At 47.2% G+C, this 122,376-nt stretch overlaps 2 protein-coding genes across 9 annotated transcripts in view; one reads left to right on the top strand and one right to left on the bottom strand.

Moving 5' to 3' along the window:
• Positions 1-11,610: 11,610 nt before the first annotated feature.
• On the bottom strand, positions 11,611-80,163 carry LOC144695696 (uncharacterized). Its single transcript, XM_078566653.1, has 6 exons — positions 80,001-80,163; positions 30,981-31,352; positions 25,996-26,214; positions 22,474-22,639; positions 20,228-20,832; positions 11,611-11,860 (listed from the first exon to the last, which is right to left on the bottom strand). Exons 2-6 carry the CDS (start codon positions 31,323-31,325, stop codon positions 11,627-11,629), a joined length of 1,569 nt encoding a protein of 522 aa, XP_078422779.1. The 5' UTR covers positions 31,326-31,352; positions 80,001-80,163; the 3' UTR covers positions 11,611-11,626.
• A 33,070-nt stretch (positions 80,164-113,233) lies between these two features.
• Positions 113,234-122,376, top strand: part of LOC144695695 (pre-B-cell leukemia transcription factor 2-like) — an 84,653-nt gene continuing 75,510 nt past the window's right edge. For 3 of the 8 annotated variants that reach the window (XM_078566650.1, XM_078566648.1, XM_078566646.1), the window contains exons 1-2: positions 113,588-113,977; positions 114,200-114,273. In XM_078566650.1, the coding sequence (XP_078422776.1) occupies positions 113,751-113,977; positions 114,200-114,273 (301 nt within the window). In that variant the 5' untranslated portion in view covers positions 113,588-113,750. Of the gene's footprint in view, positions 113,978-114,199; positions 114,274-122,376 lie in introns of all 8 variants that reach the window. The other 5 variants (XM_078566645.1, XM_078566647.1, XM_078566651.1 and 2 more) reach the window with 5 other exon arrangements.

Genomic DNA, 122,376 nt, shown 5'->3' with positions numbered 1-122,376 from the left:
GTTACCTAGTCACTTGTCGCACCAGATCTGAGTGTTGTCTAAGTGTTGATGTAGACTGGAATGTTTTTTTCACTATTGGAGGAGTTGTGAGTGGAGCTGAGGGAAGGCCATTGCTAAAACCGCTGAGGATGGTGGGGTCTTGGATGCTATCCTGCAGCAATATCCTCAATCTGCGATACCTAACCTCCAACCACTTTCTTTTGTGCCAGTTATGAGTCTGACTAGAGGAGGATTTTCTCCCCCTTTGACCAACAGTTTTGCTGAGGTTTGTTGGTGCCATGCGTGGTCCATTGTTCACTTGATGTTGAGGCCAACTCTGCTCACCTCTTCTTTGACATTCAATTCATGTGCCCATATCTTGGTGAAGGCTATGACACTGTTGTGGTTGGGCTTGACGGTTCAGAAGGAACCTGAACTGTGCGTCGGTGAACAGGTTACCTTTGACCACAAGTAATTTGATGATACCATGGATGACTGCTTCTATCGCTTTACTGAAGATTGGGAGGAGGCCGATACAATGGTAATTGGGCAGGTTAGTGTGCAGTTTCTTTGGAAGAAACAGTATGATCCGCTAAGTAGCAACACTGCTACACATGCTGTTAAAACATAGATTCCTTTATTCTGACCCCACACCTCTCAGACATCCTCTGCTGGTATATGTGTATGGTAGCCACAAGTGGACAAAATGCAGAATATAACTTTCACTACATCCCTCCCCTTATTAGCAAGTGAGAAATATGGTGTGTTTCTGCAGCTGGTTAAAGCATAAACAATAAACTTAAGCATAACTTGAACATTCAACTTCACCAGTAACATTATTCTATATCCTAACTTTTGTATTACTTCAATAATGCACTCAGTCATATACAATGAGCTGAAAGACTTGATCACCAACTGAAAATAGTTTACTTGTAACATAATCACTTAAGTATGGTGGACGGCTCTCCCCAGTAGGGTATCATCTGACATCAGGTGTAACCTCATTTCACTCATATTCTTCATCTGAGATATCGATGTCGAAATCAGATTCAATGCTTACGAATGGAGTTTTCACTGCTTTGAAGAATGGCACATTTCGTGTGATGATTTGCGAACCGCACTTCATGATGATCATTGATCCTTTTGTGTTGGTCACAACAACCGGTTGGGTTTCATAGGCTATCCAACATCACCATCACGTTTCACAAGCAATTTATCTGAAGCTGTAAACTTCATATATTTACTCTCATTCGGTCCTCCTGTTCTCGATTGCATTTGCTTGCATGTTGTTCATTAGTTCTGTGGCTCAGGAAGATTTTTTTTTCATTCATGAGATGTGGGCATTGCCCATCCCTAATTGCCTTTGTTCAGCGTGCATTTGAGTCAATGACAAGTAGGCCAGAGCAGGCAAGGACGGCAGATTTCCTTCCCTGAAGGGCATTAGGGAATCAGATGGGTTTTTATGACATTATGCAATGGTCTTGTGGTCATCATTAGATTCCAGATTTTTATTGAATTCAAATTTCATCATCTGTGGTGGAATTTGAACCCAGGTCCCCAGTGTATTACCCTGTGTCCCTGGAATACTAGTCCAGTGACAATACTGCTATGTCACCGCCTGTATATATATATATATGTGTGTTTGTGTGTGTGTATGTGTGTGTGCATGTGTAGCTGGGGGTTTTACGGTGAGAAGTTGCTCTGTAATTGTGAAGAAATACAATCCTGCTTCCACGATGTGCTCTCAGCAGTAGCTCTACGTTATCGCCATATACAAGATATGCATAAATCTCTCGATTGCTCCATGAGCTCTTGGCTAACCGAGTGTAATTTTTCGATGAGTGGAGCCCAGGTAGTTCTGAACTCATTGCTGTTGAATTGGGGTCCATTATCACTTTTCACCATGCGAGGAACTCCAAACAAGGTGAAAACCTGGTCAGGCTTTGGGATGGCTGCTTTAGTGGAATCTGACTGACCGATTTCCACAACTGGGAATCTGCTGTAGTCATCAGAGACAACAAGCAGCTGTTCACCATTGGGTAAATCTGCAAAATCAATACTAACTTCAATCCATGGTCCTGGAGGTGGTTCAGGCATCTTGATAGTATCACAAAAAATTTGACGTTGTGGCTGCTTGACATGGCAAACACTGATTTTGAGAAATGCGGTCAATTCCTGGGAACCATACCTTTTCCCTAAGGAGTTGTTTATTTTTGACAATTCCCTGGTGCCCTTCATGTGCAATATTCACAACACATTCCCTCAATGACTGTGGAATGACAATGCAATTGTTGTGTTATATGCATTGGTGGTAACAGTGAGCTTATTTTGAACATCGTGAAGACCTTGTAGAGTGTGAGCGATTTCATTTGTAGATGCTGTCTCGATCACGTGTTTCCAGTTTTGTGATTCCATAACAGCATACATAGTTGTAACGCCTCATCTTATTTTGCTGCAGCTTTGATGTCAGCTAATTTTAATAATGTTGGCACCACAGTTAGGCTTCCATTAAGATGTTGTTTGGCAACCTTTTCCTCATGACATTATTTTTATTTATTTGTTCATGGGATGTGGGCGTTGCTGGCTAGGCTAGCATTTGTTGCCCATCCCTAATTGCCCTTGAGAAGGTGGTGGTGAGTTGCCTTCCTGAACTGCTGCAGTCCTTGTGGTGTTAGGGAGGGATTTTGACCCAGCGACAGTGAAGGAACGGCGATAAATTTCCAAGCCAGGATGGTGTGTGTCTGGGAGGGGAACGTGCAGGTACTGGTGTTCCCATGTGTCTGCTGCCCCATCCCTCTAGGTGGTAGAGGTCGTAAGTTTGGAAGGGGCTGTTGAAGGAGCCTTGGTGAGTTGCTGCAGTGCACCTTGTAGATGGTACACACTGCTGCTACTATGTGTCAGTGGTGGAGGGAATGAATGTTTGTGGATAGGGTGCCAATCAAGTGGGTTGCTTTATCCTGGGTGGTACCAAGCTTCTTGAGTGTTTTTGGAGCTGCACTCATCCAGGCAAGTGGAGATATTCCATCACATTCCTGACTTTTGCCTTGTAGGTTCTGAACAGGCTTTGGGGAGGTAGGAGGTGAGTAACATGCAGCAGAATTCCCAGCCTCTGACCTGCTCTCATAGCTACAGTATTTATATGTCTAGTCCAGTTCAATTTCTGGTCAATGGTAATCCCCAGGATGTTGATAGTGAGGGATTCAGCAAGGGTAATACTATGGAATGTCAAGGGGAGATGGTTAAATTCTCTCTTGGTGGAGATAGACATTACCTTACACTTGTGTGGTGCAAATGTTACTTGCCACTGATCAGCCCAAGCCTGAATGTTATCCAGGTCTTGCCGCATATGGACACGTACTCTTTCAGTATGTGAGGAGTTGTGAATGGTGCTGAACATTGCACCATTAGTAGGACTGACTATCGGGTTAAGCTTGCCTGGCTGATACTTAACATGTAGTTTGAGTATCCAACACTCTATTTGAATAGGTGGTTTGTGGGTTGTTGAGTAAGCTTATTTGTGGTCTATGATCAGTTATTACTTCAAACTCGCTTCCATCCAAGCAGAGATGAAAGTGTAAGAGAGTGCTTCTTTCTCTGTTTGCAAGAAATGTTGCTCTCCAGACATTGGCAATCAGCTTGCCATCACAACAGTCGATGGGTTCCCTGCCTTGTCTTTCTTCATGAGAGCATCACCTGAGCTCCCTGGGCTTACATCCACAACTGCATGGGTGGTTTCCTCAGGGTCAAAATGTGCAACCTGCTAGCAACCATGTTTGATCCGGTGCAGCCTGTTTGTGTGATTTAGTTCATTCCCCCTTAGTGGTCCCTTTTGTCAGATCACATAGTGGGGGCAGTATTTTTTTTTTTATTCTTCTCATGGAATGTGCATTGAGGTCAAGTTTAGCGAAATGTTTAGCACCATTCACTTTCTCTACGATGCAATTGACTGTCGGTGTCAAGTTGTATGGCATGGCTTGGCGACCGACCAGACATCAACGCAGATTCTAATCTGGTTCTCGCTGTTGGGTTTCTCGATGATTTGTCGGGGTGAGACCCAAGAGGTAGGCTTATCCCCAATTTTCTCAATAATGTCAATGTCGAGTAGACACTGAAGATCCTTCTCTCCCTGCTTTCCAACGTGGACTCATATTCATCACTGTGGATGTGTGACTGGAGGCACATTAGGATCGACCTGCAACTTGCAAGTAACAGCCCTCAGTTTGCTGATACCAGTGAAACAATCAGATACAATTCAAGGATGTTGTTTCTATGCATAGGAATCGTGTATGCAACTGTAATTATGTGCAAATCGGTTGCTACATGGAAACTGGTAAGTGTGTCACATCCTCCAGATATAACATGGAGTGCAGCATTCGTTCCAGTGTCTTTGAATGAGGTTGGAGTTCCAAAAGACCCGAGAACTGTCAAGTGGTTCATCACTGTTGTAAGGGAAAATTTTTGTATTCCCCAGTTTGCAGTGAATGGGACAGTCCTGAAGCTTATTGAACGTTTTGCCTCTCATGACACTGACAAATGGTCCCAAATCTATAGGAGGTCTTCGTCCGAGCAGCCAAAGGCCACTGTCACACGTGGCCAGTTGCTGCATCCAAAAAGAGAGCAGAAAAGGATATTCAGAGTCGCTGGCCTCTACAGTGGCTGCACTCTCTCACCTTTTCACTGTGGTAGACATACTGGGAACCTTCTGCTGGTATTGATTTTAGTAGCTGAGTTTGGGACAAATGCAAGCAAAGTGGTTGAGCTTTCTCACAGACTGTTTACAGTAGCAGGACACTCTGTCCAGTGTGGGTAAGCACCGCCTCAGTTGAAACATTCTTCGGGTAAATCGGAACTCTATTTGCGACACTACTGTTGCTGCTTTACGGGTGGTTTCCTGGCATTTGAGTGAGGGACAGCGTTCACAGGAATTGAACTTGGACTGTGAACATTATTGTTGGAACCCTCAACTTCAGTAGCTCTGGACTCTGAAAGTGGTAGTGATCTTGCTAATTCCAGCAGCTCTTGACATTTTTCTGTCTTCCTCAAGTGCTTTTAGGAGGAGTTGGCTAGAGAGACAATCTCCAATTATTCATGTTTTAATTTCCCTTTTGACATATTCAACATCATCAAAGTCACAATTGGTTACTAGTTGCCTCAATTGTATGCAATATTGATCAATTGTCTCATTTGTTTCTTGCTTAGTACGTCAGAAGACAATTGTTTTGTATATTGTATTTTTCTTGGGTGTGAAATAGGTTGTTAGAGCACATTTTTGCTGACTCATAGAGTCATAGAGGTCTACAGCACTGAAAAAGGCCCTTCGGCCCATCAAGTCTGCGCCAGTTGAACAAGTTGGAGATTTAACTATTCTAATTCCATTTTCCAGCACTAGGCCCATAGCCTTGTATGCCATGGCATCGCAAGTGCACATCCAAATACTTCTTAAATGTTATGAGGGTTTCTGCCTCTACCACCCTTTCAGGCAGTGATTTCCAGATTCCCACCACCCTCTGGGTGAAAAAATTCTTCCTCACATCCACTCTTATCCTCCTGCCCCCTACCTTAAATCTATGCCAAAACAAAAATAAAAATACCTGGAAAAACTCAGCAGGTCTGGCAGCATCTGTGGAGAGGAACACAGTTAACGTTTCGAGTCCGAATGACCTTCCGAAACGTTAACTATGTTCCTCTCCGCGGATGCTGCCAGAGCTGCTGAGTTTTTCCAGGTATTTTTGTTTTTGTTTTGGATTTCCAGCATCTGCAGTTTTTTGCTTTTATCTTAAATCTATGCCCCCTGGTTTTTAAGAAAATAACTTCCTGTCTACCCTTTCTATGCCCCTCATAATTTTATACACCTCAATCATGTCCTTTCTCAATCTCCTCTGCTGCAGGAAAAATAACCCCAGTCTATCCAATCTCTCCTCATAACTAAAACTCCCCAGCCCAGGCAACATCCTGGTAAATCCTTTGCACTCACTCTAGTGCAATCACATCCTTCCTATAATGTGGTGACCAGAATTGCACGCAACACTCTAGCTCATAGTCGTTTTCATCTTGCGCAGGCCTAAGTGACTCAAAAATATCTTCCAATTCTCACCTCCACAGTAGAGAGGTAAGGCTTTTTTTCCTTTTGTTACCTGGGATTGCAAAACCTGCCATCGGACCTTTGAAATGCCGCAGCCACTTTTGCCAATATGGGAATACAGAAGATGGCTCTGAACGCACATTAAAAGGTGGTAGATTGAACATAGACAATGCCATCTTGATCAGCAGTCCAGTGACAATACATGATCAAGGATGTGGGATCACGTTCCTTCCAAGGAAAATCTTCTCTGTAATGAGGCAGTATCAATTTTCCTTTTTTGTTGATTGGATGATTATTTTTGTGAGATCAATATGTGCATATACACTGTGGCCTTCCTCGTGCTAACCCCAGACTGGAGTGCCTCAATGTGTGGCGAAAATCAGCCTCAATGTGTTGCCTAAATCTCCAACGTAAAATACTGCCCGCAGAAGATAGACAAAATGCCTTCCAAAAGTTGCGTACCTGAAAGCAATGTTTCCTATTTTTCACCCTCTTTGTCACCATTGTGAAGTTCTCAGGGTGAAACAGTCAGATTCAATAAGTATTCAGGATCAGAACTGCACATGCTGGTAAAACATGGGGCAGCATTTTATGTTCCCCCGCATGCAGGTTTGTAGGAAACTCTGCCATCCTAAAAATCCTGGTCATGGATTCCTTTATTCTCCTTCTAGACTTCCTCTGCTGGTGCATGGGCAGAGTGACCTTGAGCAGACAAAATGCACAATGCAAAATTTATTCCAGGTTTCTCATTTAATTTCATGGACTCTTAGTCTCCCCCTCATGGAGATATCTGTACACTGACAGGAGTCTCTCAGTCCCTCTCCCTCAGAGTAATAACTGTACATTGACTGGGGTCTCAGTCCCTCTCCCTCAGGGAGATATCTGTACACTGACTGGTGTCTCTCAGTCTCTCTCCCTCGGGGAGATATCTGTACATTGAGTGGAGCCTCTCAGTCCCTCTCACTCAGGGAGATATCTATACTGACTAGGATCTCTCAGTTCATCTCATGTGGAGAAATCTGTACACCAACTGGTGTCTCTCAGTCTCTTTCAGAGAGATATATACACTGACTGGGGTCTCTCAGTCTCTCTCCCTCTGGGAGATATCTGTACACTGACTGGGGTCCCTCAGTTCCTCTCTCTAGGAGATGTCTACACTGATTGGGGTCTCTCAATCCCTCTCTCAAGGAGATATCTACACTGACTGGGTTCTCTCAGTCTCTCTATCTCTTAGGGAAATATCTGTACACTGACTGGGGTCTCTTATTTCCCCTCTCCCCAGGGAGATATCTGTACACTGACTGGGGTCTCTCAGTCTCTTCTCCCCCAGGAAGATATCTGTACACTGGCTGCTGGGGTCTCACAGTCCCCGCTCTCAGTGTTCACACAGCAGGATGTCAAAGATCCCAAGGCACGATTTGGATATCCGAGGGGCCTGGCCAATATTCCACTCTTAGCCAACACCACCAAAAGCAGATTGGTCGCACTTGTCATTGTTGCTTTTGCCATGTTTGCAGTGCAGAATGGCTGCCACACCTGTGTCCCTTAAAAGTAATTCAATTTGCAACATGCTTCAAGAGGTTTCAGTAGGCAAGGTAAGTCAATGTTTTTTTTTTCTGTTGGAATTTATTTATAGGCAGTTAAGGATACTTTTCACATCTTCACGAAACCAAAGCGCTGCTCTGGGGTTAGAGAACACTGTACTTAAGGCAGTTCCACACATTCACTAAAATCCAGCAAAGTAACCAGGCATGTTTCCTCATAGAGATTAAAAAGTTCGCAGTTCAAAGAAGAAGAAACTTGCATTTATTTCACACCGTCAACTCCTCAGGACATCCCCAAAACATTTTTTAAAACATTCGTTCTCAGGGCATCGCTGGGAAGGCCAGTGTTTATTGCCCATCCCCTTGTTGCCCCCCGCCAACTGCACCCCCATGAAGGTGTTGGAGGACTGACCTTCTCGAACCATGTCAGTTTTAATCGAACTGTGTGGCTCGCTAGGCCAGGTCACAGGGCATTTCACAGCATCATAGAATGATACAGCGCAGGAGGAGGCCAGTCAGCCCATTGCCCCTCTGCCAAATCATTGGCGGAGGTACGCAATTAGTGCCACTCGCCAGCTCTTACCCATTGCCCCGCAAATTTTATACTTTTCATGTATTCATCCTATTCCCTTTTGAAAGTTATTACTGACTCTGCTTCCACTGCCCTTTCAGGCAGCACCTTTCTAAGATACGCATGGCAAGGTGGGTGCCCAGGCACAGGCTGCGGGCCTCGTTTAAGTGCTTTCAGCCGTAACACCAGCTTTGTCTGTTTCCACAGTTGATAATCGCAATGCATGAGCCTGAGATGGCCCTTGTGTTAATCTGAAAGACAGCACCTCCAACTGTGCAGCACTCCCTCAATGCTGGCTGTGGACTTGGTGCAGAAACAGATTGTTTCCACGTGTTGCCTGGTTCTTTTGCCAGTTACCTGATTAGCAGCCCCTTCTACCACGGAAACGATTTCTCCTTATTTATTCCATCCAAACCTTCAAGGTTTATGAACACCCCGGTCAAACCTCCCCTTAACTTTCTCTGCTGTCAGGGGAACAGTGACAACGGTGCAACAAAAACAGAAAATGCTGGAAAAACTCAGCGAGTCTGGCAGCGTCTGTGGAAAGAGAAACAGAGTTAATGTTTCCAGTCCGTGTGATCATACGGACTTGAAACGTTAAGTCTGTTTCTCTCTCCAAAGATGCTGCTAGATCTGCTGAGTTTTTCCAGCATTTTCTGTTTTTGTTTCAGATTTTCAGCATCCGCAGCATTTTGCTTTTATCTTAGTGACGAGTTACAAATGACGAGTCACTTGGAAAATCGGACTGCTCCTCATAATCTTCGCTTTTCCTGATCTTGCAGCCAGTGAGTGACTTTCTGAAATGTGGCCAGTGTTGTTTTACAGGCAGACCTGGTCACGTTTGCTGAGGGAAGACTGATGATCAGGACATCAGGAGATCTCCCCTGCTCTTTTACATCCCGCTTCACAGGCAGCTCAGACCCATCTGTCCTTCTAGTTCGTACTGGCTGCTTTGTCCCTGTGTGCACTTGGATGTTTGGGAAGGGTTGTTCTTAGTGTTGTTGTCTCAAAGTCCTAAATCAGTTCCCTGTCAACAGATCGAAGAACGTGCAAATTCATGGCAACAAGATCTTAAACTCACAGCTATGGCCCACTCAGTCAGACAGCCCTGTGTTCAGGTCCGCACCAGAGACTTGAACACAAGATCCAGGCTGACATACCCAGTGAGTACTGAGGGAGTGTTGCTCTGTTGGAGCTGCTGTCTTTCAAATAATACCACAAACTGAGGTCCTGTCTGTCCTCTCAAATGGATGTAAAAGATTCCACAGCAGGAGAACAGAGGAGTTGCCCCTGGTGTCCTGGTCAATCTTTATCCCTCCATCAACATCACTAAAATCATATTCTCTTGTCAGCTACATTAAAAACTACACTTCAAAAAAAGTACTTCAGTGGCTGTGAAGCTATCTGGGATGATACGAGAGGTGCTGGATATAAAACAAATTCAAGTCGGTCTGTTGATCTAGATTTCCCAAATCTGGGAGTGCAGGTCAGGAAGTCCCAGACCTGCACCACCCCTGATTTTCCATCCATTAGTTTTAAGGTACAGTGAATTAAGGGGTATCAGCTGGTTATACATGCCCCAGGGACTACATGGTAAGTTCCCAGGTGGTACACAGGGAGAAAAAAGACTTTTACAAGAGCAGGTCAGAGGTTGGGAATCCTGCAGCGAGTAACCCACCTCCTGACTCCCCAAAGCCTGTCCACCATCTACAAGGCACAAGTCAGGAGTGTGATGGAATACTCTCCACTTGCCTGGATGAGTGCAGCTCCCACAAAACTCAAAAAGTTTGACATCATCCAGGACAAAGCAGCCCACTTGATTGACACCCCTTCCACAAACATTCACTCCCTCCACCACCGATGAACAGTGGCAGCAGTGTGTAGCATCCACAAGATGCACTGCAGGATCTCACCAAGGCTCCTTGCACAGCACCTTCCAAACCCGCAACCTCTACCACCTAGAAGGACAAGGGCAGCAGATAGGTGGGAACTCCGCCACCTGGAAGTTCCCCTCCAAGTTACACACCACCCTGTCTTGGAAATATGTCGCTGTTCCTTCACTGTCGCTGGGTCAAAATTTTGGAAGTCCCTCCCTTAACAGCACTTTGGGTACGACATGAGATGGGCTCCAACAATTCGAGGAGGCAGCTCAACACCTCCATCTCATGGGCAATTTGGAATGGGCATGGAATGCTGGCCTTGTTAGCGACAATCCCATCACAAGAACGTGTGATGAACAACAACTATTTGACCCACTCTTGGTGAAGGTCTCAACTGGACAGTAGCTGAGTCATAACATTTCATATCAGTGGCCTGGATGGAGGTGGAGGGTAAGGTGGAGAGGGAGAGATTCGCCAGTGGGGGGAGGGGTGGCCCACTCCAGTGAACACTGGCTCACCAGCATCCCTTGCCCCCCACCAAGCCCCCACTCCACTGTCCCCAAAGAAGGCTGTTGTATGATGGACAGGATTGAGCTGAATCACAGCTTAAATCCCCTGACGATATTTGACAACAACAACAACAACAACTTGCATTTACATGGCGCTTGTAAGGTAGGAAAACATACCCAAGGCGCTTCACGGGAGCATTATCAGGCAAAAAGATATTGGGATCACACCCAAGACAGCGACAGTCGGCGCAGGTGGTCAAAAGCTTGGTCCAAGAGGTAGGTTTTAAGCAGCACCTTAAGTGGGTGGGGGGGGGGGGACTCGGTAACTCCAGAACCATCAGAATAGCAGGAGGGAGGGTGGGGTGGGGGGGGTGCAAACCAGGAGCAGCAGTGGTGAATTGAGGTGGGGCGGGGCAGGGAGGAAGGTGCCAAACGCCTCTGACTTTAACGAGGGTGTTAAATCAGGAGGAGCGGAGCCATTTCCCTGCCGCAGGGTGGCCCAGCTCCGAGCAGTCACAATTTTAAAACAAAAACAGAATTACCTGGAAAAACTCAGCAGGTCTGGCAGCATCGGTGGAGAAGAAAACAGTTGACGTTTAGAGTCCTCATGACCCTTCGGCAGAACTGAAGTATAGTTAGGAGAGAGGTGAAATATAAGCTGGTCTAAGGTGGGGGGCGGGGTGAGGGGGAGAGAGAAGTTGAGGGTGGGGTGATTATGGGGATAAGCAAGCAGTGATAGGAGCAGATAATCAAAAGATGTCACAGACAAAAGGATGTGACAAAAGTCACAATTTTAATGCCATCTAGATGCGGGTCAGGGGGAGGTTAGAGTTTGTTCCTTTGGCTGTTCTCAGGTTATCCAGCTTCTGCGCTGCAATATCTTTGACCGTAACGCCCAGCTTAGTTTCCACGTTGCCAACCTCGCTGATGAATGTGGAGATATATATATATAATGGGCATAATTTTTTTTGTGTGTGGTGTCGCCTGGTTGGTTTCCTTTCTCCCGCGGTTTTTATTCATTCATTTATTTCTATGTTGAATTCTCTTTTGCTGCCTCCTCTTTAGCTAGGGTTGGCGCGGCGTTGGGACATGCCCTTCAGCAGGGGAGAGAAGATGGAGCCCCGGCGCTCCTCCTGAAGCCGATTGGGCACCCGCTTCGGTGCCAGGCCCGGCGGCAGGGGCGCCCGCTGCTCGTCCATCCGCTGCTCTTGCAGACGCTGCAGCAGGTCGAAGAAGGCCTGGGAGCTGTAGGCGGGAGGGTGGCTGCGCTGATCCTCAATCCGAGCAGTGGCTGACTGCAGGAGGCAGAGAGAGGGAGCAGAGAGAGAACAAAATGGGTTACTTCATTGCCAGCTGCCCCCTCACATCCCAGAATAAATTCCCCGCCCTTCAGCCCCGCTCCCGGTGTCAGCCCTGGCTCCGCGGCCGCTGCTCGCACCTCTGAAGCCCCGAACCGGTGGGGGGGGGCGTGGGTTCGAATCCCCAATCCAAACCACTATGAGCCTCCTCCCCTGAAGACCTTAACCTCCCCGCCGAGGCGTGTCTCCCCGGCCCTTAGGCTCCTTCAACCCCTCAAAACTCGCTCTTCTCACACAAACCTTGCCGGTGAGCTATTCGACTAAGTGGGGCATCGCAGTCCAGCCCAGTTCCCGGGAGCGGAGGGGGGGAGGGGGTCTTCCGATTCAAAAGGGAACGGGATGTAAACTCGAAGAGGTTAAATTTGCAGCTCTGCGGTAAAACAGTAGGGGAATGGTTCAAACTGTGCGGCTCTTTCAAAGGGCCAGCACAGGGATGATGGGCCTCCTTCTGTGCCATATGTTTTTATGGGGCGTTCCGAAATTCCTGCTGCGAATAGCGCCAACATCCACACCTCCGACCCCCCCAACCCCCATCCATCCGCCACCAGGATTAGAGACTGTGGGTAGTCATTCCTAGTGGCAAAGCATTGCACAGTCCATTAACAGTGTGTGTGTAGAAATTCCCTCCTAACCTCTATCCTTACCCTGTTAGCGACAAGTTTATAGTGATGCCTCCCCGAGATGGGCCTGCCTCCCCAGAAGAAACAGTCTTTCCCTTTCGGCTTTGGCGGGATGGATAACAGATGATCTGGCCCTTGCTGTTTGTGGGAGTTTGGTGTATACAAATTTCCCACAGTGCCTTGGCAAAGAAGTACTTAGCGCTTCAGGTCGGTGAGCTTTCATCAGAACTGGGAAAAGTTAGGGATGCGATAGGATTTGAGCAAGGGGTGGGTGGGACAAGGACAAAAAGGGAGGTCTGTGATAGGGAGGAAGACCCTAAGATTGAAAGACAGAAGAGTTAGTCTTCCAGGGCCAAAGGGGATGGTGCTGGGGCAAAGAAAGGAACAAAAGATGCGCTGAGCGCAGGTGAGCTGCTGACTGAGAGAAGAAAAAATGAAGAGGCAAAGGAAAGGAAACAAAGTGGAGCAGAGATTACGGTCCGCAATTGTTGAACTCAAAGTTGAGTCCGGGAGGTTGTCAAGTGCCTAACTGAAAGATGAGTTGCTATTCCTCAGGCTTACAGAGGTGGTGGTATAGTGTTGTCACGGGACTGGTATCCCAGGGACCTGGTTTCAAATCCCACCATGGCAAATGGTGAAATTTGAATCCAATAAAAATCTGGAATTAAAAGTCTGTCGAAAACCATTGTCGATTGTCGCAAAAAAACTGGTTCAAAATGCCCCTTGGGGAAGGAAATCTGCTGTCCTTATCTAAACTGGCCTGGTTGACTCTTAAAAAGTGCCCTCCCTGAACAAGGGTAATTAGGGATGGGCAATAAATGCTGGCTTAGCCAGCGATGGCCACATCCCTTGAATGAAAAATTAAACAAAAGACTGGAACAGTGCAGCAGACCGAGGATAGAGATCTCAGCATGAGACCAAGGTGGAGAGTTAAAATGACAGGTCACCGGGAGCTTGGGATCATGCGTGCAGACTGGGCGGAGGTGTCCTGCAAAGCGGTCACCCTATCTGCGTTTGGTCTCCCAATGTAGAGGAGACCGCATTGTGAGCAGCCAATGCGCCATGCTAGATTGAAAGAAGTGCATATAAGTTACTGTTCCGTCTGGAAGGAGTGTTTGGTGCCTTGGACAGTGAGGGGAGAGGAGGCAAAAGGGCGGTGTTGCATCTCCTGCGTTTGCGTGGAAGGGGACGAGATGTTGGGGGCAATTGAGGAGTGGACCAGGGTGTCACAGAGGGAATGGTCCCCATGGAATATGGAAAGGGAGGGGAAGATATGTTTGGTGACGGCCTCATGCTGGAGGTGCTGCCATGACCTCCTGAGCGTTTCCAGTGCTTTCTGTTTTTATTTCAGGGTTCCAGCATCCGCTTTTCAAAAAGGTGCTTGATTGGCTGTAAAGTGCACTGGGACATCCTGAGATTCTAATAGATGTTGTATAAAAACAAGTTCTTTCTTTTACCTAAACTCATTGTAATTAAAAAAAAAACTCCATTTTACCTGGTCTGGCAGACCTACATTTGTGTGAAACGTCTCTCGATACAGATTCCAACACATTTGCAATGGGCAGATAAAGCCCTCTGTTAAATGGCTGGCAGATGAATGTCAGACAAACACGTCGAGCATCCGACACTAATATTGGCGCTGGCGATTTCACACTGACAGAGTGATCAGTCGCCATGGGACTGGCCCCGCTCACCCACTCCTACCCCTTCCCCCACTTGTGCCCCAAATACTCCAGCAACATTTCTGTCAATGAATTTAAATGGATGGGGTCATGGGACGTGCTTTTCTAAAGGCCGGGGGTGGGTGGGGGGGGTGCGTGGGGAGTGCGATAGGCATTTTGCTTCCCCTGAATTTCCTGTGCCTGTGCAACCGTATAGCCACAGACGCAGGGAGGGGGAGGAAAATCGGCCTCTTCAACCTGCAGGACCCACCTCCCTCTGCTGGGAACATGTATGAAGTGCAGGTCACAAGCACAGTCTCCACCACAAAAACTATCCACTTTGCAGTGCCATTCCCGAAACAGTCACTTACACCGTGTTACCCACGCCTGTTGTCCTGGGTGTGTTCAAACAGGCGGTCCAACGGGCAGCCTGCACCTCAGTAGGGTTACACCTATCAGGAATGGCTGAACAGCCTCTTTTCTCTAGAGTGGGGGAAGTCGCGGTGGGGGTGACCTGAGAGAGGCAATTAGGAGTTTCAGAGGGTAGATGTGGAAAAGATGTTTCCACTTGTGAGGGGCTGGGTGGGGGGCGTGGGGGAGACCAAAGTCTAGGGGACATAAGTATAAGATAGTCATCAATAAATCCATTAGGGAATCCTGAAGCAACATCTTTGTCCAGAGAGCAGCGAGAATGTGGAACTCGCTACACCATGGAGTGGTTGACGTGAGTTGCATCGATGCAGTTCAGGGGGACCTAGATAAGTACATGAGGGAGAAGGAAATAGAAAGGCATGTTAATGAGGTTAGGTGAAGAAGGGCAGGGGAAGGCTCATGTGGAGACCAATGTAGACCAGTTGAGCCGTGCTGTACATTCTACATAATTCTCTTGTAAGCTGTGGTTATCCATTAGTCTTATCCTGAATATCTAATATTGAAGGTGTTTGAAGTAACTGCGAGGACAGTGTTTGATAATCTCATGAGCAGCTGTAAAGCCTCAGCTGCCAGAATAAAACACTTTCACCTACTGAGAGGTGACATCCAAAAAGCTCTTCCAATTTCGCCACTTCCTACTTTATATAATTTGATGCTGCAGTTTATCTGTTGACACCAGTTTGCAGCAACACTGCTTCAGTTCCTCATTCATCCACCAATAGCTTACTCATGTCCTTTAGGGAAGGAGAGCTGCCCAGTCTGGCTTATAAGTGACTCCAGACCCACAGTAATGTGGTTGACTGTTAACTGGTCTCCAAAATGGCCCAGCAAACCACCCCAGTTGATTGCAGGAAGGTGGTCCACCACCACCTTCTCGAGGGCAATAGGGATGGGCAGTAAGTGCTGGCCCAGCCAGTGACACCCGCATCCTGGGAATGAATTAAAAAAAAAATAAATGGACTTAGGCAGATTCATTACACCATCCAAAATATGTTATGGACAAATTTACGTTAGCACCAACTCCGTAAGTAATGGGACAAAAGGGAAATACTGCAGGTGCTGGAAATATGAAATAGAAACTGGGTCTATACTCGATGGAGTTTAGAAGGATGAGGGGGGATCTGATTGAAACTTACAGAATACTGAAAGGCCTGGATAGAGTGGACGTGGGGAAGATGATTCCATTAGTAGGAGAGACTAGGACCCGAGGGCACAGCCTCAGAGTAAAGGGAAGACCTTTTAGAACAAAGATGAGGAGAAACTTCTTTAGCCAGAGAGTGGCGAATCTATGGAATTCATTGCCACAGAAGGCTGTGGAGGCCAGGTCATTGAGTGTATTTAAGACCGAGATAGATAGGTTCTTGATATGTAAGGGGATCAAAGGTTACGGGGAGAAGGCGGGAGAATGGGGTTGAGAAACTTATCAGCCATGATTGAATGGCGGAGCAGACTCGATGGGCCGAATGGCCTAATTTCTGCTCCTATGTTTTATGATCTAGAAGCAGAAAATGTGGAAACGCTCAGCAAGTCGGATTTAAGGGCAGGATTTAATGCAGGTAGCGGCGAGGGCACTTAATTAGAGTCAGGGGTGCAGGTGGGAACCTCGCCACCATTCTGCCTGCACCCTGACTGGAAGAAGGCCCAGAAAAGGCTTCCCACCACCGCTGCCAATTAAGGCCCTGAAGTGAGCAATTATTTCAGGGCCGTATCCCGCTGGTGCTGGTATTAATTCATTCAGTGGTGGGCGGGGTGGGCCTGCCATGCAGGGAGCAAAACAAACAAACCCCGTTTGTTTGCGGGCTCCCGGGGGAGTCGGGGTTGAGGGACCCTTGTTCATAGGCACTTGGAAGACCGAGATCCAATGAGAGACACCCCTTTAGTCTTGCTGCATAACCCCCACCCCGCACCCCACTCCTAACCCCCACCCCGTGACCCCCCCCCCACCCCAACTCATGCCGTCACTCGCCTGTGGCCTGGGTCCATCCATGCTCCTAGGCCTCGGATGAGTGTTGTACCAGCAACAGCCACCGCGTCCCCGGAGTAAGATCCTTAAGATGGGGGTCTCACTTCCCTCTAAAGTCCAGACCCTGTAATAGGTATCCATGGCACAAAACAACTTTGGACACAATTTCCACTTTATGTGGAAAACATTTATCGGCCCACTAAGCAATAGTAAGTACTCACAACACCAATTGCTTAGTAACACCCGAGTGTCAGAGCTCATTCCCACGTGGTCAGTCTGCTGAACAGATTCCTCTGCACGCCTTCCCGTGACTGACCACGTCACGCTTCCCTGGCTGCAGCAACACTGTCCTTGTGGCTGTGGCTTTTATGCCCCTTTCCAACCCTGGTCCCTTGACATATAAGCTAATACCTCAAATCGAGTCATCCGATTGGGTTTCAGTGCCTTATCAATCCCACCATGCCTTTGCAAGACACCTGCATGTGGCCATTTCCTGCACTTAGCAGGGGATGTCTCCAGTAATCTGTACCTTGATAAGGCAGGAAGAAAGCCATTTACACAGGGAGGCCATTGTCTATAAGGGTTGTTGTGGGCAGAGTGTCTGAGTGCAATTAGTCTGGGCCACCACCTAATGACATGTCCTGATGTATTTGTGTGTGTGTGTCTGTGTGCGTTGTGTGTGTGTATCTGTGTGTCTGTGTGTGTGTTGTGTTTGTGTGTATGCGTGTATGTGTCTCTGTGTGTGTATGTGTTGTGTGTGTCTGTGTGTATCTGTGTGTGTGTGTGTTGTGTGCTTGTCTGTGTGTGTCTCTGTATGTGTTGCGTGTATGTGTGTGTGTTGCATGTGTGTGTCTGTGTGTATGTGTGTGTTGTGTGTGTGTATGTGCCTGTGAGTGTTGCATGAGTGTGTGTGTCTGTGTGTGCATGTCTGTGTGTGTGTACTTGTTTGTGTCTGTGTGTGTGTGTGTGTGTCTCTGAGTCTGTGTGTGTGTGTGTCTGTTTGTGTGTGTGTGTATGTCCCTGTTCAAGTAAACTGTCTTTATCTTTAAAAAGTTCAATGTGAGCCCCAGTGATGATGTCTTTGGTTAGCATTCTACTCCCTTCGTACTGATGTCCTCCATGTTCCTGCCACCCAGTGAACTCCACACGCTGCTCCACACCACAACTGGGTTACATTTTACTTAAAAGTGCCTTTGAACAAGGGATCACCCCCTCCCAGGGAGCCTGCAAGCAAACGCACCAGCGAGGAGGACATCAGGATGAAGGGAGGAGGATTTTGACCGAAAACACTATTGCTGGGGCTCGTACTGGACTTCTTAAAAATAAGGATAGTTTAACTGAACAGGGAAACATGAACACAGACAAATATACACAGACACACACATACATCAGGACATGTCACTGGGTGGTTGCCCAGGCTAATGGCACTCAGACACTCTGTCCACAACAACCCTCATAGACAATGGCCTCTCTGTGTAAATGGCTTTCTTCCTGCGGCCAGGGAAGCGTGACTTGGCTGGTCACGGGAAGTCGTGCGGAAGAATCCGTTCAGCAGACTGACCACCTGGGAATGAGCTCTGGCACTCAGGTCTCAGTAAGCAACTGGTGTTGTAAGTATATACTATTGCTTAGCGGGTCAATAAAGGTTTTCCACGTAAAGTGGAAATTGTATCCAAAGTTGTCTTGTGTCATTGATATTTGTTACGGGGTCTGGACCTCAGAGGGAAGCGATTCTCCCTGTTTAAGAGTCTCACACTGATGGTGCTGTCATTCAATAGAGCTGCCAGCCTCTGATTGGCTGACAGCTCTGGTGGGTGGGGCTTCTGCCCAGGGCCCTTGATTCCAGGAAAGGCCTGTTCCTGGACTGTCAAGTTCCTGAATGGCACAAGATGTTGTGGGCCTTCCCGAAAAAAGATGTCGCGGGGCCGAGACCCCCATCGCCTCCATTAAATACCCCCCTAAATGTCAAAAGTTTTCATGTTACAAAAGGCAAAGAAAATGAAAATAGTTGTCGTAAGAAACAAAAGATTTGTCTAGAGTGAGCGTGAATGGCAGAATAATGAAAGCTATGTCCGAAAAGAATAACATGACAAAGAAGATTAAGACCAGCACATGCAAAAAGCAGCAATAAACCTTTAATTTCTTTATGCCCGCCATTACCACTCCTTTGCCTTTTGTAACATGGAATCTTTTGTCATTCCACCTATCCTGACCTCTACCCTATAACAGACCTTTCCCTCTCTATGTCCTCCTCGTTTCCCCTTTCACTGCACAAAGCCTATTACATTTTTACTTTCCTTCCGTTCCATAGAGAAGTCCCTGACCTGAAACGTTAACACTGTTTCTTTCTCCACAGACACTGCCAGACCTGCTGAGTATTTCCAGCATTTTCTGTTTTTATCCCTGTGAGCAAGAGGGGCCTGTTTCTGTGCTGTAATTGCTATGTAACTGTGGATACTATTAATGGGGTTCTGCAAATCAATCAATTGAACTTAGTTTATGTTCTACATGAGCCTCCATCTAACCCAATCAACATACCCCTCGACTCCTTTCTCCCTCATAAACTTGACTATCTTCCCCTTACCTGCTTCTTTGTTTTTATTCTTTCATGGGATGTGGGTGTCGCTGGCTGGGTCAACATTTATTGCCCATCCCTAACTGCCCTTGAGAAGGTGGTGGTGGTGAGCCACCTTCTTGAACCGCTGCAGCCCACATGTTCCAGGTACATCCACAGTGCTGTTAGGAAGGGAGTTCCAGGATTTTGGCGGTGCTGTTGAGGGAGCCTTGGTGAATTGCTGCAGTGCATCTTGTAGATGGCACACACTGTGGCTACTGTGCACCCGTGATGCAGGGAGTGAATGTTCAAGGTGATAGATGGGGTGCCGATCAAGTGGGCTGCTTTATTCTGCATGTTGTCGACCATCTTTAGTGTTAATGGAGCTGCATCATCCAGGCAAGTGGAGAGTATGCCATCACACTCCTGACTTGTGCCTTGTAGATGGTGGACAGGCTTTAGGGAGCCAGGAGGTGAGTTACCCTCCATAGAATTCCTAGCCTTTGACCTGCTCTTGTAGCCACAGTATTTATATAGTTAGTCCAGTACGGTTTCTGGTCAATGGTGGGCGATTGAGCGATGGTTAATGTAATTGAATGACAAGGGGAATTGGTTAGATTCCCTCTTGCCTGGCGTTTGTGTGGCATGAATGTTACTTGCCACTTATCAGCCGAAACCTCATCTACTCCCTGTGGTGGTGAGTTCCATGTTCTAGTCACTCTCTGGATAAAGAAATTTCGCCTGAGTTCTTCATAGGATTTATAAGTGATTATCTTTTATTTATGTCTCCTGGTTCTGGACCCACCAGCAAGGGAAAACATCTTCTCTACATATACCCTATTGAACCCTTTCATAATCTTGAAGACCTCTATCTGATCACCCCTAAGTCTTCTCTTTTCTAGAGAAAAGAGCTCCAGTCTACGGAATCCAGGTGTGACTAACCAAGTACCTTCCCAATGAATGTACACCTACAAATCATTGGACAAAGGGAACAATGGGAAAATGTTCCTTTTATGGGCTGCCTATTCCCTCCTTCCACTCAGATAAAGAGTTTACCCTTTCATTTCCCTGTACCTGATGTATCAAGATGGTGTTGTAGAGGTCATCATCTGGCTCCTTCTTCGCTGCTGGATTCGTCTCTTCCTTTGCTGCAGCCTCCCCTTTCTCTGCTGGAAGCTCCTCCCTCTCTGCTGGAACCTCATCCCCTTCTGCTGGGAGCTTCTCTCTCTCTGCTGGAATTTCCACTCCCTCTGCTGGATTCCCCTCTCCCTCTGCGGGAATCTTCTCGCTTTCCACTGGGAGCTCTTCTTTCTCTGCTGGATTGTCTTCCCGCTCTGCTGGAATCTGATTTCCCTCTGCTGGGAACTCCTCCCTCTCTACTGGATCCTGCTCATCCTCTGCTGGAATCTCCTCTTCCCTTGGAATCTCGGCTTCCTCGGCTGCAGACTTGTTTCCCTCTGTTGGAGTGGTTGCTGGAGATTCCCCTCGCTGCGTTGGAGATACTGTCCTTCCTACTGGAGCCAGGTACTCAACAGTTCCCTCAGGAAAAGGTGAGCTGAGTTCAACTGTGGGGGAGTCTTCAAAGTCCGCCCGCTGATCGTCAAGGCGACGGCTCTGGGAGTAGGCAATTAGGTTGAAGAATTCTTCCGTTTGCAGTGAAGACATAGAGGGAAAGAAAGCTGCAAAAAAGGTGAAAAATCAGCAGAGGGGAATGAAAATATTTCAGTTCAACTTCATCTCTCCAGCTTTCATTATTTTTACCTCCATTTGTACGAATACACACACACACACACACACACTCACACACCCATCCCTGTAAACATATAAGCACTTGTACACATTCACATCCATGTAAATCTACACATGTACATCCATACACATACACACCCATGTACACATGCACATCCATATACACATACACATCGATGTACAAATCCACACCCGTGTACACACACACATCGATGTACATCTGCACATCCATGTAAACCCACACATTCATGTACACATGTACATCCATACACACATGCACAGATCCATGTACACTACCACATTATTGCACACATCTACATCCATGTACATATATGTATCCATATATGCATTCATTTGCAAAAACACGTCAATGCACACAACCATATGCAAAAAATGATATTAATGTATATTCCCATAGAAATCCTGGCACAATATGTGTTACCAACAAAGTAAAATGCCTGCACCTTTGTCCTATAGGGTAAATTATTATTCAACAGTGTTTTTTCGGCTCAGGTACACCATGGGTTAGACACAGAGTAAATAAAGCTCCCCCTACACTGTCCCCATCCAATACTCCCAGGGCAGGTACAGCACGGGGTTAGATACAGAGTAAAGCTCCCTCTACACTGTCCCATCAAACACTCCTAAAGCAGGTACAGCACAGGTTAGGCAGGGAGTAAAGCTCCCTCTACACTATACACATCAAACACTCTCAGGACAGGCACAGCATGGGGTTAGATACAGAGTAAAGCTCCGTCTACACTGCCCAATCAAACACTCCCAGGGCAGGTACAGCACGGGGTTAGATACAGAGTAAAGCTCCCTCTACATTGTCCCATCAAACACTCCAAGGGCAGGTAGCACGGGATTAGATACAGAGTAAAGCTCCCTCTACACTGTCCCCATCAAACACTCCCAGGACAGGTACAGCACGGGGTTAGATACAGAGTAAAGCTCCCTCTACACTGTCCCATCAAACACTCCCAGGACAGGTGCAGCACGGGGTTAGATACAGAGGAAAGCTCCCTCTACACTGTCCCATCAAACACTCCCAGGACAGGTACAGCACGGGTTAGATACAGAGTAAAGCTCCCTCTACACTGTCCCATTAAACACTCCCAGGGCAGGTAGCACGGGATTAGATACAGAGTAAAGCTCCCTCTACACTGTCCCATCAAACACTCCCAGGACAGGTGCAGCATGGGGTTAGATACAGAGGAAAGCTTCCTCTACACTGTCCCATCAAACACTCCCAGGACAGGTGTAGCACGGGGTTAGATACAGAGTAAAGCTCCCTCTACACTGTCCCATCAAACACTCCCAGGACAGGTACAGCACGGGTTAGATACAGAGTAAAGCTCCCTGTGAAGACTGAGATATTGGACACCTAGCTGGATGGGGTCCTGGGAGATGGCCTGGACTAAACATGGAGAGATGGGAAAATTACAATGGGAAAAGAGCACTAGCGCATTCTGCGAGACCCATATAAGGACTGAAAACAATCATTGATAATTGATGTTGTAGCAGTAAATAAGTGATAGAATTGTGGAGGCATAGTTTAAATCCCTCACTTCTTTCTTTTTCCACAGGTGATGAGGGCATTGATCTACATGCTCGACGGTCTTTGATCTTCTTACGGAAGGAGCACCGTTGGTCATTGAGACGTCTGCTCTGGATCTCCCACACCAGATCAAAGAATACCTCACGGTCACAGAAGTCGGGGGTCAAGCTTTCAATCTGCAGAGTGAGAGAGACAGCATGACATTAAGTGACATCCCAGTCAGCCAATCCCAACCAAGTCCTGGTAGAAGGCGGCTCCAAAAATGGCCAATGAAGTAGCTTTTTGTCCACTTCTACCATGATTCTTTGGTCGGGGAGAAAGGAACAGAGGATATGTTGATGAGCTGAGATGAGGAAGGGGAAGAAGGGAACTCGCGTGGAGAATAAACACCAGCACAGACCTTTTGGGCTGAATCGCCTGCTTCTCCACTGCACAATTTTACTTATTTGATCCATCCATTGAGGATTGAGCTAGGATTGCCCCGATTTCATCCAGAGCCCTTTCGGACAATAGAGAGAGGAGAAAACCCATTCAAAAAAGGGTGCTACTGCCAATCCTAGCGCCCCCTGATTATCCAGAAGCATACAGGGTAAAATAAAGCAGAAACAGAAAGCTTATGACAGTCACAAAAGACTTAATACTGTAGAAAACCGAGAGGAGTATAGAAAGTACAGGGGTGAATGGAAAGTAGGAAAGCCAAGAGGATACGAAAAAATATTGGCAGGTAAAATCAAAGAAAACCCAAAGTTGTCTTTCCAGTGCATTAAGAGCAAGAGAATGACTAAGGAAAAGGTAAGGCCTATCAGAGATGTACATGGTAACTTGTGGGAGGATGCAGCCGATATGGGCAGGGCTCTCAATGAGTTCTTTGTCTCTGTCTTCACTAAGGAGAGGGATGATGCAGACATTCTAGTTAAAGAGGAGGAGTGTGAAATATTGGATACAATAATCATAGGGACAGAGGAAGTACTGGAAGGACTGGTATCTTTGAAGATGGATAAATCACCAGGGCCAGATGGATTGTATCCCAGGCTGTTAAAGGAAGCCAGGTAGGAAATAGCAGATGCTCTGAGGATGATTTTCCAATCCTCACTAGATACAGGCAAGATCCCAGAGGATTGGAGGTCTGTGAACGTTGTACCATTATTTAACAAGTTTGTGAGGGATCGGCAAGAAAATGATAGGCCGGTCAGACAGACTTCAGTTGTGGGCAAATTATTGGAATCAATTCTGAGAGACAGGATAAAGTGTCACTTAGAAAGGCATTGATTGATCAGGGATAGCCAGCATGGTTTTGTGAGGGGAAGATCATGCCTTACTAACTTAATTGACTTTTTTGAGGATGTAACATGAATGATTGAGGATAGTGCAATGTATATTGTCTACATGGATTTTAGTAAGTCATTTGACAAGATCCTACATGGTAGACTTGTCAAAAAAGTGAGATCCATTGAGATACAGGGGAATGTGGCGAGTTGGATCCAAAATTGGCTCAGTGACAGGAAACAAAGGGTAATGGTCGATGGATGTTTTTACGAATGGAAAATGGTTTCCACTGGTGTTCCACAGGGACAGTGTTGGGGCCCTTGCTGTTTGTTGTATATATTAATGATTCAGACTTAAATGTGGGAGGCATGATTGGGAAATTTGCAGATGACACAAAAATTGGCCGTGTAGTTGATAGTGAAGAGGATAGCTGTCAACTCCAGAATGACATCAATGGTTTGGTTGAGTGGGCGGAGAAATGGCAAATGGAATTCAAACTGGAAAAGTGTGAGATAATGCATTTGGGGAGAGCAAACAAAGCAAGGGAATACTCAATAAACGGGAGGATATTGAGAGGGGCTGAGGAAGTGAGAGACCTTGGAGTGCATGTCCACAGGTCCTTGAAGGTGGCAGGACAGGTGGATAAGGTGGTAAAGAAAACATATGGAATGAATACAAAAATTGAATACAAAAACAGGGATGTAATGATGGAACTGTATTAAAATGCTGGTTAGGCCACAGCTAGAATTTTGTGTAGAGTTCTGGTCACCACATGACAGGAAGCTCTGGAGAGAGTACAGAGAAGATTTACAAGAATGTTACCAGGGCTTGAAAGTTGCAGCTATGAGGAAAGATTGGATAGGCTGGGGTTGTTTTCCTTAGAACAGAGGAGGCTGAGGGGTGACCTGACTGAGTTGTACAAGATTATGAGGGGCCTAAATACATGCAGGAATTATACAGTAAATGGCAGAACCCTTAAGTGCATTGACGGGCAGAGGGATCTGGGTGTACAGGTCCACAGGTCACTGAAAGTGGCAACGCAGGTGGATAAGGTAGTCAGGAAGGCATATGGCATGCTTGCCTTCACTGGCAGGGGTATTGAGTATAAAAGCTGGGAAGTCATGCTGCAGCTGTATAGAACCTTGGTTAGGCCACACTTGGAATATTGCGTGCAATTCTGGTCGCCACATTACCAGAAGGATATGGAGGCATTGGAGAGGGTGCAGAGGAGGTTTACCAGGATGCTGCCTGGTCTGGAGGTTATTAGCTATGAGGAGAGGTTGGAGAAACTTGGATTGTTCTCACTAGAGCGACAGAGATTGAGGGGCGACTTGATAGAAGTTTACAAAATTATGAGTGGCATGGACAGAGTAGATAGTCAGAAGCTTTTTCCCAGGGTGGAAGAGTCAATTACTAGGGGACATAGATTTAAGGTGAGAGGAGAAAACTTTAGAGGAGATGTGCGGGGCAAGTTTTTTACGCAGAGGGTAGTGAGTGTCTGGAATTCGCTGCCAGAAGAGGTGGTGGAAGCAGGTACGATAGTGATGTTTAAGAGGTAGCTTGACAAATACGTGAATAGGATGGGAATAGAGGGATATGGACCCCGGAAGTGCAAAATGTTTTAGTTGACAGGCAATATGATCGGCGCAGGCTTGGAGGGCCGAAGGGCCTGTTCCTGTGCTGTACTTTTATTTGTTCTTTGTTCTAAATTGGGTGGATAGAAAAGACTTCTTCTCCTAGCAATTACCAGGGGGCATAGATTTAAGGTGATTGGCGGAAGGATTAGAGGGGACATTAGGTAAACCTTTTTCACCCAGAGGGTGGTGGGTATCTGGAATTCACTGCCTAAGTTGGTGATTGAGGCTGAAACGCTCAACTCATTTAAAAATGTACCTGGATCTGCATCTGAAGTGCTGTAACCTACAAGGCTACGGACCAGGTGCTGGAAAGTGGGATTAAAATGAGCGGCTAGTTTCTTTTTTTCTCTCTTTTGGCTGGCGCAGGCACAATGGACTGAATGGCCTCTTTCTGCGCTGTAACATTTCTATAGTTCTACAATCGTTCACCCGGTCTCACAGTATTGTAACTTAACTAGCAGAGACGACAGGTACGTTCGCTAACTCACTGTGTGTGCCCCCTTGGCTATCTTTAATACACAGTAACAATGTAAACGCAGGGTTCCCATTAATCACACCGGCAGGCTATATGACTTTATCCAGAGCAACAGGATGATCCCAGCCTCATTTCCGAATTATTTGGCGCTCACCGTATTGTTTACGTCGCTGGTATCCAGGGGCAGCAGGTCAAGGTTAAGTTGCCTTACAGCTTCAGTGTTGCAGTCACCGTGTGGCATGGCGCCACTCTCCTCCTCACTCCTGTCGGTGGGACAACTGGGGTAACCCACCTCGGCGTGAGTGTCTGTAGAAGCTGACTGATCGGTCACCTCATTGTCTTCCTGGGCACCGCCATCTTCACTCTCTCTGGCCTGCGATAAGAAAGACTCAGCATTTATACCAGCGCCTCTTACAACCTCAGGGCATCTCTAAATGATTCGTGGTCCCAATCGCCATCCAAATGCTGCTTGACTCATGGGCAATGATTTGGCAGCCCGTTGGCAAGTCACGAGATGAACGGCCAATCAGAACCTTCTAATTTGGGTGCTCACCCCTTCCCCTCTGAGTCAGAAGGTCACGGCTTCAAGCCCCATTCCAGGGCGTGAGCACATGATCAGTTCTGGGGTTGGTTGAGGGATGAATGTTCGGCAACTCAGCAGATGAACTTCTTCACGTCCCATCATTGAATCAGTTACACTGAGCTGAGTGGCCAGATTGATCCTCACTCGGAAGGTTCACTCTTCAGACAGGGCCTTTCTCTCAGAGTGTTTCTCATCATTTCTCATTCCCAAAGCGGGGTTTGAACACCTGATCCTGTGATTCAGCATGTTACCCATTCAGCCACCTCTGACTCTCGCTACCAAGAAGCAGTTTAAAGAACAGACTCTTAAATGGTCAGGGTGACACGCAGTGACTGCTTCTCCCCCTTGCTGGAAAGTTCCTGCACAGGTTGGTCATTCCTTCAGTGTTCAGCCTAAGGAGGGTTTTGTTCACATTGCACAAGGTGTTGGCAGGATTCTCAAATGCTGGGAGGCAGTACAGGCAAACTGCAATCCTGCTCTCACCTAGTGTTCACACAGAAACACTGTCCACACCCGCTGTCCACACACAGGCACTGTCTACACACAGACACTGTCCACACACAGGCACTGTCCACACGCAGGCACTGTCCACACGCAGACACTGTCCACACACAGACACTGCCCAAACAAAGACACTGTCCACACCCAATGTTCACACACAGACACTGCCCAGTGTCCACACACAAACACTGTCCACACCCAATGTCCACACAGTCACTGTCCACACCCAGTGTCCACACACAGACACTGCCCAGTGTCCACACACAGACACTGCCCACACTCAGTGTCCATACATAGACACTGTCCACACCCAGTGTCCACACACAGACACTGCCCAGTGTCCACACACAGACACTGCCCACACTCAGTGTCCATACACAGACACTGTCCACATCCAGTGTCCACACACAGACACTGCCCAGTGTCCACACAGTCGCTTCCCAATGTCGACACACCGACACTGCCCAGTGTCCAGACACAGTCACTGCCCAGTGTCCATTCACAGTCACTGCCCAGTGTCCACAATACAGTCACTGCCCAGTGCGCGCACACAGTCACTGCCCAGTGTCCACACACAGTCACTGCCCAGTGTCCATACACAGTCATTGCCCAGTGCGCGCACACAGGCACTGCCCAGTGTCCACACACAGACACTGCCCAGTGTCCACACACAGACACTGCCCAGTGCACACACACAGTCACTGCCCAGTGTCCATACACAGACACTGCCCAGTGCACACACACAGGCACTGCCCAGTGTCCATACACAGACACTGACCAGTGCACACACACAGGCACTGCCCAGTGTCCATACACAGACACTGCCCAGTGCACACACACAGTCACTGCCCAGTGCACACACACAGTCACTGCCCAGTGTCCATACACAGACATTGCCCAGTGCTCGCACACAGACATTGTCCACACCCAGTTTACAAACAGTTGCTGCCCAGTGTCCATACACAGACACTGTGCACACCCAGTGCCCAAACACGGTCACTCCCCAGTGTCCCCACACACACTGTCCACACCCAGTCACTGTCCAGCGTCCATACACAGTCACTGCCCAGCGTCCACACACAGACACTGTCCACACCCAGTGTCCACACACAGACACTGCCCAGCATACACACACAGACACTGTCCACACCCATGTCCACTCACAGTCACTGCCCAGCATCCATACACACACACACCCAGTGTCCACACACAGACACTTCCCAGCATCCACACACAGACACTGCCCAGCATCCACACACAGACATTGCCCAGCATCCATACACACACAGACACTGTCCACACCCAGTGTACACACACAGACACTGCCCATCATCCATATACACACAGACACTGTCCACACCCAGTGTACACACACAGTCACTGCCCAGTGTCCATACACACACACTGTCCACACCCAGTGTACACACACAGACACTGCCCAGCATCCACACACAGACACTGGCCAATATTTACACACAGACACTGTCCACACCCAATGTACAACAGTGTCCATACACAGACACTGTCCACACAGTCACTGCCCAGTGTCCACAAACGGTCACTGCCCGGTGTACAGACGCTGCCCAGTGCCTGTGCACAGATACTGCCTAGTGCCCACACACACTGTCCATACAGAGACGCTACCCAGTGTCCATACAGTCACCGCCCAGCATCCATACACAGACACTGGGCAGTGACTGTGTGTGTACAGACACTGCCCAGTGTCCAAACCCAGGCACTGTCAACACCCAGTCACTGCCCAGTGTCCATTCCCAGATACTGCCCAAGAGGATATATTGAACAAGAAGGTCTGCTCATTTCTCCTATCCATTTGCCAACTCTGCTCACGTCTATATCCCTCACTGTTTAAAATCTAGATTTTTGACCAAGCTTTAGTTCGCCTTGTGTGGTTTTGCTTCAAAGGTTACCTGATAATTGCTGAGATATCCAAGTCATGTGTCCATATATATTATATGCGTGTGCGCACACAGAGTTGGGACATGGATTATTCTCACATGATTCAGGTTCTTGTTTTCTTTGCACTTAGATTTTTTTTTCCCTGGGTGTCACTGGCAAGGCCAGCAATTGTTTCCTGTCCCTAATTGCCCTTGAGAAGATGGTGGTGAGCCACCTTCTTTACCACTGCAGTCTATATTATGTAGCTACACTGACAGTCGTGGTTTGATACAATTGAGTGGCTATCTAGACCATTTCAGAGGGCAGTTAAGAGTCAATCACATTACTGTGGGTCTGGAGTCACATGTGGGACAGACTGGGTAAGGATGGCAGATTTTATTCCTTAAAGGGCATTAGTGAACCTGAAAGGTTTTTACAACAATTGATGATAGTTTCATGGTCACTGTTACTGAGATAATCTTTCAATTCCAGATTTTTTAATTAATTAAATTTAAATTCACCAGCTATCCTGGTGGGATTTGAACCCTTGTCCCCAGCACATTAGGCTAGTTTATTAACCCAACAACATTGCCACTACACTACCATTCCCTCATGGATTTGTGCTGAAATGGTTAAAATTACTCATTGCCAGGATGCTTTCAAGTTTAATGTGCCCAGGTACAATGTGGTTGACATTTTAGCAGGATTATATGATTCATGCCTGTTGAGTTCATCGTGTTGCTACATCGTGAAACAAGATAGCCAAGGCAATCTCAAGATGATGGAACTGGCAATGCGGCTGAGATGATTAGCTACCTGCTGAATAGTAAACAGATTGACCATCTGGACGTTTCATTCACAATAACACTTGACATGCCATAATGAATCAGCAAGGACAGTATGCATGACTAGAAGGCTATAAAAAAATCTTGAGCTTTCCTTCACTAATTGTAGAGAGGGTCAGGATTGAAAGGATTAATGAAGGTTAGATCTCTACCTCAGGGGTAAATGGGGTATTATTGCTTATTTCTCTGTATGGTACTGCTTAGAAATACTGCATGAATTAAAAACAACAACAATTTGCATTTATCTTGATCTTTTAAAATAATAAAATATCCCAAGGTATTTCGTAGGAAAATTATCAAACAAAATGTGACATGATAAGGAGATATTAGGGCAGATGCCAAAAGCTTGGCCAAAGATTAATGTTTTAGGGAGCATTGTAAGGTAGGAAAAAGAGGCAGAGAGTTTTACTAAGGGAATTCCAGAGCTTAGGACCTAGACCACTGAAAACATGGCTGCCAATTGTGCAGTGATTAAAATTGAGATGCTCAAGAGGCCGGAATTAGGGAAGTGCAGATATCTCGGAGGGTTGTTGAGCTGGGGGAGATTACAGTGATAGAGAGGGTGAGGCCAACATCAACTAACCCAGTGCAAACTCAGATACAAACTCAGTCCACCATCTTCTCAAGAGCAGCCAGGAACGGACAAGGGGATGAGGTATTGTATCTGACTTCTTCAGGCCCGGGTCTCTGCTTACGGCCCCTTCATGGTGGCAACATGGGAACACCATCACCTCCCAGCTCCTTCACCGTCGCTGGGTCAAAATCCTAGAACGCCCAACCTAACAGTGCCGCGGGTGCACCTTCATTACACGGGCTGCGGCGGTTCTGAAAGGTAGCTCACCATCAACTCTTCAAAGACAGAAAATAAATGACCAACATACGCTGGACTTGGATAGGAAATCTAGATGGGACGGGGTGGGTGGTGGGGGGGTGGCTCAGGAACTTGGCCCCAAACTTCTTCCACAAAATCAGCATCTGATAGGGCAACATTTGGGGAGTATTGGCAATGATGTTTCCCCCTCCAGCCCCCCAGGGTCGGGGGCTGATAGAAGCTCTTCCCAAAATCTACCCCCCTCTTAGAAAAAAACACATCCAGATGAATTTCAACTCCAACATCCCACCCACTGAACCTTCAAACCTCCCAACCAGGATGACAACTGTTATCATCCCAGAGATGACGTTGGATTCAATAAAGCTGATGGCGCTTTGGTGGTTCAATGGGTTGTTAGTTAAGCACCAGTGGGCAGGGGACTAAGAGCGGTTGGAGGGGGAAATACTGGGGGAGGAGAGATGGGTTTAATGAAGCCAACTCACCAGGCCGCTGTCTGCACTGGTATCAAGTTCTGAGGATGTAGGCATGGGCGATGTTTCATTCTGACTAACTTGGTCTGCAAGCTCATCTCCCACCCACATGATAGGAGAGATGTTCCCCGTGCGATTGGTTGGCTCGGTGAGGATCTCCAGATAGGGCGAGGGGGCAGTCTGCTCTTCCTCCCCGTCTCTCTGAGCATCACTGGAGTCCGACTCTTGTGCTCCTTTAATCTGATCTTCCTCAGGCAGTTCACCCCCGATGCCCAGCGAGGCTGTGTCCGCGTCGCTGTATCGAGCGCCCGCCGTTCCACTCCGAACCTCTGTGTCCGTCAATCCTCCTTCCTCCATTCCTCTCTCAGCTTCCACCTCCTCACACTGCAACACAAAGACAGCTATCTCGTAAAGGAAAGAGCTTGCATTTATATAGCGCCTTTCATGACCACAGGGCATCCCAAACAGCCAATGGAGTCCATATGCGGTGGAGTCACTATTGTAATGTGGGAAATGCAGCTGCCAATTTGCTCACAGCAAGCTCCTTCAAACAGCAATGAGATAATGACCAGACCATCTGTTTTAGCGATGTTGGTTGAGGGATAACCAAAGCAAACGGCCCTGGTCTTCTTTGAGATACTGGCATGAGATATTTTATGTCCACCTGAAAGGACATTAGATATTGGGCCAACTTGATCTGAAAGATGGCACCACAGACTATGCAGCGCTCCCAGTATTGACCCTCCAACAGTGCAGAATTCCCCCAGTCCCGTCCCTCTAACAGTGCAACACTCCCTCAGTACTGACCCTCTAACAGTGCAGCATTTCCTCAGTACTGACCCTCTGACAGTGCAGCATTTCCTCAGTACTGACACCCTGACAGTGCAGCACTCCCTCAGTACTGACCCTCTAACAGTGCAGCATTTCCTCAGTACTGACCCTCTAACAGTACAGTTCTCCTTCAGTACTGACCCTCTAACAGTGCAGCATTTCCTCAGTGCTGACCCTCTAACAGTGCAGCATTTCCTCAGTACTGATCCTTTGACAGTGCCACATTCCCTCGGCACTAACCTTCCTACATACAAATATACCCACAGGCGAGTTAGGAGCAGGCATAGACCATTCGGCCCCTCCAGCCTGCTCCTCCATTCAATAAGACCATGGTTGACCTGACTGTGGCCTCAACTCTGAATTCACACCTACCCCCGATAACCCCTGACCCCCTTGTTAGCCAAGAGCATATCTACCTCTGCCTTAAAATTATTCAATGGCCCTGCCTGGAGAAACTCAGCATATCTGACAGCATCTGCGGAGAGAGAAAAACAGAATTAACGCCTCAGGACAGTGACCTTTCATCAGGATTTGCAAAAGTTATTGCATTTTCTGGTTTTATTTCAGATTTCCAGCATCACAGAATGCTGCCTTTCCACATCAGCTGGATAATGTGCTGAGGCCTTGGGATTGGAACGTTAACTCACAGCCAGCTGACTCAGAGGCACGAGCACTACACAGCGAGTCACAGCTGAAGCCTCAAGCCACATCTGAGTCAGACGTCTGACGCAGGCTTTCAGACGTTGTTCACCAGGGGGGAGGGAGAGGAGTAACTCTCTCTGGCGGCAGGGGAAAAGGACACGAGGGCCAGAATTTTTTTGTCCCATGGGTGAGCTCATGCCCGACCCGAACGGGAGTGAAGCAGCGCACGCTGGCATTGCGCGAGTGCCCCCACGTCACCACACAACCCCCACCCCGCCCCCGGGCGAACTATCGGTTGGCAAGCGCAGATGAGAGGCGGCAACGCGCCTGCCGACAATTAAGAGGCCTATTAATATCCTTAAGTAATTGGTTAAGTTGTATTTTTCGCTGCCCGCTCAGCCGTTCGGCTGGCGAATAGACCAGGCGGCCTGCGCATTTTTAACGAAACCTCATTCACGGGCGGGATGAGATTTCCAAAGGTTGGTGAAAAACACAATTAAACTTGTTTTGCATCCTTTTTCTCAGGTCCCTCTTCATGTGACTGAGTCACATGTGGGGACATCTTTGTATCCTACGTAAAAAGTTTATTTTTCATTTTAACGTCCCTCAGCTCCCTGAGGCAGCTCGGTGCCTCCAGGGAGCGGTCAGCGCACGCACCACCCCGCCCCCTGCGCATGCGCACACTTCAGTGCTCGCGCTCGCGCTCCCTCCGCCCCCACCCCGGCAGGCGCTGAGGATCCCAGGGCATGTTTCATGCTGGCTGGTGTTTAATTGGCCAGTCGGGGTGAGATCGTGGGCGGAGCCCGGTCGCAGGCGGCGGTGGGTCTCGCGGCTGTTCCCGGGGACGCCCGCCCCGCCCACCCTACAAGCGGAAAATCCTCCCCAAGGCGGTGCAAGCGGGAGCTTTTGCTCGTGTCCAGAGCATTAATGTACCGGTGAAGCCACCCCCGAACCACGTTGGTAACAGAAGGTGGCCATTTAGCCCCTCAATCCTAATCTGCTGTTCAGTGAGCTCATGGCCGACCTGCATCTGAATTTCATTTATGTGCCTTGGCTGCAGATTCTTTTATTCCACTGGGCAGAAATAAAAGGTCTCTGATTTAAAAGTGTGAGAGGAGATTGCATCTGGTGCTTTTTTTGTGGGAGATAGTTCCACACTTCTTTCACCTTTTGCATAAAGAAGTGTCTCCAAACTCCTCTCTCCTGAATGGCCTGGCTCCGATTTTAAGGTCCCTTATCCCAGACTCTGCTGCCAGTGGTGATGTAGCTGATCAATTCCTTTCAAATTCTTAAAACAACCCCAAAGCCTATTGAGACCAGCTGTCATTCCAGACACATACAAGTCCTGCTGTGCCACATGGACAGAATAATGGAATGGTGTAACTGGCCATGTTAGCCTGAGTGGGACATTTAAACCCAGAGTCTGGCACTGAGGCCTGGAATGGGCCTACCTGCCCGAATCCACACAGCGTGCCAGGGTATGGTTGCCAAATACTTAGACAGAGATTTAATCAAATGACCTGTCTCTTAAACGGTTGTTTCTCTTCCATCTCCAATAGTTTTATGACCAAAAAGAAAATGAAAGTGTGATCCTTTTGAAACCATAAACCCCTATAATTTTCCCCCAAGGTTTGCTCAAGGAAGTGTCCTGCAGATCAATCAGTAATTGGTGCAGACTCCAAGACAGTCCTGGAGGGATACCCCAGCAGCCTGGAGACACAACCCAAACAACAGCAGTTGTTTTGGTGCTATTAATTTGGAGGTGTTATTTATAGGAGTTATTTGGAAATCCCATTTATACAAGTTTACAGCCGTCATTACGGTCACCGTTGCAAACACAGGCCTTCTTAGTCAGGTGACTGTGCAATGTCTGCTTGTTTATCTAAATATGTACTGTTCTGCATTGACAAACAAATGTATCTGAGGAATTCAGGCAGAAATGCAAGAGAATGCATTATTCAAAACTAATAAATTATTTGTTTGTTTAACCTAGTTGTAGGAAGTCACAGCCCCTGTTTACAGATAGTTGAGAAATCAGGGAAATGTGTGGTGAGATAATTTAAAAGATAAGGCCCGGGATGCAGAAACATACCTTTAGTACTCAGAAGGCATAGTGACTGGGTCCAGAAACACTCCTTCAGTACTCAGAGGGCAATGGGTACAGAACCACTCCTTTGATATTCAGAGGGCACAGTGACTGGGTACGGAAACGCTCCTTCAGCACTCAGAGGGCACTGGGTATAGAAACATTCCTTTAGTACCCAGAGAGCACTGGGTACAGAAACACTCCTTCAGTACTCAGGGGGCACTGGGTACAGGAACACTCCTTCAGTACTCAGGGGGCACTGGGTACAGAAACACTCCTTCAGTACTCAGAGGGCTCTGGGCACAGAAACACTCCTTTGATATTCAGAGGGCACAGTGACTGGGTACAGAAACACTCCTCCAGTACTCAGAGGGCACTGGGTATGGAAACATTCCTTCAGAGAGGAGATTGTGGGGTGATGGTAGTGTCACTGGATTAATATTCCAGAGTCCTAGGCTAATGCTAGTCTCAGCACACTGATTGTCATAAAAACTCACCTGGCTCACGAATGTCCCTTAGGGAAGGAAATCTGCCACCCTTACCCGGTCTGGCCTACAATGAGACTCCAGACCCACAGCAATCTAGTTGACTGCAAATTGCAATCTAATGTGGCCTAGCAAGGCCCTCAGTTGTACCAAACCACTGTGGAAACCACTATGGAAAAGTCAAAAAGGAATAAAACCAGATGTCACCAACTGGTATTGACCTAGGCACCAGAACCGATAATGGCAAACTCAGTTCTGTCAACCCTGCAAATTCCTCCTTACTATTGAGAGAGCTACCCCACAGATTAGTTAAGCAACAGCCTGCCAAAATTATACCTTACAGACAATTTCCAAGACTCCTCTGTCACCATCCCTGGGTATGTCCTGTCACACCAGCAGGACGGATCCAGCAGAGGTGGCAGCACAGTGCTATACAGTTGGGAGGGAGGTGCCTGGGAGTCCTCAACATTGACTCTGGACCCCATGAAGTCTCATTGCATCACGTGAACATGGGCATGGAGGCCTCCAGCTGATTACCCATTCCCACCATCCTCCCCACCACCGAGGCTGATGAATCAGTACTCCTCCATGTTGAACGCCACTTGGAGGAAGCACTGAGGGTGGCAAGGGTGCAGAATGCACGCTGAATGGGGGACTGCAATGTCGATCACCAAGAGTGGCTCGGTAGCACCACTACTGACCGAGTTGGCCGAGTCCTGAAAGAGATTTCAGGCACTGGGCCTGCAGCAGGTGGTGAGGGAACTAACAAGAGGGAAAAAAACCTACTTGATCTTGTCCTTGCCAATCCACCTGTTGCAGATGCATCCGTCCATGACAGTATCGGTAGGAGTGACCACCGGACAGTCCTTGTGGAGATGAAGTCCCGCCTTCGTTTTGAGGATACCCTCCATTGTGTTGTGTGGCACTACCACCGTGCTAAATGTAATAGATTTCAAACAGATCTAGCAGCTCAAGATTTGGCATCCATGAAGCGCTGTGGGCCATCAGCAGCAGAATTGTATACAACCACAATCTGTAACCCCATGGCCCAGCATATCCCCCACTCTACCATTAACATCAAGCCAGGGGATCAACCCTGGTTCAATGAAGAGAGCAGGAGGGCATGACAGGAGCAGCAGCACCAGGTATACCTAAAAATGAGGTGCCAAACTGAACCTACAACACAGGACCACTTGCATCCCAAACAGCGGAGACAGTATGCAATAGACAGAGCTAAGTGATCCCACAATCAACGCGTCAGATCTAAGCTCTACACTCATACCACATTAAGTTGTGAATGGCGGTGGACAATTAAATAACTAACTGGAGGAGGAGGCTCCACAAATAAAGCAAATAAAACAAATAAAGGAGGCTCCATCCTCAATGATGGGCAAGTCCAGCACATCAGTGCAAAAGACAAGGCTGAAGCATTTGCAACTTCCAAGTGGATGATCCATCCCGGCCTCCTCCTGATGTCCCCACATCACAGATTCCAGTCTTCATCAATTCAATTCACTCCATGTGAAATCAAGAAATGGCTGAAGGCACCGGTTACTGCTAAGGCAATGCGCCCTGACAATATTCTGGTAATAGTACTAAAGACTTGTACTCCAGGACTAGTGGAACCCCTAGCCAAGCTGTCGCAGCACAGCTACAACACTTGCGGCTATCCAACAATGTGGAAAATTTCCCAGGCATGTCCTGTCCGCAAAAAGCAGGACAAATCCAACACGGCCAATTATCGCCCCATCAGCTACTCTTGATCATCAGTAAAGTGATGGATGGTATTATTATGCAGCACTTCCACAGTAATAACCTGCTCACTTATGCTCAGTTTGGGTTCAACCAGGGTCATTCAACTCCTGACCTGATTACAGCCTTGGTCCAAACATGGACAAAGGAGCTGAACTCCAGAGGTGAGTTTGGCATGAAGGCAGCATTTGACCGAGTGTGGCATCAAGGAGCACTGGCAAAATCAAAGTCAATGGGATTGGGGGAAAACTCTCCAATGGTTGGAGATATTCTTGGCATAAACAATGATTGTGGTTGTTGGAGATCAATCATCTCAGCTCCAGGACATCACTGCAGGAGTTCCTCAGGATAGTATCCTCAAACCAACCATCTTCAGCTGTTTTATCAATGACCAGCCCGCCATCATAAGGTCAGAAATGGGGATATTCGCTGATGATTGCACAATGTTCAGCACCATTCACGACTCCTCAGATACTGAAGCAGTCTGTGTCCATATGCAGCAAGACCTGGACAATATCCAGGCTCGGGCTGACAAGCGGCAAGTAATATTCCCACTACACAAGTGCCAGAAATGGCCATCTCCAACATGAGAGACATTCAACAGCATTGCCATCTCTGAATCCCCCACCATCAACATCCTGGGGATTACCATTGACCAGAAACTAAACTGAACCAGCCATATAAATATTATGGCTACAAGAGCAGGTCAGAGGCTGGAAATTCTGCAGAGAGTAACTTACCTCCTGACTCCCCAAAACCTGTCCACCATCTACAAGGCACAAGTCAGGATTGTGATGGAATACTTCCCATTTGCCTGGATGAGTACAGCTCCAACAACACTCACAAAGCTCGATACTGTCCAGGCAAAGCAGCCCACTTGTTTGGCACCTCATCAAACTCTATAAATATTCACTCTCTCTACCATTGATGCACAGTGCCAGAGTGTGTGCCATCTACAAGCTGCAATGAATCAACTCACCGAGGTTCCTTCGACATCACCTTCCAAACCCATGACCTGTATCATCTGGAAGGATAAGGGTGCAGGTGCATGGGAACACCACCAAGGCACACATCAACATGAGTTGGAACTATATTGCTGTTCCTTCACTGTCAGTAGAACAAAATCCTGGAGCTCCCTCCTTAACAGCACTGTGGGTGTACCTCACCAGATGGACTGCAGCACTCCTGGGACATTGCTGCAGAAGTTGCTCAGGGTAGTGTCCGAGGCCCAATCATCTTCAGTGGCTTTATCAATGACTTTCCCTCCATCATAAGGTCAGAAGTGGGGATGATCGCAGATAATTGCGCAACGTTCAGCACCATTCGCAACATCTCAGATACTGAAGTAGTCCGTGTCCATATGCAGCAAGGCCTGGGCAATATCTAGGCTTGGCTGATAAGTGGCAAGTATCAATCATGCCACACAAATACCAGGCAAAGACCATTTCCAACAAGAGAGAATCTAACCATCACCCCCTGCCATTCAATGGCATTACCATCACTGAATCCCCACTATCAACATCCTGGGGGTTAGAAGCTGAATTGGACTAGCCATATAAATGCTGTGGCTACAAGAGCAGGTAGAAGGCCAGGAATCCTGTGGTGAGTAACTCACCTCCTGAGTCCCCAAAGCCTGTTCACCATAGACAAAGCACAAGTGTGGCAGAAGTATGATGGAATACTCTCCACTTGTCTGGATGAGTGCAGCTCCAACAACACTCAAGAAGTTTGACACCATCCAGGACAAAGCAGCCCGCTTAATTGGCACCATATCTACCACCTTCAATATTCACTTCCTCCACCATTAATGCACAGTAGCAGCAGTATCTACCATCTGCAAGATGCACTGCAGCAATTCACCAAGGCTCCTTTGACAGCACCTTCCAAACCCACGATCGCTGCCATCTAGAAGGACAATGGCAGCACATAGATGGGAACGCCACCACCTGGAAGTTCCCCTCCAAGCCACTCACTACACTGACTTGGAAATATATCACAGTTCGTTCACTGTTGCTGGGTCAAAATCCAGGAAACCCCCCTTCATACAGCACTGAGGGTGTACCTACAGCACATGGACTGCAGCGGTTCAAGAAGGTGGCACATCACCGCCTTCTCAAGGGCAATTAGGGATGGGCAATAAATATTGGCCTTGCCAGAGATGCCAAAATCCCATGAAAGATTTTTTAAAATCCTTCTTTATTCAGAGGGCACTGGGTACAGAAATGCTCCTTAAGTACTCAGAGGGCAGTGGGTACAGTAACTCTCCTTCAGTACTCAAAGAGTACTGGGTACAGAAACACTCCTTCAGTATTCAGAGGGCACTGGGTACAGAAAAACTCCTTCAGCACTCAGAGGCCTGTGGGTACAGAAAATTTCCTTCAGTGCTCAGAGAGTACTGGTACAGAAACACACCTTCAGTACTCAGAGGACACTGGGCACAGAAACACACCTTCAGTACTCAGAGGGCACTGGGTACAGAAACACACCTTCAGTACTCAGAGGCCAGTGGGCACAGAAACACTCTTTCAGTACTCAGAGAGTACTGGGCACAGAAACACACCTTCAGTACTCAGAGGCCAGTGGGCACAGAAACACTCTTTCAGTACTCAGAGAGTACTGGGTACAGAAACACTCCTTCAGTACTCAGAGGGCACTGGGTACAGAAAAACTCCTTCAGCACTCAGAGGCCAGTGGGTATAGAAACTTTCCTTCAAAGCTCAGAGAGTACTGGTACAGAAACACACCTTCAGTACTCAGAGGGCACTGGGCACAGAAACACTCTTTTCATTACTCAGAGAGTACTGGGTACAGAAACACTCCCTCAATACTCAGCGAGCATTTGTAATGACTTGACATACCAGACAGGTATCAACACGAAACAGATGAACTTTATTACAGAGAGCTTTTCAGATGGTACAAGCTTGAACAGGACCCCCAACAGGAAGACCTGCCCACCCAAATTACCTACGCTTAGAACTCATTTGTCGGAGCCTCCAAGAACATTATGTGACCCCTGATGGACAGGAGGGGGGGCTATACCTTCAGTTAGGACATTTCCTCGCCCTTTAGTTTTTTTTATAGATTCTATTTACAGAGAACATTTGAATATCCAACAACATATACATATATAAAACTCAGGTGATTAAAGATTAAGTCTCTGTGACGCTTTCCTTATTTGGTTAGAGCAGCGTAGCTCTGGCATTTGAGGTTCTTCTACAGGATCGACATGATCAGGAACTGTACCACCAGATACATAATCAGAAAATGGCTGTTCAGGGCCAGGCAACTCTGCAGAGACATTGGACATGTCTATTCTAGATTGATCTGTCACCTCAGGGATTAATGGTTCGACGTTAATCACAGGCGGAATGGCTGGTTGTTAGAATGTCTCTCTATCCCGAGGATGATCCACGTGTTTTTGGACAATTCTGTCTTCCACTTCTGTCTAGAAGGGTAAGGGACCAGCTTCTGAGACAATGGTTCCAGGAATCCCACAAAGTCCACTTCCAAAATTCCGCATGAATACTGTGTCTCCTATAGTGAATCTGCGACCTTTGCTATGAATATTGTGATTCAATTTTTGGTTACTCTGATTCCTCTCTACCTTACCCTTTAAATTTGGAAACACCAGACCTGACCTCGTACATAGGTGGCGCTTCATCAATAATTCAGACTGTGTTGGACCCGTAGTTGAATGAGGCGGTGTACAATAATGGAGAAGAAAACGGGAAAGTCAAGTTTCTAGAGTACCTTCCGATGACATCTTCATTCCTAATTTGAAAGTTTGCACAGCTCTCTCAGCTAAACCATTTGATGAGGGATGGTAAAGGGCTGTTTCAATATGTCTGATTCCATTTAAATTCATGAATCTTTGAAACTCTCTACTGGTAAAGACTGTACCATTATCAGAAATGATGACTCCTGGTAGGCCATGTATACTAAAACACGCAGATTTTCAATAGTCGCACTCAATGTTAGTGATCTGACTTCATACACATCCATCTATTTAGAATGTGCATCTACGATCAATAAAAACATGGTCCCTAAGAATGGTCCGGCATAATCAATATGTAGTCTAACCCACTGTCGACCAGGCTACTCCTACTGATACAGTGGAGCTGAAACAGGCAACTTCCATTGTTGCTGACACTGAAGACAGTGCTTGACCACGCTTTCAATGTCACTCTCAATGCCTGGCCACCAGACATAGCTTCACGCAAGCATTTTCATCTTCGATATGCCTGGGTGGGCACTGTGAAACTCTGTCAAGAGCGGTTCTCTACCTTGTGTTGAAACGACAACTCTTGACCCCCACAGCAAGATTCCATCTTGACAACTTAACTCTGTTTTTTGGGCATGGAATGGCCTCATCTCTTCAGACACTGTTGAATTTGACCACCCTTTGCAATCCAAGGTCTCTGAGTTCCGACAAAATTGGATCTCTATTCGTCCAATTTCTAATTTGCTTTGCACACAGAGGCAAAAAATCCAAGAAATTCAGTACAAGCACAATTTCTAGTGGCACTAGAGCATGTACAATGCGATCTGGTAATGGGAGACAACTAAGTGCATCCTCATTTGCAATATGTAAGCAGGATGGTGCATAAAAATATTCTCATATGCAGATAATATCAAAGCCCAATGATGAATTCTTGCTGCAGCTATTGGAGGAATGGTCTTATCCTCACTGAATAAGCCCATTGATGGTTTATGATGTGACATAATGGTGAAGTGTCATCCGTGCAGATACTGGTGGAATTTCTTCACTCCGAATACCATCGATAAACCTTCCTTTTGTAGATGGGAATAATCTTTCTCAGCTGTGGAGAGGGTTCTCGAGACATAGCCAATGGGCCTTTCTGATCCATTTTCCATTCTATGTGATAACACCATAAGGAGAGGCATCACATGTTAATACCAATTCTTTCAATAGGTTGTATTTTACCAATAAGCATGATGAATGTAATAGTTTCTAAGGTTTCTTCCTGTTGTGAATTCCATGACCAATGGTGATTCTTTTTTAACAACAAGTGTAATGGTGGTAACACTGATGATAAGTTTGGCAAGAAGCGGCTATAACAGTTGATCAAACTCAGGAAAGACTTAAGTTGGGTTACACTGGACGGAGAGGGCGCATCCTCGATGGCCCGAACTTTCTCTTCTACTGGATGAAAAACCTGTGATCCAGGTAAGTAACTTCTGCCGCTTGGAATGTACTTTATGTTTCTTTAATCATATGCTGGCTCCCAAGAATCTTAGCACCTCTTCCAAGTTGGCCAAGTGGTCGGTCTCGGTTGACCCTATGATCAGGACATCATCTCGGTATACTATCACTCTGAGAAGTCCTTGCAAAAGACTCCCTATGGTCCTTGGGAAGATTGCACATGCAGACGATATCCAAAGGGTAGGCGAGTATATTGATAAAGACCCTTGCGCGCTTTGAACATCACGTATTCTCTAGACATGCTATCCAGCTCTAATTATTGGTAAGCATAACCCATGTCCAGTTTTGTATAGGATTTGCCTCCAGCTAGCTTTGCACATAAGTCGCCCATCCTTGGAATAGGGAACTTATCTAATTTGGTTGCCTTGTTTACAGTTAATTCATAGTCCCCACAAATGTGTATATTTTGGTCAGGCTGAACCACTATGGGTTATGGGTGCTGCCCATTCTGAGAATTGGACAGGTTGGATGATGCCCAGCTTCTCTAACTGGCACAGCTCTGCATCTACCTTCTCCTTTAATGCATAAGGCACAGGGTCTGGCCTTAAAGAAATGGGACGTAGCCTGAGAATCCACATGTATTTTTGCTTGCAAGCCTTTTAACTTCCCTAATTCGTTCCAAAATACACTGTCATATTTCCTTAGCAGTTCAGGAACGTCTCCTGTTCTCAAGTGACATATTTCAGACCCATCAAGCTTGATTTTTTGTAACCAGTCTCGGCCTTGGTTACGGGGAGAAGGTGGGAGAATGGGGTTGAGAAACTTATCAGCCATGATTGAATGGCGGAGCTGACTCAATGGGCCGAATGGCCTAATTTCTGCTCCTATGTCTTATGGCCTTATGGTCTTATGGCCCAGAAGACTAGGTCCTTCTCCTGTCACTATTACCACTGGAAGCTGAGATGTCTGTTGCCTATAAGACACAGGCAGTGTGGTGATATCCTTTACCTGTGTGGATTCTCCAGTGTATGTCTTCAATTCAGCAGTTGTCTGCTCCAGATTCAGTGGCTGGGTACCTTCATGTAGGTATTTAAATATGTGCTCTCCAACCACTTTGTTTGAGGTTCTTATATCTACCTCCATTATTAGTGGCTTCCCATTAACTCGGACTGTGACGGTGGGAGGTTCAGTTTTTACAGCAGTGATCTTATACAAGGGATAGATGTCAGTTTCAGAGCTTCAGGTTCTGTTGTATTATTCAATTCAGTCATTTTGGTTTGCTGCTTTTGCTGCAACTCAGAGGGAACTGGGTGCAGAAATACTCCTTCAGTACTCAAAGATCACTGGGTACGGAAAGACTCCTTCAGTACTCAGAAGGCACTGGGTAGAGAAACGTTCCTTCAGAACTCACAGGGCACTGGGTACAGGAAAACTCCTTCAGTACTCAGAGGGCACTGGGTACAGGAAAACTCCTTCAGTACTCAGAGGACACTGGGTACAGAAACACCCCTTCAGTACTCAGATGGGAAAAGGGTACAGAAACACTCCCTCAGTACTTAGAGGGCACTGGGCAAAAACAAAAACTCCTTCAGTGCTCAGAGGGCACAGTGACTGGGTACAGATACATTCCTTCAGAATCTAGAGGGCACTGCGTACAGGAACACCCCTTCAGCATTCAGATGGAACTGGGTATAGACACACTCCTTCAGTGCTTAGACGTCATTGGGTGCAGAAGCACTCCTTCAATACTCAGAAGGCACTGGGTACAGAAATACTCCTTCAGTGCTGAGAGGGCAGGGGGAAAAAAGCACAACTTTAGTACTCAGAGGGCACACTGACTGGGTAGAGGAACACTCCTTCAGTACTCAGAGGGCACTAGAAGCAAAAATACTTCTTTAGTACACAGAGGGCACAGTGACTGGGTACAGAAACACTCCTTCAGTACACTGAAGGCACTGGGTACAGAAATACTCCTTCAGTACTCAGAAGGCACTGGGTACAGAAATACTCCTTCAGTGCTTAGACCTCATTGGGTGCAGAAGCACTCCTTCAGTACTCAGAAGGCACTGGGTACAGAAATACTCCTTCAGTGCTGAGAGGGCAGTGGAGGCAAAAATACTTCTTCAGTACTCAGAGGGCACAGTGACTGGGTACAGAAACATTCCTTCAGTACACTGAAGGCACTGGGTGCAGAAACACATCTTCAGTACTCAGAGGGCACTGGGTACAGAAACACTCCTTCAGTACGCTGTAGACACTGGGTACAGAAATACTCATTCAGTGCTGAGAGAGCGGTGGGTACAAAAGCATAACTTTAGTACTCAGAGTGCACAATGACTGCGTAGAGAAACACTCCTTTAGTACTCAGAGGGCACCATGACTGGGTACAGAAACACTCCTTCAGCACGCACAGGGCACGGGGTACAGAAAAACTCCTTCAGATCTCAAGAGGTACTGGGTACAGAAACACTCCCTCAGTACTTAGAGTGCACTGGGCAAACAAAAACTTCTTCAGTGCTCAGAGGGCACAGTAACTGGGTACAAAACCTCTCCTTCAGGACTCTGAGGCCAATGGGTACAAAAGCACTCCTTCAGTACTCAGAGGATATTGGGAACAGAAACACTCCTTCAATATTCAGAGGGCGCTGGCTACAGAAACAAGCCTTCAGCACTCAATGGGCACTGGGTACAGAAACGTTCCTTTCGTACTGAGAGGGCACTGGGAACACAATCACTCAATCAGTACTCAGAGTGAAAAGTGACTGGATACTGAATTAGTCCTTCAGCACTCAGAGGGCACTGGGTACAGAAACACTCCTTCTGTACTCAGAAGGCACTAGGTACAGAAATACTCCACCACTACTTAGAGGTCACTGGGCACAGAAATGCTCCTTCAGTACTCAGATGGCACTGGGTACAAAAACACTCCATCAATACAAAGATGTCACTGGGTACAGAAACAAAACTTCAGCATTCAGGGGCACTGGGTACAGACATATACTTTTAGTACTCAGTGTTCACAGTGACTTGGTTGGGAAACACTCCTTCGATATTCAGAGGGCACAGTGACAGGTTAGAGCGACACCCCTTCAGCATTCAGAGGGCACTGCATACAGAAATACCCCTTCAGTACTCAGAGGGCACTAGGTACAGAAATAATCCTTCAGTGCTGAATGGGCAGTGGGTACAAAAGCAAAGCTTTAGTGCTCAGAGGGCACAGTGACTGGGCAGAAAAACACTCCTTCAGTACTCAAAAGTCACTGGGTACTGAAACACTCTTTCAGTACTCAGAGGGCACTGGGAACAGAAACACTCCTTCAGAATTCACAGGGCACTAGGTACAGATACACTCCTTCAGATCTCGGAGGGCACTGGGTACAGAAACAGTCCTTCAGTACTCAGATGGCACTGGGTATAGAAACACTAATTCAGATCTCCTAGGCCATTGGGTACAGAAAACCTTCTTCAGTAGTTAGAGGGCACTGTGCAAAAAGAAAAAACTCCTTCAGTGCTCAGTGGGCACTGGGTACAGAAACACTCCTTCAGAACTCAGAGGCCACTGTCTACAGAAACAAGCCTTCAGCACTCAGTGGGCACAGGATACATAAACATTCCTTTCATACTCAGAGGGCACTGGGAACAGAATCATTCAATCAGTACTCAGAGGGCACAGTGGCTGGATACAGAAACACTCCACTAGTAAGCAGAGGGCACTGGTTACAGCAATACTCCTTCAGTACTCAGAGGGCACAGGATAAAGAAACACTCCTTCAGTACGCAGAGGGCACTGGGTACAGAAAAACTCCTTCAGTACTCAGAGGGCACAGGGTACAGGAAGACTCCTTCAGTACTCAGAGGTAACTGGGCACAGAAAAACTCCTTCAGTACTTAGAGGGCAATGGGTACAGAAACATTCCCTCAGTAATCAGAAGCCACTTGGTACAGAAGCGCTTCTTCAGTACTCAGAGGACACTAGGTAGAGAAACGTTCATTCAGTAGTCAGGGAGCACTGGGTACAGGTACACTCCTTCAGAACTCACAGGGCACTGAGTATAGAAACACTTCTTCAGTGCTTAGAGGTCACTGGGTACACAAGTACTCCTTCAGAACTTGGAGGGCACTGGGTACAGAAACAGTCCTTCAGTACTCAGAGGGCATTGGGTACAGAAACACTCCTTCAGTACGCTGTAGACACTGGGTACAGAAATACTCCTTCAGTGCTGAGAGAGCAGTGGGTACAAAAGCACAACTTTAGTACTCAGAGTGCAGAATGACTGCGTAGAGACACACTCCTTCAGTACGCAGAGGGCACTGGAGGCAGAAATACTCCTTTAGTACTCAGAGGGCACCATGACTGGGTACAGAAACACTCCTTCAGCACGCACAGGGCACGGGGTGCAGAAAAACTCCTTCAGATCTCAAGAGGTACTGGGTACAGAAACACTCCCTCAGTACGTAGAGTGCACTGGGCAAACAAAAACTTCTTCAGTGCTCAGAGGGCACAGTAACTGGGTACAAAACCTCTCCTTCAGGACTCCGAGGCCAATGGGTACAAAAGCACTCCTTCAGTACTCAGAGGATATTGGGAACAGAAACACTCCTTCGATATTCAGAGAGCGCTGGCTACAGAAACAAGCCTTCAGCACTCAATGGGCACTGCTTACAGAAATACCCCTTCAGTACTCGGAGGGCACTGGGTACAGAAATAATCCTTCAGTGCTGAATGGGCAGTGGGTACAAAAGCAAATCATTAGTGCTCAGAGGGCACAGTGACTGGGTAGAGAAACACTCCTTCAGTACTCAAAAGTCACTGGGTACCGAAACACTCTTTCAGTACTCAGAGGGCACTGGGAACAGAAACACTCCTTCAGAATTCACAGGGCACTAGGTACAGATACACTCCTTCAGATCTCGGAGGGCACTGGGTACAGAAACAGTCCTTCAGTACTCAGATGGCACTGGGTATAGAAACACTAATTCAGATCTCCTAGGCCATTGGGTACAGAAAACCTTCTTCAGTAGTTAGAGGGCACTGTGCAAAAAAAAAAACTCCTTCAGTGCTCAGAGGGCACAGTAACTGGGTACAGAAATATTCCTTCAGGACTCGGAGGGCACTGTCTACAGAAACAAGTCTTCAGCACTCAGTGGGCACAGGATACATAAACATTCCTTTCGTACTCAGAGGGCATTGGGAACAGAATCACTCAATCAGTACTCAGAGGGTACAGTGGCTGGATACAAAAACACTCCACCAGTACGCAGAGGTAGCTGGGCACAGAAAATCTCCTTCAGTACTCAGAGGGCAATGGGTACAGAAACATTCCCTCAGTAATCAGAAGCCACTTGGTACAGAAGCACTTCTTCAGTACTCAGAGGACACTGGGTACAGAAACGTTCATTCAGTAGTCAGAGAGAACTGGGTACAGATACACTCCTTCAGAACTCACAGGCCACTGAGTATAGAAACACTTCTTCAGTGCTTAGAGGTCACTGGGTACACAAGTACTCCTTCAGAACTTGGAGGGCACTGGGTACAGAAACAGTCCTTAAGTACTCAGAGGGCACTGGGTACAGAAAAATTCCCTCAGTGCTTAGAGGGCACTTGATACAGGTACACTTCCTCAGTACTCAAAGGGCACTAGGTACAGAATTACTCCATCGCTGCTCAGAGGTGAATGGTCACAGAAATGCTCCTTAAGTATGCAAGTGCAATGGGTACAGAAACTCTCCTTCAGTACTCAGAGGGCACCGGGCACAGGTACATTCCTTCAGTACTCAGATGGCACTGGGTATAGAAACACTTCTTCAGTTCTTAGAGGTCACTGGGTACACAAGTACTCCTTCAGTACTTGGAGGGCACTGGGTGCAGAAACACTCCTTCAGTACGCAGAGGGCACTGAGTACAGAAACATTGCCTCAGTGCTTAGAGGGCACTTGGTACAGATACACTCCTTCAGTGCTGAGAGGGCAGTGGGTACAAAAGCACAGGTTTAGTGCTCAGAGGGCACAGTGACTGGGTAGAAAAATGCTCCTTCAGTACTCAGATGGCACTTGGTACAGATACACTCCTTCAGTACTCAGAGATCACTGGGTACGGAAAGACTCATTCAGTTATGAAAGGGCACTGGGTACAGAAACGTTCCTTCAGTCTTCAGAGGGGAAAGTGACTGGGTACAGAAACACTCCTTCAGTACTCAGAGGGCACTGGGTACAGTTACACTCCTTCAGAACCCACAGGGAACTGGGTACAGGAAGGCTCCTTCAGTAATCAGAGGATACTGGGTACAGATACATTCCTTCAGAACTCAGAGCGCACTGGGTACAGAAACAGTCCTTCAGTATGCAGAGGGCATTGGGTACAGAAATATTCCTTCAGTACTCAGAGGGCACTGGGTACAGAAACATTCCTTCAGTATTCAGAGGGCACTGGCTACAGAAACATTCCCTAAGTGTTTTGAGGGCACTTGGTACAGAAACTCTCCTTCAGTGCTTAGAGGAACTGGGTACAGAAACACTCCTTCAATACACAGATGGCACAGTAACTGGGTACAGAAACGCTCCTTCAGTGCTCAGAGGGCCACTTTGTACAGAAATACTCCTTCAGTGCTGAGAGGGCAATGGGTACAAAAGCACAACTTTAGTACTCAGAGGGCAGTGTGACTGGGTACAGAAACACTCCTTCAGTACTCAGATGGCATTGGGCACAAATACACTCCTTCAGTACTCAGAGGGCATGGTGACTGGGCACAGAAACACTCCTTCAGTACTCAGAGGGCACAGTGACTGGGCACAGAAACACTCCTTCAGTAATTAGAGGGCACTGGGTATAGAAACACTCTTTCAGAATTCACAGGGCACTGGGTACAGATGCATTCCTTCAGATCTCTGAGGGCACTGGGTACAGATACACTCCTTCAGTGCTCAGATGGCACTGAGTATAGAAAGACTAATTCAGGATTCACAGGGCATGGGATACAAAAAAAACTCTTCAGTGCTCGGAGAGCACAGTGACTGGGTACAAAAGCTTTCCTTCAGGACTTGGTGGGCGCTCGGTACAGAAACATTCCTTCAGAACTGAGACTGCACTGGGAACATAAACACTCCTTCGGTACTTAGAGGGCACTGGCTGTAGAAACAAGACTTCAGCACTCAGTGGGCACAGGGTACCTAAACATTCCTTTTGTACTCAGAGGGCACTGGGAACAGAATCACTCAATCAGTACTCAGAGGGCACAGCGACTGGATACAGAAATAGTCCTTCAGTACTCTGAGGGCACTAGGTACAGATTTACTCCATCGCTACTCAGAGGTCACTGGGCACAGAAATGCTCCTTCAGTATTCAGAGTGCACTGGGCCCAGACATGTTCCTTCAGTACTCAGGGGGCACTTGGTACAGGAAAACTCCTTCAGCACTCAGAGGGCACTGGGTACAGATACATTTCTTCAGAATTCAGAGTGCACTGCGTACAGAAACACCCCTTCAGTAATCAGATGGCACTAGGTATAGAAACACTCCTTCAGTGCTTAGATGTTGCTGGATACAGAAACAGTACTTCAGTACTCAGAGGGCACTGGGTGCAGAAACATTCCCTCAGTGCTTAGAGGGCAGTGGGTACACAACTTTAGAACTCAGAGGGCACAGTGACTGGGAAGAGAAAGACTCTTTCAGTATTCAGAAGTCGCTGGGTACTGAAACACTCCTTCAGTACTCAGAGGGCACTGGGTCTCCAGGAAAAGTCCTTCAGTACTCAGTGATTACTGGGTATGGAAAGACTCCTTCAGTACTCAGGGCACTGGCTACAGAAAAACTCCTTTAGTACACAGAGGGCACGAGGTACAGAAACACTCCATCAATACTCAGAGGTCACTGGGCACAGAAACGCTCTTTCAGTATGCAGAGTGCACTGGGTACAGAAAATTTCCTTCAGTACTCAGAGGTCACAGGGTGCAGAAACATTCCTTCAGTATTCAGAGGGCACTGGGTTGAGAAACACGACTTCTGCACTCAGAAGTACACCTTTAGTACTCAGAGAGCACAGTGGCTGGGTATAGAAACACTTATTGAGTACTCAGAGGGCACTGGGTACAGAAAAACCCCTTCAGTGCTCAGAGGGCACTGGGTACCTAAATATTCCTTCAATACTCAGAAGTCACTGGGTACACAATTACTCCTTCAGTGCTCAGAGGTCACTGGGTACACAAATAATCCTTCAGTAGTCAGAGGCTACGAGGTATAGTAATATTCATTCAGTATGCAGAGGGCACTGGATTGAGAAACACACCTTCAGTACGCAGAAATACACCTTTCGTACTCAGAAGGCACAGTGACAGTGTACAGAAGCAGTTCTTCAGTACGCAAGAGGGATCAGTGACTGGGTAGAGAAACACTCCTTCAGTACTCAGAGGGCACTGGGTACAGAAATACTCATTGAGTACTCAGAGGGCACTGGGTACAGAAACACTTCTTCAGTGCTCAGAGGGCACTGGGTACAGAAATACTCATTGAGTACTCAGAGAGCACTAGGTACAGAAACACTCCTTCAGTGCTCAGATGGCACTGGGTAAAGAAACACTCGTTCAGTACTCAGAGGGCACAGTGACTGGTTACCAAATCAGTAATTCAGTACTCAGAGGGCACTGGGAACAGAAATACGCCTGCAGCACTCAGAGGACAATAACTGGATACAGTAACACTCCTTCAGTATTTAGAGGTCACTGGGTACAGAAACACTCCTTCAGTGTTCAAAGCCTATTGGGACCAGCTGTCATTCCAGACACATACAAGTCCTGCTGTGCCACATGGACAGAATAATGGAATGGCGTAACTGGCCATGTTAGCCTGAGTGGGACATTTAAACCCAGAGTCTAGCACTGAGGCCTAGAATGGGCCTACCTGCCCGAATCCACACAGCCTGCCAGGGTATGGTTGCCAAATACTTAGACAGAGATTTAATCAAATGACCTGTCTCTTAAATGGTTGTTTCTCTTCCATCTCCAATAGTTTTATGATCAAAAAGAAAATGAAAGTGTGATCCTTTTGAAACCATAAACCCCTATAATTTTTCCCCAAGGCTTGCTCAAGGAAGTGTCCTGCAGATTAATCAGTAATTGGTGCAGACTCCAAGACAGTCCTGGAGGGATACCCCAGCAGCCTGGAGACACAACCCAAACAGCAGCAGTTGTTTTGGTGCTATTAATTTGGAGGTGTTATTTATAGGAGTTATTTGGAGATCCCATTTATACAAGTTTACAGCCGTCATTACGGTCACTGTTGCAAACACAGGCCTTCTTAGTCAGGTGACTGTGCAATGTCTGCTTGTTTATCTAAACATGTACTGTTCTGCATTGACAAACAAATATATCTGAGGAATTCAGGCAGAAATGCAAGAGAATGCGTTATTCAAAACTAATAAATTATTTGTTTGTTTGACCCAGTTGTACGAAGTCACAGCCCCTGTTTACAGATAGTTGAGAAATCAGGGAAATGTGTGGTGAGATGATTTAAAAGATAAGGCCCATGATGCAGAAAAATACCTTTAGTACTCAGAAGGCACAGTGACTGGGTACAGAAACACTCCTTCAGTACTCAGAGGGCACTGGGAACAGAAACATTCCTTCAGTACTCTGAGGGCACTGGGTACAGAAATACTCCTTCAGTTCTCAGAGGGCATTGGTGACAGAAACAATCCTTCAGTACTCAGAGGGCACAGGGTACTGAAACATTCCTTAAGTGCTCAGAGGGTGCTGGGAACAGAAACACTCCTTCAGTACTCAGAGGGCACTGGCTACAGAAACATGCATTCAGTTCTCAGTGGGCACAGGGTACAGAAACACTCCTTCAGAACTCAGAAGGCAATGGGCACAGAAACACTCCTTCGCTACTCAGAGAGCACTGGGAACAGATACACTCCTTCACTACTCAAGAGGCACTGGGTGCAGAAGCATTCCTTCAGTACTCAAAAGGCAATGGGCCCAGGAATACTCCTTCAGTACTCAGAGGCCACTGGGTACAGAGCTACGACTTCAGTACTCAGAGGGCACCGGGCACAGAAACTCTGCTTCAGTAATCAGAGCGCACTGGGAACATAAATAGTCCTTCAATACTCAAAGGCACTGGATACAAAAGTACTACTTCAGTACACAGAGCTGACTGGGTACAGAAAGGCTCCGTCAGCACTCAGCGGGCACTGGGTAGAGAATCACTCCTTCAGTACTCAGAAGGCACTGACTACAGAATCACTCCTTCAGTACTCAGAGGGCATCGGGTACAGAACTACGAGTTCAGTACTCAGAGGGCACTGGGTACAGAAACTCTGCTTACTCAGAGGGCACAGTGACTGGATAGAGAAACACTGCTTCAGCGCACAGAAGGCACTGGGCACAGAAACATACCTTTAGTGCTCAGAGGGCACTGGGAACAGAAGCACTTCTTCAGTACTCAGAAGTCACTAGGTACAGAAACAGTGCTTCAGTATTCAGAGAGCACTGGTTAAAGGAACACTAATTTGGTACTCAGAGAGCACCAGGTACAGAAACAAGCCTTCAGTACTCAATGGGTACAGCGTACAGAAACACTCCTTCAGTACTCTGATGGCACTGGGTACAGAAAGGCTAATTCAGTATTCAGAGGGCACTGGGTACAGAAAGACCCCTTCAGTACTCAGAGTACACAGTAACTGGAGACAGAAATACTCCTTCAGATCTCAGAGGACATTGGGTACAGAGATGGTCCTTCAGTACTCAGAGGGCACTGGCTGCATAAACAAGCTTTCAGTACTCAGTGGGCACAGACTACAGAAACACTGCTCAAGTACTCAGAGGGCACTGGGTACAGAAATGATCCATCAGTACTCAGAGGGAACTGGATACAGAAACGCTCCTTCGGTACTCAGAGAGCATGCGGTCTGGATACAAAAATACTCTTTCAGTTCTGAGAGGGAACTGGGTAGAGAAACACTCCTTCAGTACTCATAGGGAACTGGGTACAGAAATACTCCTTCAGTACTCAGAGGGCACTGGGTACAGAAACTCTGCTTCCGTAATCAGAGGGCACTGGGTACATAAACAAAAATACTACTTCAGTACATAGACCTACCTGGGTGCAGAGAAATTTCTTCAGTACTCCGAGATCACTGGGTACAGCAACACTCCTTCAGTACTCAGAAGGCACAGTGACTGAGCACAGAGATACTCCTTCCGTCAAGGGCACTGGGTTCAGAAACACTCCTTAGTACTCAGAGGGCACAGTGGCTGGATACAAAAACACTGCTTAAGTACTTAGAGGGCACTGGATACAGTAACACTCCTTTAGTACTCAGAGGGCACAAGGTACAGAAACAGTCCTGCACTATTCAGAGGGTGCTGGTAAAAGAAACATTAATTTGGTACTCAGAGGGCACTGGATACAGGAAATCTCCTTCAGTACTCAGAGCGCACTTAGTACAGAAACACGCCTTGAGTTCTCAGAGGCCACTGGGTACAGAAACAATCCTAGAGTGCTCAGGGGGCACTGGATAGAGAAGCACTACTTCAGTACTCAGAGGGCACAGTGTCAGGGGACAAAAATATTACTTCAGTATCAGAGGGCACTGGCTTCAGAAACATGCCTTCAGTACTCAGTGGGCACAGCGTACAGAAACACTCCTTCAGTACTCAGGAGGCAATGGGTACACACACACTTCGTCAGTATCCACAGTGACTGGATACAGAAACACTCCATCAGTACTCAGAGGGCACTGGGAACAGATATACTTCTTTAGTATTCAGAGGGCTCAGTGACTGGATACAGTTACACTCCTTCAATACTCAGAGAGCACTGGGTAGAGAAACACTCCTTCAGTACTCAGAGGGCACTGGGTATAGAAACTCTCTTACAGTACGTAGAGGGCACTGGGTACAGAAACACCCCTTCAGCACTCAGAGGTCACCGAGTACAGAAATACCCCTTCAGTGCCCTGAGGGCACTGGGTACAGAAATGCTAATTCAGTACTCAGAGGGCACTTGGTACAGAATCACTCCTTCAGTACTCAGAGGTCACAGTGACTGGAGACAGAAATACTCCTTCAGTTCTCAGAGGGCATTGGGTGCAGAGACAATCTTTAGTGATCAGAGTTCACTGGGTACAGAAACAATCCTTCAGTACTCAGAGGGCACTGGCTGCAGAAATAAGCTTTCAGTACTCAGAGGGCACTGGGAACAGAAACATCCCTTGAGTACTCAGAGGGCACGCGTTCTGGATACAGAAACACTCCTTCAGTTCTGAGAGGGAACTGGGTAGAGAAACACTCCTTCAGTACTCAGTGGGCACTGGGTACAGAAACACTCCTTCAGTACTCAGAGGGCACTGGGTATACAAATATTACTTCAATACTCAGAAGACATCGGGTACACAAACACTCCTTCAGTACTCAGAGGGCACTGGGTACAGAACTACGACTTCAATACTCAGAGGTCACTGGGTACGGAAAGACTCCTTCAGTAATCAGAGGGCACTGGGTACATAAATAATCCTTCAATACTCAAAGGACACTTGATACAACAATACTACTTCAGTGCAAGAAGCTCACTGGGTACAGAGAAATTTCTTCAGTACTCTGAGGGGACTGGGTACAGCAAAACTCCTTCAGTACTCAGAAGGCACAGTGACTGAGCACAGAGACATTCCTTCCGTCAAGGGCACTGGGTTCAGAAAGACATCTTCGGTACTCAGAGGGCACAGCGACTGGATAGAGAAACACTCCTTCAGTCCTCAGAGGGCACAGTGACTGGATAGAGAAACACTCCTTCAGTACTCAGAAGGCACAGTGACTGGATAGAGAAACACTGCTTCAGCGCTTAGAGGGCACTGGCTACAGAAAATTGCCTTCAGATCTCAGTGGGCACAGGATAGAGAAGCACTACTTCAGTACTCAGAGGGCACTGGATGCAGAAACACTCCTTCAGTACTCAGAGGGCACTGGGAACAGATATACTTCTTTAGTATTCAGAGGGCTCAGTGACTGGATACAGTTACACTCCTTCAATACTCAGAGAGCACTGGGTAGAGAAACACTCCTTCAGTACTCAGAGGGCACTGGGTACAGAAACACTCCTTCAGTACTCAGAGCGCACTTAGTACAGAAACACTCCTTGAGTTCTCAGAGGCCACTGGGTACAGAAACAATCCTAGAGTGCTCAGGGGGCACTGGATAGAGAAGCACTACTTCAGTACTCAGAGGGCACAGTGTCAGGGGACAGAAACATTACTTCAGTATCAGAGGGCACTGGCTTCAGAAACATGCCTTCAGTACTCAGTGGGCACAGCGTACAGAAACACTCCTTCAGTACTCAGTGGGCACAGCGTACAGAAACATTCCTTCAGTACTCAGTGGGCACAGCATACAGAAACACTCCTTCAGTACTCAGGAGGCAATGGGTACAGTAATACACTTCTTCAGCACTCAGCACAATGACTGGATATAGAAACACTCCATCAGTACTCAGAGGGCACTGGGAACAGATATACTTCTTTAGTATTCAGAGGGCTCAGTGACTGGATACAGTTACACTCCTTCAATACTCAGAGAGCACTGGGTAGAGAAACACTCCTTCAGTACTCAGAGGGCACTGGGTACAGAAACACTCCTTCAGTACTCAGAGCGCACTTAGTACAGAAACACTCCTTGAGTTCTCAGAGGCCACTGGGTACAGAAACAATCCTAGAGTGCTCAGCGGGCACTGGATAGAGAAGCACTACTTCAGTACTCAGAGGGCACAGTGACAGGGGACCAAAACGTTACTTCAGTATCAGAGGGCACTGGCTTCAGAAACATGCCTTCAGTGCTCAGTGGGCATAGTGTATAGAAACACTCCTTCAGTACTCAGAGGGCATTGGGAACACGCACACACTCCTTCAGTACTCATGGGGCACAGTGACTGGGTACAGGAACAATTCTTCAGTAATCAGGAGGCACTGGGTTCAGAAACGCTCCTTCAGTTCTCAGAGGGCTCAGTGACTGGAAACAGATACACTAATTCAGTACTCAGAGGGCACTGGGTACAGAAACACTCTTTCAGTATGTTAGATATAGCTGTTGGGTTGAAAGGGATCAAAGGGTATGGGGATAAAGTGGGAGCAGGCTATTGAGTTGGATGATCAGCCATGATCATGATGATTGGCGCAGCAGGCTCGAAGGGCTGAATGGCCTACTCCTGCTCCTAGTTTCTATGTTTCTTTGTTTCTTTGAAGGCACAGTGAATGGGTACAGAAACACTCCTTCAGTACTCAGAGGGCACTGGCTGCAGAAACACACCTACAGTACTCAGTGGGCACAGGGTACAGAAACATTCCTTCAGTGCTCAGAGGGCACAGCATACAGAAACACTCCTCCAGTACTCAGAGGGCATTGGGTACAGGAACACTCCTTCAGTAATCAATGAGCACTGGCTACAGAAACACGCCTTCAGTACCTAGAGGCCAATGGGTACAGAAACACTCCTTCAGTTCTGAGAGGGAACTACGTAGAGAAACCCTCCTTCAGTACTCAGAGGGAACTGAGATCAGAAACATTCCTTCAGTACGCAGAGGGCATTGGCAAGAGAAACACTCCTTCAGTACTCAGTGGGCACTGGGTACAGAAACACTCCTTCAGTACTCAGGGGGCACTGGGTACAGAAACACTCCTTCAATACTCAGAGGGCACTGGGTACAGAAACACTCTTTCAGTACATAGAGGGCACTGGGTACAGAAACACCCCTTCAGCACTCAGAGGTTACCGAGTACAGAAATACCCCTTCAGTGCCCTGAGGGCACTAGTACAGAAATGCTAATTCAGTACTCAGTGGGCACTTGGTACAGAATCACTCCTTCAGTACTCAGAGGTCACAGTGACTGGAGACAGAAATACTCCTTCAGTTCTCAGAGGGCATTGGGTGCAGAGACAATCTTTAGTGATCAGAGTTCACTGGGTACAGAAACAATCCTTCAGTACGCAGAGGGCACTGGCTGCAGAAACAAGCTTTCAGTACTCAGAGGGCACAGGGTACAGAAATGCTCCATCAATACTCAGAGGGCACTGGGAACAGAAACACCTTTTGAGTACTCAGAGGGCATGCGTTCTGGATACAGAAATGCTCATTCAGTACTCAGTGGGCATTGGGTACAGAAACACTCCTTCAGTACTCAGAGGTCACTGGGTACACAAACATTACTTCAATACTCAGAGGACATCGGGTACAGAAACACTCCTTCAGTACTCAGAGGGCACTGGGTACAGAACTACGACTTCAGTACTCAGATGTCACTGGGAACAGAAAGACTCCTTCAGTAATCAGAGGGCACTGGGTACATAAACAATCCTTCAATACTCAAAGGACACTTGATACAAAAATACTACTTCAGTACACGGAGCTCACTGGGTACAGAGAAATTTCTTCAGTACTCCGTGGGGACTGGGTACAGCAAAACTCCTTCAGTACTCAGAAGGCACAGTGACTGAGCACAGAGACATTCCTTCCGTCAAGGGCACTGGGTTCAGAAACACACCTTCGGTACTCAGAGGGCACGGTGACTGGATAGAGAAACACTCCTTCAGTACCCAGAGGGCACAGGGACTGGACAGAGAAACACTGCTTCAATACTCAGAGAGCACTGGGTAGAGAAACACTCCTTCAGTCCTCAGAGGGCACAGCGACTGGATAGAGAAACAATGCTTCAGTCCTCAGAGGGCACAGTGACTGGATAGAGAAACACACCTTCGGTACCCAGAGGGCACAGTGACTGGATAGAGAAACACTCCTTCCGTACTCAGAGGGCACAGTGACTGGATAGAGAAACACTCCTTCAGTCCTCAGAAGGCACAGTGGCTGGATAGAGAAACACTGCTTCAGCGCTTAGAGGGCACTGGCTACAGAAAAATGCCTTCAGATCTCAGTTGGCACAGGATACAGAAGCACTACTTCAGTACTCAGAGGGCACTGGATACAGAAACACTCCTTCAGTACTCAGAGCACACTTAGTACAGAAACACTCCTTAGTACTCAGAGGGCACAGTGGCTGGATACAGAAACACTGCTTAAGTACTTAGAGGGCACTGGATACAGTAACACTCCTTTAGTACTCAGAGGGCACTAGGTAGAGAAACAGTCTTTCACTATTCAGAGGGTGCTGGTAAAAGAAACATTAATTTGATACTCAGAGGGCACTGGATACAGGAAATCTCCTTCAGTACTCAGAGCGCACTTAGTACAGAAACACTCCTTGAGTTCTCAGAGGCCACTGGGTACAGAAACAATCCTAGAATGCTCAGGGGGCACTGGATAGAGAAGCACTACTTCAGTACTCAGAGGGCACAGTGACAGGGGACAGAAACATTACTTCAGTATCAGAGGGCACTGGCTTCAGAAACATGCCTTCAGTACTCAATGGGCACAGCATACAGAACCACTCCTTCAGTACTCAGGAGGCAATGGGTACACTAATACACTTCTTCAGTACTCAGCACAGTGACTGGATATAGAAACACTCCATCAGTACTCAGAGGGCACTGGGAACAGATATACTTCTTTAGTATTCAGAGGGCTCAGTGACTGGATACAGTTACACTCCTTCAATACTCAGAGAGCACTGGGTAGAGAAACACTCCTTCAATACTCAGAGAGCACTGGGTAGAGAAACACTCCTTCCGTACTCAGAGGGCACTGGGTACAGGAACAGTTCTTCAGTCATCAGAAGGCACTGGGTTCAGAAACGCTCCTTCAGTTCTCAGAGGGCACAGTGACTGGAAACAGATACACTAATTCAGTACTCAGAGGGCACTGGGTACAGGAACAAAAACAAAAGTACCTGGAAAAACTCAGCAGGTCTGGCAGCATCTGTGGAGAGGAGCATAGTTAACGTTTCGAGTCCGAATGACCCTTCAACAGAACTAAGTAAAAATAGAAAAGAGGTGAAATATAAGTTGGTTTAAGGAGGGGGGGTGGTGGGACAAGAAGAGCTGGATAGAGGGCCAGTGAAAGGTGGAGATAACCAAAAGATGTCACAGACAAAAGGACAAAAGAGGTGTTAAATGTGGTGATATTATCTAAAGGAATTTGCTAATTAAGGGTAGAAAGCAGGACGAGCAAGGTACAGATAGCCCCAGTGGGGGTGGGGTGGGGGGAAGGGATCGAAATAGGCTAAAAGGTAGAGATAAAACAATGGATGGGAATACACTTTAAAATAATGGAAGTAGGTGGAAAAAGAAAAATCTATATTAAGTATTGGAAAAAACAAAAAGGAGGGGGAAAATCGGAAAGGGGGTGGGGATGGAGGAGAGAGGTCGTGATCTAAAATTGTTGAACTCAATATTCAGTCCGGAAGGCTGTAAAGTGCCTAGTCGGAAGATGAGGTGCTGTTCCTCCAGTTTGCGTTGAGCTTCACTGGAACAATGTAGCAAGCCAAGGACGGACATGTGGGCATGAGAGCAGGGTGAAGTGTTGAAATGGCAAGCGACAGGGAGGTCTGGGTAATGCTTGCGGACAGACCGAAGGTGTTCTGCAAAGCATTCACCCAGTCTGCGTTTGGTCTCTCCAATGTAGAGGAAACCGCACTGGGAGCAACGAATGCAGTAGACTAAGTTGAGGGAAGTGCAAGTGAAATGCTGCTTCACTTGAAAGGAGTGTTTGGGCCCTTGGACGGTGAGGAGAGGGGAAGTAAAGGGGCAGGTGTTGCACCTTCTGCGGTTGCATGGGAAAGTGCCGTGGGAGGCAGTTGAGGTGTAGGGGGTGATGGAGGAGTGGACCAGGGTGTCCCGGAGGGAACGATCCCTGCAGAATGCTGCCGGGGGGGTGAAGGGAAGATGTGTTTGGTGGTGGCATCATGCTGGAGTTGGCGGAAATGGCGGAGGATGATCCTTTGAATGCGGAGGCTGGTGGGGTGATAAGTGAGGACAAGGGGGACCCTATCATGTTTCTGGGAGGGAGAAGAAGATGTGAGGGCGGATGCGCGGGATATGGGCCGGACACGGTTGAGGGCCCTGTTAGCAACCGTGGGTGCTAAACCTCGGTTAAGGAAGAAGGAGGACATGTCAGAGGAACTGTTTTTGAAAGTGGCATCATCAGAACAGATGCGACGGAGGTGAAGGAACTGAGAGAATGGGATGGAGTCCTTACAGGAAGCGGGGTGTGAGGAGCTGTGGTCGAGGTAGCTGTGGGAGTCGGTAGGCTTGTAATGGATATTGGTGGACAGTCTATCACCAGAAATTGAGACAGAGAGGTCAAGGAAGGGAAGTGTCAGAGATGGACCATGTGAAAATGATGGAGGGGTGGAGATTGGAAGCAAAATTAATAAATTTTTCCAGGTCCCGACGAGAGCATGAAGCAGCACCGAAGTAATCATCCATGTACCGGAGAAAGAGTTGTAGGAGGGGGCCGGAGTAGGACTGGAACAAGGAATGTTCCACATACCCCATAAAGAGACAGGCATAGCTGGGGCCCATGCGGGTACCCATAGCCACACCTTTTATTTGGAGGAAGTGAGAGGAGTTAAAGGAGAAATTGTTCAGTGTGAGAACAAGTTCAGCCAGACAGAGGAGAGTAGTGGTGGATGGGGATTGTTCGGACCTCTGTTTGAAGAAGAAGCGGAGAGCCTTCAGACCATCCCGGTGGGGGATGGAGCTGTAGAGGGATTGGACGTCCATGGTGAAGAGGAGGCGGTTGGGGCCAGGGAACTGGAAATTGTTGATATGATGTAGGGTGTCAGAGGAATCACCAGTGTAGGTGGGAAGGGACTGGACAAGGGGAGAGAGAATGGAGTCAAGATAGCAAGATATTGAGTTCAACAATTTTAGATCATGAACTCTCTCCTCCATCCCCACCCCCTTTCCAATTTTCCCCCTCCTTTTTGTTTTTTCCAATAATTTATATAGATTTTTCTTTTCCCACCTACTTCCATTATTTTTAAATGTATTTCCATCCATTGTTTTATCTCTACCTTTTAGCCTATTTCGATCCCTTCCCCCCACCCCACCCCCACTGGGGCTATCTGTACCTTGCTCGCCCTGCTTTCTACCCTTAATTAGCACATTCCTTTAGATAATATCACCGCCTTCAACACCTCTTTTGTCCTTTTGTCTGTGACATCTTTTGGTTATTTCCACCTATCACTGGCCCTCTATCCAGCTCTACCTGTCCCACCACCCCTCCTCCTTAAACCAGCTTGTATTTCACCTCTTTTCTATTTTTACTTAGTTCTGTTGAAGGGTCATTCGGACTCGAAACATTAACTATGCTTCTCTCCACAGATGCTGCCAGACCTGCTGAGTTTTTCCAGGTATTTTTGTTTTTGTTTTGGATTTCCAGCATCCGCAGCTTTTTGCTTTTAACTGGGTACAGAAACACTCTTTCAGTACGCAGAGGGCACTGGGTACAGAAATACCCCTTCAGCACTCAAGAGGTCACCAAGTACAGAAATACCCCTTCAGTGCCCTGAGGGCACTGGATACAGAAATGCTAATTCAGTACTCAGAGGGCACTTCGTTACAGAGTCACTCCTTCAGTACTCAGAGGACACAGTGACTGGAGACAGAAATACTCCTTCAGTTCTCAGAGGGCATTGGGTGCAGAGACAATCTTTCAGTGATCAGAGTTCACTGGGTACAGAAACAATCCTTGAGTACTCAGAGGGCACTGGCTGCAGAAACAAGCTTTCAGTACTCAGTGGGCACAGGGTACAGAAATGCTCCATCAATACTCAGATGGCACTGGGAACAGAAACACCTTTTGAGTACTCAGAGGGCATGCGTTCTGGATACAGAAACACTCCTTCAGTACTCAGTGGGCATTGGGTACAGAAACACTCCTTCAGTACTCAGAGGGCACTGGGTACAGAACTACGACTTCAGTACTCAGATGTCACTGGGAACAGAAAGACTCCTTCAGTAATCAGAGGGCACTGGGTACATAAACAATCCTTCAATACTCAAAGGACACTTGATACAAAAATACTACTTCAGTACACAGAGCTCACTGGGTACAGAGAAATTTCTTCAGTACTCCGTGGAGACTGGGTACAGCAAAACTCCTTCAGTACTCAGAAGGCACAGTGACTGAGCACAGAGACATTCCTTCCGTCAAGGGCACTGGGTTCAGAAACACACCTTCGGTACTCAGAGGGCACGGTGACTGGATAGAGAAACACTCCTTCAGTACCCAGAGGGCACAGCGACTGGATAGAGAAACACTCCTTCAGTACCCAGAGGGCATGGTGACTGGATAGAGAAACACTCCTTCAGTCCTCAGAGGGCACAGTGACTGGATAGAGAAACACTGCTTCAGCGCTTAGAGGGCACTGGCTACAGAAAAATGCCTTCAGATCTCAGTGGGCACAGGATACAGAAGCACTACTTCAGTACTCAGAGGGCACTGGATGCAGAAACACACCTTCAGTGCTCAGAGTGCACTGGATACAGAAACACTTCTTCAGTGCTCAGAGCGCACTGGATACAGAAACACTTCTTTAGTACTCAGAACGCACTTAGTACAGAAACACTCCTTGAGTTCTCAGAGGCCACTGGGTACAGAAACAATCCTAGAGTGCTCAGGGGGCACTGGATAGAGAAGCACTACTTCAGTACTCAGAGGGCACAGTGACAGGGGACAGAAACATTACTTCAGTATCAGAGGGCACTGGCTTCAGAAACATGCCTTCAGTACTCAGTGGGCACAGCGTACAGAAACACTCCTTCAGTACTCAGAGGGCATTGGGAACACGCACACGCTCCTTCAGTACTCATGGGGCACAGTGACTGGATATAGAAACACTCCTTCAGTACTCAGTGGGCACTGGGAACAGATATACTTCTTTAGTATTCAGAGGGCTCAGTGACTGGATACAGTTACACTCCTTCGATGCTCAGAGGGCACTGGGTAGAGAAACATTCCTTCAGTACTCAGAAGGCACTGGGTACAGAAACATCCCTTCGGCACTCAGAGGTCACTGGGTTCAGAAACGATCCTTCAGTACTCAGAGTGCACTGGAAACAGATACACTAATTCAGTACTCAGAGGGCACTGGGTACAGAAACACCCCTTCAGTACTCTGAGGGCACTGGGTACAGAAACGCTAATTCAGTACTCAAAAGGCACTGGGTACAGAAACACTCCTTCAGTACTCAGAGGGCACTGGGCAAAGAAAGGCTAATTCAGTACTCAAAGGGCACTTGATACAGAAAAGCCCCTTCTGTACTCAGAGGGCACTTGGTACAGAATCACTCCTTCAGTACTCAGAGGACACAGTGACTGGAGACAGAAATACTCCTTCAGTTCTCAGAGGGCATTGGGTACAGAGACAGTCTTTCAGTGATCAGAGTTCACTGGGTACAGAAACAATTCTTCAGTACTCAGAGGGCACTGGCTACAGAAACACTCCTTCAGTGCGCAGAGGGCACTTGGTATAGATACACTCCTTCAATGCTCAGACGTCACTGGTACAGAAATATTCCTTCAGTACTCTGAAGGCACAGTGACTGGGTACAGATACAGTCCTTCAGCACTCAGAGGGCACTGGGTAAAGAAACACGCCTTCATTACTCAGTGGGCACAGGGCTCAGAAACTGCCATTCAGCACCCAGAGGGCACTGGGAATAGAAATGCTCCTTCAGTATCCAGTGGGAACAGTGACTCAATACAGATACACTCCTTCAGTGCTCAGAACACACTGGGTACATGGATACATAAACACTCCTTCAATATTCAAAGAGCACTGGGTACAGACACATTAATACACTGTACTGTACTGTAAAAGTTTCTATAGGTATGTGAAGAGAAAAAGATTAGTGAAGACAATGTAGGTCCCTTACAGTCAGAAACAGGGGAATTTATAATGGGGAACAAAGAAATGGCTGACCAACTAACGACATACTGTTTTCACAAAGGAGGACACAAATAACATACCAGTAATGTTGGGAACACAGGGTTTAGTGAGAGGGAGGAACTGAAAATCAGTATTAAAAGGGAAATGCTGTTGGAGAAATTGATGGGATTGAAGGCCGATAAATCCCCAGGGCCTGATAATCTACATCCCAGAGTACTTAAGGAAGTGGCCCTAGAAATAGCGGATGCATTGGTGGTCATCTTATGAGATTCTATAGACTGTGGAACAGTTCCTACAGATTGGAGGGTAGCTAATGTAACCCCACTATTTAAAAAGGGAGGTAGAGAGAAAACAGGGAATTATAGACCAGTCAGCCTGACGTCGGAGGTGGGGAAAATTGTAGAGTCCATTATAAAAGATTTAATAGCTGAGCACTTGGAAACCAATGGCAGAATCGGACAGAGTCAGCATGGATTGACAAAAGGGAAATCATGCTTGACAAATCTACTGGAGTTTTTCAAGGATGTAACTAGTCGAGTTGATGAGGGGGAGCCAGTGGATGTGGTTTATTTGGACTTTCAGAAGCTTTCGACAAAGCCCCACATAAGAGATTAGCATGTAAAATTAAAGCGCATGAGATTGGGGGTAGTGTATTGAGATGGATGGAAAACTGGTTGGCAGACAGGAGACAAAGAGTAGGAATAAACGGGTCTTTTTCCGAATGGCAGGCAGTGACTAGAGGGGTAGTGCAGGGATTGGTGCTGGGACCCCAACAATTCACAACATATATTAATGATTTAGATGAGGGAACTAAATGTAATATCTCCAAATTTGCAGATGACACAAAGCTGAGTGGGAGGGTGAGCTGTGAGGAGGATGCAGAGATGCTTCAGTGTGATTTGGACAAGCTGAGTGAGTGGGCAAATGCATGGCAGATGCAGTATAATGTGGATAAATATGAGATTATTCACTTTGGTAGCAAAAACAGGAAGGCAGATTATTATCTGAATGGCTATAAATTGAGAGAGGGGAAAGTACAACGAGAATAAAAATAAAAATTGCTGGAAAAGCTCAGCAGGTCTGACATCATCTGCGGAGAGGAATACAGTTAACGTTTCAAGTCCGTATGACCCTTCATCAGAACTGAGAAAATATAGAAATGAGGTGAAATTTAAGCTGGTTGAGGGGGGTGGGACAGGTAGAGCTGGATAGAGAGCCAGTGATAGGTGGAGGCAAAGAAGAGATTGCTAAAGATGTCATAGACAAAAGGACAAAGGGGTGTTGATGGTGGTGATATGAGCTAAGGAATGTGCTACTGGTGACAGTGAGGATAGAAAGCAGGGCGAGCAAGTGACAGGTAGCCCTAGTAGGGGTGGGGTGAGGGGACGGGATCGAAATAGGCTAAAAGGTGGAGGTGAAACAATGGATGGAAATACATTTAAAAATAATGGAAATAGGTGGGAAAAGAAAAAAATATTTTTTTTAAATTATAAATTATTGGAAAAAGGGGGATCAGAAAGGGGGTGGGGATGGAGGAGAGAGGTCATAATTTGAAGTTGTTGAACTCAATTTTAAGCCCGGAGGGCTGTAAAGTGCCTAGTCGGAAGATGAGGTGCTGTTCCTCAAGTTTGCGTTGAGCTTCACTGGAACATTGCAGCAGGCCAAGGACGGACATGTGGGCATGAGAGCAGGGTGGAGTGTTGAAATGGCAAGCGACAGGGAGGTCTGGGTCATGCTTGCGTACAGACCAAAGTTGTTTTCAAGAAGGAGTTAGATATAGCTGTTGGGTTGAAAGGGATCAAAGGGTATGGGGATAAAGTGGGAGCAGGCTATTGAGTTGGATGATCAGCCATGATCATGATGATTGGCGGAGCAGGCTCGAAGGGCTGAATGGACTACTCCTGCTCCTATTTTCTATGTTTCTTTGTTTCTTTGAAGGCACAGTGACTGGGTACAGAAACACTCCTTCAGTACTCAGAGGGCACTGGTTGCAGAAACACGCCTACAGTACTCAGTGGGCACAAGGTACAGAAACATTCTTTCAGTGCTCAGAGGGCACAGCATACAGAAACACTCCTCCAGTACTCAGAGGGCATTGGGTACAGGAACACTCCTTCAGTAATCAGTGAGCACTGGCTACAGAAACACGCCTTCAGTACCTAGAGGCCAATGGGTACAGAAACGCTCCATCAGTACTCAGAGTGCACTGGGTACAGAAACACTCCTTCAGTACTCAGAGGACACTGGGTACAGGAAAACTCCTTCAGTATTCGGAGGGCACTGGGTACATAAACCCTCCTTCAATACTCAAAGGGCACTGGGTAAAGAAGTGCTGCTTCAGTAAGCAGATCTCACCTGGTACAGAAACACTCCTCCATTACTCAGTGCCCTCTGAATACTGAAGGAGTATTTCTGTACCCAGTGCCGTCTGAGTGCTCAAGGAGTGTTTCTGTACGCTGTGCCCTCTGAGCACTGAAGGCTTGTTTGTGCAGCAATTGGTACAGGTACACTCCTTCAGTACTCAAAGGGCACTGGGTACAGGAACACTCCTTCAGTACTCAGAGGGCCCTGGGTACAGAAACACTTCTTCAGTACTCAGAGAGCACATTGACTGGGTACAGAAACAGTTCTTCCATACTCAGAGGGCACTTGATACAGAAACACTCCTTCAGTACCCAGAGGGCAATGGGTAAAGAAACGCTCCATCAGTACTCAGGGGGCACTGGGCACAGGAATACTCCTTTAGTACTCAGAGGACACTCGGTACAGAAACACTACTTCAGTACTCAGAGGGCATTGTGTACAGAAACAATTGTTTAGTACTCAGATGGCACTGAGTATGAAAACAGTTCTTTAGTACTCAGAGGGCACAGCGACTGGGTAGCGAAACAGTCCTTCAGTACTAAGAGGGCACAGTCAGTGGTTACAGAAACATTCCTTCAATACTCAGAGGGGGCAGGGTACAGAAACACTGCTTCAGTACTCAGAGGGCACTGGGTACAGAAACGTTCCTTCAAAACTCAAAGGGCAATCGGTATAGGAAACAACTTTAGTAATCAGAGTGCACAGTGTCTGGGCACAGAAACATAAGAACATTAAAACTAGGAGCAGGAATAGGCAATTCAGCCCCTCGAGCCTGCCCCACCATTCAGTACAATCATGGCTGATCTCATTTCAGCCTCAACTCCAATTTCCCACCCTCTCCCCACAACCTTTCAACCCATTACTAATTAAAAATCTGTCCATCTCCTCCTTAAATTTATTCAGTGTCCCGGCATCCACTGCACTCTGAGGTAGTGAATTCCACAGATTCACGACCCTTTGAGAAAAGTAATTCCTCCTCATCTCTGATTTAAATCTACCACCCCTTAGCCAAAAACTATGGCCTCTCGTTCTAGAATGCCCCAGAAGGGGAAACATCCACTCCACGCCTACTTTGTCTATCCCCTTTAAAATCTTATATACCTCAATTAGATCTCCACTCATCCTTCTAAACTCTAGCGAGAATAGGCCTAAACTGTTCAATTTCTCCTAATAAGACAAGCACCGCATCTTTGGAATCAATCTAGTGAACCTCCTCTGAACCACCTCCAGTGCAACTACATCCTTCCTCAAGTAAGGGGACCAAAACGGTGCACAGTACTCCAGGTGCGGTCTCACCAATGCCTTGTACAGTTACAACAACACTTCCCTATTTTTATACTCTATTCCCTTAGCAATAAATGCCAAAATTCCATTTCCCTTCCTTACTACCTGCTGTAATATCGCTCTTACAGAAACACTCCTTGAGTAGTCAGAGAGCTCAGTGACTGGGTAGGGAAACACTCCTTCAGTACTAAGAGGGCACTCTGAGTGGTTACAGAAACATTTGTTCAGTACTCAGAGGGCACTAGGTATAGAAACACTCCTTCAGTATTCAGAGGGCACAGGATACAGATACACTCTTTGAGTACTCAGAGAGCACTGGCTACAGAAAGACTCCTTCAGTACTCAGAGGGCACTGGGTACAGAAACACTCCTTCAGTACTCAGAGGGCACTGGGTACAGAAACACTCCTTCAGTACTCAGAGGGCACTGGGTACAGAAACACTCCTTCAGTACTCAGAAGCGCATAAGAACATAAAAACTCGGAGCAGGAGTAGGTAATTCAGCCCCTCGAGCCTGCCCCGCTATTCATTACGATCATAGCTGATCTTATTTTGACCTCAACTCCAATTTCCCACCCTCTCCCCATAACCTTTCAACCCATTACTAATTAAAAATTTGTCTATCTCCTCCTTAAATTTATTCAGCGTCCCGGCATCCACTGCACTCTGAGGTAGTGGATTCCACAGATTCATGACCCTTTGAGAAAAGTAATTCCTCCTCGTCTCTGATTTAAAACTACCCCCCCTTAGCCTAAAACTATGGCCTCTCATTCTAGAATGCCTCACAAGGGGAAATATCTGCTCCACGTCTACTTTGTCTACCCACTTTAGCATCTTATGTACCTCAATTAGATCTCCTCTCATCTTTCTAAACTCTAGCGAATATAGGCCTAAACTGCTCAATCTCTCCTCATGCGACAAGCCCTGCATCTCTGGAATGAATCTTGTGAACCTCCTCTGAACCACCTCCAATGCAACTAAATCCTTCCTCAAGTAAGGGGACCAAAACTGTGCACAGTACTCCAGGTGCGGTCTCACCAATGCCTTGTACAGTTACAACAACACTTCCCTATTTTTATACTCTATTCCTTTAGCAATAAATGCCAAAGTTCCATTTGCCTTCCTTATTACCTGCTGTACCTGCATACTAGCTTTCAGCGATTCATGCACTAGGGCACCCAGACCCCTCTGCACTGAAGCATTCTTAAGTTGCTCTCTATTTAAATAATAAGTCGCCTTTTTACTCTTCCGACCAAAATGGCTAACCTCACACTTATCCACGTTAAACTCCATCTGCCAAATTTTGGCCCATTCACCTAACCTGTCCATATCCATTTGTAAATTTCTTATTTCTTCATTGCAACTTACTTTCCCACCTATTTTGGTGTCATCTGCAAATTTAGCTATAATACCTTCTATCCCTGAATCCAAGTCATTAATATAGATTGTAAATAGTTGAGGCCCAAGGACCGAACCCTGTGGTACCCACTAGTTACAGCTTGCCATCCAGAAAAAGACCCATTTAATCCCAAGTCTCTGCTTTCTGTTGGTTAGCCTATCCTCTATCAAAAAATATATTACCCCTGATGCCGTGTGATCTTATCTTGTGTATTAATCTTTTGTGCGGCACCTTATCAAAGGCCTTCTGGAAATCCAGATACATTACTTCAACAGGATCCCCATTATCCAATTTGCTTGTCACATCTCCAAAGAACTCTAGCAAATTAGTCAACCACGATTTACTCTTCACAAAACCATGCTGACTCTGATGGATTGCATTTTGACTTTCCAAATGCCCCATAACTACTTCCTTAATAATGGATTCCAAAAATTTCCCAATGACAGACGTTGAACTAACTGGTCTATAGTTTCTTATTTTCTGCCTCTGCCCCATTTTGAATAAGGGTGTTATATTTGCATTTTTCCAATCCACTGGAACTTTTCCAGAGTCCAGGGAATTTTGGAATATTATAGCCGATGCATCCACTATCTCTGCTACCACTTCCTTTAGGACCCTGGGATGTAGCCCATCCTGTCCTGGGGACTTGTTCCCCTTTAATTCCCATAGTTTGCTCAGTACTTTTTCTCTAGTGATAGTGATTGTTCTAAGTTCCTCCTTCTCTATACCCTCTGCACTACCTGTTACTATTGGGGTGGTACCAGTGCCCTCCACTGTGAAAACTGAGGCAAAATATTGACTAAGCGTCACTGCCATTTCTGCGTTCCCCACTATTAACTCCCCAGTCTCGTCCTCCAAGGGACCAACGTTCACTTTAGCTACTCTCTTTCCTTTTATATACTTGTAGAAGCTTCTGTTATCAGTTTTTACATTTTGCGGTAGTTTTCTTTCATAATTTACCTTTGCTCTTTTTATTATTTTTTTAGTAACTGTTTGTTGATCTTTAAAAGTTTCCCAATCTTCCAGCCTGCCACTGACCTTTGCAATTTGGTATGCCTTAGTTTTTGCCTTTAAGTTATCTTTAACTTCCTTGCTTAGCCATGGATGTTTTTTCCCCCTCTTACCGTCTTTCTTCCTCTTTGGGATATGTTTTACTTGGGAGGAATTGAATATCTCCTTAAATATCTGCCACTGTTCATCAACTGTCCTGCCTTGTAGTCTTCCTGCCCAGCCCACTAGGTCCAAATCTGCCCACATGCCTATGTAGTTATCTTTGTTTAACTCCAGAACACTAGTGTGGGACTCAAGTTTCTCGCTCTCAAACTGAACTTGAAATTCTATCATGCTATGATCACTCATCCCTAGAGAATCCTTTACTAAAGGATCATTAATTAATCCCATCTCATTGCACAAAACCAAACCCAGAATAGCCTGCTCCCTGGTTGGTTCCGCAACAAATTGCTCACAGGGCGCTGTGTACAGTAACAATCCTTCATTACTCAGAGGGCACTGGTTACAAAAACACTCCTTCAGTACTTAGAGGTCACTGGGTACAGAAGTACTCCTTCAGTACTCAGAGGGCACAGTGACTGGATACAGAAAAACTCCATCATTACTCAGAGGGCACTAGCTACAGAAACACTCCTTCAGTACTCAGAGTGCGCTGGGTATAGAAATACTCCTTCCATACTCAGAGATCACTGGATACACAAACACTTCTACAGTACGCAGAGGGCACAGGGTACAGAAACAGTCCTTCAGTACTCAGAGGGCACTGGGTACAGATAAACTCCTTTGGCAGGCAGAAGGCATTTGGTAAAGATACACTCCTTCAGTACTCACAGGGCTCCGTGTACAGTAGCAATCCTTCATTACTCAAAGGACACTGAGTACAGAAGCAATCCTTCAGTACTCAGAGGGCACTGGGTACAGAAACCCTCCTTCAGTACTCAGAAGGCACAGTGACTGGATACAGAAAGACTCCATGAATACTCAGACAGAACTAGCTACAGAAACCCTCCTTCAGTACTCAGAGGGCACAATGACTGGGTCGAGAAACACTCCTTCAGTACTAAGAGGACATAGTGACTGGTTACAGGAACATTCCTTCCGCACTCAGAGGGCACTAGGTCCAGAAACACTCCTTCAGCACTCAGAGCACACTGGGTACGGAAATACCCCTTCAGTACTCAGAGGGCACAGTGACTGGATAGAGAAACACTTCTTCAGTATTCAGGGGCACTAGGTGCAGAAACACATCTTCAGTGCTCAAAGGGCACTGGGTACTGAAATACTCCTTCCGTACTCAGAGGGCACTGGGTACGGAAACACCCATTCAGTACTCAGATCGCTCTGAGTACACAAACACTAATTCAGTACTCAGAGGGCACTGGGTACAAAACAGCCCCTTCAGTACTCAGAGGGCACTGGGTACTGAAACACTCCTTCAAAACTCAGAGGGCACTTGGTACAGGCAACAACATTTGTACTCAGAGTGCACAGTTACTGGGCACAGAAACACTGCTTTAGTACTCAGAGGGCCCAGTGACTGGGTAGATAAGCACTCCTTCAGTACTCAGAGAGCACTGTGTACAGGAACACTCATGCAGTACTCAGGGGTCACTGGGTATGGAAATACTCCTTTAGTACTCAAAGCCACTGGGTACAGAAATACTCCTTCAGTATTCAGAGGGCACTGTGTTGAGGAACACTCATGCAGTATTCAGGGAGCACTGGGTACAGAAGTACTCCTTCAGTGCTCAATGGGCACTGGGTACAGAAACACTCCTTCAGTGCTCAATGGGCACTGGGTACAGAAACACTCATTCAGTACTCAGAAGGCACTGGGTAAAGAAATACTCCTTCAGTACTCAGAAGGCACCGGGTAAAGAAATACTCCTTCAGTACTAAGAGGGCACTGGATACAGAAACATTCCTTCAGTACACAGAGGGCACTGGGTACAGAAACACTCCTTCAGTACTCCGAGGGCACAGTGAATGGGTACAGAAACATTCCTGCATTACCCTAAATAATTTTGTGGCCTTCATCCAGCACCTGCATCCGCATTCTGTCATGATGCAGCCGTCGGAAGAAACTCTTTATTTTTGTGCAAATTATCACTCCTGGCCTTTTAGTTTGCCTTGTGTCACACTGTTTAAGAGCTATCTCCAGCAATGTTGCTACAAATCTATTGGAAGGAAATGAGACTTGCTTTTGTATGTGGGTGTGGAATGGTTCCAGTCTCTGTTGCTGAAGCGTATGTCTGCTCTCTGCAAATGGCTATAATGCATTGTTTGCCACCGTTGGGCATTCAATAGCAGAAGTGAAGGATATTAGTGCTGTAGAACAAGACATTTTCTGGTGTCACAAGAAAAACAGCGATGTGCTGAAACAGCGCATTGGTCGGGGTCAGGGATCAGCCTGGCTCCAGCCTACCTAGGACACACTAGGATAAAAGCAAAATACTGCGGATGCTGGAAATCTGAAACAAAAACAAAAATTGCTGGAAAAGCTCAGCAGGTCTGACAGCATCTGTGGAAAGGAAGACAGAGTTAACGTTTCGAGTCTGTATGACTCTTCATCAGAACGTTAACTCTGTCTTCCTCTCCACAGATGCTGTCAGACCTGCTGAGCTTTTCCAGCAATTTTCGTTTTTTTGCCAAAGGCACACCATGGATTAACTGCCACCCCCCAGCAGAAAATTCAAACCCATTATCGACAGTGAAAGTGGGATCCTACAAATAATGCCAGGGCAGGTACAGCATATGTTAGATACAGAGGAAAGCTCCCTCTACACTGTCCCATCAAACACTCGCAGGACAGGTAGAGCACAGGTTAGATACAGATAAAAGCTCTCTCTACACTGTCACATCAAACACTTTCAGGGCAGGTAGAGCATGGATTACGTGCAGAGCAAAGCTCCCTCTACACTGTCCCAGCAAACACTGCAGTGTGTCCTGTCACACTGTCTAGAACGCAGTGCAGTGTGTCCTGTGACACAGATTGAAATGCAGGGCAGTGTGCTCTGTGACACAGTCTGACATGCAGTGCAGTGTGTCCTGTGACACAGTCTGACAGGCTGTGCAGTGTGTCCTGTGACACAGTCTGACAGGCTGTGCAGTGTGTCCTGTGACACAAACCAACATGCAGTCTAGTGTGCCTTGGGACACAGTCTAAAAGTGCAGTGTGTCCTGTGACACAGTCTAGAATGCACGGCAGTGTGTCCTGTGACACAGTCTAGAATGAAATGCAGTGTGTCCTGTGACACAGTCTGATATGCAGTGCAGTGTGTCCTGTGACACAGTCTGACATGCAGTGCAGCGTGTCCTGTTACACAGTCTAGAACACAGTGCAATGCATCCTGTGATACAGTCTAGATTGAAATGTAGTGTGTCCTGTGACACAGTCTGATATGCAGTGCAGTGTTTCCTGTGACACAGTATGATGTGCAGTGCAGCGGGTCCTGTGACATAGTCTGATGTGCGGTGCAGCGGGACCTGTGTCAGTCTGAAGTATGGTGCAGCGTGTCCTGCGACACAGTCTGATGTGTGGTGCAGCGGGACCTGTGTCACAGTCTGATGTGCGGTGCAGCGGGACCTGTGTCACAGTCTGATGTGTGGTGCAGTGTGTCCTGTGTCACAGTCTGATGTGTGGTGCAGTGTGCCCTGTGTCACAGTCTGATGTGTGGTGCAGTGTGTCCTGTGTCACAGTCTGATGTGTGGTGCAGCGGGACCTGTGTCACAGTCTGATGTGCGGTGCAGTGTGTCCTGTGTCACAGTGTGATGTGTGGTGCAGCAGGACCTGTGTGCCAGTCTGATGTGTGGTGCAGTGTGTCCTGTGTGACAGTCGGATGTATGGTGCAGCGGGACCTGTGTCACAGTCGGATGTGTGGTGCAGCGGGACCTGTGTGCCAGTCTGATGTGTGGTGCAGTGTGTCCAGTGTCACAGTCGGATGTGTGGTGCAGTGTGTCCAGTGTCACAGTCGGATGTGTGGTGCAGTGTGTCCTGTGTCACAGTCGGATGTATGGTGCAGTGTGTCCTGCGACACAGTCGGATGTGTGGTGCAGCGGGACCTGTGTGCCAGTCTGATGTGTGGTGCAGTGTGTCCAGTGTCACAGTCGGATGTGTGGTGCAGCGGGACCTGTGTGCCAGTCTGATGTGTGGTGCAGTGTGTCCAGTGTCACAGTCGGATGTGTGGTGCAGCGGGACCTGTGTGCCAGTCTGATGTGTGGTGCAGTGTGTCCAGTGTCACAGTCGGATGTGCGGTGCAGTGTGTCCTGCGACACATTTTCACATGTAGTGCAGCATTTTCTGTGATGCAGTCTGATGTGCAGTGCAGTTTGTCCTGTCTCACAGTCTGACATGCGGTGCAGCCTCTGTTGCAACATGTTGTATGGGACAGATTGAAGTGTGGTGCAGCGGTAGTTCCGCACAGCTCTGCCTCAGGTCTGGCTGCAGTTCGCCAGCTAAGGGAACTTCCTCTGCCAACACAGCATAGCAACAGGATGTGAGGTCATCGCCCGCAGTTTGCAGTACGAGCTTTCACTTCCTGACAAATTTCTTTCTCTAGTGTTTATTTTGATTTCCCTCCTGTTTTTCCCAGTCCTTTTCTTGAAGGCATGAACATTGTGCTGAGGCCACAGGCACCAGTCATAGCCAGTCTTCACCTGTGACTATTGGTGGGCTGTTCAACTGCAGAGGGCATCACTACCTATCTCAAACTCACGATATCAGTACATCCACACTTGCTGGAATAGGTCATGGGGGGTTGACTGACGTGAGAACAATTGACAGTGAAAAATCAGTGGGCAGAAATTCAGCAGGTTTTTCCCCACCGTTCCTGCCTGTCTCAGAGCTTACCCTTTCAAGTCTCCACCCAAAGATTTCAGTACATAATCCAGGGTTTTGACAGCCCAGTGTAGAACTGAGGGAGTGCTGCTTTGTCAGAGGGTCAGTACTGAGGGAGTGCTGCTTTGTCAGAGGGTCAGTACTGAGGGAGTGCTGCTCTGTCAGAGGGTTAGTACTGAGGGAGTACTGCGCTGTCTGAGTGTCAGTACTGAGGGAGTGCTGCACTGTCTGAGGGTCAGTACTGAGGGAGTGCTGCACTGTCTGAGGGTCAGTACTGAGGGAGTGCTGCACTGCCTGAGGATCAGTTCTGAGGGAGTGTTGTGCTGTCTGAGGGTCAGTACTGAGGGAGTGCTGCACTGTCTGAGGGTCAGTACTGAGGGAGTACTGCACTGCCTGAGGGTCAGTACTGAGGGAGTACTGCGCTGTCTGAGGGTCAGTACTGAGGGAGTGCTGCGCTGTCTGAGGGTCAGTAGTGAAGGAGTGCTGCACTGTCTGAGGGTCAGTACTGAGGGAGTGCTGCGCTGCCTGAGTGTCAGTACTGAGGGAGTGCTGCACTGTCAGAGGGTCAGTAGTGAGGGAGTGCTGCACTGTCTGAGGGTCAGTACTGAGGGAGTGCTGCACTGTCTGAGGGTCAGTACTGAGGGAGTGCTGCACTGTCAGAGGGTCAGTACTGAGGGAGTGCTGCACTGTTGTCAGGGCAGTGCTGAGTGAGTGCTGCACTGTTGTAGGGCCAGTAGTGACGGAGTGCTGCACTGTCAGAAGTGCGCTACTGAGGGTGTGCTGCTCAGTTTAGAGGGGCAGTACAGGGGGAGCACTCCACTGTTGGAAACATTGTCTTTCTGATGACACATTAAAGCGAAGCCCTGTCTGCCCACTCAGGTGGATGTAAAAGATTCCACGGCACTATTTCGAAAAAGAGCAGGCGCACTATCCCCAGTGTCCTAGCCTGTAGTAATTCCTGAATCAACATGTAAAACAGGTTATCTGGTCATTACCTCTCTGCTGTTTTTGCTGTGGGCGTCGCTGGCTAGGCCAGCATTTATTGCTCATCCCTTGAGAAGGCGGTGGTGAGCTGCCTTCTTGAACCACTGCAGCCCACATTGGCGTAGGTACACCCGCAGTGCTGCTAGGAAGTGGGAGCTTGCTGTGCGCAGGTTGGCTGCAGTGTTTCTGATGTTACAATGGTGACTACACTTCAAAAGCACTTCAATGGCTGGGAATCGCTTTGGGGTGTCCTGAAGCTGTGATCGGTGTTACATAAATGCGGGGTCATTTTTAATCCTAGCCAAAGGAGACAGGATTTAATGGCAGACCGTCTTTCACGGCTTTGAACAGCTTCATCCTATACACTGTCCAGGTTTATGCACGAGAATAGGCAAATACAGCCAGCATCCAAATACACCCGTTCACCAGGGCTCCTTGTCCTCCTGAGAGGAGCACTGCAAATATGAGGGGCCCGGGGTGGGTGGTGGTAGTGGGGGAGAGAGGGAAGTGATAATAGTATAACTGTGCGAGTGAAGTATCTAGGGGTGGTTAGCGCTGCTTCCTCATAGCTCCAGGGACCTGGGTTCAACCCTGACCTCAGGTGTCTGTTGGTGAGGAGTTTGCACGTTCTCTCCGTGTCTGTGTGGGTTCCTGCCGGGTGCTGCAGTTTCCTCTGTGCCGGTTTGGTGGATTGGCTACGGTAAGTGTGTGTGAGTGTGTGCCCTGTGATGGACTGGGCGTACCTTGCCTAGTGCCCGTTGCCTGCCAGGATAGGCTCTGACTCCCTGTGATGCTGAATTGGATGAAGAAGTTCTGGGAAAGTGAGCGGGAGGCGTCTCTAGCAGGTACATGAGTGGTTCTGGGCTTGGGGTGGGTGAGTTGTGTGGGAATGAGACTCTGTCTTTATCTCTTCCTGTGTGACTGTGCCTACACCGCCACCCTGATCTGTCACCGTGACTGTTTGTGGCTCAGCTTCTGAGTCATAAGCTCATGGATTCATAGGCCACACGCCAGCCACAGTCCTGAAGGAGTGCTGCATTGTCGGAGGTGGCCTTTTTCAGATCCGACGCTGATCGAAGGCTCAGTCAGTACTTTCAGGCGGACATTAAAAAAATGCACTCTTTTGAAATCAAGCAGGGGAGTTATCATCTGTATCCTGGACAATATGTATCTCTCAAATAACACCATTGCAAAAAAAAAGGATTATCTAGTTATTGTCGCAGTGCTGTTAGTGGGAGATTGATGTGCACAATTTGGTTGCTGCTTTTCCTATGTCACAACATTGACTGCACTTCATTGGCTGGAGAGTGCTTTGAGGCATCCCGAGACTATGAAAGATGCTTCTCTCTGTCTGTGTTGGTACAGTGTGTCTCTGCCTGTATCACTGTCTTGTGTCTGTACAGTGTATCTATTCTTGTATCACTGTCTGTGTCTGCACAGTATCTCTGTCTATGTCTGTACAGTATATCTCTGTCTGTGTCACTGTGTCTGTACAGGATCTCTGTCTGTGTCCCTGTCTGTGTCTGTACAATTTATCTCTGCCTGTAGCACTGTCTGTCTGTACAATGTATCTCTGTCTGTATCACTGTCTGTGTCTGTACAGTGTAACTTTGTCTGTGTTACTGACTGTGTCTGTACAGCGTATTTCTGTCTGTAACACTGACTGTGCCTGTACAGTATCTCTGTCTGTATCACTGTCTGTGCCTGTACAGTGTATCTCTGCCCGTGTCACTGTCTGTATATGAGTCTGTAACCATGTCACTGTCTGTGCCTATGTTGATGTGTCACTATCTGTGTACGTGCCACTGTCCAAATCACTGTCTATGTTCGTACGGTGTACCTGTGTCTGTGTCACTATCAGTGACAGTATAGGAGTCTGTGTCTGCATCACTCTCTGTGTCTGTCTGTGTTACTTTTTTTGCCTGTGTCTCTGTTTATGTCAGTGTCACTGTATCACTGTCTGTGTCAATGTTACTGTTTCACTGCCTGTGCCTGTGTGTTCCTGTGTCTATGTCACTGTGTAAGCATCTGTATCACTGCCTGTGTCTGTCTGTGTCACCTTTAGTGCCTGTGTCACTGTTTCTGTGTGACTGTTTGTCCCTATGCCACTGTCAATGTCATTGTCAATGTTACTGTCACTGTGACACTGTCTGTGTCAATGTTGCTGTGTCACTGCCTGTGTCTGTGTTCCTGTGTCTATGTCACTGTGTAAGTGTCTGAATCACTGTCTGTGTCTGTGTCACTCCCTGTGTCTGTGTCACTATCTGTGACTGTGTCACTGTGTGTACGTCAATGTCTCAATGCCTGGATCACTGCCTGTGTTTGTGTGACTGTGTTTGTTACTGCCTGTGTTACAGTCAGTATCACTGTCCGTGTCTGTATCTATAACTGTATCTGGGTCATTGCCTGTGGTTGAAACATCCTCCGTGGGCATTTACCAACACACCAATATTCAGCCTCGGAGGCTGCTAACGGAAATTAAACCCATGGGCAAATGAGGTTAAAGTTTGGAGGGTGGGAAATTCCTCCCTTTTGTTTTTACATGACCCAATGGATGCCATTATTGCATGATCCCGATGGATCCATTACCGGACCGTGCCAATGGATTGACTAACTTGCCTGCACTGAATGACTTCTGCTTTATTGTGTAAATTCAGAATTTTTGTACTTTTAACAACTCGATAGAGGCCATGTTCATCGAGCAGTGCTGGTGGAAGAGTGCTCAGTTATTGCTGAGCACTAAAGCAGTCCAATAGTTTGACCTGGAATAACACACAATGGACGACATGTCTTCCAGGATCCCTACTAAAGGAGGAATCTTGCCTTACAGATCCCCTACTGGGGGCCTCAGGCTGTGAGTGTCCCTACAAAAAGGAGAATCTGCCTTTGCGGCCTCTATTAGGGAAATAAAGCTGTCAAGACCTCTACCAAAGGAGGAGTTTGTGCATCGGAGCCCGGTTAAAGGGGGAGGTTGATCAACTGGACTAATTAGAAAAAGAGGAAGTCAGACTCTCAGTATGTTTATCACTAAAGGGGCTGTCGGGAGGTTACTGGAGAACTGGTGTGGGAGGGTTACTAAACCGAGCATTGCAAGGGCACTGGACCAGCAAACACCAAAACTAACAGGCTCAGGCAGGCACAGTCGGGTTAGTGTCTGGACATCCTCAGTGTTTCTGGAATGACAAACTTTAGGAATCAAAACCAGCAACAACTCCCCCACCCACTGATGACCCCGACCTCCAAGAAATAAACAATATAAAAGGGAGGTTAAAGCAGAATGAAATGCCAACCGCAGTTTCTGGGGGGAAGTGGGGGGGCTTGGAGTGGAGGGGGTGGGGGCAGTAGGGGCAGGGTCTGAACCATAGAACCATAGAACACTACAGCACAGAAAACAGGCCATTCGGCCCTTCTAGTCTGTGCTGAAATATTATTCCGCTAGTCCCATTGACCTGCACCTCGTCCATAACCCTCCAGACCTCTCCCATCCATGTATCTATCTAATTTATTCTTAAAACTTAAGAGTGAGCCCACATTTATCACGTCAGATGGTAGCTCGTTCCACACACTCACCACTCTCTGAGTGAAGAAGTTCCCCCTATTGTTCCCCCTAAACCTTTCCCCTTTCACCCTAAAGCCATGGTTTTTTTTTGCTCCTGCCTTCAAGATCAGCGCTCTTTTTCAAATGTTGAGTGCAAGGGTCTGTTTGAAGTTTTGTCCACGAAAAGCCACCCATAGTAACCCTAGAAAGAGACAGCGCAGGAGGAGGCCATTCGGCCCTCGGTGCCTGTGCTGGCTTGTTGAAAGGGGTCTCCAGTCAAACCCCACTTTCCTGCTCTTTACTCATAGACCTGCAAATTTTCCTCTTCAGGGATTTATCCCAGTCGTGTTTGAAAGTTACGGCTGAATCCGCTTCCACCGTCCTTTAGGGCAGCACATTCCGGGTCCGAGACACTCGCTGCATCTAAAAAGAACCCCCCTCATCTCCCCTCCAGCTCTTTGGACAATTGCTTTAAGTCTGTATCTTCTGGTTACTGACTCATCGGCAGCAGAAAGATGAGGTAGACCTTGCGCTCTTATCAAAACCTTTCAGGAGGGAAAGTCGAAAGGTTTCAAAGGCTTGGGGCATGCATGACGTCAATCATATCAGGCCTTGTACACTACTGAGAGGGGCTCAGGACACAGGCAATACCAGAGTAACATTTTGGAAGATAAAACTCAAGAGTACTCACGTAAATGAAGACACCTTCGGCGTGGACTCTTCTCTATCTCTCTTAGGCCCCTCATCTCTTTTTTCCGCCCCCCCCCACCACCCCCCCACCCCCCACCACCGTTTAGGCACCTCCTGGCAAAGCACCGACCCACCGTGTGTTCATAATCGCAGAGAGGAAGGGAAGCGAATCTGTGATTGGTTTCCAGCTGTTGGTGGGAAAGATGTGAGCCGGGCTGGAGAAGGCCTTTCTGTTTCTGCCTTGTTGTGTCTCTCTGCAGTTGGGGCTCTGTGGTCGCGTCGGGTTCCAGGAAATGTGTCAGTGACCACTTCCTACTCCCAGCTCTCGGCTTGTCGTTGGTCTGATCACGCAACTCCGGCTCTGACACCTTGAAGGTGCAGAAGCTGAAACCTCGGCTCCAGGGGATGTCAGAGCTGGAATTCTCAGATTTACATGTGCAGCTGCACCTGACCCGAGATGTCAATGGCCCACACCCCCTTCCGCCCACCCCCACCCCTTCCCCGCTCCCACCCCCAACCCACCCATCATACAGCCTCTGTTCCCCCCAGTCTGACTGGTAAATGCACTGTGATTGTTCCACTGGGGAATCCATTGAGACAATGAAATCATTTCATTGTGTCACCGGGATCACTCCATTGGGGGATCCACTGTGATACTGTGACCATTGCATTGTGGATCTACTGTGGCTACATTGGGGGAACCATTCTGAAACTGGAATGATTCCATTGGAGATCCGCTATACACTGGGATTATTCCACTGGGGACACCGTGGTGGCACTGAGGTCATTCCACTGGAAGATCCACTGTGACATTGGGATTAATCAGTTTGGTGGGATCCAAATTGTAAAACTGGGGTCATTCCATTGGAGGATCAAATAGATCAATGGATAATTCCACTGGTTGATGGAGTCATCCCATTGGTGGATCCAGTAGGTCAGCGGGGTTACTTGAATTAGTGAATTCATTGGGATAGAATCAAAGGTTCATTGAATGATTACAGCACAGAAGGAGGCCATTCGACTGTCAGGTTTGTGCTGGCCCTCTGTAAAAGCAAGAGCAACTCAGTTAGTTCCACACCCCGTCCTCTTCCCCGCAGCCCTGCACATTATTCTTCTTAGGATAATTATCCAATTCCCTTTTGAAAGCCAGCTGAGGATCTTCCGAACTAATAGGGTCATCCCGTTTGCAGATCCATTGGGTCAATGGGTTAATTTCATTAGGGATCCATTGGATCTCTGGTATCAGCATGCCAGTGGGTCCTAAATCACTGATATAACCCCTGCAAATCCGCTGGCACACAAGTTACCCATAAACAAGATCCAGTGGGTCACTGGGGTGATCTCATGTGCAGACCCATTGGGATATGAGGATGATCCCATAAACAAGAGCCAGTGGGACACTGTGGTGATCTCATAAGCAGACCCATTGGGGCAGAGGGATTATCCCATGACCCACACCACTGGGACAATCGGATCGTCCTGATGTGTGGACATCTGGTTTGTCCCAGGTTTGATCTGAAGCACATGTTGAGTGGGCTAGTCCAAGCCATGGCTGTCAGAACTGGATCTAAATCCTCACAGATTTTTGAGCCGGGATTCCCACTTCCTTTCCCTGCTCAGTGATTATTTTCCTGGAAAGTATGTACATGGGGCCATCAGAGGAGGACCAAAATCCAGCTCGGCTGAAATGTTCCTCGCTGGGGAAAATTCCCACCAGTGGTGGGAGCCTCACTGCCAAATGACTTCCCAAGGGAGGCAGTGACTGCAGGTAGCACCTAAACCCTCCCTCCCCACATCACCCCCACCTACTCCATCCCCACCCACACCATCCCAAGCTACACCATCCTCACCCACGCCCTCATCCTTCCCCCACACCCTCCCTACCCACACCACGCCAACGTACACCCTCCCCACCCCACACCGTCCCCACCCACACCATCCCCATCTATACTATCTTCACCCACACCCCCTCCACCCACACCCCTTCCACTCACACCCCCACCACCCACACCATCCCCATCCACATCCCTTCTACCCACACCATCCCCACCCACACCACCTCCACCCACACCATCCTCACCCACACCCCCTCCACCCACACCATCCCCACCCACACCCCCTCCACCCACACCATCCTCACCCACACCAGCCCCACCCACACCATCCCCACCCACACCCCCTCCACCCACACCATCATCACGCACACCAGCCCCATCCACACCACCTCCACCCACACCATCTCCACCTACACCCCCTCCACCCACACCATCCCCACCCACACCACCTCCACCCACACCCCCACCACCCACACCATCCCCATCCACATCCCTTCTACCCACACCATCCCCACCCACACCACCTCCACCCACACCATCCTCACCCACACCCCCTCCACTCACACCATCCTCACCCACACCAGCCCCATCCACACCACCTCCACCCACACCATCTCCACCTACACCCCCTCCACCCACACCATCCCCACCCACACCCCCTCCACCCACACCATCCTCACCCACACCAGCCCCACCCACACCATCCCCACCCACACCCCCTCCACCCACACCATCCCCACCCACACCCCCTCCACCCACACCATCCCCACCCACACCACCTCCACCCACACCAGCCCCACCCACACCATCCCCACCCACACCCCCTCCACCCACACCATCCCCACCCACACCCCCTCCACCCACACCATCCCCACCCACACCACCTCCACCCACACCATCCCCACCCACACCACCTCCACCCACACCATCCCCACCCAAATCATCCCCACCCACACCATCCCCACCCACACCGTCCCCACCCACACCCCCCACCCACACCACCTCCACCCACTCCATCCCCACCCACACCCCCTCCATCCACACCATCACCACCCACAACATCCCCACCCACACCACCTCCACCCACACCATCACCACCCACAACATCCCCACCCACACCCCCTTCACCCACACCATCCTCACCCACACCCCCTCAACCCATACCCCCTCCACCCACACCATCCCCACCCGCACCCACTCCACCCACACCAACTGACCCACACCACCTCCACCCACACCACCTCCACACACACCATCCGCACGCACACCCTCTCCACCCACAAACCCTCCACCCACACCAGCCCCACCCACACCATCCCCACCCACACCCCCTCCACCCAGACCACCTCCACCCACACCATCCTCACCCACACCCTCTCAATCCACACCCCCTCCACCCACACCATCCCCACCCGCACCATTCCCACCCACTCCCCCTCCGCCCACACCATCTCCACCTACACCCCCTCTACCCACACAATCCCCACCCACACCATCCCCACCCCATACCACCTCCACCCACACTATCCCCACCCCATACCACCGCCACCCACACCGTCTTCACTCACACCGTCCCCACTCAAACCCCCTCCACCCACACCATCCCCACCCACACCATCCCCACCCACACCATCCCCATCCCATACCACGTCCACCTACACCATTCCCACCCACACCATTCCCACACACACCCCTTCCACCCACACCACCCTTACCCACACCATCCCCATCCACACCCCCCTACCCACACTTTCCCCACCCATACCCCCTCCACCCACACCTTCCTCACCCACATCATCCCCACCCACAACCCCTCCACCCACACCATCCCCACCCACACCCCCTCCACTCACACCATCCCCACCTACACCATCCCCACCCACACCCCCTCCACTCACACCATCCCCACCTACACCATCCCCACCCATACCGCCCTCACCCACATCATCCCCACCCATACCATCCCCACCCATACCATCCCCACCCATACCATCCCCACCCACACCAGCCCCACCCATACCATCCTCACTCACGCCCCCTCCGCCCACACCATCCCCACCAATACCATCCCCACCCATACCGCCCTCACCCACACCATCCCCACCCACACCGTCCCCACCCATACCATCCCTACCCACACCATCCCCACCCATTTCATCCCCACCCATACCATCCTCACCCACACCCCCTCCACCCACACCATCCCCACCCACACCATCCTCACCCAACCCCCTCCACCCTTACCATCCTCACCCACACCAACCCCAACTACGCTCTCCCTACCCACACCCTCATCCTCCACCCTCACCCTCCCACCCTCACCCTCCGCACCCATATCCTCCTCACCCTCATACTCCCCACCCACCGTCATCCCCCCAACCATCAATTTCCCTACCCACCCCACCATCATCCTCCCCATTGACACCCTCCCCGCCCACACAATTATCTTCCACCTACACACTCCCCACCCTCATCCCTCCTACTGACACCCTCCTCACCTTCACCCTCACCCTCCTCTCCCACCCACCACCTTGCCCACCTAAGCCCCTCGACCTTCCCCATCCATCTTTCTTCTCCCTCCCCTGCTCTTTCCCCCTCACCACCTCTCTCTTTCATGTCCTGTCTCTCACCACTTTTCCTCTATTCTCTCTCTATCTTTTCCTCTCTGCTTCACTCCTCTTCTCTGTCTCACCATCTCCTCCCTTCCCTCTCGTGCTCACTGTCTTTATCTCTATCTCTCCTCTCTCTCACTCCCCCCTCCTCTTCCTCTCGCTCTTCTTTTTCAGCTTTCTCAGTGGGTGGCTGCCCGGTCTTTGTGTCACAAACTCCAGGAACTTCACCACATAATGCACTCTGATGCTCCCATTGCGATACTCAGGGAGCGCTGCACTGTCAGAGGTGGCGTCTTTCAGATGAGACATTCAACCGAAGCCGTGCCTGCCCTCTCAGGCGGGTATAATAGGTCCTGTGACAACTGTTTTTGAAAATGGGCAGGGAAGTTCATCTCTGAAGTTCAGGCCAATATTTAAGCCTCAACCCCCATTGCTGAAATAGTTTATCTGCTCATTATTGCATTGCAGTTTGTGGGATCTTGCTGTGCTGCTGTGTTTCCAACAGTAAAAACACTTCAATAATACTTTATTGATTGTAAAGTGCTTTTGATGTCCTCAGGTTATGAAAGGTGCTATATAAATGCAAGTCTCACTCCGTTTCTCCTCTTTCTCACTCTGCTCTTTTGCTCTCCTTTTGTACTCCCTTGTTCTCTCTGTCTCTTTCTCTTGTTCCTCTTCTCTCATTCTCCTCATCCTTCTTTCTCTCCTGCTTTCTTTCCCCCTCTCATCCCTCTCTCTTCTCTCTCATTCTCACTCTCCAGCTGTCCCTGTCCTTCCACTTTCTCTCTCACTCTATCTCCCCATCGCGCTCTCATGCTCCCTCCCCCTCTGTTCCCCTCCCTCTATCCATTTACCCCCTTCTTCTCCCCCTCTTCCCGTCTCCCTCTTTTTCTGCCTCTCTCCCACACACTCTCTCACCTTTTCACCCCTCTCACCTCATCTCTCCCTATCCCCATCTTTCTCTCTCCCCCTCTCCCCCACACTCAGCCCCTCTCTCTCCCCATATTTCCTTCTAACTCTCTATCTTTCTCTCTCTCTCTCTCTCTCCCTCTCTTCCCCTCTGTCTCTCTCTCCCTCTCCCTCTTGTCCCTCTCTCCATCTCACTGACTCTCTCGCTCTCTCATCCTCTCCCTGGCTCCCCCACCCCTCCATTTCCTCTTCCCCCTCCCTAACCCTCTTCTCTTTTCTCTCTCTTGATCTCTCTTTCCTGCTCCTCCTCTCTCTTCCCCCTTTCCTTCTGTCTTTCTCTCTCCCTCCCCTTCTTCTCCTATCTCTCTCTCTTCCCCTTTCTTTCCTCCTTTCCTTCTCTCTGTCCCTGCCCCTCTCCCTCCTCTCTCTCCCCCTTTCCATTTTCATCACCACTTCTCTCTCTCCCTCTCTGCTGGCCCCATGATGAATTGACAAGGGTGATTGGTCAGCACCTTTCTCACTATTGCCGCCTCTTCAAATGTTCGCTGCATATTTAGCTCAACCTGAAGGCAGAGAGGTGATTGGACAAGGTGATCCTCTGAGTGGGGTTGTCACAAACATTGAGCTGAAAATGTGGTTTCCTGTCTCGAAAATCCCCCAGCTACTTAAATCTAAAAAATATATAATAACAGCACGTAACAGCACAGCTATTTCCAAAAAATGTTTGGATGTTTGCGATAATTTTCTCATTGTTAACCACATCAGACCTTGTTAGTAAACACAGCACGGGAAGTAGACATATTTGAACATCAACAATGTTAGAATCGCATATTCGGGCCTAAAGCAGTCTCAATAGTTTACAGAGCACTGACCTAGTGTGACTAAACACAGGTCACAGTGACCGGGGCCATGAACTCTCCTTCAGTACTCAGAGGGCACTGGCTACAGAAACACTCCTTCAGTACTCAGGGGGCACTGGGTACAGAAATACTCCTTCAGTACTCAGAAGGTACAGTGACTGGGTACAGTAACACTACTTCAGTACTCAGAGGGCACTGGGTACAGGAATACTCCTTCAATACTCAGAGGGCACAGTGACTGGGTACAGTAACAGTACTACTTCAGTACTCAGAGAGCACTGGGTACAAAAATACTCCTTCAGTACTCAGAGGGCACAGTGACTGAGTACAGTAACACTACTTCAGCACTCAGAGGGCACTGGGTACAGAAATACTCCTTCAGTGCTCAGGGGGCACAGTGACTGGTTACTGGTATAGAAGTGATATTTCACAGTAAGGTTTCTTGGATGTGAACCCTTAGCTTGCTTTGTTGTTCTATGGTAAATACTACAGTCACGGAAGTCATTGTCATGGCAACATTGGCTGAGGCCAGGGCACAAGTACCCCTTTTACTCAGGGAGCAGCGATGAGGGTTCAAGAAAGCAGGAGAGCTGGTGGGAGAGAATTGAGAATCCTTAGCGTAAACAAATTAATAAGCCGAGGCCAATAAAATAGGTAATTGCAAAGAAAGAAGCAGATGGTGGCAGAGAGAGTGGACAGAGAACGAGGGTGAGATAGGAGCAAAGAGTGGAGAATGAGAAAGATACAGGGGAGTGGAGAGAGACAGAGATAGGGGATAAAATGGAGCTTGAGAGGTTGATATACAAGACAGTGGAGAGCGCATAAAGAAATAGAAAAGACATATGTGGGGGAAGAGAGGGAAAGGAGAGCGGAGAGTGTGGAGAGAACTTTGGGGAGAGAGAGTAAAGCAAAGCACATAGAGTGGAGAGTATTTGGGGTGAGAGAGCAGATAACGGAAAGAGTGAAACGCCAAAATAGAGAGGGACTAGAGAAAGGAGAATAGAGAGTGAAAGAGGGGGACAAATGAGAGACAGTGAAAACAAGGGTGGAGAGAGAGAGAGAGAGAGAGGAGGAGATGTTGAGAATTGGGCCCACATTGTCCTTCCCAAGCTCTTCCTTATTGGTACAGAGTGATGTCATGGCATAAACATTTGAAAACAACAGCCGCTAGGTGTCAGAGTTCAGCCAGGCTGCACACGCGCACTCACACAGACAGAGAAACAAACACACAGACAAAAAACACACACACTCATAGACATAGATACACACACACAAAACACACTCCAAATACATACCGTACACACACACTCATAGACATAGATACACACACACACACACAAAGCACACTCCAAATACATACCATACACACACACTCATAGACATAGATACACACACACAAAACACACTCCAAATACATACCATACACACACACTCATAGACATAGAAGCACACACACACAGATAAACACACAAAACACACTATATACACACACTCATGGACACAGAGGCAAACACAAAAAACATGCACATATAAACACACATACACAAACAAACATGCACAAAACACACACCATATATACACACTCAGTCACATATATGTACACACATACACAGGCTATACATACATACACATTTAGAGGTACAGATAGAGACACACGCACATACTCATAGACACAGGGAGGGGCACACAAACTCAGACACGGAGACAGAGACGCACACACACTCATAGACACACACAGTCACACTCTTACACACATTCAGATATACACACTCTCATATACACACATTTCACACACACAGTATATATAGGCCACATACTCACAGATACACACAGACACAAAACACTCATATACACACACATACACATAAATTCAAATACATATGTATTCACATATATTCACAGAAACGGACACCCATGTACAACATAAAGACAAGCACACATATTCACATATTCACACAGACATTGACACACACATAAGCACTCACCCCCAAGCACTCTCATTCACACACTCATACACACACATACATACATACGCAGGGACACAAACACCCAACCAATATTAGAGTCCCATGCTCATATTCAATGACTTTAGTAACTATTTGATCATTGTTTACTTAGCCAAGAATGGAGGGTCCATGAATTAACACCCCTCGGTCTCTTCTCATTTTCAGTTCAAGGTCAATTGTAAGGGGCTCAGGTGAGACCACACCTGAAATGCTGAGTGCAATTTTAGTCTCCATATTTAAGAAAGGATATACTTGCATTGGAGGCGGTGCAATGAATGTTCGCCGCATTAATCCCTGGGATGAGAGTGTAATCCTATGACGAGAGGCTGAGTAAATTGAGTCTTTATTCTCTGGAATTTAGAAGAATGATCAGAAGTGATCTCAGCGAATAATGCAAGATTCTGAAGGGATGAGCGGGGTAGACACTGAGAGGTTGTTTACCCTGGCTGGGGAATCTAGAACAAGGGGGCACAGTTCCTGCTTCTGCTTTAGTTGCGTCTGTATCACAGATTCATATCTATATTTCACTGACATCTATATGGGCAGCGCTGACTAAACCAGGCATGGCCTGCTGATATGGTGTAGTCCTGATAATGAAAATTGTTACAATCTTTGACCAGAACCCGGGACGAAAGGGGAGATCCATTTTGTTTAAAGTAGATAAAGGTTGAGATTCAAGAGACTGGAATAAAGCCACAAGATTCTGTGAGTTTTGAACAAACAGAAACAAACATTACTATACAAATCCAGAAAGATAAAACAGTTTACAAATCTGTCTTACACTCTAACATTCAGGGTAAGTATGAGGTACTTTTGAATTAACAGATGAACTGTGGTTGAACACACCACACTACAGAGTGAATGACAGATGCAACCAAGACACAGCCCATGGATTTCTCAAGAACCCACCCAGACATCACAGAATCACACAGTGCAGGAGAGGCCCTTCGGCCCATCAAGTCTGCACCAACACGTGAGAAACACCTGACCTACCTACCTAATCCCATTTACCAGCACTTGGCCCATAGCCTTGAATGTTATGACGTGCTTATCCAGGTACTTTTTAAAGGATGTGAGGCAACCCGCCTCCACCACCCTCCCAGGCAGCGCATTCCAGACCGTCACCACCCTCTGGGTAAAAGAGTTTTTCCTCACATCCCCCCTAAACCTCCTGACCCTCACCTTGAACTTGTGTCCCCTCGTGACTGACCCTTCAACTAAGGGGAACAGCTGCTCTCTATCCACCCTGTCCATGCCCCTCATAATCTTGTACACCGCGATCAGGTCGCCCCTCAGTCTTCTCTGCTCCAACGAAAATAACCCAAGCCTATCCAACCTCTCTTCGTAACTTAAATGTTACATCCCAGGCAACGTCCTGGTGAATCTCCTCTGCACCCCCTCCAGTGCAATCACATCCTTCCTATAATGTGGCGACCAGAACTGCACACAGAACTCCAGCTGTGGCCTCACCAAGGGTCTATACAACTTCAACATGACCTCCCTACTTTTGTAATCTATGCCTCGATTGATACAGGCAAGTATCCCATGTGCCTCTTTCACCACTTTTTCATCAATGAACACCAAGTCAAACAACCTCATTAAAACTCTGCTCACGAGGGATTCCCAGCTTCACCTTCGAAGATCTCTCCTCGGAATTCTCTCCAAAAGTCACTCCCACTTGGACAGCTTTAACAATGGCCCACCTCACAAAGTTTCAATCTCGCCTTCCAAGGTTCCTTCTCCTGGATTCCCGAGTACACTCAAACACTACCTCATAAGCACACTTTCAGATCTATGGCCATGCCAAGCAGAACGCCACTGCTCCAAAGGGGTAGCTTTGCCCCAGGGGCCCTCTTTAATTAAAGTCTGCTCCCCACAGCTCTTTCTTTAACTTAACTTAGCTGGGACCTGTTTCTGTCACTTTTTCTCTTTGTGACACTTGTTGGCTGGCAGACTGCCTCAAACTGAATGCCTCAAGATGAGTTGTTCACTGATCCTTGACCTATCAAAACACTCCCAGAGAGCCCCACCCTTGTTACTAGTTTGGAACCAGTGTAGCAACACAGAAAAATAGAAAATAGGAGTGGGAGTAGGTCATTCAGCCCTTTGAGCCTGCTCTGCCATTCAATATATCATGGCTGATCCTCTATCTCAATGCTGTACTCCTGCACTCTCTCCATACACTTTGACACCTTCAAAGTCTAGAAATATATCTATTTCCTTCTTAATTATATTCAGTGACTTGGCCTCTATAGCCTTCTGTGGTAGAGAGTTCCATAGGTTCACCACCCTCCGAGTGAAGAAGTTTCTCATCATCTCAGTCTTAAGTAGTCTACCCCATATCCTGAGACTCTGACCCCTTGATCTAGACCCCCCCAACCAGAGGAAATATCATCCCTCCATCTAGTCTGTCCATCCCTGTCAGAATTTTATGTTTCAATGAGGTCTCTTCTCATTCTTCTAAACTCCAGTGAATGCAGGCCTAATTGGCCCAGCCTCTCCTCATACAACAATCCTGCCATCCAAGAAATCAGTCTGGTGAACCTTCACTGCAATCCCTCTATGGCAAGTATATCCTTTCTTAGGTAAAGAGACCAAACTGCATACAATACTCCAGGTGTGGTGTTACCAAGGCCCTGTATAGCTGGAGTAAGACATCCTTGCTCCTGTACTCTAATCCACTCGCAATGAAGGCCAACATACCATTTGCCTTCTTGACTGTTTGCTGCACCTGGTTGCTTTCAGTGATTGGTGTACAAGGGCACCCAGGTCCCTTTGTCATCAAAGTTTCCCAATCTATCACCATTTAAATGATACTCTGCCATTGTTTTTCTTGCCAAAGTGGATAACTTCACACTTATCCGCATTATACTGTATCTGCCATGTATTTGCCCACTCACTCAGTCTGTCTAAATTGCCTCGAAGCCGCTTAAGACTCTCCTCATTGCCCACACCAAGTTTCATGTTGTCAGGAAACTTGGAAATATTGCATTTGCTCCCCTCATCCAAATCATTGATATATATTGTAAATAGCTGGGGCCCAAGCACTGATCCCTGTGGTACCCTACTAATCATCGCCTGCCACTCCGAAAAAGACCCATTTATTCCTACTCTCTGCTTCCTGTTTGCTAAACAATTCTCATTCCATTCCAATATATTACCCCCAATCCCATGTCCTTTAATTTTACACAGTAACCCTTTATCAACTTTATCAAAAGCTTTCTGAAAATACACCACATCCACTGGTCTATATTCTGCTAGTTACATCCTCAAAGAACTCCAGCAAGTTTGTCAAACATGATTTCCCTTTCATAAATCCATGTCGACTTTGTCTAATCCCGTTGATCTTTTCTAAGTGTCCTGTTACCACATCCTTTATAATAGACTCTAGCATTTTCCCCACTACTGAGGTTAGACTAACCGGTCTGTAATTTGTTGTTTTCTCCCTCCCTCCTTTTTTAAATAGTGGGGTTACATTTGCCACCCCCCAATCTGCCGGGACTGTTCCAGAATCTACAGAATTTTGGAAGATGACAACCAACACATCCACTATTTCCATGGCCACCTCCTCTAGCACCCTGGGATGTAGATTATCGGGCCCTGGGGATTTATCGGCTTTCAGCCCCATTAATTTCTCCAGCATTATTGTTTTAATAATAACCATTTCCTTCAATTCCTCCTCTCACTAGACCCTTGGTTCCCTAGTATTCCTGGGAAGTTATTTGTGCCTTCCTCCATGAAGACACGACTAAAGTAGTTGTTTAATTGCCCTGCCGTATCCTTGTTTTCTATCATAAACTCTCCTGTTTCGGACTGTAAGGGACCTACATTTGTCTTCACTAATCTTTTTCTTTCTACATACTTATAGAAGCTTTTACAGTCTGCTTTTATGTTCCTTGCAAGTTTACCCTCATACTCTATATTTTGCATTGGACAAGCATTGGGACACCCTGTACCTTAAATGTCACAATCTCCACAGACTTTTAATTTAACACCCAGGGACACACAGATCAAGTGATTTCATGACAAAACTTATAAAATGGAAATAATCTGAAGATGGGTTTCGAAGATCTCAAGTGATGGGGCTGTGACTATTTCCTTTGGCAGCTTGTTTCATTGTGGGATTGTCCTTGGGAAGGAAGATTGTTTTGGAAACAAATGGCCTTTTAGTTTGTGTGGTTGGTTACCTCGTGTTTGGCTATTATTAGGGGGGGCACAAGGTACTTGCTTCTGTCAATTCTCAGCAAGGTCAGCCATGATCATATTGAATTGTGGGCTTGATGGGCTGAATGGTCTTTGCCTGCTCCTATTTCTTCTGTTCTTCTTAGATACTTTGGGATCTTTAACACCCATCGAGACAGCCCCAGTGGAGGAGATTAACCTTTCACCCATCTCCTCATTTATGGCAAGATAGTAGAGAGCTTGAAGCTGGGGGGCAGGTTTAACTGTTTGACTTACCTCATCTCCTTTACAGCGCAAGCTTTGGGCGTATTTTGGCATTCACTGACCGGCATTGCCGAGGCAGAATGCGGGAAAGTAAATCAGCCACATCAGCAACTCATCCTTTTGGATTTCCCTCCAGCTGAGATTAACAGAAGAGAAATCTGGTGAGTTTTCCAAGGGGCCCTGAGTTCAATATACAGGAAGGACCCTCTCGTATGACTCATTCCCCAAGGTCATGGTTCCACTGATAATAATTGACACAGCGAGCCTGATGTTGCACTTCACATTGCCAGCCTGCAAAGCATACTGGAAAGCTCTGCCTTCCGGGATCACCATTTCCTGAATGTTAACATAGATGCATTTAGGGGAAGCTAGATAAGTGCTCAAGGGAGAAGGGAATAGAAAGATATGCTGATCGGGTCTGTTGAAGTGAGGTGGGAGGAGACTCATGTGCACCACAAACACCGGTATAGACCAGTTGGGATAAATAGTCAGTTTCTGTGCTGTTAATTCTATGTCATTCTAACTGTAACTAATGGTCAGAAACTCTTGGGCTGTCGGGAGTATGGAGTTATAGAATTTCTCCGATATTCACCACTGCAGGAGCACTGGAATGGAAGATCCTATCCCATGTAGTAGTAGCGATCTGCCTAAGGGCAGGTCCTCTGCTCATTTCTCCACGCCCCAGTTTTGTGCTTTCCCCGTCATTGCTTGTAGAACACCCCCACCCACCCCATGTTTTTGATTTCAAATTATTCAACATCATCATTCTCTTTCTCCCGCTTGGTCGGCTTCCGTCTAGTCTTCCTTCAATCACCCCCTTCAGTGAGTTCTCATGCCTTGGAATATGGTAAATGTAGCCAATCTAAACTTGTTGCCTTTTCTTGATAGTCAGTCACCGCCCCCAACCATGTGGTGATGCATTCACCCAGAGGATCTGAGTTGCTGTGGCAACATGCACGTTTTACACAAACATAGTAGTCCGAAGCTATGGATGATGGTAGTAAAAGTTCCAATGCTCTTTCCATCACGTGGCAAGAATCTCTCCCACTCTTACCACCTGCCTTTGCCGTGTGTTGGAAGGATTTACAGGTTGATACAGGTCGACCTGTTTGGCCATGTTGTTAGCGCGCCTTCCCTGGCCTTCAAGTCCTGGGGTGGGACTCGAACCCAGGGCTTCTGTCCCAGAGGCAGGAATACTACCCACTGTATCACAAGACCTCCTCAACCACCCCATATATTCCTGCCAAATCTCTATGTCATATCTGCTGGGTGCTGACGGCTCCTTGTCCAGACTTTTTCGGTCTAGAGGTGTCGGCCCTGAGGGATCGCTGCCTTCAGGTTGTCAACAATTATGTAGTGATGCAGTGGGGTGCAACAGTTTGAATTGGGGGGTCCCTCGGGAGGTGGGTGGGGATAGTTGGGATCGGAGGGTGCGGGGGGGATGACTGCTATTCCTGTCACCTGAGATTGGAGGTAAAAACATGAAAGACCTGCATTTCTAGAGCACCTTTCATGACCTCAAGACATGCTAAAGCGCCTGGCAACAAATTAAGTACATTTTGAAGTGCAGCTACTGTGGTAATGTAGGAAAGATGACAGCCAATTTGCAAGCTCCCACAAACAGCCATAGAACTAAACACCAGATAACCCGGTTTTTTTTGTGATGTTGGTCAAGGGATAAATATTGACCAGGACACCGGGGACAACTCCTCTCCTTGTCTTTGAAATAGTGTCATGGGATCTTCTATGTCCACCTGTGAGGGCATATGGGGCTCTCTCATCCCAACATCTCATCCCAAATGTCAGTAAGGAGAGGAGATGGATGGACGGGAGGTGGGGAAGTGCCAATTTGAGTGATGCTGTTGGTGACTATTGGTCTCACTGTCACTGTAGCGGAGGGAGTTGAGGCCTAATGACAGCCTTGAACACCAGAAGCTGTTGGCAAAGTTGTTACAATGATGCCTCTTGGAAATAATAGTCTGGTGGTGGGAGGAGGTCATACAGCCCCTCGAGCCTGTTCCACCCATTCAATTAGATCTTGACTGATCTTTATGTTAACTCACCCCACCTGCCTTTGTTCCACAACCCTCACCCAACAAAAACTAATCAATCTCTGCTTTGAAATTTTCAAGTGACACCAAGCACTTTGGTGGAGAGTGTCCCAGATTTCCACAAAACCTTTTGTGTGAAAAAGCGATTTCTGACTTCAGAGCTGAATAACCCAGTTCTAACTTGAAGGTAATGCCTCCTTGTCCTGGGAGGTGTGAAACTCCCTGAGACATGCAACAGAGCTGAGGTGAGAGATCCTTGGAAGGGAGAAGGCTGGCAGCTGACCTGATCGAGGTCTTGAAGATTAGAAAAGGGTTGGATGGGGTAGACAGTGAGGAGATGTTTTCACCCAGGAGCCATAAAGATAAGACAGTCACTAATAGACGTACTAAGGAATTCAGGAGAAACCTCTTTGCCGAGGTAATGGTGAGAATGTGGAACTCATTACCACATGGAGATCTGAGGCGGATTGTATTGATGCATTTGAGGGAAAGCTAGATAAGCACGTGAAGGAGAGAGGAATCGAAGGATATACTGATGGGGTGAAGTGAAATAGGTTGGATTGGGGCTCATGTGGAGCAAATACACCAGCATAAAACAGTGGCTTGAATTGTCTGTTTCTGTGTGTGAATTTTAAGTAATCTCAGCCTCCCAGTAGCCTTGTCTGCTTCTCTTCTTTTCTCCATTGGTCTCTGGATTTTAGTCTTGAAACTAGGCTTAGAGTACAGCCAAGAGCAAAGAGTTTGGGTTTTCTACTCTGTAAAAAAAAAAATCCTTGTGATTCTTGTATATTTTATATATCTCAGAACAATGCAGAGATGGCATTAGTTTCTAAGTATGCAACAGGTTGATTTACAAGAATTTTAAATAACTCCACAAACAGAAAATGTCTGCACTCATGCTTATCCCAGTTTTAGCTTCTCTAGCCTCTGTGGTATCTGTTTACTTTGCTCTGAGTCAACACCCAGGCTTAAACAATCAAGCAGAGTGAGCATAGATCAGTTACCAGACACACATAATCGAACGTAGAAGAATTGAACCATTGAACGTTACAGCAATCTCAGGCCTCGAAGAGCTCAACAAGCATTGCTTCTGTCTTTTTCAGGCCCCGGTCTCTGTTTACTGTCTTTGCATAAGAGAAGTGATTCAGGGGAACACAAACACCTCCAAGTTTCCCTCCAAGCCACACAACATCCTGCCTTGAAACAATATCACTGTTTTTTTCACTGTCACTAGATCAAAACCCCAGAACTTGCTTCCCAGCAGCACTGTGGGTGTAGCTGCACCACAGGGGCTGCAGCAGTTCAAGGTAACGGCTCACTGCCACCTTTCCAAGGGCACTTAGGGATGGGCAATAAATGCTGGCCTAGCCAGAGACACTCACATCCCAAGAATGAATAATAAAAATATACCTATCCCTTTTGGTTTCAGGTGCAAACTTTCAAGAAGAAGAGCCAAATCACATCTCAGACAGCTTTCATATTTTTATCTTGTGATTCACTGACTGCAGAGTTTCCTACATTACAGCAGCAATACATCCAGAAATTCTTCAATGGCTGTAAAAAGGTTTAGGGACATCCTGAAGTTGTAAATAAGCTTTAGAGTTACAGATACTTTCTTTCTTCCATTTCTTCCCCCTCTAACTGTCTCCCCTCCTCTTATGGAGGTGTTGACTCTTATTGGGGGAGCTAAATGAATGTAATCCCTCGGTGCCGAACAGGAAGGGGAGAAGCTGTAAGAGGCCATTCAGCCCCTTGAACCTGCTCCATCATACAATGAGCTCATGGCTAACCTATACCTCAACTCCATTTACGCAACTCAGCTCCATATCCCTCGATATGCTTACTTACCAATAATTTCACAATCCCAATCTGGGAAGTTCCAATTGTCCCCCAGCTGCCTGGGGACTGAATTCTAAGTTTTCACGATGCTTTGTGAGGAAAAGGTGCTCCCCGGTTTCGCTCCTGACTGGCCTCGCACTCATCTTTAGGCCCTGTTGTTGACTCCCTCACCAGAGGGAAGTATTTCTCCGTATCTACCCTATCGAATCCTTTTTATTGTTTTAGACAGGAAGCAAGGAGAGAGTGGGAAATGGTGGCGTAGTGGTAATGTCACTAGACTAGTAATACAAATTTCTGGGCAAATCCTTTGTGGGCATGGGTTCAAGTCTCACTGCAGCAGGTGGAGTTTAAATTCAATTAATAAAAAAATCAGTCTGCAATTGGAAGCAGGTAACCATGAAATTATCATCAATTGTTGTAAAAATCCATCTGGTTCACTAATGCCCTTCAGGGAGGGATATTTGCCATCCTTACCTGGTCTGGCCTGTGTGTGACTCCAGACCTACAGCAATGTGGTTAACTGTTACCTACCCTCTGAAATGGCCTAGCAAATCACTCTGTTCAAGGGCAATTAGGGATGGGCAATAAAAGCTGGCCTTGCCAGTGACACCCACTTCCCATGAAAGAATACATTTTTAAAAGACAGCTCGGTCCAGTCACCTCATTGTCTCTGAAGCTCCAGTGAGTAAGAGGACAAGTTTTTTTTGTGGCCAGTCCCCTGAGTTTAACCCTTTAAAGCTTAGTATCACCTTGAGTGGCTCTCGCCATTGGAGCCTTCCCAGATTCCGGGCTATCAGACCAGGTGATGCCTGAAGCTCTCTTCAGTTCCACACCAGAAATATTGGAAGCTATCAGGAGTGACATAGATGGCTGATGCCATGCAACCCGCACCATCCCTTTCTTTCCAAGCCCAGGGATGTAGGAATGATTAGAATCACCCTGATGCCCTATTAAAATAAACTCTAGGCACGCTCTGCGGGGTCAGCATCCTTATCACTTACATAGTCAAACCACAGGGAACCAGGAAAGTCCCTCGTTGCCCCCCTCTCTGTCTTCTTGCTCAGTTCGCTGATCTCAGTTGGGATCACATAGCCTTACCTATGACATAGTAAGTTATAGAGTCATGCCGTCATTACAGTGCAGAAGGAGGCCATTCGACCCATTGAGTCCATGCTGGCTGTCTGTAGAACAATCTAGTCAGTCCCATTCTTCCACTCTACCTCCCCAGCCCGCCAATTTTCTTTTGAAATCAATCATCATCTCCACTTCAATCACTCTCGTAAACAGAAAATTCCAGGTCATTAGCGCTCGCTGAGTAAAAATGTTCTTCCTCACAGTCCCCTGCATCTCTCGTCCAAAACCTTAAATCTGTGTCCCCAAGTACTTGTACTATCAGCAAATGGGAACAGCTTTTCTCTATCCACCTTATCTAAACAAGTCATGACCTCTATCAAACCTCCTTTGCTCCAAGGAGAACAGCCACACTTATCCAACCTAACCTAAACCTTATAGCTAAAATCTCCCATCCCTGGAAGCATCCTGGTAAATCTCCTCTGCACCTTCTCAAAGTCTCTCACATCCTTCCTAAAGTGTGGTGACCAGAACTGAATGCAACACTCTAGTTGTGGCCTAACCAGAAGTTTAGATAGGCTCAGCATAACATCCCTAATTTTGCACTCAATGCCTCTATTTGGGGTGGGGGGAGAGGATGTGGGGAATTATGACCCAGGGTCCCACTTGTTACAACAGTGGATTACAGCCCTGAATTACTTACCGGCATATCAAACTTTTAAGGAAGACGTGTGTTTTTTTTAAAAAGACATGAAAGCAAAGACACTGAGCAAAAGATGGCTGAGAATGTAAAGTTACCACCTTCTGGAAAATTCCTATGTGGATTAGATTTGACCAACTAGTCCCAAGAGAACTTGGAATGTCACACCTAAAAAGGTGTCAAGGCCTACTTCAGAAAGAGACACTTGAAAGCAAGAGATGAAATGAAAAAGACTGAACTTTAATCACCTGTGGTTGCGGATACAGTGGAGACTGATTGTCACATCTCAGCAGACATCCAAAAGCATCTCCTGTTGAGTTATATCCCAGAATGTGGAAAGAAAATGGACTCTGGGTGAAAGACATGTTTGTTTTTTCTCTTCCAGGAATACACAAGGGGTTATGTGCGCTAGTAATCTAGTGTGCTAATGTGCTGTGACAGCAGAAGATCAACTAGGCATCACTGAAGCTTATAGGCAAAGGCTCGTTCTCTCTCTCTGTTACTGGAGGTAAGTCAGCAAAATCACAATCAAAAAGGAAATAGGACAGTTTCTTCAGCTAGCCTGCAGAACCAAGTGTCTCCAAACCAACCAAACAACTGCCAAAGTCAGCTCTACTGGGATCACCCAACTTATCGGCCGCAACGTATCACCATTTACACCTCATAGATAAGCCAAAGACTGATTCCTATATTTTTAAAACTTTTATTTGGACTCAACTTCTCATTTCTGATCTCATACGAAAGGAATGTTGCATTTTTTACTCAGGTTTTTAGTAACTAATAAACTCACTCATTCTTTGACTCAAGAAACTCTGGTTAAATTGGCTCCTTCTAAAACATAAATACATGGAAAAGGTATCCATGGTGGGGATGGAGGGGAAGGGATCCCTTTTAAATTAACCTTGTTGCGGCCAACCGAGGGGGTTGAATAAAGAAGGGGAGCCAGCTCATTCCTCCTCACCTGGGAGCATAACAAAACTGGTGTTATGTTCGGGAAGTTAACAAATTGGGGGACCTTTCCCGGGGACTGGTCGTAAGAACTCTTGATCGTGACAGAAATGGCAGATATCATAAATTGATGGGATTGAGCTCTTCTGCGAAGAACCCCAAGGTTCAATAGCCAGCTGGGCTGACGCGCATGAATGGCAGTGAGCTGGACACGTTGCGGGAGGGAGGGGGTTCATTGGCAACGAGCGAGAGTCAGTCGCTATGGAGAGGATTGGACAGAGAGGAGCGTTGGTGGAAGGGGGTGGAATGGAGAAAGATTAAAACCTGAGGGAGGAAATGGCAAACATAGAACGAGTCAACAAATCAAAAGAAAAGGAGTCTTTATCATAAATCCGCTCTCCATTTTTCCATCACTAATTAGTGGATAATTACTTGCCTGGTTTGTTTAATTAAAAGCAGTGAAAATGATACAGTTTTCAACTTTGTTGCTATCCTGTGACTCCCAATAAACTTAATTAATATTGGCTATTGCAGTGTGTTTAATGAGTTGCTAATTAACTGCGAGGGTACTGCATCTCTGGCTGCCTGCCCGGTCGGCCTCTTATGAATCTGATTTATTTTATATTGATAAACTGCTTGAGCACACACAGCTGTTACGCCGCACGGGTAAATAAGGAAAGTATTTGCGCTTGTCTCGTGCTTTCACTGCCGTTTGCTGCCAAGTCAACGACATAAGGGAGCTGGAGTTGTGATGCCCCTAAGACCCTATGACGTTAGCTCTCACCCACTTTGTCAACCCAGTAGTGTTAACCCTCCGAGTGCTGAAGAGCTGCTGCCGTACCCAGTGCCAGTGCCCTCTGAGTACTGAAGGAATGTTTCTGTACCCAGTGCCTTCTGAGTACTGAAGGAGGGTTTCTGTACCCAGTGCCCTCTGAGTACTGAAGGAGTGTTTCTGTACCCAGTGCCCTCTGAGTACTGAAGGAGTATTTCTGTACCCTGTGCCCTCTGAGTGCTGAAGGAGTGTTTCTGTACCCAGTGCCCTCTGAGTGCTGAAGGAGTATTTCTGTACCCAATGCCCACTGAGTACTGAAGAAATGTTTCTGTACCCAGTAATACCCAGTTATGTTTGTCAGTCACGGCACAGCATCTTAATTTTGTTGGCACGTTCTTTCAATGTCAGCCTGCCTCACCGGAATTTGCTGTTCTTCGCTCCGTCCATTCCCATCAGGAAGGCTCCCTCCTTGTGACTGATGGAGTGGCCTCGCCTCACATGACAGTGCATGTTGCTGCCAAGTTCTTGCAACACTACCAAAACCTTGGTAAACAAACTTGCGGTTGTGTTGTCAACAGAACCTATGATAGACACAGTTCCCCTAATACTGCGGTGCCTGCTTAGGGATACTAGTCTCCCTGAGCTTTGAAGCAGGCCATGAGCGAGGCAACACTACCAGGGGCTGACACACACACACACACACAGACACACACACAGACACAGACACACACACACTTTGAGTTGGACAATGATCAGGAGCAGGAATCCTGCTGGTTTTTTGTTATTCCCGCATTCCTGGCCGGGCAAGCACCAATGTCAGCTCCCAAAATCTGCTCCCAGATTTGGCATCTCCTGGATGCTTGCCACCCCTTTTATGTAGGGAGACTGAGATTCCGAGTTTTCCACATGGCACAACAGTTATCCCCTTGGAATTGTGCAACCAGCAAAGCCGTATCCTTTTTTAAAATGTTTTTCTTTTACCTCAGAGCTTGTCGGAATGATTTATTCCCAGTGCCGAGTTCTGGTGAATTCCCGAATCCTAATGGTTTCCAGCTGCTAATACGTTACAAACACCTGCAGCAGCTTTTAATGAGCTGCAGCTCGGAGCAACATTTCAATGACTAGTTTGGTTAATTTTCTGCTTATTTCAGGAAAAGCTGCTTCCTCATACTGGTTCAAGGTGAAAAGAGGATTCAACGGAAAACAACCCTCTCTCGCTGTTTTGCAGGCCTGATTCTGCCTGTCAAGCGATTTCTGCAAAGACACAATTTTCCCACATATAAGAAAACCCATGGCATTATTTTGAAGATGTATAGAGACGTTCTCTCCAGTGCCCTGGCTAATGTTTGCCCCTGAACCTACATCGCTAAAGGCAGTGGACCTGGTCATTTATCTCATCATTGTCCAAGGAGGTTTGCTGTGTGCAGTAGTGGCTGACCACATTTTCTCCATTACCATAGTGGCTGCACTTCAAAAGCACTTCATTGGCTGTAAAGCACTTTGGACACCGTGAGCTCAGGAAAGAAGCTACAGAAATGCAAGTTCTTTCCGTCTTTCACGTTTCGTTGGCTTCTTCAGCTTCAAATACTCTAAGTGTGTAAGATGCAGAAAGCTCCCTCTACACTGTCCCATCAAACTTTCCCAGGACAGGTACAACACGGGTTAGATACAGAGTAAAGCTCCCTCTACACTGTCCCATCAAACTTTCCCAGGACAGGTACAGCATGGGTTAGATACAGAGTAAAGCTCCCTTTACACTGTCCCAACAAACACTCCCAAGGGCAGGTACAGCATGGGGTTAGATACAGAGTAAATCTTCCTCTGCACTGTCCCAACAAACACTCCCAAGGGCAGATACAGCATGGGGTTAGATGCAGTGTAAACCTCCCTCTGCACTGTCCCATCAAACACTCCCAAGGGCAGATACAGCACAGGGTTAGATAGACAGTAAAGCTCCCTCTACACTGTCCCATCAAACACTCCCAGGACAGGTACAGCAACGTTGGATTGTGATAAAACCGTAATTAGTTTCACTGTTGTCCTGAGATGCTGGTCCGGCCATGCGCAGGTCCTGTCTGGCGCAGCTCACTTGATCCCTTATCGTTTCTGACATGTCCCAGCAGATCAATTAGTTTGTGATACGATGACAAGGGAGAGGCAGTAACTGCAGCCTTGCCAGCATTATCCAAAACAAACCTATGAATTAGTTAAGCAATAACTGTTGATTTAAGTAATGAACATGCGCAGTGTGGTCCCTAATTGGCAGTAAGTGCTGCAGTGACCCTTACATGGGCTTTCGTGTCTGTACGAGTTGAAGCATTGAATGGATTTGGGAGGAGAGGGGATGTGGCCTCACAGAGAGCCTGCCTGATTCCTCCTCCGTGGTTTATATATCATCAGCTCCCAATGAGGAGTGTTTGTGCTCCTCTTTGTCTGACTCCCTGTACTCAGTTCACCTGATAGCCAGAGCCCACCTACCCATCCTCCCATCACTTCTGGCTTCCCACCTACCACTAACACCCCCCTCCCCACCCACCATTCCCCCTGCCCCCTCACCACCGCTTACCCATCATCCAGCCTCAAGACAAAGAAGATCTCTCCTGGAATCACATGCACCTTTTCCTCAACAAGAAATACTAATTGTAATTTTGTGTGTGTGTGCACGTGTTTTATAAAAGGCACATTAGCTGCCAGTAATTCAGTGTGGGTGGTAGGTGCCAGCACTCTGAACATATGTCCATCCATGCACTTGGGTCTCAGGACTGCCCATCACTCAGACTCTTCGTCTCCTTCTTCTTAAGCAGTTCCTTGGGGTCAAGGACGACTTGCTTCCACACTAAGAATCAGCTCTCAGGTGACTGAAGAGCTCAATGCGTGGCCTACAGTCTCTGTCACCGGTGGGGTAGACGGTGGCGGGGGAATATGGGTGGGGTGCCCGGGTGGATGGGGTGTCCAGGTTGCCAGGCGCTCCTTTCATTGTCAACGCTTGGCTTCAGCTAGCCCTTGGCGATGAGACTCGAGGTGTTCAGCTCCTTCCCGGATGCTTTCCCTCCAGTTCGAACGGTCCAGGGCCAGGAATTCCCAGATGTCAGTGGGGAGCCTCTATCTCTGCTGCTGCTGCCAGATGTGGAACTTGCTATCATGTGGACTGGTTCAGGTGATTGAGCAGAGATCCATTTCAAAGGAAGTCAGGTAAATGCACGAGTGAGAAAGGAATAGAAAGGTAGTGGATGGAGTTAGATGAAGAGGAATGGGGAGGGGGTGGTTTTGTGTGGAGCATAACCAACAGCACACACTTGTTGGGCTGAATGGCCCTCTTCATGCTGTAAATACTATGGGCCTCCTGGTATCCTGACCAATATTTTTCCTTCAAAGAACACTACAAGAATAGATTAAGTGGCTGTTTGTGGGACACTGCTGTGCACAAATTGGCTGCCATCCATTTGGTGACATTGAAACTGCACCTACAAATGTAATTCTTTGGCTATGAAGCATGATGGGATTTCTTAAGGATATGAATGGTGTTGTACAGGTTTTTATCTTGCATGATAGGCCTTTATCCTGCACTCTGGGCTTTATCCTTCAACAAAGGCCCTCATCATGCTTAATAGGCCTTCATCCTGCATCACCGGCCTTCATCCTGCACAATAGGCCTTAATCCTACATCATGGGGCCTCAGACAGCTCCATGGGCCTTTATCCTGCACCAAAGGCCTTCATCCTGCATTACCAGCCTTCATCCTGCACAATAGGCCTTCATCCTGTATCACAGGCCTTCATCTATATCATGGGGCCTCAGTCAGCACCATGGGCCTTCATCCTGCACCAAAGGTCTTCAACTTGCATCATGGGCCTTCATCCTGCATCATAAATCTTGATTCTGTATTATGGGTCTTCACATCATAGGTAAATACTCTGCCAAATGCCAAAGTTCAAAGTACAACCAAAGCATGCACCTGAGGACCCTATAGATATTTTAGAACCTTAAAACATCAGATTAAGAGGAGGTCATTCAGCTCCTCGAACTCGGCCCGGCATTCAATGAGATGATGGCTGAAGCTCAGAGTTGTTTCAAACACGTTATCTCTTCCATTGTGTAAAGGAACACACATGCAACACTGAGAGGCAGAGAAAGAGTAATTTGTCCATTTAGCCTGTCCACACCAAAATGGTCAGAGCATTATCGCTACTTCCTTTTTTGGCTAAATAATTCCTTCCGTGCAATGCCCCTCCCCCACCCTTCCCACCTCCGCCTCACCCACAGCCATGTAATCCCAATGGGGGGAAGCAAAACACCAGAGGAAACAGACTGGAAAATAAGGGGAAAATTACACTGGAAATTGATTAATGACCCTGGCAGGCGATCAGAACCAATCTAGGAGATCACGTGGATCGAGTATTTGCTTGAATGATATCTATGATGCAGCCTGTGCCCCAGTCAAGAGATGCCCAGTTGCCTCTTGAATGAGGTAAGGGTGTATATGATATAGAAAAAATAAACGTGGCACCTTTACACGAGGCAGGCAGGTGATTTTCACACCCCGTCCCCCACCCCCACCCCCACCCACTGCTGTGAACCAGACTCAGACTTGGTCACCAGATGCGAAAGGTCAGGGTGTTAACCCGTGGTGGATATGCGGGCGATCATTCAGTGATGGATGTGGTAAATCTCTACAATGAGGTTCGGTTGGAGACCGGTAGCCTCGACCCTTCAGCCAGGTTTCTTAATTAAACACAAACTTTAATTATGGAATAGCCTGAGCTCTGGGCACCAGGCGTTGTGAGAACCTTTTCAAATTCCGTGCACAACCACGTGACTGATTGGTGCCTTCGGTGGTTCGGCTGGGAAACCTTGAAATTATAAGCCACATCAATTGGAGTGGTCCAACCTCCCCTCGTCAATTGGTGCTTCCATGTTCGAATTTTAAGACCATGCTTCCTTTTTCTGGACTCCACAGCGGCCGAGATAATTTCTCTCCAATTACTCTATCGAATCCTTCACTCATCTATAAAACCTCCTCTCTTAATCTTCCGCATACCCTTCAGAAGGTGGTGATGGGCCTTCTTCCTCAACCGCTGCACACCGTGTGCTGAAGGTAATCCTGTAGTGTTGTTAGTTCCAGAACTTTTGACCCAGCGATGATGAAAAATTATGTTGAAGACATCGTGTGACTTGGGAGGGAAACTTGAGAGTGGTGGTGTTCCCACCAACCTGCTGCACTTATCGTTCTAGGTGGCGGATGTCGGGGACTTGGGAGGTGTTCCCTCAGCCTGGTTACTGCCAGGGACTGACACCACCCACCATTGTTAGGGGGTAGAAGATCACTGAGGACACCTGCCCCTGACTGGTTTGGCAGTGACTCTTGCTGGCTAACGTCTGGACAGGTTAGGGAGGATTGAGTTCTGCTGGTGTGCAACCCAATGGTCCAATGGTCAATCAATATTCATTGTTAAGGCTCCCACAGTGAGTGTGCAGCATAAAGTGGTACCACAGCAACATATATTAAAGTGAGCACTTGAGCAAGTTGTCCCCCAGTAGACTGCTGTTGGATGAGGCCATGGGTTGATGAAGGCAGACATAGACGACAAAATTCATTATTTAAGGGAATCTCGAACTAGGGGACATAGTTACAGAATAAGGAGACACTCATTTAAAACTGAGATGCGAAGGAATTTCTTCTCCAAGAGGGTAGTGAATGTTTGGAATTCTCTACCCCAGAGAGCTGTGGAGGCCAGGTCATTGAAAGTATTTAAAGAGGAGATAGATAGATTTTTGGAATATTGGGGAGTTGAGGGATATGAGGGGCTGGCACGAAAGAGGCGTTGATGCTGGGGGCAGATTAGCCTTGATCTTATTGAATGGCGGGGCAGGCTTGAGGGGCCAATGGCCTACTCCTGCTCCTATTTCTTATATTCTTATGTTCTTATCACCTCCATTGTGCCAGCTCAGCCTTCGGATGACTGAGGAACAGATTATTTGAGGACCAGGACTGAAGTCATGGTTTTCTGGGCAGCAGCGGTCCCCATGTTCATATATGCTTCGGAGACTTGGACAATTTACTGCAGGCACTTTGAAACAATGGAGAAGGCCCACCAGTGATGCCTTCAGAAGATCCTCTAAATTTGGTGGCAAGAAAGACAACCCAACAGAAGCGTCCTCGCCCAAGCCAACATGGCCAGCGTCAAGGCACTAATCAATCGAAACCAGCTCCACTGGGTGGGTCATGTTGTTTGTATGTCTGGCACCAGACCCCTGGAGCAACAACTCTACTGGAAGTCTTTTGTGGCAGGAGACTCCCAAAGGAACATGGAAAAGCTTCAGGGGTGTCCTCAAAACATCCCTGAAGATGTCAAACATTCCTGCCAACTCATGGGAGTCCCATGACCAACCAAAATGGAGAAGTTCCACTCGGGCAGGCACCGAACACATCAGGGGACTTCATCAGGAACATGCAGAGGAGAAGTCGAGGTGTCTAAGGGAGTGCACAAACCTTCGAACAACCCATCTACCCAACCCTTCAAGCACCGCCCGTCCCACATGTTGGCAGATCCTGCAGTTCACACATTGGTATTATCAGCCATCTCAGAGCCCATCAGGCCAGAGTGGAAGCAAGTCATCCTTGATCCCAGGGGTCTATCTAAGAAGAAGAAGGATCAATAAAGGAAGGTGGGTGTGCAATGGACTTGCATCCTGTCGCTTAACCCATCCTGAGATCTGAGTTTGAATCTGAGTGAGACTTTTGAGGTCCCCTTTGGCCGCTTAGAAGACATCCAGAAAATATTAGCTGGATCAACCCAATCCAGGCTGCAATGGTTGGAGTTGACTGTGCAAAGATGAAAGCTTCAGGGACACAATTGCCAATTGCATTGATATGGTTAGGATGACGGGGTAGGGAACAGACAGGTTGAAACCTCCAGTTTTGGGTTGCTATTCTGAGGCTGGACTGCATGTTCAGAGAGCTTTACTCTTTATCTAATCTGTGCTGTACCTGCCCTAGGAGTGTTTGATGGGACAGTGTAGAGGGAGCATTACTCTGTATCTAACCCATGCTGTACCTGTCCTGGCAGTGTTTGATGGGACAATGTAGAGGGAGCTTTACTCTGTATCTAACCCGTGCTGTACCTGCCTTGAGTCAGTTTGATGGGACAGTGTAGAGGGAGCTTTACTCTGTATCTAGCCCATGCTAAACCTGTCCTAGGAGTGTTTGATGGGACAGTGTAGAGGGAGCTTTACTCTGTATCTAGCCCATGCTATACCTGTCCTAGGAGTGTTTGATGGGACAGTGTAGAGGGAGCTTTACTCTGTATCTAACCCCGTGCTGTACCAGCCCTGGGAGTGTTTGATGGGACAGTGTAGAGGGAGCTTTACTCTGTATCTAGCCCGTGCTATACCTGTCCTAGGAGTGTTTGATGGGACAGTGTAGAGGGAGCTTTACTCTGTATCTAACCCATGCTGTACCGCAATGGGAGTTTGGGATGGGAACACTGTAGAGTGAGGAATGTCTTGTAGCGTAGTGGTAGAGTCCCTACCTCTGGGCCGGATGCTCCAGCGAAGTCCCACTTCAGGATTTGATGGCCATGGAAGGTGTGCTCATATTGTGGCCAATAGTTGGAGTTGACTGTGCAAAGATGAAAGCTTCGGAGACACAATTGCCAATCACAATGATATGGTTAGGATGACGGGGTAGGGAACAGACAGGTTGAAACCTCCAGTTGTGGTCAATCATTATCAGTCATAAATCCTTCCAATATGCCTGATGGCAGAGGGTAAGAGCGGGTGAGTTTCTTGGTCAGCCATATTGCAGAAGACAATAGTAAACCGCTGCAGTACAAGCATAACCATGGACCAATCCAATAGAAATTCATGGTCGCCAATGCCTTCTTAGAATATGGTACCTGAAGTGGGAGGAGCACAAAGGGAGATTTACTCTGTACCTGACCTGTGCTGTACCACTTCCGGGGATGCTGGATTCAAACCTGAAAATAAACATTTTCCCAGCTTGCTTATGACAGTCATGTCTCACTTGATGAAAAGGAACCACCTTAAAAATGTCAAATAATATTGAGTAAATACAATAAATATATAACAGGGTGCAGAACCTTACACTAATGATTTGATGAGATATAATGCTCTGAAGGGAAAATCCATTCAGTTCTGAAGGCATAAAATAATACAACCTGATGCATTTTATTTATGGGTGGATTGATTGTGCCTGGTAAGCCTAACTCCACCTTGGGGATTCGGGGAAGCCTCTGATCGAGGGGAGGAAGTGTTTACATGGTGCTGGGTCACCCTCCATCACACAGGCGCTTCCTCCTGCCTATTAGCTCCCAATCCTTGCACGCTATGTAAAGCTGTCATTTCTTACACTCATCCTGCACAGGCTCAATTGCATGATTCATAAAACAAGCCTCATCCTCCTCCCATTATTTTAAAGATGTGGGGTAGCCATGGCGATGCCTCAAAATCCAAAGCATTCCCGGGACTGGCGCACAGGAGACAACAGTGACAAGGTTTGAGAAAAGAAGGTCAAAGTCGTTGACTGACACTGACACTGGCACTTGTCTCTTTTCTAAATGTCAGAAATAAATAACTTATAAGGTAGAAAAGTGTTTCCCCCCCTCCCTCCCAGTGTAAACCACAGGGATGTACCGTGCTGCAGCGCTCCAGCTTTCACCCCTGCTGTCTGCAGTGGTAGCTCATCTGCCCTTGTGGTAACCACTGAGAGAGTGGCAATTCACCCCGGTGCCCTTTGGGTGTCAGCTTAGTAGGTAACGTGCCCACCTCTCAGTCAGGAAGCTCTGGGTTCAAAGCCTACAGCTGGGGGGTTAAGTCAAAAATCAAGGCTGGCACTCCACTGCAGTACTGAGGGGGTGCTGCACCATCAGAGGTGTCACATTTTAGACGAGACATTGAACCAAGGACCGACCCCCTTTGCCTGTTTGGGCAGAAGTAAAAGATCCCATGGAACTATTTCAAAGAAGAGTCAGGCAGTTCTCCCTGGTGTCATGTTCAATATTTACCCCTCAATCGACATCACTAAAAATGGTTATCTTATTGCTGTTTGTGGGAGCTTGCTGTGCACAAACTGGCTGCCCTGTTTCCTGCATTACAACATTAAATACACTTCAAAATGCTTCATCTCCCACCAGGTCAGTCTCAGGGTTCTCTGCTTCTTCCTCGAATAGAGGTCCAACCAGTCCCCATCCCCAGCCACCCTCCTCTGACTGGCTGAGCTTGTTCTCACCCTGAACCACTTCTCCTTCAACTTCACTCACTTCCACGTTACCGGCATCCACATGGGTCCTAGCTATGTCTGCCTTTTTGTGGGATATGTGGAACATTCATTATTTCAGTCCTATTCAGGCCCCCTCCTCATCACATTTTCCGGCACATTGATGACTATATTGGTGCCCCTTTTGCTTTCACCATGAACTGGAAAACTTCATTGACTTTGTTTCCAATTTTCACCCTTCCCTCATCTTCATCTGGCCCATCTCTGACTCTTCCCTTCCCTTCCCTGACTTTTCTCTCTCTCCATTTCTGAGGATAGGATATCAACTAATATTTACTGCCAACCCATGGACTCCCACAGCTGCCTTGACTACACTTCCTCACACCCTGCTTCCTGTACGGACTCCATACCATTCTCCCAGTTTCTCTCTCTCCATCACATCTGTTCTGATGATGCAGCCTTCTACATCAGCACTTCTGATATGTCTTCCTTTTTCTTCAACAGAGGATTCCCATCCAGCATTGTTGACATAGCCCTGGACCATGTCTGATCCATTTCTCATACTTCTGCTCTCACCTCTTTCCCTCCCTCCCAGAACCGCGATAGGGTTTCGCTCATCCTCACCTTTCACCCTCCAGCCTCTGTATTGAATGGACCATCCTCTGCCATTTCTGCCACCTCCAGCTTGATGCCACTACCAAGCACATCTTCCCCTGCTCTCCCCTTTCAGCATTCTGAATGGACCATTCCCTTTGCGACACCCTGGTCCACTCCTCCGTCACCTCCCCCCCTTCCCTACTGCACCTTTCTGTTCAAGCGCAGCAGATGAAACACCTGCCCTTTTACCTCCTTCCTTCTCACCATCCAAGGCTTTAAAAACTCCTTCCAGATGAAACAGTGATATACTTGTACTTCTTTCAATTTGCTACATTGTATTCACTGCTTATAACCTGGTCTCTTCTACATTGGGGAGACCAAACATACACTGAGTGACCACTTTGCAGATCACCCCTGTTCAGTCTATAAGCATAATGCCAAGCTTCTCGTCCCTTGTCATTTTAATTCTGCATCTTGCTCCCACTCTGACCTCTCTGTCCTTGGCCTGCTACAGTGTTCCAACAAAGTTCAACACAAGCTCAAGGAGCAGCGCCTCATCTTTCAACTCGGCACTCTCCAGCCTTCAGGACTCAATAAATATTGAGTTCAACAATTTTAGTTCATAACCTCTGCCTCCATCTTGTTCCATGTGCTTTTTCATTTGTGTTTTTTTTTTGCTGGCTTGTTTCTTTCTTTATCCCTCATATTGCATCAGATGGCTGCTATATAGTCATTCATGTCTAATCTGACAGTTTTGTTTCTTTACTATACCCATTTCCACTCTCTTTGGCATTTGCGCCATGAAATCTTTTGGTATTTAATCTCTCTCTTGCCTTTCACCCTATCACAGACCTTCCCTTTTGTTATTCCTGCCCCCTCCCCATTGGATTAAAAACTCTTACATTTCTACCTTTCTCCTATTCTAATGAAAGGTCATCGACCCGAAACATTAACTCTGTTTCTCTCTCCACAGATGCTGCCTGACCTGCTGAGTGTTTCCAACACTTTTGTTTTGAACTTCAAAAGTACTTCATTTGCTATGCAGCACTTTGAGACATCTGGTCATCATGAAAAGCATGATATAAATGCAGGTCTTTCTTTTCTGAGTCCTAGTCTCCCCAACCAACAGAAATAGTTTCTTTAGATCCAGCCTATCTGTTCCCCTTAATATCTTGAAAACTTCAATCAAATCACCACTGATCTTTCCAAATTCAAGGGAAGGCAACCCTAGTTTGTGTAATTCCCCCAATAATTTAACCCTTGGAGTCCAGATATCATTCTAGTAAATCGCAGCACTCCAGGTTTGTACAGCTGAAGCATTATCTCCACAATCTCATTGAAAGGAGGAACAGGCTTGAGGGGCTAAATGTTGTCACCTGTATGTATGTTCCCAGATGATGGCGTAGTGGTATTGTCATTGGAATAGTAATCCTGAGATGCAGGGTAAATGATCTGGGGACTCAGGTTTGAATCCCACCATGGCAGATGGTGAAATTTGAATTTAAAAAAAATTTGGAATTAAAAGTCTAATAATGAAAATACCCCATCAGGCTCATAATGTCCTTTAGGGAAGGAAATCTGCAGTCCTTACCTGGTCTGGCCTATGTGTGCCTCTGGACCCACAGCAATGTGGTTGACTTTTAACTGCCCTCTGAAATGGCCTAGCAAGCCACTCAGTTGTATCAACTGTTAAAAGTCTAAAATTTGATCTTGGCAGATCTGTACCTCAACTCCATTTACCTGCCATTGTTCCACCTCTCTCAATATCTTTACCTAAAGTCTCCCATTGTACTAACACCCTCCATCTTGAGTAACCTAATGACTCAAATTAAAAATCTTTTTATATGTTTAAACCTTTCCATCTCTATCATCTCTTCTATCATTTCCTCTCACCCCAGCCCCTGATGCACTTACCTATCTCTCCATCAGCCTCAGTGCTTCATCCCTGAGGTCACACCATATTGAGAAACCCTGCCACCTGTCCACCATGGCTCAGTGAGTAGCATTTTTGCTCCTGAATCAGGAAAGTTGTGGGTTCAAATCCCACTATAGACACTTAACTAAGTTCAATGCAGAGAGGGAGTGCTGACTGTCAGAAGTGCTGATTTTCAGATAAGATACTAAACCGAGGTCCTGTCTGTCCTCTCAAGTGGATGTAAAAATAAAACCCATGACACTATTTTGAAGAAGAACAGGAGGATATTTTCCCTAGTGACTTTCTGATATTTATCCCTCAATCAATGTCATTAAAACAGATCATCTGGCCAATACCACATTGCTGTTTGTGGGATCCTGCTGTGCACAAATTGGCTGCAATTTCCTGCATTAAACTTCAAGAAGTGTTTTATTCACTTTCAGTGTTTTAGGACATTGCGAGAGGCATGTTTTTCTTTCACTGAATTCTCCTTCTTTAGGCTTCTCCTATTTTACCTGGTCTCGTCACAACGCTGGCTGATCACACTTCCCCATTGCCCCCTGTCAGTCATCTATTTCTCTTCCAACCCCATTGTGTTTAAGCCTCTGGCTGCTGCATCTTTCCATCTGGTCTTGGGCCTTCCCCTTCTCCTTCTCCCTGGCAGGCCCATCTCCAACACTCACGTCACCACCTCGCTGTCTCCACAATAGATACTATTTCAATCTCTTTTTGACTACTTTCTTTGAAGCTCCCACAATCTTCAGTGACTCCTCCTCCCCCTGGAGTACCGGTTCTTGATCTTGTCCTTTCTCATCACACCACACATCCATCTCAGCATCCGCACCTCATCAATAGCCACTGGTTGTCCCTTGCTTCTTGATGTTGCCCAAGTTTCTTCACTATAATACAAGAATGGTCTCACAATTGTCTTGTGGACTCTTCTTTTGAGTTTCAGTGATATTTTTCCATCACACAATGCTCCACTGTGACTCTTCCAATTACTCCAACCAGAGCTAATCCATTGCTTAATTTCCATTTCCACACCCCATCGTCTGCCATCACTGACCCCAGTGACGACTCACTTTCTCCAGGTCTGCACCCAGAATCTTTACACCTTTGTTCCCACCCTCTTCTCGAGGTTCAAACTGACAATCCATAGATTAGGTCTCTGGTCCACTGATCTTCACATCCCTGATTCCCAGTGCTGTCCCACCCCCCACCCCCCTACCCCCACCACCTTCTCCAGATCCTCGGCCACGTTCTCACCATCTCCACCACATAGCTCAGAGTCACTGGCAAACATCATGGACCGTGGAACTTCCTGGTCTGATTCGCTCAGTTAGAGTGTCCATGGCTGAACACCCTCCTCCATACCATCAACCCGATGAAGCAAAGTCCACTTTACAGGTAAAGGTGGAGACAGGCAGAGGATAAAATCAGCAAGAACTTCATGGTAATTGAAAATAAAATGGGCAAGTGTCTCTTTAAGAAGCCCATCCCCCCTCTCGTTTCTCTCTCTCTCTCTCTCTCTCTCGAACATCTATCTGCATTACAAAGTAAGCGACTGTGGCAGCACTGAGGCACAGTGCTAGTTGACATGGGAGAGCAAAACTGGGAGCTGTAGTACTTTTCCTTCTAGTCTGTGTAGAGGGGGTGGAAAAAGAGAAGAAAAAAAAACCTTTAATTCTCCAAGACAGTGAGGATCTGAGAGCCTCTTTCTACACTGAACTGGAACATTGAGCAGCAAAAAAAAAACAAACAAAAAAAAGAGGAGGTGGTGGTGGTGGGGGGGGGGAGGAAGGAAAGTAAATTTCAGTAGATTTTGCACCCTCCCTCTCCTACCAGCACCTCCTTTCCTCTCTCTCTCTCTCTCTCTCTTAGGGGAGGAGGAGGAGGAGAGGGGGGGGAGGGAAGGCAAAGAGAGAGAAAGACTCAGAGCAGAAAACTCGACGTTTTGCCTCGCTCGCTGGGATTGTGTGTCTGTGTCTGTGTGTCTGTGTCTGTGTCTGTCTGTCTGTCTGTGCCGGAAATCTTTAAGCGGAGGCGCTGGACCTGTCTGTCCCCATTTTCTGCCTGGGAGGAGGAAGGATGGAAGATCAGAACCGTCTGCTGCAGGCTCGGGGAGCCGGCGGCGGCGGCGGTGGCGGCGGGGTGGGAATGCCCGGGCACCCGGTGCCAAGCGGCCTCCAGCCCCTCAGTGCCCACATGCACGAAAACGCCACGGATAACGGGGACGGCAGGAAGCAAGACATCGGGGATATCCTCCATCAGATCATGACCATCACTGACCAAAGTCTGGACGAAGCTCAGGCCAAGTTGGTTATTTTTTTTCTCCCCCCCCCCCCCCCCTCTCTAATTTACCTCTTTTTTTTGGACAAAATAAAACCAAATTATAAACCTGCATTGTCATTTTGAAAATCCTAATGTGCGGGAGAAAGCTCGAGCAGTTTTTAAGAAATGTGGTTGAAAGTTTGCTGTGTTTTTTTTGTGTGTGTTGTGCGTCCCTTTATTGATCATGTGAATTTATTTTCCTGAAGGAAACATGCCTTGAATTGTCACAGGATGAAACCAGCTCTCTTCAGTGTCCTGTGTGAGATTAAAGAAAAGACTGGTGAGTGAATTCAACTCCTGTAAAATGCCTCTGTTAAATAGGAAGAGAAATATGTTAGCCTGCCCCCCCCTCTCTCTCTCTCTCTCTCACACACACACACACAAAAAGGGAAACAATTTTCTGGCCCGCCATCTTGGCCTTGGCTTAGAAAGCTCTTCCCTCTCTCTTGTCTCATTCTCTGTGTTAAAGCTGAAATCTTTCTGACTTTTCCTTCTCTACCACCTCAACAACAGCCCACCCCCCTCCCCTCTCCCATTTCTCCTCCCTCTCCCTCTCTCTTTCTGCCCCTTGTCAGAATGTCACAGGAAGAAGGGAAGGGGGTAACAATGTAACTCCTGATCACTTTTCACCAAGAGAAACAGGGGGATTATTTTGTATCCTCTCCACAAGTAATACTGATCAATACAATTTCCCACATTTTCTCTCTCTCTCTCTCTCTGTAGATTTGTAATTTATTTTCTTTCCTCCCCTCCCCCCCCCCCTCTCTCTCTCTCTCTCTGTCTCCTTTCAGCCCAACACTGTAAAGGTTTTTGGATCAATTTCCTTACTCCACGCAAACATACACTGTGGATTTCAACATTTTCTCCTGGACAAAAATAACAATCTAAACGCGGTGCGTTCAAACCAAACGAGAGGGGCCACTTCAAACGTCAGGAGTGCAACCATCACCCTGTCTCCCACCCCCACCATCCACCAGAATAAAAACAGAATAACAGTTCGGTCTGAAGAAAATAAAAGGATTGGCAAACCAGCTTTTTAAATATAAAATAAAAATCGAATTGCTGGCTGCATGAACGTTTTGTTAAGGTTGCATTGCACATATTGAGTGTTCCAACGGATAGTGGGATGTGGGGAGGGAGGGAGAGGGGTGAGTGAGTGAGGGGAGGGGGGGGGTGGGGATCAAGTTTGAGCTGGGAAAGAAGAGATTTTTTGAGACCTATCAGCACTGAGTTCATGTTTCAAAAAGCTTTGAGATGGCGGTACCAAGCAAGTTGATCTGAAAGCCATACTTGCATTGAAAGAGAGAGAGGAAAAAACCTTTCAGCTGCTTTTAGGTACTAACAGGGATTTTGCTGTGTTTAGAATATTTACATTTTAGCACCTGTCTGCATGATTGACATATTTAAAATATAGATATAATATAACTGAGGATTTTCAAGTGTTGATTGGATAAGTTTATTTTGGCTCTTTAAATGCTGTTAGAGTTGGATTCTCTTCATTTGGATTGTTTTGGTGTCTGCACTGTACGGATTCTATAATGATGCCTTTATTCTAAGTGTGGCAGTGCACAGCTCTCTTTCTGAAATACATTTTGTTTTTATATATTTCTGAAATACATTTTGGGTTTTTATATATTATATCATCATAAGAGTTACATTGTGTATAACAGAGAACTTGCATTGGTATAGTATCTTTTGTACCCTCCAGAAATCCCAAAGATGCTGTACAGTCAGTGAAATACTTGGTTACTGTAATGTAGGAAATGCAGTATCTACCCAATTTGCACACAGCAAGCTCCCACAAACAACAATGAGATAATCACCAGATGCTTTTTTTTTTCAATGACATTAGTTGAGGGATAAATATTGGCCAGGTTACCAGAAAGAACACCCCTTCCCTTCCTGCAAATAGTGTCATGGAATCTTTTGCACCCATCTAGGAGACTCATCCGAAAGACGGCACCTCCAACAGTGCAGCACTCACTCGGTACTGACCCCCTGACAGTCTAGCACTCACTCGGTACTGACCCCCTGACAGTGTAGCGCTCACTGGGTACTGTCCCTCTGACGGTGCTGCGCTCCCTCCATACTGACCCCCGATGGTGCCGCGCTCCCTCCATACTGACCCTGTGATGGTGCCGCGCTCCCTCTGCACTGAGCCTCTTGACGGTTCTGCACTCCCTCTGCACTGACCCTCTGACGGTGCCGCGCTCCCTCCACACTGAGCCGCTTGACGGTTCTGCACCCCCTTTGTACTGCATTGGAGTATCAGCCCAGATAATTTTGCTCCAATCTCAGGAGTGGGACTTGAACCCACAATCTTCTGACTGAGGTGAGAGTGTTGCCCACTGGGATGTATTCATATTGAAAACAGTACTGAGGAAGTGCTATACTGTTGGAGTAGCCGCCTTTCAGATGAGGCATTTAACAGAGGCCTCGTTTACCCTCTCGTCGACATAAAAGTTCCTAAAGCAATATTCAGAGGAGAGCTGGAAAATTCTCCTTGGTGTCCTGACCAATATTTGTCTCTCAATCAACGTTGCTGAGAAAACAGATTATCTGGTAATTTATCTGTTGGCATTTGTGGGAACTTGCTGTGCACACATTGCTTGGCCACACTTCCTACATCACAACAGTGACTACACTTCAAAAAAGCAGAATAACTGGCTGTTCAACACTTTGGCACGTCTTGAGGTGAAAGGCACTGGATAAATGCAAATACATTTATCGCTCTTGGTGCCTTGTTGAATGAGATTTGTTTTGATGGCGAATTGGTTTAATTTTTGCAAAAAGGACATGTCCTTTTAAGATATTCTGAGAAATGGCCATTCCAGCTTACAAGAGATATTTGTGGTGCCTGCCCGGGGCTGGTCCCATTGAGTGGTTGAACGATAAGCACTTGGGCTCAGCCTGGTCGGAATCCTGGCCTCGGACCCGTTCCGAGTTGGCTGGACAAAGGCAGTCAGGGTGGTGGCAGAAAGTGTGGCACTTGGTCCAAAGAGGTCTTGCACAAGGATCATAGCAAGGGCCGGGAGAATGGAACCGATTGTGGGGTTCTTACTTCAGGTTGCTCTCCAATGACCACCCACATCACCGCCTCCTCAACAATCCCCTGGTCCCCTTCCCCAGCTCAACCACCATTGAATGGAATCCCCATGTCTACCGACGTGCCTTTTTAAAAATTCTTATCCTCGTACTCGTGGCCTCATCACTCCTTTATTTCTGTAACCCTGCGTGTGGATATTTGTGTGTTTGTGCCCACTTCCGTTACCATGGCATTCTCTTTACTGTGATTGTTTAGGCATCTGAAGTGTACAGATTCTATAATGATGCTTTTATATAAGTGTGGAAGCACACAGTCCTCTTGCTGCTGCAATTTATTTTTATGTTGTGGCTGTGCCTTCAGCTGCCCCGATCCTAAGCTCTGGAATTATCACTTGCGCGCTCTCTCCCATGTTTCAGAAGGCTGCTTGAAACCTTTTTGATCAAGCATTTGGTCACCTGTCCTAATATCATCTCCTGTGGCCTGGTGTCAAAATTCTGGCTGATTACGTCCCTGCACAGTGCCTTTGGGGCATTTAACTTGCAAATATAGCATCCTTTGAATGTACTTTGTTGTTGGCTCATAAGACTGGCTAGATGGTTGAGGGATAAACTATCACTGGAATGTTGCTGGTGCCCTTAGCTCTCTGCCCTAGGATGAGTTGGAGGGTGGGGGATGGGGTGGCAGGGGTGACTGAATGAGGGATAAATCTGACATTGTAAACCCTACCAGGACCCCTGAGGTAAAGACCTGCAGTTACCTGGATGAATATCCCTTAACTTTGCGTCTGTGCATTCCTCGTCACTGACATTATGAAGCCAAAGAAGTTTATGGTGTGTTGGTGCTGTGATATAGCCTCTGCTGCTAACTTTTTCCAAAGTAATCCTAAACCCAGTGGAAAGAGGGAAGGCCAGGGTGAGTCACATCTGAGGTTTGACATTTTCCCACTCGCTGATGTCCTAGATGACAATGGCTGACTTGTGCTACAGGGCAAGGAGCTAGCTGTTTGGCGACTATCTGGTGAGTTGCTAAGGTCTATACTATTCCTAAGGTTTAAAATAGGACCCAAATTGGTGGTAAAATTTAATAAAATATCAAAAAATGTCATAAATAAATGAATAATATAACTAAGTAATTATGTAAAACACATTAAGGATGGCAGGACAGGTGATGTGTCAAGGCTGCAGCATATGGGAGGTCCTGGATAACATTGAGATCCAGGGCAAACTCGTCTGCAGTAAGTACTTGCGGCTTGAGGAACTTCGGCTCAGAGTCACTGAGCCGGAGGCTGAACTGCAGATGCTGCCACACATCAGAGAGGGGGAGAGTTACCTAGATATTTTGTACCAGGAGGCAGTCACACCATTTAGGATTGGGTCTTCTGATTTGGTCAGTGGTCAGGAACAGGAAGATGTGATTGCAAGTGAGGCTGGTAAGGGTAGGAGTGTGAGCCAGAGGGTAGGAGTGTGAGCCTCTGCAATTGTCCGATAAGTTTGAGGTTTTCTCAGCTTGTTTGGATGAGCGTGGGGACTGCAGGGTGGATAAACAAACTGACCATGGCACCGTGGTACAGGAAGCCATCCAAGTTGGGGGAGCCAAAAGGAATATAGTGGTAGTAGGGGACAGTATAGTAAAGGGAATTGATACTGTTCTCTGTAGCAAAGAATGAGAGTCCAGACGGCTGTGTTGCCTGCCCGGTGCCAGGGTTTGGGACATCTGCTCAAGCGGGAGAGGAACTTGCAGTGGGAGGGGGAGGATCTGGTTGTCGTGGTCCATGTAGGCAGCAACGACATAGCAGAACTAGGAAGGAGGTTCTGCATAGAGAGTATGAGGAGCCAGGCATTAAATTAAAAGGCTGAACCTCAAAGGTTATAATCTCTGGATTATTACTTGAGCGTATGTAGATTGGCATAGGGTACATAAAATTAGAGAGATGAATACGTGGTTCAAAGACTGGCATGGGAGAAGTGGGTTCCAGTTTGTGGGGCACTGGCACCAGTACTGGGAAAAGTGGGGGCTGTACCATTGGGACAGTCTACACCTGAACCGGGCTGGGACCAGTGTTCTTGCGAACCGCATGACTAGGGAAGTAGCGAGAGTTTTAAGCAAAATAGTGGGGCAAGGGATCAAATGTGGAAAGATGCGGTATATCAACGGGCAGAGATGATTATTTGAACAGAAACAATGTGCAGGGGTATGGGGAAAAGGCAGGGCACTGGCACTAGGTCATAATGCTCATTTGGAGAGCCAGTGCAGACACGATGGGCCGAATGGGCTCCCTCTGTGCCATTGAAATTCTGAGATTCTAAGAATGCACCAAGAATCAAGACCAGATGTCACGAAGATAACAAAAAGAAAAAACTAAATGTTCTGTATCTCACGTAGCATTCTTAACAAGTTGATAATGCACATTGAAGTAAATTAAATATGATAGCCATTACGGAGACATGGCTGCAGGATAACAGGGATTGGGTCCTGAATATTGAGAGGTGAATGCCCTTCAAGAAGAATAGGAAGCTAGGTCAAAGTGGAGGGGTAGCAGTGTTAATCAAGGATGGCATTTGTGCAATAGTTAGAGATGGCCTTGGTTCAAGAGATCAGGATGTAGAATCGGTTTGGGTGGAGATGAGGAATAGTAGGGGAATGAAGTCATTAGTTGGAGTGGTCTACTGGCCCTCTGCCAGTAACCACAATGTAGGACAAAGTATACAAGAAGAAATATTGGGTGTTTGTGATAAAGGGACGGCAATAATCATGGGTGACTTTAATCTACATATAAACTGGGAAAATCAGATTGGCAGTAGTAGCCTGGGTGAGGAGTTCATAGAATGTTTTCGAGAGAGTGTCTTAGAGCAGCATGTCTGGAAGCAACCAAAGAGTAGATTATATTAGATTTGATATTGTGTGATGTGACAGGATTAATTAATGACCTCCGGGTAAAAGCACCCCTAGGTAGCTTTGACCACGACATGATTGAATTTTACATCCAATATGGAAGGGGGAAGAGTGGGTCTAAGACTAGTATTTTAAACATAAATAAGGGCAGCTATGTGGGCATGAAAGCTGAGCTAGCTGAAGTGAACTGGGATATTAGGCTAGGGGGTAGATCAATAGAGTAACAGTGGCAGACATTTAAGGAGATTTTTCAGAATACACAGAATAAGTATGTTCCTACTATAAAGAAAATTTCTGAAGGGAGGATCCACCACCAGTGGTTAACTGAAGAAGTTAGGGAAAGCTCATAACTGTGCAAAGATGAGTGGCAGGTCAGATGATCGGAATATAAAGAATAGCAGAGAATGGCAAAAAGGTTAACCGGGTGAAAGAAATTAGAGTATGAGAGGAAGCTAGCTAGAAATGTAAAAATGGATAACACGAGTTTCTTCAGGTATTTAACAGGAAAAGAGTAGTTAAAGTGAGTGTCCTCTAGAGAGTGAGAATGAGGAGTTAATAGTAGATAGTAAGGAAATGCCAGATGAAGTGGACAAATATTTTGTTTCTGTCTTCACTATAGAGGATACAAAAACCATTCCAGTAATAGCTGTAAATCAGGAGGTGGAAGGGAGAGGGGAACTTGGTGAAATGACAATCACTCAGGAAGCGGTGCTGAGCCCGGATGGACTTCATCCTAGGGTCTTAAAAGAAGTGGCTAATGAGGTAGTAGATGTTTTGGTGTTAATTTTCCAAAATTTCCTAGATTCCTGAAACGTTCCATCGGGATGGAAAGTAGCAAATATAACCTCTTTATTCAAGAAGGGAGGGAGGCAGAAAACGGGAAACTATAGGCCAGTTAGCAGGCCATCTGTCCTGGGAAGGTGTTAGTTAGAATCAATCATTAAAGAGGTTATAGCTGGACAGTTAGAGAAACACAAGGTAATCAGCATGGTTTTGTGAAAGGGAAATAATGTTTACCAATTTATTGGAGTTATTTGAAGGAGTTAAATGCGCTGTAGATAAAAGGGAGCCTGTAGAAGTACTGTACTTGGATCCCCAGAAAGTATTTGATACGGTGCCACATCAAAGGTTATTGCAGAAAATTGTGTGTGAGTCCAGAACTCGAGGGCACTCTTTTAAATTAGGGGCGGCCCTTATAGGACAGAGATGAGAATTTTTTCCCCTGGGGGTTGTGCGACTTTGGAACTCTGTGCCTCAGATGGTGGTGGAGGCAGGGTCACTGAATATTTTTAAGGCAGGGGTAGATAGATTCTTTTGTTCACCAAGGGAATGAAAGGTTATTGGGGTTAGGTGGGAATGTAGCACTCGAAATGCAAGCAGATCACGATGATCTTATTGAATGGCAGAGCAGGCTTGAGGGGCTGAATGGCCTACTTCTCTTCCTATTTTGTATGTTCATATGTGCTATTGATGTAATATATGCTCCATTAGTTTAATCATGACAGTGTGTGCATGCGTGCGTGCATGTGTGTGTCTTGTCACATTTGGGCGTGCCATAGTGCTATGGCAGCCAGGAATCTGTCGCTGCGATTGGTGGTTTAGACTTGGGCCACACTCAGTGAGCTTAGTGCTGTCTTACTGTCTCGCGAAGCAGTTGCTGTCAGCTATTGACATGATGTGATTGATCTTGAGAAAAGTTAATGCCAGAACAGGACCCACTCAATTGATCTGCAGTGCCCTCCATCAGAAATATGTGTGGCACAGCAGTAGGCATTTGTGATTGGTGGCAAGGCGCCATGTTTGGAGGCAGTGCTGACTGGCATTGGTCTGGATCGGCTATTTTCTGACTCTCAATTGGGATCACTGGTAGTGTCTGAAACCTGTGTAAAAGTTCAATTCCTTCTGGCTGAACTTTGAGGAGCCAAAAAAATGGTATGAGACCATTTCAATTCTGTGTGAATTCAGTCCGTGTCAGGGGCACACCCACCCTACTACCCCAAGGGTAAGGGAGCTGAGTCAACTGGTACATACATTTTAGCACTGTTCTGCTTTTATTCTTAAGCTATCCCCTGTATTTCCTTGTGTGTATAATGTCACTACTGGCATTAATTACTCTGAGTGTACACTGTACACTGGATGTGCAGTTGTTGAGTGTGTGTGTGTGTGTGTATGTGTGCTGAAATTCGACTTTGAGGTGGTGGTGCATTCAGTCAGCCCTTTATTTAAATCTTCAGCTTGTGCTTTGAAATGGTAAGAATCGACAGTCTCCTTAGGTTGAATATAATTGTCAAAAACAACACAGTGACGCAGTGTTAAGATTGGGATTGAGTTTGAGCCTGGCTCACTTGCTGTGTATATAAGTGAGGGTTGTTGCCCACGTGGATGATTCATGATTTATAATGTATTCTAATCGATCCCTCCATACCCACCAGCCTGGCATCAGGT

Source organism: Cetorhinus maximus, chromosome 21 (assembly GCF_964194155.1).
Source record: "Cetorhinus maximus chromosome 21, sCetMax3.hap1.1, whole genome shotgun sequence".
In the NCBI taxonomy this organism is placed as follows: Eukaryota; Metazoa; Chordata; class Chondrichthyes; order Lamniformes; family Cetorhinidae; genus Cetorhinus; species Cetorhinus maximus.
Note: the sequence above shows the minus strand (reverse complement) of the source record. Positions and strands in the feature narration are given on the sequence as shown.

Bases quoted from the DNA above. Each gene is read 5' to 3' on its own strand.
- LOC144695696 (XM_078566653.1), bottom strand. From the start codon at position 31,325: ATGGAGGAAGGAGGATTGACGGACACAGAGGTTCGGAGTGGAACGGCG. The intron at 22,640-25,995 runs GTGAGCGCCAAA...CTCACTCTGCAG, and splicing joins CCAGCGACGTAAACAATACG to ATTGAAAGCTTGACCCCCGA. The intron at 20,833-22,473 runs GTGAGGGATTTA...CCTTTTTTGCAG, and splicing joins ACCTGTGGAAAAAGAAAGAA to CTTTCTTTCCCTCTATGTCT.